Source organism: Hetaerina americana, unplaced genomic scaffold (assembly GCF_022747635.1).
Source record: "Hetaerina americana unplaced genomic scaffold, ioHetAmer1.1.p SCAF_6, whole genome shotgun sequence".
NCBI lineage: Eukaryota > Metazoa > Arthropoda > Insecta > Odonata > Calopterygidae > Hetaerina > Hetaerina americana.
The window spans coordinates 10562739-10706917 of NW_027287205.1; positions in this window are offsets into that span (position 1 = coordinate 10562739).

The following is a 144179-nucleotide window of genomic DNA, read 5'->3' on the forward strand; positions in this document are numbered from 1 at the left end:
AATTCAATACCTCTGTGTTATGCAATTAAATTTTACAATATCATGCATTTCCTGGTGAGATAATAATCCCTGGTAAAATCATTGACGTGGACTATGGACACCCACAAATTTAACGTATGACTTTAGAACTAACCCAACTTTGCTGGAAATGGAATATTCAGTAAAAGGAACTGGCTACTGAGTCACACAAATTTCGAATTGCCACAAGTCATGCAACCAGGCTATATATACCTTCACGTATTAAACAGTTTTTTTTTCAATTCAAAGGCTTGTTGATAATGCGTTAAAGAAAATCTTTTTTGTGGGGTTTGCATATTCGTTAAGAAGACGGACGAGCCACGCTTATGAGAAAAAATATCCTAATTGTTGATCAATCTAATTTTTATCTGCACAAAATGCTTGAATTCTTACAATCAAAACAAACATTTTATGAGATATGTGAAGACTAATTGAGAATTCTGCAGATACGTGTTAGTCTTTTGCGTCAGAGGATAATTCAGCTCAATAAGAGATTCGAACTCTTGCTCCCGTAGCAGTTATGGATTTCAATTTTGAAAAGCGGAGCTCATGTATCACAATGACTGCACGTTACCTCTCGAAGTGTTCCGTTCCGCTTGGAGTGATGCACCTGCAGAAAGCGACGACGTTTATATCATTCCCCAAAGCGAGTTGAATCAATATACGTGTCCCTTTGCACATGCCCAATTCCTTGTAATTAATTAAAACCGACTCAGGCCAGTCTCAACCCAGGAAGACAGAAAAGAATTAAGCACGCTTTAACCGCATTCACAGCCAGTGACATATCCATGTACTTTACTGGTAGTATATGGCCGAGGTCATTCTTTAGCCTTGTATTCATTGCAAGTTTAATTTATGATGATGTACGAGTGTAATTCAAACTTCAACTTTGCCTTAAAATTGCTTATTACTAAAAAATGCAAAAAGTTTCGTTGCGCCAAAAAATAAAATCTCATTGGAGATTTCTACTTTCTGGAGAGATCTGTAGAGTGTCATGGGAGAAGATTGAGTCCTTTGAATGGAATCGAAAAAGTAATCTACTCTTCATATTTCCTTGGAAAAATGAATAAAAATAAGCAGCCTGCATCTTGAGAACAGCGAGATAATCTTGGTAATCGAATTTGGCGTCGCCCCTCGAGTGCTTCGATTCCCGCAAGTCATAGCTCCCGAAACAGAACGGCGGAGGAACAGTGGATGCGAGGAGTATGGACAGAAAGATAGGATTTTAAAGGAATTCAGGCTATTTTCATTGGGAAATGGAGCGTGGAGCGAATAAGGAAAGTTAAGCATACTTCATGGTTGCTGGTGACCAAATGTCCACAACGGAATTTGTGAATTTTAGAATAAAAAAGTCGTTCATTTAGTTGGAATGAATACAGAAGATGTTCAGGAATTTCAAAATCGTGCGTGGTAGTATTTTTATTCGCCCTGTATCTGTTAGAACGCGTACGGATATAATGCCCGAAAATTTAAATTCATATTAACTTATGAATCCCAGTCAAGGCGAATGATTTTTACACTCTGAAATTGTTGCATTGAAATGCACATTAGCGGATGACTCCGTTAAAAGTTACTGTTGCGGCATCTCCCGCAGTTTCTTTGGAATTTGTCAAAGTGAAAACACTATAAGTGTTTAAAGTTGGCTTTAACCTCGTGGACTGTGGCGCCTCGCGCACGAATATTAATGCCTGTGACATTGTATGTACGGTATTTCGTCACAACATCTTGTTCCTTTAAAAGCCCCAAAATTTCAGAGTTTAAGAAGACGCCTCGGTAGCTTAAGTGGATAAAGCACTCGACCGGATATTGAGGGATCTGGGTTCGAATCCCAGTCAAGGCGAATGATTTTTACACTCTGAAATTGTTGCATTGAAATGCACATTAGCGTATGACTCCGTTAAAAGTTACTGTTGCGGCATATCCCGCAGTTTCTTTGTAATTTATTGACGAAGTTTTGGCCCGTCATCTATGAAAAAAATGCACGGACTCAATCTCAATGCAACAATTTCAGAATGTTAATAATCATTCGCCTTTGCCAGGATCCCGGTCAAGGCAAATGATTTTTACGCTCGGAAATTGTTGCCTTGTAAGGAATATTATCGGATGACTCCATCAAAGGTTACTACTGCGGCTTCTCCCGCAGTTTCTTGGAACACTGTCATCTATTCATAAATGCCAAAATGAGATTCATTTCTTAGATATCTTGTCCGGTAATAGGAATAACGAAGAAGTCGGATGGATAATTGGGGGAGAATTATAATGACATGGCTACCCTGAATAATATTCTGGTATATGTAATATCTTAGTTGAGTACCTGAAAAACGCACAATATTCCAAACTTGTAATACTTGCGATTGCGTTGGGCAATTTTGGACTCAAAATTTAATAAGCTTATTACAAGAGTTGCAGAACTGTGAGTCTTTGTCTACTGGCTAAAGTACAACAGGAATGAGTCCCCAAAAATTAAAATAGAGGTGGCCTCTTGAACTTGCATGCTTAAATAGTCTTCCTTTCACAATGCGTCGTATATTTCTACGTGAAACAATCACTGGTCTTAATGATTCGCTGTGAAAATTCGAGTTAATGTACACCGAATGTGCAAGGCACCTTGTTTTGCTCTCCGGACGACGCCTCTGGTTCCGTGCTCCCATTGGAACCCCGAAGCTCCCCATGAGCAAGACCATTCACGGGCAAGATTGAAAGTGTGACTTCGTGAATGCCGTAAAGAACTTGCCTTGTGTCACCCTCGCGGGAAAAGGAAAGCGAGGGCAAGTATGGTATTTGGAGGATACGGAAGGAGGATGGGTGGGAGCCAGAGAAAGGAATGAAGTGGACGAAGATAATGGAAAGGGAAATATGGGCTTGGTATTGAAAGAGGACACTGAGAGCACGAGAGGAAAGGGAAAGGGAGATAGGAGTGAGAGTGAAAGAGGAGCGGGAGAGGATAAATGAGGGAGAAAACGGAGAGGAGAAAAAGAAAAAGTATGGCAATTCGTTTTATTTCTGGGAGAGTGCGGATTTTTTTCTAGAACGGCGATGGAGCGGAGAGGGGTGGACAAAAATTATTATTTCAATTTGTTTCTTTTTTTATGAGTTGTGAGGGTGATGCGGTTTTTTCGTCGAGTAATGTATGAGAGCAGATTTTTTCACATTTTTTCACGGTTGGAGAGCGGCGGAGGATAAAAAATCATGACATTCTTCTCTGCTAAAACTCTCTTAGTCATCCTCGCTATCTCTCTGTCTCTCTCTCTCTCTCTCTCTCTCTCTCTCTGTATGTCTATCTCCTCCCCCCCCCCTAAACCCCCTCATGCCCTCTGTTCAGCTCATCACTCACCCCATCTCTCTACGCTGCGAGAGGAATGGATGTATTTATTTGTTCCCAGGATTCGCCAAAACTCCGCCGCAGATGCCAATTCCGGAACCACTTCATGTCACAAAAAAGTGCCCTCGAAGCTGGGAATCACGTTAATTCATTTACAGCGTATATGCACGGCGCGCACACGTGACATCTATATTTCTCGAAAGTGTGAGAATCCGGGATGATAGTTTGCACAAAAATGATAATTTCGAGAACGAAAGGAATTTTTCTTAGGTCAGTCCCGAATTCATTCGGCTAAATTGAAGAATTTGCCGAAAAATGTTTCGTTTTTTTCATCGAAAGTGATAATTTGTCGCTAGCAATAACTACAGGATACATTTAAACCTCAATTTCCAACTTTTACTTGACAAAAATTGTCAGCATAAAATATGTCTATTTTGAATTAATCGATTGTTCAATATGACTTCAATGTCTCAAGCCAGATATAAATATTTAGCGTAATAATTGAATTGCAGAAGGTAATACGAAATTGGTATAAAATAACATGGACGCTTTGAAATGAAATTCACAAAATAATTTGAATTTAACGGAATAAATGACTCCTACGGTGAGTTATAAAAGGCGCATAAATCATAGCTCGTATTTTTAATTTTTTTGATAGATATTAAAAAAATATTATCAGGCGTTATATTATGAAGTGGGAGTTCATTTGTAGCTACAATTATCCTCCATCAAGTGCCTCACAAAATAACGTTCTGGTAGGTGGAAATGGATTCAAAAAACATAGTATTAACGATGAAGTTGAGTAAGTATAAACCTAGATAAAATTAATGGAAATTCACTAGTGTTGCTTCGTAATGATATGATTTTATTTTCAAAATAAATATTTTTAATCCATAAATATTATGTTGCAAAAAAGAAATAAAATAGAGGTGGTAATTGCGTTGGCAAATTTCTCCCACACGTAATCTCACTCTGCTAATTAGGGGCTGATATCATTTTCGGGCATCAAATATAAGAATTCAAGTGTGCAATAATTGTTTCTACAATTCTGGATGTCAGAAAATCCACATTGTATCAGATAATGTAAACCCTCGGAATCTCGAGTATGGGAAGTGTAACAGCGTTAAACACACGTATGGTAAATCTTTTGTAAAACTGTGTAGCATAAGAATTTATGTTGTAGATATCAAACAATTTCATGCAATTAGAATTATGTTTTCTCCCCAGGCTGTACGGAATGACTTTTGAGAGAATGATTTATTTTCAAAGAACTTATTTTATAATTTAATGAATAAATTTTATGAAATTTCGTTAATTGCTCAGTACAAAGCTAATGAAAAATTTATTTACTCGTCCAATATATGTGTATGTAGCCTTTTGGTGGAAAATCCGATGAAAATCAAGAAAATAAGCGTTTGACTATAGATATTTTCATAACCGTTGTATGCGTTTACAGGAAGTGTTTGCTATTTAGCGCAAAGATTTAGATGCCCCTCGGGAGGGAAAAATAGAATCTGAAGCGGGTTTAGTTCAAATATTGGGTATAAGTCTCCCTTATATCGAGCTTTACATTCCAAATCACGGTCCTTGGCTTGGAATGCGATGAAATGGGATAAAGATTGAGGGGGAAAATTTAAGGGATACAATTTGGAATGAGGTGTAAGCAATTGCTATTACCTATTTTTTGCAAAAGGAAAGGTGTGGCCAAATATATTAATTCTATTTTATTTTTATTCGCGGCCCAATTGATACCAAAGCGTACAGGCCTGTAGGAAAGTCTGTATTCGTATATTATTTACAAATAATCGTACATATTTAGGCGTCGTAAACATATCCTCTTACCAAATGAACTCAAAACCAATTCTATTTGTAATTTGATGTAAATTGATACTCCAAATTGCATGCTCTCAGGTTTTAACTGTTTCTTTGAATATTTTCGATGTAGCCAATGAAAATTGTATTTTAACCTATTTTCCAACAGAGTGTCATTTATATTAATGAGAAAACCTAAAGAGAGGTTGTGAGGAATATATCGCGCAATTTACAGAATCAGTTGTTTGTTATTTTCTTAACTTTAACCAAAAACATCCACTAATTGTGTTGTTTTGAATACCATCCAACTTATCGAGCATTTCTCTAAACAGCAAGTAGTTGCTGGCCAGAGAATTGATTTTAGTGATTTAACCATTGTATTTGACAATTCAATGCCTTACCATCCCTACCAACGGCCCTTCATCAACTTCCTGGGGAAATGTAATATTTAAGTTGTGCTCACATTTAAAATTCCTTTTTTCCATGTAAAACTCTAAAAATATAAAATAAGATGAAATAGATCAATTTAACAGTTTTAGCATAAAATATACATTAAAAAATAAAAAAATATCTTAAAGGAAGCCGATACATTCTGCAAACACCCATGACTTGATATAATAGGGGAAGGCTTAGTACATTGCATATTAACACAGTAATGGGGAGTGATAGTTCCTTTCCCTGTATGCTGCTGGGGGTTTGGCTGGTGATCTGATTCCCAAAAATTCACGCGACCCACGTCAGTTGTCTGTGGGCCGTTACAGTGTGCTAACCACTACAAAATCGGGCCCCTGTTCGAGGTTCGCGTCACGAATTAACGATACAGTGTTCCATGGGGCAACGATAGACGATACAATTTTGTGTTAAGCTCGGATAATTGGGTTCGGGAGATAAATCAATGAGCCAAGTGTTGGTTTTCCGTTGACACAAGATGTTTCGGTAAGATAGAGAGGAGGTTGATGATGAGGAATGCCGAGAGCATCCATCAACTGCTCAGTGTGATTGAAACGTGCAAAAAGTGAGACAATAGCTCAGTTATGATTAACCCCCATGTTTCAGGATGTCTGCAGAATAATGCAATATTCAGAAAACCCCAGTGCATTACATTCTTACAGAATATTTAGCCAGGAGAAACTTGTGCAAAAATGTTCCCCAAGGTGCTGTCCAAAGACTGCTTGTGTGACATTCTTACCTTTGACTTCTTGGACCACGGTGAAAGTGACCCGAATTCTTTTGAATAGGTGATTATTGGTAATGAGACATGGGTCTTTGAGTACGACCCTAGAGTAACCCACTTGAGTAGCATTTAGGAATAGTGGTTTATGTCAAAGAGGCATTACGACATGCCTAAATGTGGGTCCTGTTGATGCCTTACAGGAAGCACAGCAAAACTGGCGGAGGCACTGGCTGTGGTGTGTCGATACATATGGGTGCTCTTGTGAAGAGTTTTAGCAATTTGCCCTTTGATCTGGGCTAAATGTTTTCCCCAAAATTATTCCTTTCATTTTTGGGAAGTACCTTGTATTTACATAACTGTGGAGCTCATTTCAGTCAGATTAGTCAAGTGGGTAACGGTAACTGCTAAACTGGAGGTCATGGGTTCAAACCGTGCCTTAGATGGACGATGGTCTCCTGAAAAATAAAACGGCAAGATGGATAACCTGGGATTATAGTAGGGTACATGCAATCTTCGAGAGAGAGAGAGAGATGACACAAGTGACAGAAAAGGTTTTATGCATACTTTTTTCCAGAAAAGGTTGTGCATGATTGGATACTTTCTTAGTAATTACATCAAACTCTTAACAAAAACCATCCAAATTTCGGTAAAAATGTTCAAACTATGTCTAAATTTTATTTCTTCTTGAAGAAACCTTTCATAGAATATCAATGAATATTCCAATGAATTACAACCTTCTAAGTGCGTGCGCTATGCTATCATAGCAGATTGTTAAATATTGTTTTATGTAATGTTCGATGGCTTCAACACGAATAATATTTGGTCAATACAACAAGTACAGGGTTTTTGCTATTAAAATAAATGCAAAAGTGCAGTTCCTTTCCTTTCTTACGGTCTCTTTTACATTTCATTTGCGAAGTCTTCTGTTTCGATAGCGCGAATAATTAGATCCAGATATTTGGATTTGCCGAAATTTTCTGAATCTCTCTTGAGGTGGTTCCTCAAAAAAGGCAAATGCATATTGTCATTCTCTTCTTATTATTTCAAAACCCTTCCCGCATGACCGCATTAGAATGCCATTAAATAGTCTAGCGCTCTTAACAGTATTGCTTGATCTGCTTTGTCCGTATTTAAGTTTCCCCTTCCATCCCTCGTCTCTCTCTCCCCGTGGGGGATCCTCCTGCTACCTGCAGCGTTGGGTCACATTCCCTACCTTTATCCTTGGGGAGGAGAGCGTTTTATGTTGCATGTTCATGTGGTCGTGGGACTTCGCCTTCTTAGTTTTCATATTCTGGCTTGTGCGTTGTTGGATGGATTTCATGCTGCATCCTTTGGTGCAATTGTTTGTTGGTTTATGGTATATGTGTTTGCATGAGTGTTGGATGAAGGGAATTTTGCATGAGTGTGTACGCCACTATGGGTGTAGTTTTGCATATACTCGTGTGCGATGATTTTGCATGGTTCCTTTTTACGGGTGGTGACCTAACACCCCACCGCCACACGTCCTTGCGGCGGCTAATGTAGATGTAGATTGTATCATTTCTCTCGTAATATTTTCAATCCAATATTTTTGTGTGACAGCCATTGATAAGGATAAAATGGCAGGGAGCGTAGGACATTTGCAGCCATTTCGTTAAGGACGTGAATCAAAGGCAGGGTAGGTCATTCCTTTATTTCCAACTCTTCTACACTTCCTTCATGGAGCACCCAAACAAATGCACAACACAGCCTCGCTCCGGGCACGCCAGCATCGCAAGACATTTGCCACGCCGCCCCACCTCCCTCGCCGCAGCGCGCGAGTGAGGAACACCGGCGCCATCTTACTCCGCTCCGAAAGGGATATTTTGTCCGCGGGCGCTTCCAGGTCGCCCGTAATCGCATCTACTCTTTAAAGGAGACGTAGTGGGTGGGGGTCAGCGGAGGGGGGCAGGGCGGATGGCGGCGCCAATGCATTGGAACGCGGCGGCCAAGCGAGTGACCAAAGCGGCGGGGGGGGGGCACGCTCTTTTTCCATTCGTGCACTCACCTTCCCTACCCCGGGAATAAAATTGGAGGGGAAAAAACAAGTGACGGCTGGAACCCGAGTGTAAAATAGGGGAGCGTCCAACTCACTCCAACGACCGAATCACTGACGAGAATGCGCTTTAGCCCTCGCATCGATTATTAACGTCCGACGCGAGAGATCGATTACTATCGAATTGACCGAGTCATTGAGTTCCGATGGACCAGAGTTGGAGGGGAGAGCTGAAGGGGAGGCAAGGTTGGGACAGGAGATGGGAGGGGGATGGAGGGGATTTTGGGGAACGGGGCGAGCCGGGAAGAACTCCGGAGTCTATGGTTTTCTCGTTTCCCGTGTTGGTCGCATGGTAGCAGCACCTTCTCCTCTCCAGCTTTCCAATTCTCTAGCCACCATCCCTCTACCCTCCTCGCCCCTCGCACCCTGGCTGGCTGCTCTTTTACAGGGAGGTCCTCCACGCACGTGAAATACTCTTGTCTCCCCCTCCACCCGGACACCAATTCACACATACAGCAACACCCGTCACGGCAAAGAAATAGAAGGCGTGATGACTCATATGTTACGCCGGATTTTTGTATTTGCGGCTCTGGCCGTGGAAGCGATAGGGGGCATTCAATCAGCCGCTGGTGCTTTGGATGGTGCCACCTGACGTCTCACCTTTCTGGAGAAAATTATGCTGTTTCGTGTTGTTGTCGTTACTGCCGTTGCAAAAAAATTAGCGAATGAAACGCGCGAAGCGGAACCGCCGTAAATTCTTCACCGCTGCCGGCAGCTGGAGTTTGTAAAAAAAATAAGAGGAATCCTGTGGCGCGTGTGTGCTGAGTGCCTATATTACGCGAGGAAAAATGTCACCAATCTCTTGATAAAAGGAAAGGATGTGCTATAAATATAATTGGCCGTAATTTGCGTTATCAAGGGATTCCGAGAATATTTAAGCGAAATTCAACCGAATCCCGAATAATTTATAATGCGATGTAACTTTTCTTGCATCCTACAGCAAATGTGGTTATGTCACTAGCAAATTTGAGAAGTGAGGACATTAACACTAATTTTTTTTAAAGTTTTATGAGGCGAAAATTCGGTGGCATTTATCAATATGAGCCACGAGTGAGTCTGCAGCCATTGTAGCTTATACGATTTTAAATATTATTATGGACTCTCCTTCGACGATTATTGTTAAAAATTCTAAACATTTTCTTGCTACCGAAAATAGCTGAAATGTAAGTCTATTCATTCTATAATGCTTAGTACTTAATTAACATTTTGGCTCAAAATTAAACTCATTGTACTTTGCAGGACAAATGATGGATCGGTTGTATTATATATTATGATAATACACACGAACATATGATACAGTGCAATCGCTAAAAATGGTTTAATTCTTACAAAATGAAATTTGATTTTGAAAACTGGCGGATAATATCATTTTCTCTAATTATTATTCTCAGAAATTTTCTATGAACAGGAAATGGTGCAAACAGCAGCACACTCAAGACTTTTTATGCCTCTATGGTTGCAAAAAAATCAGTTTGTCATTTCAACACTTGACACAAAAATTAAGTGTATTAGGCGTATCCGAAATATATCCGACCTGCGTTCATATCTCTGCATTGGTGCTAATCTTCGTCATCCGGGTCATGGTATCCTTCCAAGTAGTTTTGCCCATTTGATTCAACCACACGCTCCCAGCGGTGCTTCCACATCTTAAAGCAGTCCTCGAACGCAGATTTTGGAATTTCCTTCAGCTCGCGCGTCGCATTACTCTATGTCGTCGAACCACTTTCCTTTGAGCGCCATTTTTAACTTTGGGAACATCCAAAAGATGCAGGGAGCTATGCCGGGACTGCACGGAGGATGGAAAACCTCTACAATCTTGTTTTGCCAGAAATTGCTGTACAATACCAAATATGCTGGTATTTTCTTCTTATGTCATCACGCAATATTTTCAGAAATTCAACGTTATGGTCTTGGTTGATCGTCTGACCTCTTAGAGCTAATTCGCAGCGCACAACACCCTCAAAATTAAAAAAAAAAGTAATAACGCAGGTCGGATACTTTTCGGACACATTTGGTATGTACAATACTTGATTATGGGACGCTATCAAGGCCAGCCAGCTGTGCATGTATTTCTTAACCTTAAGTATAATTTAAAGATACGTTATCTTTAAAAACTCGGAAAGCAATTTTCTATGTGCCATCAATCATTTGTTACATTTTCTCACACGGTAAACCTAGTGGGTGAAACTTAGATCACGCACAAGCGAAGGAAGAACAGCATTTATTTTTCCTAGAGTTTCTGCTCAAGAGAGAATCAATGATCTCAAGTTACCCAACGAACTCGGATTGCGAGATAGGAATAAATTGGCGTCATTTTTGACCAACTCAACTCTGAAATCAGTCGCGGCGTAGCTTTGGTTTCATTTAATATTATAATTCTGAACTTGAGGACGAATCTTTCTCCCGACCTTGTCTTTTGACATCAAACTCCTGGTGCTACTGTTGACATCCAACCTTTAACTTCGATTTGGATTTGAAAATATTTATCGTTCACGCTCAATAATTCTATCTTCCTTCTTCATCATAGATATAATCATTTAACTGTGTTTACGTGTATGGAAACGATGGTCTTTCCTCGTGTATTCAATTGGTTGGCAATCAGTGATATTCAAAGGCATTGATTTTTCTGTCCACTGGGCAACTTGACCTTTTCCTCGACCGTATCCTAGGCTCAGTTACTGATTTGAACCCTGAATGGCAATGGTCAGATGAAACTACTTATTTTTCTTGAGAATCAGCATCTGGAAATAAAAAAATAACTAAGGGAATAAACGTACGTATGAACTAAATGACTGGTTTTTAGAAGAGAAACCCATTTTGTCGGCTATTTGAATGAAAAATCCTAAGTTAATCTAAATTTTCTATTTATGCGTTTATCGCGTTTTTTGCAATAAAATTGTGCAACCTCCTTCTCAACGTCTTCTGCGTGTATGCGCTCACGATGGATCGGACGGAATGGCGAATGCGTGTGTATAGTAAAGGGTTCCTAAAAAATTGAAATTAAAATTCTGACGCATCCATTCCCTATTGAAACATGCAGTTGGAATAGCAATGATCAAATTATTTACCTCCTCCACACAATGGCATAAGTATATCCGAGGTATTCTCAATCCAAATTAACTAGAGAAAGTAAAGTGATTACGGGGTCTGACGAAGTATGCCAATTAATTAATAGCCAATCATTCACTTAGGGTAAAGGTTTGTCGCGTATTTCATGCGTAGAAACCGTAATGGAGGCTAATTGTAAGATATCAATGTGAATCTTCACACTTTGCATTAATCAGTCACCATAAACTTCTGTTTAATGGCACCTTTATTTCTAAGGGTATTATGCTCACGTACTCGTACTTGAGGGTGAACTCTACGTCTAATATTGGGCATAGATTTTATGGTTTCCTAGCATGCTGTATTACAGAGGAGAAAAAAAATGTCTTACCCTATTACCGTTTATCCTTTATTGTTTATCAACGGCAGATATCTCCAAATAATATGGATTTTAAGCGTGTGGCGAGGAAGGAAAGGGGAAACCGTGAAGCGTATGGATTTGGAGAAGTAGGTTCAGCGGCCTTAGCTCCAAATCAGTTAATGGCGCGGAGAAGACATCAGCGAGGGGTATTGAAAAACTTTCCTAGTTTTTGGAGTTTGTTTTTATGAAGCCGAAGGAGCAATCTAAGTGGATGTCATCTCTATATCCCACCGCGGCTTCTCATTTACTCTTGATCCTTGGCAAATCCAGCTTTCACTCGAATCCCCACGAATCATCAGAACGTTTTTTCAACGAAAAAGGGAAGGGTTCGTTTATTCAAGTACACGCCCCATCAATTAGTACCGTAAGTAGCTAAAGTAGTAGAGATGGTTGGATTTAAAATGCGCCACAGCAAAAGCCTTACGCAAAAATTGAAAAAAAAAGAAGTTGGCCGTTTTATGTAAATTCCAGTCTTGCAAAAATGTGAAAGAATCCTATAATTGGTAGTGGCTGCATTCTTAAATCTTATGAGCCGACGAATATCCCTCCCTATCTCGATACGATGAGTCAATAAGGAGATGTGTGTTCCATTCCACAGAGTTCATTCAGCATTAACAAACATGCAATGAATCTTCAGAGGAGTGGGTAAATATTTGTTATTTGGCTTGCCGTGGTTTGTTCGTGGCGTCAATAGATTCCACCAACAGCGTGATGAGCGCAAGTCAAAGTGGTTAAGACTTCAAACACCCAGGATCAATCTATCTATACCAATTACCCTTTTTGCCTTACGTTGCATTTACGAGAGTGAGTTATCCACGTAGATATAGCGTCACTTTCATTCCCTGTCAGGTTTTCATCACTGTAAAATAGGATAACTGTATTTCCAAATGCATTTGTCGCATTCCAAATTGAGCATAATTTCCTCTGGGAAATATCATGTAAATCCATGAAATCAGATTTTGCATTTGTGAATGTAGATTGTATAAATAAGCATTCTAACTGTGGTGAACTTTTAAAGTAATGCATTTCAATCTAATTGACATCTATTTTAAAGCGTTTCACGAGTGAGTTTGTTGGATACAAACTAATATTGTACACCTAGAACTTGGGAGTTCCTTCACCTGATTAAGATTCTTGTAAATTTTTTTCCTGAGTTATCCTGTTGCCTCTAATTCAGTTCTTTTGTCGCAATCAAACACCGAGCTCTGAATAAAAGCGGGTGTGTACTCGTTTTGCCCTTCAAATAGATTCTGGTACGTCTGCAATTGAATATTTTCATATTTTTTCTGCCCTAAGTAATTTAAAATAGTTAATGTAAACGTCAATCAACTAATCTTAAGTATTTGGACCTTTTAGGTCATGCGCTAATTTTACAAAGTTACCCGTCCACCAATTCGAGTATGGGAATAAAACTAAACTTTTTTGAGCGTATCCGTCGTTTGCAGAACTGAGCCCTTGGGTTTCTCCTCAGAATTTTCGCCGAATGTGCAGATGCTCTGAAGTTACGAAAGGCTCTAGGAAACTTTGGTTCCCTTTGGGAAGCCCTTTTCAAACTTTCAAGGGGAAGTGATTGCCCTATTCCCTCGGTTAATCCTCAGTTGAAGCAGTCCATATAATTAGTGTGCTAGAAGAAAGGATTTACCGTGAAGGTATTTTTTCACGCATCCCTTATTTTCTGTAATACTACGCTCACATTCGTAGAAAAAAATTATGTAGGGAACCAGCAAAAACATCACTTTGTTCTAATTATGATTTATTCTGAATTGCATTTAATATTACCTGAATTCTCTGGGTAAAAATCTGAATTTTATCTTTTCCGTAGCTCTCTCGGCATTTATTAATTGCCATACATTTTTTAATGTTGACAAATGTGACCGAAAATTTAATGAAAGTGGTTTCATGCTACGAAAGTCTACCATAAAAGGGGAAAGTTACTGTTTTCGATGTCTTTTGGCAATTGTGATCATATCGCCTACATTAAATTGCAGACTACTACAACATATGCAATGCAGGCAAAGCTATGAGTATTAGCGTCTGCCATTCTGCCCCATGGTGCCTGTCATATTCTGCGTACATCTGAGCAAACACAGCAAGCCGCCGCAATGGCGCGTGAGTTACAATGGCCTAGTACTATGTTTTCCGGGAAAAATATATAATTAATTAATTACTTTCAGCTAATATGCGTAAATGTTCTTAGACACCGGTCTAAGCGAATGATTTTTACACTCAAAAAGTGTTGCATTTTAGTGTTTTCAGCTTTAAATACAAGTTAAAATTCAGGCTAACAAATGGCGTTCCATACCGGTGGCTGGTGAATTGTCAAAGGAAGCGTATATTGTATTTCAGGTAGCTTAAACCCAAACTTATGGCTTTCAAAAACACTTTGTAAAACTCTTATTTCTGTTTGCCACCATCCTGCGAGGCAGATTCAGTTGCCTTTATCCGTTGGAATAAAGAGCAAAATTTCTTGGATATAGCGGAGTATAAAAAGTGTATGGAAGAGATAGTGAGTGAGAGGGTGATGATTTCAGCCTCGAGAGTAGAGAAAAGTTCAGTAAAATGCGGAAGAACAAGAACTGGGATATGCATAGAGAAGTTTCAGGGTCTGATACAGTGTATAATGTAAAGAAAAATGGGTACTCATTGTACAGGAAATGCCCTAGAGTCTTCGACACACTGTGATAGTTTTCAAACCCAAATCCCGCCTATGTGACCGCTCCTTCGAACGCTTCCAGGAATACACAACCCGTTTACCTCACCCTCATGAGGGAGCCACCCTCGCCAAGTCATGTACGGGTTTAGACCTGAGGATGATGACGAGGACTCCCAGAGAGGACTCGGAAAGGCGGGAGGAAAGGCGGGGTGGAGGCGTCAGAGGCGTGCGTGGGGTTTATTTCAATGCAAACTCTTTCCTCAGCCGTCGCCCCTACACTCTCGCCTCCGCTCTTTTACCTCCTCCGTACATATATCCTCTCTCCTCTTACTTAGTCCAACCCTTCCTTTGGACATCGATTCTAATCGGCCCTCATAGCTCTCGACAGGCGCACTCTCCGCCTCTCGTTCGGGACACCTGCTCCTGCCACTCTGGACCGAAGGGCTCCCTGGCCTCCTCTTCCGCTCCATCTCCTGTACCCTCTGTCCCTCGCGGGGCAAGAGTGGAGGAGAAGTGGCGTGGGAAAATAAAAGAAAGCTGCTTCCTCCCTTTCTGTGACCTCGCATTTCTCTCCCTTCGCGTTCCATTTTTTCAACCCTTTCTCTCTCTCTATCTCTCTCTCAGTTTCTATTTCCTTCTACCTATCTCTCTATATCTTTCCTCCCTTCAACTAAGTTCCGTCGGAGCGTTATAAAAAAACACCCTTCGTAACCCCCTGCCATCCAATTTAGGTCTCCCTCTGCGAAACCTACCCTTTTCTTCCCGTCATTTTGGCGGTATTCTTTCCATTACTCCGCCCCTAATCGGGCGAAGTGGTCTTTATCTTCGTCACCGCATTAGATGTCGGAATGTTTGGTGTCCTTGTTTGTAATGCAATTGCGAACTTAGATTGAATCATATCGTGCGCTGTTAATGGATAAACATGTTGAGAATAAATGATTTAGGCAGGGGGGAATGATTCTACATCTACATATGCATGCATACAATTACCCGCGAGCCGACACAAGTGCGTGTAGCAGGGGCTGTTAGGTCACCACCTGTAAAAGCAAATGAAACCACTTGCAAAACCAACAAATTCATGCAAATATACACCCATAGAAGCGAATACGATATTCATGCAAAAACTGTTTCAACTTACGCGTACGCAAATACATATACTAATAACGGGGATACATCTGCACCTACGAATACACCTCGTCTACGCAACGTTTAATCTTGTTCCGACTCTTGAATGAAATGTCTTTAATAATTTTATAGTGTCTCTGGTTTCTTACTATTATGATTCCTGTTTATCCGGGTAAAGAACGATTACTTGTATCAACCTTTACTGTAATCAACCTCCCTTCTCCTATCTTTGTAGTCTGATCTAGTTAGATTCGATATACCTGTCCTTCAATACTTACTCCAGTGGTGCGTTATTGCTGGCCTAGAGGATAAATTTATGCCAAGCCATGCAGAGATATATGGATAGCTATAGTGACCCAGCAGGGCATATGATATCGAGGGTGAACGCATTTCAAACAAATGATTTGGTTACCTTTACTGGGGAAAGTAAGGAGAAAGTTGTGAAGTGCATTCAAACGGTGAAATCTTCGAACCTCGGTGTCGGCGAGTAACGTTGTCGCCTGCCAACCCCAGGGGTTGTAAGTTTGATTCCCATCTTGATGGACTTACTTTCACCCACGGCTGTTATTTTTTTGTATTTGAGTCATATTCTTGTTAAGAATCCGATTAAAATGTAAGAAATAAGGCTTTAATTGGATAAGTACTGAATAAGGAGCATAAAATTACCTATATGACTCTCCATTGCCGGGATGCCACCACGTAGGTTGTTTTTTGGACAACAGTTTCGCCAGTGTTTCGGTCGAAGTAAACCTGAAGACGCTTGTTGGAACACGGGCGAAACAGTTGTCCAAAAAACAACCTACGCGGTGGCGTTCCGAGAATGGAGAGTCATTCATCTGAACGCCGCCGAAAAATCTACGATCTAAAATTACTCATACAATTGAAAGATTTTATTTTTTGGCGCGTGTAAGATGGTCGGTCGATGATCTTGAATGGTTTTCATTTAATTTGAGAGAATATACCATCGTTAATCTTTCTCAAGCTTCTGAGTGCCGCAGAGTTTAAGATTTACATTTTTAGATAAAGTTATTCAAAGCCCCTGCTCATTGAAAAAGTAACTATTTCAATGAACAAAGTAACTTACAAATGAGAGCCCGTTACATTGATGACTTATTTGGTGATTGGGCTGAGCGCTGAGAAATGGACATTATTACCTTGTCTACACCACCGAATAAAAAGAAAAGGCCGAAAAGTTACTTTTTTCAGCTAAAGAGCCAACGAATGAACATATTTCTAATAGATTTACATGAGAAAACCGAGGTTCTACCACTAATTCTCACAGTAAATTCAGGCGTTGTTTTGTAGTTGAAAGGGTTGAGGGGAGGATGGCTTTAGTTGGTGAAATTGAAAGAAGTAACTAATGAAGCCAAATAAAAGAGTAACTCCTTGCGATTCCGTGGATTTATTACACTGGAGTGCTTTATTGTCGTTCCTCTCGCGTACACATGCACCCTCTACGGATTATTCCACGACCGCATTGCAATCAACTCCCCGGGGATTTGTGCTTTGCTCAAAATTTCTCTTTCCCGACACATTGCATTTTCCGACACCAAGGAAGAAATCCTAATGCCCCCCCCCCACCATCTCTGGCTTCACTGAGGAGAATCAGCCTTCCCCCACAACGTAGTAATCCACGAGAATTCTTCGCGGAGTATTCCCACTCGCTCTGAGCGTCGCTTTTCGAGGCGTTCAAAGCATCCCATTAAACAGTCCCCCACCCCGGCGACGCTCCCAATTTTCGGGCCGCAAAACCTTCCCCGCCGCATACCCGTCCTGCGAGTGCAGCCATCCCCGGCGCCCTTTCTTAAACACTCGCGGCTTCATATTTTCCCCCGCGGTGTCTCCCACGGGAGGAGGGAGCCAAGCATATCCAAGCAATCCCCTTCGCCCCCGATGCTCTCATTTACCCTTCAACTCTGCCTGGAGAAAACCTTTATTTCAACGCCCGAGTGATTCCAGAGTGAGGTTAATACAATTACCTCGGCCTCCGATCTCTGCCCATTTCTCCACGAACGTTCGGCTATCTGGTGATAAATATAATCTAATCAGGGAAGAACTCAAATCTTGAACAGCATGTGCTACATTCTTTGTTGTTCTCATAAAAAAAAACTAAGCGCTGCCTTTGGACACTTCAAAAACAGCGGGCTTGTGTAATCAGTTTATAATTTAACACGGGAACCATTTGAAATATGAGAACAGCTTACTGAGAGAGAAAATATGAGAATTTAGCTTACCGAGGAATTAAGAGAAAAGACAAGGATCAATTTCAAGATAGATAAGCATCAAGTAATTCAGCATTGGATAAAATAGCTTTTACCGGAGCAAACGCTTGCATGTCATTGAAACGCTAATCATTTCAAGCATTTTTACATCCAAATTTGCGAATTTTTCCCAAAATGTAATGTTACAGTTGATTATGAAATTTTCTCTGGTCTTCCACCGGGTCAGGGGCTCAACGTTGGCAGACGTTTGAAGCTCGACTCTAGCATCGTCCTCAGGCCAGATCCGTACCAACTCTGTATAAATATATATATGTATATATATATATATGTATATATATATACATTATACATATATATACACTCATACATATAAATATATATACATACATATATATATATACACACACATACATATAAATATATATATATACATACATATATATACATATATATATACATATATATATACGATTGTCCGGAAAAACTCATACGAGCGGCACAATAATGAGCTGACACAACATAACACAAATAGAAAAGAATAGACACATATAAAAGAACACTTACACGGTAAATTGTTCGAGCTTTCGGCCCTCTCAGGGGCCTTCTTCAAGAGAGACTGAAAATATGCTATGGATCAGGAAAGGGGAAAGAGTTATGGGCGTGGAGGGGAGGTGTGGAGGGGAGGTGTGGAGGGAAGGCTGGGAGGGAAATTAAATATGGCGGTTAAGGGTGGGAATTTTGAAGGAACGGAAGGATAGTATGTAGGCGGATTCACGAGTTCTCACCTCTATGTTGGTAGCTGAATCAGGTAGGGATTCTAGGTTGCTGAGGGAAAAACACTGGTCGAATGAAAGGTTGTGGGAATTAGCGTGTGAAGGGATAGGAAGAGATGAGAGTGAGGCAGAATTACAGGAGTACCGGTGATTATTCATTCGGATGGATAAGGGGGTAATGCATTCGCCTATGTAAAAGGAAGTGCAATGTTCGCATGATAAAAGATAAATAATGTTTTTTGAGAGGCAATTAGCGTGGGAACGAGGTGGGGGGGCTATGAGGGGATGTAGGGAGAGGGGAGTAGGCATAATAAGAGGACAGGTTTTACATCGGGGGCGGTTGCAAGTTGGGGAAATATTGGGAAATTTGTCACGGGGGGCGCCAAAGGGTTGGTGGATCTCAGAAGGTTTTTGAGATTGGCGGGTCGTCTGTATGCGATAGATGGGCATTGGGGTAGTAAGGATGAGGTCGCGTCATTGTCATGTAAAATTGGAAACAGTTCTTTAAGGAGGGTTTTCAGTCTGTGTGATCCGGGGTAATAGGTGGTGCAAAGGTTGAGTCCTGCGTCAGATGTGGGCTTGTTATTGTGTGGTGTGTGTGGTCGGGTGGAACGGTGGATTTTATTTCGTAGTAACTGTTCTGGGTAACCGCGTTTGAGGAGTGCAAGGTGTAGATTGGCAAGGTATTTGTTGAGAGTGGCTGTGGTGTTGCAAATTGGTGTTGCAAATCTCTCTCTATCCGCGGAGTTGGTTTGTTGGCTATGTGTTGGTTTTGAATATTGTTTTGCTCTCTTTACGGGTGCTGAACTAACACTCCCCGCCACAAACCCTTGCGGCGGTTTGCGGGGTATTATATAGATGTAACCAACAGAGAGGCAAGTGACTTCGTTTCGTCAACTTTAATTGAGTGGAGTCCATACCAATTCTTTATTCAACGATGGCTGATTTCTCCATCTTTCGCTGTCTGTCGTTGGCGTTCCTTTACTCTGGTCTCAATGGCCCACCTTCCCATAAATCTCCAGCAACGTCTCTCCGATGTAGACGTCTTCGCATGCACAAGGAACTTGTTAGATGACTGGGGTTATGAGGCCAATTGGGTTCTTGACACTGACGAGGAAATCTCTGATTTTTTCCGATTGTATGTGGCAGGTCTCGATTTTGGGCCTCGCCAATAACCTGGTTATTTTCTTGGATACCGAGGATACATATGGTAATTAGGCCCCGGTGAAAGATCGGCCAAATTGGAGCCCCTGATCTGGTTGAAGACCCGAGAGAACTTCATTAAACTGATACGCCGGGTAAGGACCAGGTCATATGACTTCAGCTGATTTTATTCATAAAAATTTATGTTTTGATTTTATTTATATTTTGATATTCTATTTACTATTATATTATTGCTTTTAAATACTATGCTCGTACCAGTAGTTCCCTTATATATCTTCAAACATATAATCTTCGAAAACAAAAGGAAAGGAAGGTGACATTAATGTATTATAAAGAAGAAAAAACATTCATGGTAGCCTTCATATCTCCCCCGTTAGCAGAATTGAGGGATCTCCTGGTGATCAGCATGTGCCACACTCAAAACTCATCGTATTATTAATGGCGAGGTGGGGAAACTGCAAAAGCAGGTGAATTTTCGGGAGAAAACAACACTTGGCATAATTGTAGTTTTGAAAACATTAATAGAGAGAATTAAGCATATCAGGGTATTGACTTTGCGAACGTCTTAGATTAAATTATAATGGATTATTCAGTTAGAATAATTACGGAATGTTGGAGTTTACGAGAGGGTTAGACGACTCAATTGAGACTTTTAGGTGCAAATAAGTGAAATTATCTAAATTATGGTAGACTGGAATTAGTGGAAGAAAATGTGCTTTTTAATGATGATGGGAAAAATGGTATGTTGACTGGTGCTTTTTAACTTACAGGTGGAGAAAGGGGTGGAATTGGAAGGTCTTGAACTGGAAACTTAGGAAAATAGCAGGGGGATGAAGTCAGTTATTTTTCCAGATGACTTTGCCCATGCCAGTAGTACAGAAAGGTAAAGGTAGATTGGAGTCTTTTGAAATGTGGGTGTTGGAGAAGAATGGAGAAGGTGAAATGGACCGAAAGGAAAACAAATGAGGAAGTACTTGGTGTGATGGGCGAAGAGAGGGGTATATTGGGAGAAATCCTATAAAGGCAGGAAAAATGGTTGAAGCGAAGGTATTTATCGGCAGTGGAATGTTGAAGACGGTAATAGAGGGGAGAATGTTAGGCAAACGAGGAAAGGGAAGGAACAGGATAGGGATGCTGGACGGGTTAAAGGAAGAATGGAAGTACACAGAGATAAAGAAGGAGTCGATGTACAGTAGGATGCTGGATTGTGTTTTGTTAGGAGTCGCAAAATATTAATTTAGCTGTTATGTCCATCCAAAATCGACCTTAACAGATAGATTACATTAACATACTATATGTAAATTCCACAGAAACTTCGGGAGATGCCGCAACAGTAACTTTTAACGGAGTCATCCGCTAATGTGCATTTCAATGCATCAATTGCAAGAGGACGCCTCGGTAGCTGTAAGGTAAGAGGTAGCCTCGGTAAGTGGCTAAAAGCACTCGACCGGATATTGAGGGATCTGGGTTCGAATCCCAGTCAAGGCGAATGATTTTTACGCTCTGAAATTTTAATATAAGTATATATATATTTATTACTTTTTTTAATTTTTGCCCTTAATGCGTTTATAATTAGGTATGTATGAAATAATAAGTATTTAAGTTTATTTTGCATTTCTTGCTTGTGCATTTTATGATTTTCCCTAATTATAATGGCTAGTTTGGCACGGTGCTCCTCCGGCATCATGGCAGTTTCAGAATTTTAGATCCTCCCCCCGAGGCGGGAGGAACTAATGTTTTGGCAAAACATCTCCCCTGCCCCCTCCCCCAACCCCTCTCGCTCATCCATCGGGAAGGACCTTCTGGTTTGCCCCCTCCTCCACTTGGCCCCCTGCTGCTCCCCATTTGGCCCTTGCGGCGTGTGACTTCCTTCGTCGTCCTCCGCACAACACCGCCCCAAAACCCACTTTTCGCATCCCATCACCTTTCCCGTCCCTATCTCACCGACTACGATGATAAAGGCCCTTAATCCCTCCCTTGCCCTCATGCCCCATCCCTCGCTGACCCTTAAACCTTTTACCTTTCCCCACCGTTGCCCTCACACCCCTGCTATCCTCCATTCTATTCCCCTCGCTCCCCACCCTCTCACCTCGCCCTCTGTCATGCAGTTTTATGTGCCTCTATGACCTCAATTTACGCGCTTTACGACGTACCCATCCCCCACCTATTTATGCTTATTAAATAAAAATGTATCCTTCTTTTGCTGCTCTGCATATCTGAGGAGGTAAAATCCTAAAACCGCGTTTCATTGAGCTTACACTGAAACAGGTGACTAATTTCACCAGCAACTGTTGCTAATATAGAGCCCACGTACTGTATATGCCTTTCCTGCATCTACATCTACACAATACTCAGCCAGCCGCCTCAAGGAGTGTGTGGTGTGGAGTGTTTGGTCGCCAGCTATGCATAAGCAATCCCAATCATGTTACCTCCCCAAAAATATCAGTTTGATCATGCGCACGAAAAATGCAGATTGCGCACACGAAGGAAAGCACTTAAATGCAACAGTATTCAATAACAGGAGACATATATTCAAACCATGTGGTAGAACTGGCACAAATATGGGTCTATTGAATACAAATAATAAAATGTAGGATATCGAAAAAATGTAAACCCTACCAAATTCTATTATCTTGTAGTTCATAGCTGTCATCTCTATTTTGATTTCTAATGGTACGAAGAAAAAATGACTATCTATCTATTTTCAATTTACCCGTTCTGTTATCTCCCTGATGTAACGTACGTGATCTGATCTACCAAAGAAAGTCGGTGCCTGTAATATTTCTTCAACATTCTCCGCTATGCAACCTGCCTCAACTTTACGCAGTAAATTTAAACTGTATTTAAGCCTACGGTCAACTAGTTGCTCCCATCCTAACTCTTCCAATAGTTTCGTGACACTGCTTCCTTGTTCAAAACTCACACCTTTTCACAAACCTTGCTGCTCTACGTGGCACTCAATCTAGTTTCAAAATTAAGTCTACCTCATGAGGATGCCATACACCGGCATCATACAATTGACTTATTTACAAGGTAATCCTGATTATAACGATCAAATGAAAGTTCTGGATTATAGTCATTTTAAGTATTACAAAAAGTCTGTAATTTAAACGTCTGGGTTCTTTTTCCTTTCCTAAAAAAGCAACTCAGATATATGAATTCTTTTCAAAGCCTTTGCCTATACTCTTCTTCATTCAAATTTCATCAGAATAGGTAACGTTGTTTGGTCTCATAGTAATACTAGTAATCCAGTGACACAGTTGGAAAACCATTTATTCAAATATAGACTACCGTCCTGAGAAGATCATTGGAAGTAATCAGGGTTTTAAACCCTATACCGAATTTGCCGAACTGCCCTGGATAATCTGAAATACAAATTGTTGTGCAGACGGCTGACATCCCTTGGCTTTCCGAAAAGAGAACATTTGACATAACCCTTGACCAGAATGAGCCAAAATTTTTCAAAACATCATTTAGCTCAGTGTTGATTCCTAAAAACTTTTTAATATATTACCTATTAATTTTAATAATAATTCTTTGAAAAAGTAAGCCCCAATGCCCATTATCTAGTATTAAGTTGAACCTCGACCTGAAAATAGCAAGTAGGCCAAGTAAAGCAGGTCATTCACGAAACCAGAAACCCTCTTGTTTTATTCCTCTTCTAGTTATTAATTGGTTAGTTCTAAAATCGCGCAGTATTATTTTTTTGCTGGACTCCCAGGAGTACCTACTACGTGATCCAAATGACTGTTGGCCAAAAGCATAGTATTTATACTTGTTTATAGAAATTCGCTTTATTTTATGAATTACTGTGCACATTGAGTGGGTATCATCATTTTTTTTAATTTTTATCTACTCTGACTTTTATGTTTATTTGATACTTTTCAAAATTAGTTCATTAGGTTTAAACGAATTATTACCGTTACTGCTCTTAGTCTTTTTTCTCCCATTTTTCATAGGTCAGTGCTCTGTATTTTACTACCATCAATATTTATTATGCAAGCTGCTTCCATTCTGCTTTCCAAACTTGGCTATCCCTTGAATAAGAAAAGAAGAAACTCAAAACTCCCGATTGATAATAAAGATACTATAAAATATATTTAATATCAAATATTTTTCGGAATGTAGCGTGGAATTTATGTCCACATCTCTATTTACCAGTGCTTTCCATTATCATAGGTGATTTTCAGAGCATAGTGTACTCTTCTAATATTAATTTTCAACCCTTTGTTGTGTCTAACATCTACTATTCCACATAGATCCACGAAGTAGTAAATAAGCACAGCCAAGCTAAAGTCTACTATAATTTTTTATGCAAAAGCTTAAGCTAATTATTCTTAAAGGAGACAAGTACATCATCATCTCATCAGTATTCCAATCCTAAGATTGGTTTACCCTCCATTCTTCCCTATTTAGTTTCAATTCCCTCAATCCTTCCGGCCTTGCCGGCCTCGGTGGCGGCGGGGTAACGTCCTCGCCTACCAACCCAGAGGTCGTGGGTTCGATTCCCACCTTGGTGGATTTCCCTCCATCTAGGGCTTGGTTGTATGTGATTGTCGTCAAATGTCTGTAATGTAGGGTTAGGTGGAAGAAGGGACTATTAGTCCCAACCTCGCCCAATTAAGTCGATAAATAAATAAAATAAATAAATAAATCCTTGATACCTACTCTATTTTACGTCCTTCTAAATTTGTCCAATGTGCATGTCTCATGGCCTTCCTCGTGAATCCTTCCCTTATAACTTTCTTTGTTATTTTAAGTAAAATATAAATTTCGTACTGCAGTAGAAAATGTCATTCGTAGTTCCATCAAAAACTCCACTTTAGATTTTGTAAAAAAAATAGTGTACTTCAGGATCTTCTCGTAAATTGTAAGTTTATTTCTTTGCAAATGGAAACCAATCATTCTTTGTCCTTTTGGTCCGAATCACCTATGTTAATGTGTCAGCAATTCTTTATCATTTTATTCCATATGAATTTCCTTGCGATATAAGTACACTGGCAGCGCAAATGACCTCCGCTGTCGGTCGCCTCCCCTCAAAACTACTACAAGTACACTCGCTAGATATTGCATGGCAAAACAATGTGCCTTTACGTCGATTTTAACCTGCTTTTATTGCAGGAATGATTAAAAAACATTTTTCTTATTACTTCTCAGTATTTATTCGCTTCTATTATCCATTCATTTTTATTGCCAGTTGACTTGTCTTTTGATCTAAACATATCATTAATTGCCTTTAATTAAATTATGGTCATTGTTTCCCCAGTCAGTGTACCCTTGTCACGTATATTTTCCAGTTTATTAGAATACCTAATTTTACTTCCCACAAATCTTCGTGTACCCAAATTCTATAAGGCTCTTTCCTATTAACCATATTTTAAGCCTCGATATGAATGTTAACAATGTGAAAATACCATTACTTATTTCATTACTTAGTATATCATTTACTTCTATGTTTTTTATGCATCGTTATAATTTACCGCCGCCGCCTCCCACGGTACGACGGGGCAGGGTTGAATGCCCCCTGACCTGCGTTTGCCAGAACCCCAGCCATCCCCCTCCCCCCATCGACGCCTGACAAACTATCTCGTTCTCTAGCCGCTTCCATCATCTGCCTCGCCTCTCGGCTGGGGCGACCCGAGGGCCCCGTCGGGCCCCTGCGTTCGACTGGGGAAGGAGGGGACTTCGGTGGGTCAGAGCCGGAGACCGAGGGAGACGGAGGATCTAAAGGGGGAAAGGGGTGTCGGGGTGGCGTAAGCGTGGGAGGAAGGAGGTGAAAGGGTTCCTTACACCCCCGTCGAGCGGAAATGATGCGCCAGATTGAAGAAAGGGAACCAGGGCCTCTCCCGTCGGCGGAAGAGGTCCTGGCTGCTTAAGATGTGTCGCCATACCTTCCCCCTTTCTCCTCTCAGCCCACAACAGCACCCAAAACATCCCTCGGCCCCACTACGCCCACCCGCTCCATGGCCTTTACTTTCAGTGGAGCGTGCCCTTGCCCACCTTTGCATAAAGCGCGCAATGATGACTTCATATGTTTCTCTCCGTGTCGGCTGCCTGTCGACGGCATATCTGCGTGTATTCCGGGATCAAATATCTGCCGGCGGCATATTACCGTGGTTCATCATTCTGCTTGAACGGAGGAAAGTCTCTCCGCCTCCCTCTCCTTGCCTCGCAGCGCCTCTGTTTCCATCACCCCAAAGCTCAATCTTCCTCTGGAGTTACCAAATCTCCTCGACGTCCTCCGTATGTTTTCCGTGCTCTCTTCCAGCCATCCGTGTCCGGTCTTTCAATTTCATCAATAACATTTCTCGGAATTATTCGTGAGATATTGCTTCTTTTTTATTCTACCCTTTCATTTTATAATTTTTTAACGGCTTTATAATTGATTCGTATTCAGACCATAGGCATGCAGTCAATGACATTTTTTGCCAAAAATTCTAAAATCTGTGAAATCTCGACATGGATTCAGATCTCATCAATATCATTTTTCAAATCACCTGCACCTACCCAAGTGTTCGGGCACTAAACCTTATATATGAACGCACAGATTTGAGACCAATTAAGTCCCATGTCCTCTTTTAAAAACACTTAAGTTTTTATAAAACTCCTCCTCTTGTGAATATTATTAATTCAATTGTTCGCTTAGTAACCAAAAATCCTACTCTATAAATCACTCTTCATCTATGTGTACTTCCTTCCGCTCTTCTCCCCGTCCAACATCCCTATCCTGTTCCTGCCCTTTCCTCGTTTGCCTAGCATCCTCCCCTCTATTACAGTTATCAGCATCCCAGTGCCAGTCAATACACCCTTCATCCATTTTTCCTGCCTCCATAGGATTTCCCTCAACAAAACCCTCTCCTCGCATACTATACCTAGTACTTCCTCATTTGTTTTATTCTCTGTCCACTTCACCTTCTCCATTCTTCTCCACACTCACATTTCAAAAGTCTCCAATCTACGTCTATCCTCCTGCTTCCGTGACTATGTTTCCGCGCCGTACATAACAACGGTCCATATAAAAGTTTGAGGCGCCTTTTCTTAATATCCTTACTCAATTTCTCTATCATCAACTCCCTCCTACTTGTGAAAGCCTCTTTGCCTAGCGCAATTCTTCTCATTACGTCCCAACTACTTTGACCATGTTGGTCCAAAGCACTTCCGAGATACGTAAACTGTTCTACCTGCTTAAGTTTCTGCCCTCCTATGTTAAAGATAACCTGAGCCTTTTTCTTTCTCGAAACTCGCATAAGTTTTGTTGAATTTATATCGATTCTCATCCCATACCTGTCGAACTGAATTCCCAATTCACTCGGCAATGCTTGCAACCTTTTGGCTGACTGACCCACTAAAGCTTGGTCATCAGCAAACCTAACTGATTTTACGAATTCCACGCCCACTTTCATTCCTACCTCCAATCCCTCCCATGCTTCTTTAATCATTTCCTCCACATATACGTTAGTAGCTCCGGTGACAATGGATAACCCTGTCTTACTACTCTTCGTAGCACTGCCCATCTGGACTCTCCGTCCCCGACTTGAACCTGAGCAGTCTGAGAACTATACAGGAAGCGTATTAGCTTCCTGTTCTTTCTATTTCTATTTTTTCACTATACTCATTAGTTTTTCCCAATTCAATCTATCAAACGTCTTTTCGAAATCTACGAAGTAGTCTAACACGTCCTAATTGTATTCTATATTCCTCTCGATTAGTGATCTCATTACTGGAATGGATCGCGCGTGCCTCTCCTGTTTATAAACCGAAACTAATATTCCCCTAAGTAATCATTTGCCTTGCTCTCCATCCTTTTGTTAATGATCCTAAGAATCTTTTTAGCTGTGTGGTAAATCAAACGTAATGTTCTGTTGTCCTCACATTATATGCATAGCCTTTATCTTTTTTCGGAATAAGAATTAACACTGATCTCACAAGTCTTCCGGCAAGATTGCTTTCTCATAGATGCTACGGTTCAGTCCATACAGTCTCTTCGTCCCATATTTCCCTAAACCTTTTAGTAGTTTTATGAAGCGAATGGTAACTGCGGCCGTGTGAAAATTATGGGAAGAGTCAACCCCAGCCGTTTACTCATTACTTTCTCCCTTTTCAACTTTTACGGCATGTGCTCATCCGTGAAATACCATAACATGCTCGCTTGCTCGGCCCTAAACATTTAGGATCTTAGAAGGTCTTTCTACAGCGGCCATATATATGTTCATTGACATGTATGGCTGAAGAAAGATCTTAATCCAAACAGAGTGTGCCACTATAGAGCGCTATTTTCAGATATACTTGTGCCAATGATAATCAAGTTTATTTTTGAAAATGTTCAAAATGCAAATTATATTTCATGCTACAATCCCTAAATTATGAATAAATCCGGGCCATCGTCTTTGCTACAAATCGGAATGTTTTCCTCAATCCTGCTTTTCTTTTATTTCTATGTAAGGCATTAGTTTCTGCGCATTGTTTAATTTTTTTACCAAGTCTATCTCCATCTTCCCATGTCATCTTCCCAAGTTACGATTTATCCTGAGATTGAATTTTGCCCTAATTAACTTTGTTCCATCAATCTTGCTCATGCTCTTAAATTTTACAAATAGGTTTTCACTTAAATGAAGTATGAAACATTGACTTTTAATTTCAATCAAGAACAAATACAACATTCCAACTCCACTTCATATGATCTCACACCTAACACTGCACGAGTGGTAACTTTTTTCTCTACATGTGTGATCAAAACTAGCCCTTTCATTTCTCACGGGCTAAGGAAAGACGACTCTATGCCAAAATGAGTGTCATTCAAACTAAGCAAAATTCAATTAGAGGACACCTTGGAGAAATTAAAAAATAAACCAATGTGAATGGGATCGCAAAAATAGTGTCAATATTATGAATTTTAGCCCCGCCTCATGGGTGCACGGCTGGGGGTTGGCGCCCACCCCCGTGATAGGGCCGTCCCTGATTGCGGTGTCACTTGCGTATGAGTTTGCTACTCGATAGAGACGTTTTTAGAGTCCTCCCTCTCCCCCACCTTTCCCCTCGAAAACCCTCGCATCCGAGGTTGCGGACTCTCCCAGGTTCGTTGACGCTGATAACCCTCCATTCAGCCGGCTCATTACACCCCCCTCCCATCCATCAATATGGACCCCAAACCCCGAAGCGCCGGCGCTCCGCCCCACTCACGCCGATCGCTCCTCTCCGATCAACGCAACCTCCTGCCCTGGCGGCCTCCGGGCTAATAACCACCCCCTCGCCCTCCCTTAAACCCGCGATGCCCCCCTTTCCCCCTGGCGTCTGTGGTGCGTGGAAGGAGAGAGGTGCTTCGAAATCCATATTCAGCGCCCCCCCCCCACTTGCTTGATGCCTCCCTCAAGGAGCGGGCATCAGCTCCACCCGATGACTTCCCATCCATACCCGCGAAACCCTCTTGCTCCTAAGATTACCTTATTAAGGCCATGATGAGGCGTGAATGGGACCGTTGCATTGTTAACTGTGCCCCAATCATTCCCTCCTTCCGCCTCAACCCGAACTCCAGAGAACGTTAATTTGAAGGCACAGACGAATTAGAGAGCGTGGAAACATACGAGGGTCATCCGGAAAGTAGTACCCGTTCGTGCCGCATGAAGTGCTGACGACGCGAGTAGCCGCTGGACGAGGTCAGATAGCTTCAGTGGCTTGTCTGCCTTCTCTGAGCCAAGTTGCGTGACGCTAGCATTGCCTGTGTTGTTTCTGTGATTGTTTACAATGTTTAAAAAAATTGAGAACGCCGCCAGTTGTGAAGTGAGGGCAGTGATTAAATTCCTCAATGCAAGAAACGTTCGCCCATGTGATATTCATCGCCAATTAAAGGAGGTGTATGGAGACAATGTAATGGACGAGTCGTCTGTTCGGCGGTGGTGTCGCAACTTCAACATGGGGAGGGGGAACACACACGACGATGAGCGTTCGGGGAGACCGTCTGTCATTACAGACCAACTGGTGAGCTCAGTTGACGAATTCGTGAGGAACGATCGGCGCGTCACAATTGATGACATCTGTGAGCATTTCCCCAATGTTTCTCGAACAATTGTTCATGAAATTGTTAAACACCATCTGCATTATGCAAAAATTTGTGCAAGATGGGTCCCTCGCGTATCTCAATGAGCTGGCGGCGAAGGACTATGCAGCAGGAATACAGAAACTTGTCACACGTTATGACAAATGCCTTAATTTGCTTGGAGATTATGTTGAGAAGTAGTTTAAAGTATCCTCTTTCAAATAAAATTTTTTATGTTTGTTAATATTTACTTTTGTGTCTTTATTTCACGAACGGGTACTACTTTCCGGATGACCCTCGTATATGGCACTCATTTGCATCCACGTTATACCCGCGAGCCATCACGAAGATAAGTGGCAGGACTGTTTCGTTGGGGGCGGGGACCATGAGTTGTATGTCCATGTAATGGTGAAATTTACCCTCCTTATTTTTAAGTTTTGCATAACCATCTTGTGATGTTGGAGGCCTCTTGGGTTGTTGACTTTGGTTCGTTTTAATTCCCTTTTCTCGAATTGCAATTATTTCTTAGGTAAATTAACCCTTTTTTGGAATTAAATCTATCATCAGCATGTATACATATTTGCACATTACTTGATAGTTTTTTTTTAACTTATACTTTTCATTTTTACACTTCGTGTCCCATATCCTCCCTTGTCACTCACCCTTCCTCTTTGATGCTTGTACCCCCTGCCACGCCTTTTTGGTGGATCGCGGGGTATTTGTGTTATAAGTTTTGTGGGGAAACATATTAATTTTCTGATTTCAAAGAGTCATTAAATGTACGTATGTTAAAAGAATGGCAGATTGCCTATTTATTGTTAACGATTGGTGTACCATGTGACCAGAAATTGTGCGGCGGAAAAAACTATTTTATTGTCTCTGTTAAGCCTCTGTCATGCCTCTTCCAAAGTGTCAGAAGGAAATTAGACAGGCTTCTTTCTGCCTTTCTCTGAGTTTTAGTGTCGCTTTCATTTGCTTTGGTTACATATACCTGTATACTTGCCTTATTTAAGTATGTCCACCTGAGACATAAGAAACATTTTCATCACACTTACATTTACTTTTATAAAAAACCTTGCATAGTTACATGAGTAGAATTATTGAAGATGTTCTTGATATTTCGCACAAAAATCTATGTGCACTGTTTTAAACCATTCAGTTAAATCGATAGCCATTCCGGTGACAATATAAAGCACTAATGAAGCGATTGAAGCCGTCGTGATGGTTTTACGAAAATGGAAGTTTTAATGTCGAGGAATTGTAATGAAATATAATCATAAAAGAAGAGAAATAAGAATTTCATTACTGAGTAGAGACTGGTATAAACGTCTCATCCCCAAAAATTTGAATGTTATTCAATAGACTGGCCAAAATGAGAGCTGATTTCAATTGAGTGGAATGGGGAAATTTTTTTAGACTGAGTAAAATTTTCGTTAAATCAGTAAATCATTAATATCCAGCCTTTCCTTTCCAACTAAGTCCAAGTTACGGCGTTATGAGAATTGAAAAGTAAAGATGGGTGAATCACCGTGTGCCAGCGGCCGCTGAACTCCTGTTTCCCGCCCCTCCTGCATTGTATTCTCTTTGCCGTTATTTTTCCCTTCAAGTTTGTTTCTGCCAAAGCTTAAATTAAGCTAAATTAGTTTTCATATCGTCCATGGGTTGAGTCTCTCACTCTTTTTTCCTTTCTGACTCGCTTCCTCCTCATCTTTTCAACACGATTAGACGTCGTAGTTAGCATTATTTTGAAATCCTTGAGGCAATATATGTCCTAAGGCTTTTTACCGAAATGTGTGAAAGATATGCCCTTTTAAGGCTAACTTTATGTTATTTTTTCTCTGTGTTAGAGAATTCCGGAAGGGGGAGAAACCAATCTCGCAAGATACCGGATTCATTAGATACCATGTCGTTAGAAATCCGTCGCTCACCATCGGACTACCATCATATTAATTTGCTAGTTGAGGCCACAATAACTGGCAGTAGTAATGAAAACATTATCATTTCTATTTATTCCGTTTAACTATTTCATAAAAATTGACAATAATTCACAATGCTTCCAAAAAACCGGAAATACTTGGTTTTTTATTTGAATAAATTGCAGGTGTACTTACAATTCTTCAATCACACCATAATGGTATTTTATTGACTGATTTTAATTTATCAGCTATTATTTTCAATTTTCATGCTTAAAATCTTTTCCCAAAATGGATTAAACAATTGTTGGAGTGTTTCCAATAAAAAGAAGGAATAATACTAGAAGTAGAAATATCTTACCAAGAAATACTCCTTCAAGTAGGACTCCTGAGACTCATTTATGCGTGACGTCAGTAAACGGCGGAAGACATTCAAGACTCATATATCGAAGAGAGACTATTTATGGTTTTATGTGTTGGCTTTGAATTTAATAGCGATAAGGTTATTGAAGTGTCCCATTAATAGAAAGGGAATGAACTTTTTACGTTCTTCTTCTGTGTAAATCTTTGCTTGGAGAAACTACTGCCTCTGGTAAATTTATCTGCTCTTTATTTCTTGGAGTAATTTTTTAAATATTCTTGGTAGCAGTGAAACATTAATGTCACTGTAGGATCCGCTTCATGGAGCGGTAAGATCAGAGGACCTGGAAGTTGATAACTTTGAAATGAGAAACTTCGACGCACTTTCACTGAAATTGATTTGAACGACTACTGGCCTCCACGGTGCCACCCATAATCGCTCCTTTCTTCGAGTCTTGAGTAACTTCTGCGACTTGATCATTACAAATTTTATATTAATATTGGAGCTGAGCTCAAGTTACCGTTAGTCAACACTTACTAGGCATAAGGAAACAACAAAGACTTAACAAGTCTATTTGAAAGTGTAGGTACGTTATTAGTAGTCATGCAAACGAATTACAGATGGCATCTGAATGCGGAGGTCTAAGTAATAAATCCAGCGGAGGCACTGAGGTTCAGCGACCCGTGGCTTCCGGTACTCCCTTCTTGAACGATCATTAACCTCCGTTGCCTCTCTCGAAGGAGATTATGAATGGACACTAGTTCGGAAAAGGAACCATTTTGATGTTGATTCCGGTGGGTTTTAGAAACAACGTATGACAAAACAAAAGATGTACTTGTTTTCTGGGTAACAATTATTTCTGTGCAAACGGAATATACCGTCAAATCTCAGAAGAAACTGAAAAATATGAGGTACGCTTGAGTTTGACTGAAAATCATAATTTTTTTTATTTCACGCTTAAAAAAATTAATAAATATATTAATTTCGTTCCCTCGTCTTCATTTTGTTTTTTTTCATTTTTGCCAGAATATAGGTATTTTTATTTCCACACATCCTTTAAATGCGTGATGATACAAAAAATACATCGTTCATAAGGCAGAACTCATTTTGACTGTGAGAAGAAAAACACGTCGGTCATTTCCCGGTTTACATTTTATAAAAGTGAGAATGAGGAATAAAAACATTCAGGGAATACTTCATAATGTTTCGGGAACGATAACAGTGAGTAAGGGAGAGTTTTCGGGGAATGATCTTCATCTGCTTGTAGGCTGGCCCTTTCTCTTGGCATAATCAACGGGTTGAATGCTGGGGCAGCGAAAGCGGGTCCTGCCGGGTAGGTGAGGGTGGGGGCCCTGAAGGGTAGGACTGGGTGGAAATTGGTGGCTGAGGAAGGGGGGGGGGAGAGTGCAGATTTTGCTGGAAGTTGTGGATGTACTCGCCTCGGGCTGGGATATGAGAAAATGGTGAAAGGAAGTACGGGGAAGTTCCATTAACTTTTCAATGGAAGGCCATTTGGATAGCGTCAGATATAAGCGCGAGGACGTGAGTTCCCAAGGGAAATGAGGACTTTTAAATTTGTCGTTGTGATCGAATTGAAGAACTTATTTTGGCGCTGTGTGTAAATTATTTTGATCAACGGTTTGTTATTTTACTAACGCACACTATCAATTAAGATGCCTCCAGCACTCATAGCAAAACCAGATTAGCATATATGATAATTTGATTGCACTTTTATTAGCGTATTTATAAAGTTGGCTAAGATTCGAGTAACGCCCGATGAATTTATTTTATTGACCAATCGTTTGTACTTTGCTTTGTTTGTATTCTGCCTGCGGCTTGATTTTCCCGCTATGTTATTGTCATGTAGGAGGCATGGTAAAAACATCTCCCGTTTCATGCTGACTGGCACGCAAATGTTCTTTTATTATAACGTATTCTTGTCTGCTTGGAGGTGCATCTGTATACTAGTCCCTTCGAAACATCACCGTGCATCACTTTCGCAAAAAAACTAAATATTACTTCGTGCTTTTTGCAAATAAATGAATTTTAACGGCTATAAATATTACTTTTCAACTACAATGTACGATATTTTTCTATATTTGAGAATTAATTTGTATTTTTTTACAATTTACCATTGGAATCCAAGATCCCGTTTTTCGGATAAATCTACTACAAATTACAAGAAAGTTTAAACTTTCAAACGGCCTCGTATATATATATATATATATATATATATATATATATATATATATATATATAAACCATAAACACAATAATCAACCCGAAGGTCGGTTTGGTAGGCTATGGCAGAGTTCATTCAGTACTAAGCCTGACGGTGTGTGAAATTCACACATCAGGGTAGGGGGGCCAGTTCCTTTCCCTGTGCCGGTTATGGTTTCCCAGGAAGATCTGGTAGCTTGGGTGGAGCTGCAGGTGCCCAGAGTGCCTTGCCCGGGAATCGAACCCGGGACACTCCGGTCAGCAGAACGCTCTACTACTACCCCTGGACTACCGCGACCCATACACAGATATATATATATATATATATATATATATATATATATATATATATATATATATATATATATATATATATGTATATGTATATATATATATAGGTCATGCCTTTCCTTGTAAGTTCACAAGGAGAAGTATTTGCTGTAGTAGTATTTGGGAGGACGGTTCAATGTAAAATTCGCTATCATTTTTTGGAAGTTACTACGGAGCAGAAGAATTCGCCGATTAATACGCTCGCTCAGCAGATACAAGTGCAATCTGTTTGCATGAATTTTTCTAATTAAACAATTATAAAATAAAGCTTTAGCCTGCCTCAGCATTCAAATATTGACAATTTCAAAGGTAGTAATAAACAGGACATGTCTTCTATGAAACCAAACTGATATCTACTAGGAATTTCTACTCTTTTGGCGAAGGGCAGTTTGTTTTGCTTCTCCGGCTAATAAGCTTCTTGTTTTCGTGATTCCGTCAGAGGAGTGGTCTGCTTGAGATGTATAACATGCTATAATTTCTTCTTGAGCTAAGAATTATGTGCTTGCCAGAGCCATCCCTCTTTTTATCACTCCATTCCTTTAGTTTCCCTGTTTCTTTGAGTTTTCTCATTTCCTCTCTTTGTCCCCACCTACCTTACTCCTCACTCATTTCTTCCCCCCCCCCACATTCATCAAACAGTTATAAATATGATTTATCAGAAGTTGAATCTTGTCTTGTACCTGACGATGGTTCGATGAACTGAAACGCGTTGTACGTTACAAATAAATCTATGGAAAAGTGCAAATTTTGTTTTTCTGACAATGGCGAACTTCCAATAGATCTCGCCTGAATCTATTACATATATTCGCATAGCTATTCAACTTAAACTGCGAAAAGTATAACTTTCGTAAATGGTCTCACATCTGATTAAGTAAATGCTACTTTAATTTTGAGTCTGTAAACTTAAATGCAAAATTTTAACTCCACTGCAAAATAAAAATATTTTTTTAAAACCATTGAGAACAGGATCAGGTAAAGTGAGCTTGTGGCGATGTTACAGTCTTGGATGGTCCCCACATTGCTTCACTTCCTGATTCCTCCATAGGCATTCCTCCTTCATTCGAAATCAGCGATCTCTTTCCATTCAAAATAGTCCTCGCTCACCAATCTCAGCTTCCTGCCCCCTTCTCCCACCCTCTTTATCCTCCCACTTTCCATCTTCTTCCTTTACCTCCTCTCATCATTGCCTCAAACCGCAATTAGAGCCGGAACCAGCAGATGGCTTCACCGCCCGTATCCGATTCATACACCCCCTTGCGCCCTCCTCCATCTCGCGCCGAGACTCCCCCTGCCCATCACCACTTCACCGATATCTTTCCTTAACCCACAACCCCCTCCCTCTCCGGGGAAACCAAATGGCTTGTGCTACTCAAAAGGATTTCTTAGTCCTCCTCCGGTGACAATGGTACCTCCCACCGTTGACGTGGGCGGGGAGAGTCGGAGGAGGAGATTAATAGGACTTTGAATGGCAGGAAATTATTGGCTACCCGAAGGGAGAGAGGGATGTAGGGACGCGTTGGGTGAGGTAGGTTTCGGCAGAGAGAGTGAATGGTGAAGGGGGACTTGGGACGGGAGTCGGGGTTGGGAGAAAAAATTAGGCACGTTGTGCTCTTGAAAGGCAGTTCCAGAAACGCTTTTATCGATTCCCGGCTTACTCGATCTTTATTCCCCAACTCCAAGAATTTTCTTTTATTCCACCTTACTCGTCACCTCTCTCTCTCTCTCTTCCTTTATCCGGAACCTTTCCTTTTCATCAAGTTGTGTTCAGGAAGTGAGTGGGAGGATTAGGCGTGCGCAGGGCGGGGACAAAGGGGGACATTTCGAACATCCAAAGCCATTCCGTGACTAGCACTTCATTCAAATGTCTATTTCAAAGGGGTGCGTATTTCTTCCATGATTTCCTCGCTTAACTTCGTGCCGTGTAGAGATGTTGGAAGACAATAGATCCTTTCATTTAGAGAGAGTACTGTAATTTCGATAATTCTCTCCATTTTTATCCGTGCGTCATGACTGAGGTTCTTTTCGTTACGCCATCAAACATGAATGAAACGCCTGAATATTCATTCTGTTGATTCAAACGTCCCTAACATTGCACTAATGAGAACTATCTGATGTTCCGTTTTCTGTAACTTGTATGATTTGGCGCTTGAAGGGATAAGATTGCGGCCCTGGAGGCTTTCCATTTCTTCACCGTTGATGTCTTTCATTCATACAATATGAGTAAAATATTAATGATTTCGGGTAATTTAGAGCGAAGTTTGGTCTAAGACATGGCTTAGTAAAAATATTAGTAAGTATTTTAATTTTCAGCTCTTCGTATATGAATTCAAACTAGTCGAAATATATTAGGCTGGGAAATATTCAGACAACTTGTTGTTTTTTTTAATTCAACATATTCTTCATAATATTTAAAGTTTTCAAAGAGAGCCCTCATAACCTGAACCTCGCTATTAATGTAAAAACATGTTTTGCAGGATCATAGAACATTCAATAAGAATACAGTAGAAGTTAAGGATTATTAACGAAAATCGTATATTCTTTGAGCTTATTCCAGTTCCGAGCTTAAAAATGGATTGGTTTTCTAGTGCCTTGCAAGCAAATATGTGGGACGTGAAGTCTGCGCTGAGAAACGTGACTCGTGAATTTGTTGTAGCTGACTAAGGCAAACAGAGTCTGAATTGTGTTGACAATGCTCTCGTTCGATTTAATCGAGTGCAAGATACGCTTTTGTGACACGTCTAAGCCGCTGAGTTTGTCGGAGTGATGTCTCAAGATGTCGAAGAAGCCCTGGAATTCTCCTTTCTCTCCCGCATTCCCAAAAACATCGGTTCTAGGTCTATTTTTTATCTTTGTACTCGACTCTCTGAGAAAGGCAGCTTTCAGTGTTATTTTTTCAACAATAGATTTATAAGTATTACCTTTTTTGAATTAATGAGGATTCTTCAGATTAGCCAAGTGAAGGTTTGCATAAAAATAAGAAATTTGGTGACGGTTATTCTACAAATTACAGATCATAAAAGACAACGAATCTGATATTAATATTCATTTCACGCAACTAGTATTTAAGGAGAGAAACCTATTGTCATTTGTTTTATCCGGTTGCGTTTTAGCGTTGAAGGATGTTACCTTTGAACGATCGTTATATCAGACGTGAGCAAAACACGTGTTCTGGCTTGCGCAAATACGAATTAAAATTACTGTATACTTATTTATGAAGATTTTTTATATTTATTCTTGGTTTTTATATTTATTAAAAAATAATTTTCTCTCTTTGTTTTATATGATTAAATTCCATAAATAGAATGCATTTTAACATTATAAGTACATCATCAGTAATTTAATTTTTTAATCACTTAAAGATTATAAATACATTATCATTAATACGCTATTCATCTGCAAAAGACCAAAAAATCAATGTTCCCATTGCCCCCTTAATTATGAAGCAGTTGAATATTTTAGAACTATACTCTCCATTATCTTTTTACATCTATATCAATATAATACCCCAAAACATGCCGCAAGGGTGTGCGGCGGGGGGTGTTAGGTCACTACCCGTAAAACAGAATTAAACCACATGCTAAACTAACAAATCCATACCATTTCCCACCCACAGAGGCGTATATATCCATTCAAAAGCCATTTTAACTTGCACACCTGCAAATACTTATACTAGCATCTGTTAAACACCTCTGCATGCACCTACGCATCGTTTAATCTTGTTCTATTTTGCTAATCGAATGTCTTTACTATTTCTATTATAACTTCGATTTCTTACTACGCCATAGTAATTCTTTTTAAGTCTTTTTTTAAACTCATTTGTTCTGAACCTTGCTTAAAGTAAGCATCGCTTGTTCCCTTCGCATCTCAAGGGGCTACGAGCCTTAACCTCTGATAAACTTATCACACTCATCTTCTTATCGTAACGATTTTTGATGAATATGGCGGATTTTTTCTGAACTTTGTCAAAATCTTTTAGTGACACTCTCTCCCAAGGCTCCGAAATAATCCCAGTGTATTCCACATGTGGCATAACTAGCGCAAAATAACACCTCTCTTTCATTTTCTCATTACATTGCCCCACCACCCGTTTAACGATGCCAATTTTCTTTAAAGCGGATCCGTACATAGTCCTGATATTTGCCCCCCCACAAAAAGCGTAGATTTAGAACTTCCCCCAAATATTAAACTCACCCTGTCGTAGCTAGCACTAAACCCTCTGATTCATAATTATGACCTGCTCGCCACATCCTTTTTTCCAAAATATCAAAGCTGTGTATTTCTTAAAGCCGAGTACAAATCCCCATTTCTTGCACCAATCCGATATTGTGTCTGAATTCCTAGAGAATTGCCAGCAATCTGTTGGGGTCCTTATTTCCCTCTCTACCAACGTGTTTTCTGCATATAATCAAGGTAGCTATTAACGTATGACCTTAAGTCATTCATATACAAGAATTAAGAATAGTAGCGGCCCTATTAGACTTCCCTGAAGGACGCCCGTAATTACATTTAGCTCCGTTGAACACAACCCATCGATGACTACGATTTGTTTGCCGGATACGATACGACTAGAACCCTTTGATCAAATGTACTATTTTCTCATTAATACAATAGCGTATAAGTTTATTGAAAAATTTATTGCGCAGGACTTAATCGAAGGCTTTCTTGAAACTAAAAATACTGCATCAACTTGTGGATTGTTTTATTTCGATCTAAGTACATTGTGAATAAAAAGTTCCAATTAGATTTCACAAGATCTTCTCTTCCTAAATCCATGGCTGTGGGTTAGGATCTTCCTACTATCCAGAAATCGTATAACGTTTCTGAAAATAATATTTTCAATTTTTTTAAATGAGATTGATTTTTAATATATGGGTCGTTAGTTCATTGAATCATATTGCTGGCATTAATATTTGGAGGACTTTGAAGAATTATTGGTTTCTTCTTGGTATCATTTCGGCTCATTGAGTTTGGACGATAATTCGTGGCAATAACGCACGTTCAATGATGTGGTTGCCAAACTCCATGCTCCACCTAACTACTGGTGTATGTGTCCGATATACGCAGTACTGAACACCTTTACCAGCGAAATAAAGGGGAGGCCATTCCCAGCTACCAATTATAATAGTAATTTAAAAAATTAATATTTTGAAATATTTGTACAGATAATCTATGTGCTAATGTTTGTTGTTTCTAAGACTGCTAAATTATTCCTGCAATACAAGTTCTTTGCGCATTATTAATAAATTAAGTTTGCAACTAATTGATAAAGTCGCCTAAGGGGTCATTTTTTAAATTCTGAAAGAGAAATTATGACAAAAGCAATGTTTACTAGAAAACGTTCACTGAACCTAAAAATCGCAAAAAAAATAAAAAACGCTGTACATTTTAGACGGTTTAAAGCGTGGCCACAAGTTTTAGGGATTTTTAGGAATAAAATTTTAAGCATGACTAAATTTTGCTTACCGAGTATATCGAAAGATGATGACATAATGTTTTAGTTACGCGGTAGGCATTCAATTAAGATGTTTTGTGCTCAGCTATTTGGGATTAATTGGAAAAATTACCCGTAAAGATGTGTATTTGATTTTTTTCTCTGCCTGTGACGGATTTGTACTTATACAGTTTATTTTCTTCAGTTAATTTATATTCAAGGTTTACTTAAAAAGCTATGGAATTCACTTGAAAAGCTATGTTCGAGTATGTCAATTTATTTTGCACTCTGCCCTGTATTTTGTATAACTTTGGCAGTTAGTATTAGTCATACATTGATGAGCAATTTTAATGTCATAGCAAAATTTAATGTATCAGGACGAAGTCTCATTATTGATTTAATACATGTCTATCAGGAGTGAAAAGTAAATTATCTTATAGTTTTTCACAATATGTTGCCAAACTAATTAAACTCATGTCTTGTAGGGGTAAAATATCTCCATTTATTCATAAAACGCTAATAAGTTTTCTCATTTGTATTTAATCTAAGGTAAAAGCAAAATTGTCAAAGTATGTAATCAGTATTTTGAATTTTTATTGTATTAACACTTTTGCTAAAAATTCAAAACAGGTTTTCTCCAGTTTTTACTCTGGTAAAAATATAAAGTTCATTGATATAACGCAAACTATTTCTTTCTCTCAAAATACGAGGCATGTTCATAAAGTAAGGGCTGTTAGGTCTCAGGAAAAAAATTTACTCATACGAAACAAATTTTTTGGAACTTTTAGTTAGCTACAAACCTACTTCACTTTCTACATAATCGCCGTTCACTTCTAAGCATTTTTTGTACCGCTGCACTAGCTTCTTTAACCCCTCTGAATAGAAGCTCGCCGCCTGAGAGTTGAACCAATTGACAGCGGTGTTCTTGAGTTCCTCCTCGGTTTCGAAGCGTTGCCCACCGAGCCACTGTTTCAAGTGCAAGAAGCAAACGACTTCTTAAACAAAACAAATGCCACGATAGCTTCTCAATGAATCAGTAGATGGCGCTGCAGGAGTAAAACTGTATTCTGAAGAGCCAATAGTTAAATATAAGCAAACGGCCTTTACTTTATGAATATCCCTCGTATATTACTTCAGTCCCTAATGCAACTCCCATTTGTCATGTAGTTAATATTTAAAAACCTGTTCATTAAAATTTCAAATTGAATTAAAAACAATGGCTGAGCGGCAACACTCTTGCTTATTGCGCACTAGAAATTTCATTTTGGAAACATTGTAGCAATATTTTGTAGTTAAACATAATAAAATTAAGATTTTCAAAGTAATATAGCACGCTGGTAATCTGATATTTGAGGTGTTCTTCCTTCACTGACGAATGTGTTCTTCATTCAAATGAAATTTTATCCATTCCGAGTGATCGTAAGTAAAATTAACTGGTTACTCAGTTCATTCGTAGCGTCCGTGATGCGTCGGTGGGCTTCCTCTTCCCGGGGTCCGCATTTCATGGCACGGAGTGCATCGAGGGCACTTAAGTGGTCACGTCCCCAGCTCTCCTCCTTCATATCCTCCGAGATCGTAAATGTGATATCGCGCCCTGGAATCTCTCTCCCTTCCCCCGTCCCCTCGCATTTCCTTATGCTTCCCCTGCTTGACCCAGCATTTCAAGTTTCACTCGTTTCATCCCCCACGCACAAAATGTTATAAACCCCCTCTCCCATCTCGCTCCTCCCCCACCTCTCCCCGCCTCTCCCCGCTCTTCCTCCCCACCCGCGAAGGGGTTGTTATTTACCGTGTAATGGCGCCGTTGCCGTGTTTCGCGTCGGCTGAAAATTTCTCCGCGTCATTCCGAGGCCTTTTCCGTCCCTGACGGAATATGCACATCGCATCCCCCCCCGCCCCTATTTCCCCTCTTCTTCTCCCCTTTTCTTTATTCCGGTGAAGCCATGTGCTCCCTAGGCGCGCCTCCCTCTCCGCGCTCCCCCCCGCCTCCCGCCCTCCACTTCTGCTGTGTGGCATCCATCCCCGCATCCACATTCGTCCTCACTCCATCTCCAACCCCCAATGGCAATGTTCTCTCATTCGCTATCTTTACGGCTTCCACGCCATCACACCCGGAATCTTTCCTTTCGCTCGCTGCCACTTCTGCACTGCCACGTTCCTGTACTACTTCTCCTCCTCCCCACCCCTTTCCACCATCCATCTTTATCGCCACTCCCCCCTCCTATTCCTCTGTTGTTGTGAGACTTCGCACTCCACCCCACCATTCCCATCCGGCGCCTCTCAATGGAAAGCGCCGCCGCCGTAGTGAATAAAACTTCGACGGCGTAAAAGCTGTTGGTGGTATTCTGGCGAACAAAGTCGCATTTCATAAAAAGTGAGGGCTGGGTTAGATGAAAACATAGTTTGAAACGAAAATATGGCCCCTTAAATGAAACTTGTGAATCAGAAGAATTTCCGGAAGGATTATTGCCCATTTCCAAATAACATGCATACTATAAATGGTTTTTTTATAGGGTATGTTAAAATTACTATGGACTATTATTTTTATTCCGTCTTGATATGATGCAGGGCATGGTTAAAATAATAATTTTTAAATCCTTTCATAATAAATACATATTCATATGTTTCCTTTTTATAATATTTTTTGTTATTCAGTGAGCTCAATGGAACCACGAGAGACATTTTTAATACATGGAACTTTGATCTAAAATCATAATTTTAAATCTTTTCTTGTCTTTTTGGTGAAATTTATCTAGATGGTATTTTTTTTAAGGTAATCTACCGGTTAAGGTAGGTTTTTGGATGGACACAACTACCAAACAAATATTTTACTACTCCTAACAAAACACAAAATCCATCATCCTACTCTATATCAGGTCCCTCTTCATCTCTGAGTACTTTCTTCCTCCCTTCATCCCGTCCAACATCCCTATCCTGTTCCTTCCCTTTCCTCTTTTGCCCAACATTCTACCCTCTATCACAGTCTTCAACATCCCACTGCCGGTCAACACCCCCTTCATCCACTTTTCCTGCCTCCATAGGATTGCTCCCAACAAACCCCTCTTTCGCCCACAATACCAAGTACTTCCTCATTTGTTTTCTTCTCTGTCCATTTCACCTTCTCCATTCTTCTCCACACCCACATTTCAAAAGCCTCCAGTCTACGTCTATCCTCCTGCTTCAATGACCACGTTTCCGCGCCGTACATAGCTACGCTCCATATCAAAGTTTTTACGAGTCTTTTCTTAACATCCTTACTCAAAGTCCCCGTCATCAACTCCCTCCTCCTCGTGAAAGCCTCTTTGCCTAGCGCAATTCTTCTCCTTACTTCCCTACTACTTTGACCGTGTTGGTCCAAAACACTACCGAGATACGTAAACTGTTCTACCTGCTCTAGTTTTTGCCCTCCTATTTTGATGTTAAGCTTGCCCTTTTTCTTTCTAGAAAATCGCATAACCTTTGTTTTATTAATGTTGATTCTCATCCCATACCTGTCGCACTGAATTTCCAATTCACTCAGCAATGCTTGCAGCCCCTTGGCTGACTGACAAACTAAAGCTTGGTCATCAGCAAACCTAACTGATTTTACGAATTCCCCGCCCACTTTCATTCCTACCTCGAGTTCTTCCCATGCCTCTTTGATCATTTCCTCAGCATACAGGTTGAACAGCAACGGTGATAATGGGCAACCCTGCCTTACACCCCTTCCTAACACTGCCCATCCTGACTCCCCGTTTCCCACCCGCACCTGAGCAGTCTGAGACATGTACAGGTTGCGGATTAGCCTCCTTTCCCTCCAATCTATTCCTATTTTCTGCAATATACTCATTAGTTTTTCCCAATTCACTCTATCAAACGCTTTTTCGAAATCTACGAAACAGGCAAATACCTCCTGGTTGTGTTCTATATTCCTCTCGATTAATAATCTCATTACTGCAATGGCATCACGCGTACCTCTCCCCTTCCTAAACCCAAACTGATCATCCCCTAAGTAATCATATGCCCTACTCTCTATCCTTCTAGATGGTATATGAATATTTTTAGTTTTTTTAGGTTACCTTATACAAAGATCAATAAATGTACACATTGTGAGAAAATAGGAACTAAAACCCTAAAAAAATGTCTAGATTTCTTGAATACATCGTCTGTAAGTGCTCCAATGCCAAATGCTGAATTAGCAATTAGGGATTAATTAAAGTATTTTCTCACAAAATTCCAGGAATAAGGATGATTTCTTAGGTTTCATCCTATATAATGACGCATTGATTTCAGCGTTTCCAATCCGAACTATGCTATTCTCTTTGGTACCTTTGCCAATTGCCATTTGAACTTCAATTAAAGATACTCAAAGAGTACAAAATCGTAAATGTACCAGGGCTTTCCTACTGCTCACTTTTCAGAAGCAGTCTTTGCGATTTTAAAGTCTTGTGCCCCATATATGTGCGTAATGACGGAAAAGACGCGGCTGTAATTGGATTTAATGACAGTGGATACTCAATAGGGGTAGTGCAATATACTGTTGACGAATCATGCGGGGTTATTCTTTCAATCTGCTACATTCCGCTTTGTCGCATTCCCTGGAAATGGGGGATATATATGTAGATTTCTAGATAGCTGTAATATACTTTGGGCATGTAAAGTATGATTTAAAAAAACTGAAAGATCAGAATTTTTAGGTGGATTATGGCACAGCAACAAAAATTGAACCATATAATCTATAAAGCTTAGATACAACCATTTATCAAGGTGTTTACCAATGTTCTTACATTTAACTGTACCGTAAATTAGTTTTTTTAAGTGAACATCATGGCAAATATTTCATTTCTCCCAATTTTAATGTTAATTTTAATAAATTGTAAATTTCAAAAAATATTACTATTTAAAAATATAAGATGACAGAATATGAGATTAGAGAGATAGACTGCGAGACTGGCAGGTTTAAATGGTCTTTTTTTCCAAGAACAATAAGAGACCAGAATGTTTGTAATTGAAAGCCCCCACTAGTTGGCTCGACATAATAAGTATTAACCTACAAGATAGCGACTGCGCATGGTTATACTAGTATATCAATATATTTTTTGCAAGTTCCCCCCACCTATCCACATCCATTTGAAAAACCCCAACCCCCTCATCCCTTACCCTTTCCCCCTGGTGCTGCACCCCCTGCCACACACCTTTTTGGTGGCTCGCAGGGTATTGATAAAGAGGTAGATGAAAAATGTGTTCGTCTCCACAATTTTTAACTTAGTAATAAATGAGGGTAGAGCTCAACGCGAATAAAGTTATGTGCATTAAATTCACGCATTCAGAGTAGAGTGAGCAGTTCCTTCCTTCATTTCAGTTCAAGGCCGCCATTCGTTTTACCATGAATTCCTAGTACCTGCACAATTGAACCGTATTGATGTGTATGTGGGTTTGCGAATACATCACTACGTATGTGAACTCGTTCCGGTAAATCATTTCCCAAACGCCGTGCCCTCTATGTTTACTCTCATGGTAGTTATGTTATTGCAAATTAAATTTCGATGAAGTAAGTTAGCGTTAATTTCAAAACCTAAGAGCAGGCTGATGTTCACTCAAGCCTTCTCAAAGAGCAATTAATGATATAAATAGCAATGAAATTCTGCTCTAAAATTTCCAGGCCAATAAAAACTGCTTGGGTGCAATTTTCATCAATACGTACTGCGTTTATATGTGAGGAAATCCCCAAAATATCGCCTAAATCGTTATTTTCCGTGTCTTTGGAGCCCAAAAGCGCACGCTTTGTTTCGGGAATCAAATTTGACATGATGGTTAATCAATTAATTCGATGTATTCCAGGCACACTCAAATGAAATTTTAACTCATTTATTTTTTTTATGTACGCAGCTAGCTCATGATCTCAGACTCTAAATTTCTTTTCAACATCTTAAAAATCGATTTAATTTATCATTTCTCCTGACGGAAAAAATACGGAAATATTTTCAGCTTTGTGAAATTTACTTAGAGCTTGGTATAAAAATTACAATTAACAAGAAGGAATTATTAAAGTGCTTTCTACGAACTAATTCTAGCTTTCATCGGTAAATTATGATTTAAAATTAATAGTGATAGATTAAGATTCCAAAGGAAATAATAGCCTCGTTATGGCCAAACTAAATGTGTGCGGTTTATTCAGTCGATGATGAACTTATCGATATTTGTCTACTGCTATTTAGAGTCCAGTGTATTTTCCTGCTTATATATATATATATATATATATATATATATATATATATATATATATATATATATATATATATATGTATACATGGAAAGAATCTGGCTGCCCTACCCTGGTGTGTAAATTTCACACTCTGCTTGGCTTAGCGCTGGGTTAACTCTGCCATCACCTACCTAACCGAACTTCGGTAGAGATTAGATTGAATGGATAGAAGGCTAATCCGCGACCTGTACATGCGTCAGACTCCTCAAGTGCGAGCGGGGTACAGAGAGTTTGGATGGGCAGTTTAAGGAAGAGGAGTAACACAGGGTTGTCCATTATCACCTGGACAGTTCATCGTATATTTAGAGAAAATTACTAAAGAGAAATGGGAAGAACTGAAGATAAGAGTGAAAGTCGGTGGGGAACCCATAAACTCTGTTAGGTTTGCTGATGTTCGAGCTTTAGTTAATTTGATATTTTTTATTTGTCGATATTTATTTTATGCTTTAAAATTATCTAATTAGTTAAAGTCGGCTACTATGCGTGTGGTAGACGAAACTGCACTGATGAAGGGTCGATAGCAAAGAGTAATTCAAAAATGTTCCACCCCAATCGTCGATTTCTCTTGACCCCTAGCATAGTTCATTTGTGTGAGATAAGAGGTTGGGCGGGCACCTGTGAATCTCTACCAAAGCCCGTCTGCCATTTATCGGACTGCGCCGGAGGTGCACCGATGTGCCCTCGTAATGGGGTCATACGCTAATGGCGAGAGAGAACTGAAAAAAGAGGGGAGAGTGCAAGATAGTGTTTATCTCGTCTAAATATTTCCTGCCAAGTTCCGAGGCCATCGTATTCCGCCTGCAGTTTGACCGTTTGGTAAAATTTCATTTCGTTCAAAATGGGACACTTTTTCGGTGCCCTGTAATACAGTCTTGCATGGAAGTATGGTGTTTAAATTAAGGAAACGATGAAGGTCTTGTGATTCTGGAGGAAGCGATGGAAATAAAGTAAGGAGGACAGTTTTGCTCAGTGGATATAGCTCCACTCCCTTTTTGTCTGCGGAAACTGATTACTCAAGCAAGAAAAATATTTTATGGACGTTTAGGTAACCCTCTTTCTGTCGCCATTTGATCACTGACGCATAAGTCGGCTTCAGGACTTCTAAGCTACACAGTCACTCAGAATCAAAGAAGTCTTCCATGGTCGATCAATGTTACTTTTTTTTAGTTGACGAAAATTAAAGATTAAATAGTTATTTCTGCTGAGAATAAATTGCGAAATCAATTTGTGTACAAAATTAATAATTTTACTCCTTAATAAATTATTCCTTTTCCAAACTTCTGCAGTGTGTTATAATTATGCGTATCAGGTGAAATAATTCGAATAAACGATAACTAGGAAAAATTAAGGTGGTATATTTACATCTGTAAAAGCTTTGGGAATCAATATTTGATCGCATTTGAAACGCCGAATTTATAGAATGGTACATTTATGTCCAATGCGGGCAACAATGATATGGAATTCTAAAACCTCAACTAAATTAGTACGTGGAAAACTCCAGCGGTCATAATATAATAATACGTGTAATTTACGTTCTATTACGGAGTTTTGTTATTGTAATTTTCCCTTTGGATCGCACTATCTCTACGATTTTGTATCACGATGTGTGTTTACTCAGCTTCGAAAATTTGCAATGACAGGAATTTTGTTCTGCCTTTGAGAGAATGAGACCAGTAGTATGGGAATTTCCTCATCATTCTATCAATGTCCATTCCTAATTAAGGCAGTTTCGGAAATACCGTATTATATTTGTGGTGAAGTGTGAATTAAGAAGCACATAGCATTCTTTAATGTGTGGAAATAAGTACAGTCCGCGACCATTATGAAATTTATTTTTTTCCATGGCCATGGTCGTTTAAGAATTCACATTCATTCGTGCTGCAAGGCGATAACTCAATTGCCTCAGAGTAACTGATAAACGAACCGTCTCCAAAACTATTTCGACTTAATTGCTTAATTACAGGGAGGGTTTGTTGGTAGCAATTAGAGAAAGAAAAACATGTATAAGAAATTAAAAATTTTATTTCGACGTGTTTATTTTTTTTAATGATTCCGTGATATTCCTTAAATTCTCTCACTTCTCTTCGTCCAATTTCCATTTTCTTCCGCCATATTTTCATCGCCACCGACGGTGGACGACAACAGGCAAAAAATGGAGTTTGTATATGATGAATGAGGGTTCATTAGACTACGGAAATATTTTGTAATTTTTCTGTCATCATTTTCTAGAATATATAAGCGGTATTTATATAAACGGTAAACAAATAAGTGATATTTTCTCATACATTTCTTTTCCAAATAGGGTCTTCAAATTGAGTTAAACTTTCCTTCATTGCCTTGAAACTATTTGCGGATTGACAGACCTATTCTCAAGAGTAAAACCTAATTTAATAGTGATATTATTATTTTTAATATTGAGGTGCAGCACTATTATGAAATATTCCTTCGTGCAGAACGCAATTTTCAATTAAGTTCATTTCCATTAGCACAAAGTTCATAGTTTAGTCTTTGCTTCAGAGATGTCATGTACGTATATTCATGTTAAGACCCATTCGCTTCTAAGACGATGTTTTGTGTGTGACGATTGACATCTTAAACACATATGTACTAAGCTTTTAATGCCTATTGAATGCGTTCTATTTCAATGCGATACGTGACTATGTTTCAAATAAAAGAGATGAGAGTTCAATCAATGACAACATTTTAAATAATAATTGGTTATAATTTATTTAAAAACAAACATTATTTGGTTAGAATTACATAGTTGTAATCCGAGCGTAAAAAATAAAAATATATAAATAAAACGGTCGCGGCGTTTATTTAGTCCGTTGAACTCTTAAGTGGAGTGATTTGTGAAATGGAAAGTATAAATTACTTAAATTGAAGTTTAGATTGCCTAAAAACACACCTATGTCATTTCGAAGCTGCTTTCTGCCGTAAATAGACCTGTTCCCTCCACCTAATTGTGGTCTTGGGTGCCTATGTTCACGATTAGCGTGATTCACGTCGCTCAGATTGGCCGAAGGAAAGCGCATGGAATTAGGGTGACCATTATGGAAAGAGAAACGAAACCTTTGCAGAAGCCAACAATAATTTCCAGGCTGCCTCGATTCCTACCAAATCAATTTTCATTTCTTTTTTTCTTAAGTGCCTATTCAAGTGCTGCTATTCGTGGAGAATTTGTATGCGCACGAAAGTGCCGTTATGTGGGTCAGCTTTTTCAAAACTTAGTTCTGGTGAACAAAGCATAAAATTTAATTGCAGTGCTTTCTGTTCGAACACAAATATGACAAAACCACATAACCATATAAAACGTTGGTAGACTCATTGTGGGAAAACGGGGGCCCGATAAATATCAGGTAAGGAGTAAAATAATAAGTAATAAAGAAATATTATAACATTTTCAATGTTCACAAAAATGTTACATAGCACTAAACAAATCAACTAAAATGGAATTGACCATACCTGTAAATTTCAAGACATTTTGTATGATAACATGACGCTGACAGTACACTGAGATTATCCTATAAGAGAGATTAATTTCTCCTCGAAAAGATGAATTATTTCGCCAAAGTTTGTTTGGAGTACGAGCCAACAGCTGGAGAATGAAAAGAGCTCCATGATCTTAAAAATGCAAGAAGGATATCAAGAAATAATTATATCCCCAAAGGGTTCCTGGAGGTCGTTAGAGGTTTATCAGAATTCGTATAAACCTACACGCTTGACACCCCAAGGTTTTGCATATCAAACGGGGATCAAAAGTTAATTAAGCCACTCATTAGTCTATATTTTTTGTGCCACGAGTCCCTAGATTAATCCTAATTGTCTCTCTAGAAAACCTTTTTGAATATCTATCTCTGGCATCTCATCCATATGTTCTTCTATTTTCCTGGCTGTTATCAAATATCATAGTCCATCAAAGAAATATGAAAGAGAAAGGTCATATGGTATGCATCGCTACCATTTTCATCTTTTCTTCCAAATTCCCGGGAAAGGTGTTTATTCAAAGTGATTCTCTCTCCTACCTCAACATTATTCCTCGCGTACGTTTACAAATCCCAGGGGTTGAATTGAGGGTATGTGGAAAATGAACTACGTTCCTGCATTGCTTTATTCTCGCCTTCCCCATTCGACCTCCTGCGTGTCATCAGGAATTGAAGAGGTTGAGCGTGGGCCACGCAGCACGGTAAATATTCGGTAGCCCAACGCAGTAGCGGTCTTCCACGGCACCGGATTTCCATAGATGCCGTGCGGGTTGGGTTTTTCCCCACACAGTTTCTTTTTTATTTCTCGCGGTGCATATTTTATTACGGGCCGTGCGAGACCGGGTTTCCTTTCAATCCTTAATGAAATCCTAGCCTCCGCTACCATCGGCTACATCCTAACTGGCTACCCTCAGCGGTAAGCGAAGGGGGAGTATGGAGGGACTTCGGTGGGGTGGGTTAGGGACCGGATGCTCACTATAGTGTGTAAGGAGCAGGGATTGAGGCAAGGCGTAGAGGGGGTCACGGGCGTCCTTGGATAGAAGTCTGGAATTGAGGGGAGGGTGGATTGTGGAAGACCTCAGTGGTGAAATTCCTGGCCAAATCCCCGGTCGAGTTCTTTCGGCGAGGCCAGAGATTACAAGCAAATTCTAAAAATACGAAGAATGGGATTACGGGCGGAATATCCACCGCAACAAAATGAAGTTAAGCGAAAAAAATATGGGATTCCTTGCTCGACGATGCCTTTCGGTTCACAGGCGTTAATTTCTTCTTCGATATCTGTTTTGCTCTTTCACTTGATTATAGTGTAAGAGCAAATGTAATCACAAAAGAATGCACCGATCAAGTGTTTTTTATTCTGAGAACACATAACTGCGTTCCTTTCTTCTCTTTCTTGAGAAACATGGCTTGACGACTGAAAATTCGAAAAAGTACGAGTTTCTTTTCTTTTTTGTGTGTTTCTGAGTTTTTGCTTCTGTAGTTAGCCATAGTGTATATACATATATATATATATACATATATATATATATATATATATATATATATATACATATATATATATATATACATACACATACATATATTTACACACACACACACACACATATATATATATATATATATATATATATATATATATAATGTATAACACTTAGCACTAGTGGACACAGACAAAAACACAGAAACACACAAAAAAAGAGACTCACTATTTTTCGAATTTTCGGTGGTCGTTGCCACCTTTATCAAGGAGGAGAGGGACAGAACTGAAGGGAATACGAGGGCTGGAGCGATGGATGGAAGGGGAAGGTGGGGAGGGAATTCCGAAGGGACGGGTTTGGAGGGGCAGCGTTAGAAGGGTGGGGAAAATGTAGAAGGTGATGGGGGTGGAAGGGGGATGAAAATATAATTAGAACAGGGTAATTAGTGCCTAATATTGATTCCTGGCCAGTTCCAGGACTCCAAAAGCCAGATGAAGGATTGCTCTAGTGTTTTCAGTTTCAGAGGAGGATCAGAGGGTGGGAGGGATGCTATGATTGATACACTATAGCCCCCATCACCTTCTACATTTTCCCCACCCTTCTAACGCTGCCCCTCCAAACCCGTCCCTTCGGAATTCCCTCCCCACCTTCCCCTTCCATCCATCGCTCCAGCCCTCGTATTCCCTTCAGTTCTGTCCCTCTCCTCCTTGATAAAGGTGGCAACGACCACCGAAAATTCGAAAAATAGTGAGTCTCTTTTTTTGTGTGTTTCTGTGTTTTTGTCTGTGTCCACTAGTGCTAAGTGTTATACATTATTATTCACGTCCGTGAGTCTTTCAAAAAGTGTTATATATATATATATATATATATTTATTTATTTATATATATATATATATATACAAATGATTTTTAAATAAAATTAAATAAGTTGAATTATGCTTGGTCTTCATTGAAGTATTAAGTAAATCCAATGTTCGTCAAACTTAGTTGAGAATTGTTAAACTTCTCATTTTTCAAAAACGGATTTTCAAAAACGGATCGGGCAAATCATTCCTTTTAAACCCGCAATAGTACGGTCAATAACTTGTAGAAGTAGATTCTTAAAGCTCTGAGGGTAGCACTTGAATTCCTAAATAAATAATCCTTTATGTTTTTCAATTTCAAGGATTTATAAGAAATGTTTTTTTTCTTTTCTCCGCTGCATTATTCTCCCACAAAAGGTTGTTTATTTCTACTAGTCAATTTACGAAGCTATCGAATATATAGTGTCGTTATCAAATTCCATTCATTTTACAATACTATATACAAAGAGTAATGCATTTTTAATCTTGCTCGAATTATTATGAATTTGAATTAAAAATAAGTAAATCTGTAAAAAAATGTAATTAATGTTATATATAAGATAAAATATTGTTTTAATTATTAGACTAGGGGAAATTTATCGGTGAAATGGAAAGAACACAGAAAACTGTGTTTAGGATAATTTTAGTGATAGTGAATTGCTAAAGGATAATATTCGACATCACCATAAACACCCTGCGATCCACCAAAAAGGTGTGTGGCAGGGGATGCAAGCACCAGGTGAGTTAAATAAATGATAAGAGAGGATATGGGAGAGGAAGGGGCAAAGGAAAAATGTTCGTTATAAATTATTAAAAATTGTGCAAATTTGTACGTACGCATGGCGGAGGAAGATTTAATTCAAAACAAGGGTTACTTCACATAATGAATTAGTCATTTGTTTTGCGAATTAAGGGAAAAAATGGTACCCAACGGTTTAAAAGACAGGCCTTCACCATTAAAAGACAGGTCATGCAGAAGTTAAAAGCGAGAAGAGGAAATTCTGCCTTTGGACATGCAACTCGTAGTCTCCGCCCCTAAAGTCAAATGTATTATGAGATACCGAAGAATATTATGGAAAAGAGTAAATTTTCTTGAATGATAAAGAGTTGAAATTCATGAAAAAATTATTAATTAAATAAAAGAATGTAGTATGAGAAATGTCCTTTCGTTAAGTAAGACGCAATATTGGTTAGAAACAGAGCGAAACCTAAATTCAATTGGCATTCTCTGCGGTGATGATGAGTGGTCCACCAAAACCTGCGCAATTACTTGGAAAGCGCTGTGGAAATCTCACGTGACAGGATCAAGTAATAGGCACTCCGTGCGTGTGCCCTTCGCGAACGTTTCCCAGGTACGTCTGAATCCGAAGGTCGTTTGGGGGCGGGGGGGGGTGGTGGTGGCGACGGAGGCAGGGACGGAAGTATTGGGTTTAGCGGCGAATCGGACGTTGGAGGGGGAGGGGATGCTTCGCTCCCGGTGGGCATCTCAGCCCGAGCGGTGTTTGCTAAGAGGAGAATGAGATAGAGGGTCAAAAGGGACGGAGTAGAACAGAGGAGGTGGGAGGGAAAGGGCTGCCCGCTTCCTGGATGGCCCTCGGACCGCGTGCAGGGATTATAAAGGGATCTGCCGCCATAAGTCAGAGCCGTAACGACAAGAGGCAGCACAATCGGTCCTGTAAATCACGGCGCGTGGGGCGGAGGAATGGTGCTCGGGGCTGCTGCATGGTGTAGGGGGGTGCAGAGGGAGGGCGGGCGGACGATGGCGCCACCGGAAGTGGGACGGCGGCATCGGGAAGGTCGAGGAAGGGGGGGGTGAGGAGAGTAAGGGAGTTTCTCCCCCCCCCTCTTGCCTCCCCCATCCCCTCTCCCAAATACCACACCCCAGTGCAAACAGTTCCTGCTCCTTTAGTCCCCTTAGCCTACGAAAACCCGACGGTCGCACGTTTTTAATCACCCATCTAAACTTGCCCACCTTCAACCACGCGGACACGCTCAGCATTTTCTGATAAACAGAGGGACGGTCTTTTCTTTTTTATTTCCCCCGACCCATCTCCACATTACACCTTCCTCCCTCTCTCTTGACTCCTCTTTCCTTTCACCATGTAACTTTTTTCTCACCAGCCCTTGCTAATGGTCAAGCGGTCAGTTGATGTGCGTGGCGTGACCCGCAGGAATGGGATCAGCCCTCCTCACCCTTTTGCCGAAGGCGGCTGCGAAACTGAAACTTTCGAAAAAAAAAATGAATCTGCACATTTGATGTGCCCATGAATGCGAGGGCGCTCTGAAAAGTGTTTGACCTTTGGCCGGGAAAAACGTATTGCTTATATGGCGGGATTGGGATCCTAATCCCCTTCAAAGGACGCCGGACCTTCGCACCTCCATGCACTTAGCCCACCGATCCTTCCACTGGCGAGAACACTCCTGAAAAAGGCTTCCTTCGGGAGGAATGGTGTTCATCCCCGCCGTTACCTTTTCCATTATCTCTTACCTACTCTCAAAACCGGATCCTTTCAGTAATAACAGCGTGTGTGAGTCTATATATTACTAGCAAATGCATATATCTTGCGTTTATTCTTCTGTCGATTTTGGTCTCCTGTGGACAGCGTTGAATTGAATTTTCTATCTGAACTTCCTATCAGATTGTCGGATATCACTTGTTTGCATGGTTCCTTTCTTCTCCTTTCTTCTCCTTTCTCTCCATCCGGTACTTCTTCATCCGCTCAACAGTCGGTTTGGTGGCGGTGGGGTAACGTCCTCGCCTACCAACCCAGAGGTCGCGGGTTCGATTCCCGCCTAGGTGGGTTGTCATCCACCTAGGGCTTGGCTGTTTATAATGGTCTTCAATGTAACAGGTTATCCTTTTTAGGTGGTAGAGGGACTATAAAGTCTCAATCTTGCCCCAATGAAGTGATTAAATATGTAAAAAGGTAAAAAAGAAAACAAATCATCTTCCCTCTCCATTCTTCTAACATCAACGGAGCCTGTGTTCTTGTGCGGAGCTCTCGAGTGTTGGGCAGTTTCGGATTGCCCACAGTCTTCCTGCAGGTCTACTTATCATGCATCTCTATCCCTGATAAAGGCTCATGTTTTATCTACATAGATCTCTCCTTATCCCTCCAACTCACTTTTCAGTCTGGTGACGCGAGGCGGTGGCCATGCATCCTTCTCAGGTGGTCTCCTCTTACCCAGGGTCTAAGTGATCTTCCCGACATGTTACTGGTGGACTTCCTCATTCACTTTGTCCTCCATTTTTAACCTGTTTTGCCTCTGCCTTCCCTATTCTACCCATGGTTGGTTTTTCGAAGCCATATATGCCTTTGGGTTTTGACATCTCTTTGGCTGATTTGTCATTGATTTAAATAATCATCTTGTCCTTTCTCTCTCCCTGTTTATGTTCCTCCCAGGATTCAAAGTATTATAGTATTTGAAATCCACTTTCCAGGTTTTTCACTTTTTTGACCCATTGAGTGGCACAGTACATAATTTATTTCATATACTGCTTCTTTATGTGTTGCAGTATTTTTGTAGCATGGTAAAGTCGTCTCTCTTTAGTAAACGTCATATTTGCTTGAGTAATTTTCCGATAAATGGCGGAATCCTTACTTTTCATAGCGCAGACGAAATATATAATATATACCAAATGTATACCACCGATTTGTATCCCCTTTTCGCTCCATTAACTGTGTCAGCATTCACCCTCCGCCTGAAAGAAATTTTAATCGATTAATACATTGAAACATAGTGAAGTATTTTAAAGTTAAAGTTATACTAATGTATCTGAATTTTTGATTGTCTACTAGCGATCATTATTACTAAGGTAGACTACCGTTTGAGTTTGTTTATGCATTGCCACGTTCAGACACTACCGCTGCGTTTACAAGTCTCGCCTAACAAGAGTATCCCTGACTTACTTCAGAAGAGCAATTCTCTTCTTCTCCTTCAATTCCGCATTCTTTCAACCTCTCTTCGTTCCGTAATACATTCTGTACTTTCCATTTCTTCTCCTCTCCTAACATGCCGATGACTTATTTGCTTTTCTTTCCGTCCTGCGCACGTTCTCAATTCTTCTTCACATTTTGAAAGCCTCTAATCTACGGTTATCATCTTGCTCCAAGAGCAACGAACTACGAACTAGAACGAAACTATGCTCCATTCCAAAGTTTTCGCTAATCTTTTCTTAACATCCGTACTTAACGTCCCTGTTATCGACTCCTAACTTCTTGTAAGGGCTTCTTTTCTTCACAAAATTCTTCTTAACAAATCTTTGCTAATTTGACCATCTTGATCTAAAACATTTCTATTTTGGTGAAATAGTTAAATAGTTCACCTGCATGGTATTCGATTTTGGTACAGTGATGTCTACGCAATAATTTTTATGATTTCCACTGATATTTTCTATTTCTTGAAACCCAGAAACAACGACATGAATCTTGTTTTTTTGAACGTAGTTAGTTTTCCCAATTTCTTTTAGTTTTCGATGTAATTTTTCTTATTTTCCTTATTCTATTTGCCTAGTCTTACCTTACCACCTCTCCTAATCCCACATTATATGTCATAATTTCCTTTCCCTGAGCAACATCCTTGAATTTCAAGTCCCTATTCTCTCTGGTTTGATTACCAAGGTACCTTGCGATGTGTCACCTGTAGTTTCTCATGAGCATCTGGTACCCGAAAACAACAGCTTGGGTAAAGCTGATGGTGTTCCAGAGGTGTCCCTGGGAGTCAAACTCAGGTCTTCCGGTCAGTAGCCTGGCGCTCTGCAACTAGACTACCACTTCCCAAAAATTAATAAAATTCCACCAAACATATAATTCAATGAAAATTTAAAACAATTAATATTACCACATACGAATAAAGATTCAATAATAAGGTACACATCATATTTTCCCTCCCATGGAAACAAACAATTATTGCAGATGAAATAAATAAATTTTAATCAATTTTAAAACTATATTAACTACAGCAGTCACCATTAGTTAACACGTACTTTACGAAGCCATATTTCTCGCGCAAGGCACCCTTGTAAATATGTATCGAGTCCTCCAGTTCGAGAGAGCGGATATTAGGCGTGTTATGTTTTGTGCCAGCGTTCGCTCGTGGAGAATATTGACTAATAAGCGGCAATGTATGCATTTTATCGCTAGTTCAACAGATTTTGTGATAGCGTTTGCTTCTTATTTTTTTACCAACCATGCTCTTTAGTTCCATCACGCCAGCTAGCATACTTAATTTCCAGGAAATTTCAACTCCTACAAGGGAACTCCGTTTCGTTCGTTTACTCGAGAAAACAGCCTCATGGCTAGCTGAGCAATCTCCTTTCATGCGAGGCTCCATCTTTTTTTCTTCCTCCTCGACCAAGTTACTTTATGGGCAGGGCAACACAAGAAGCGAAAACCCTTCGTCCAATCAACTAGGCGAGGCGCCATTAATGAGCTGCCGCGTCGGGGCGTAGTACCATCCCTCTAAACACACTCCTAACAAGTGAGTTAAGGATGGCTCGAGGTTGAAGGAGAGCCTCGCGGGCGGACGGGATCCACGCCCCCCGCCTACTACCACCCCGACCGGGCGGGCAGCCCGCACACCCTTCCGCTAGCCCGCATTCTAATCGCCTTTAATGAAAACCCGGGCTATTTCACAGTAAGCCATTAGCTCCCTTGTACGGAGCTCATTGCGTGGGGAAGATACCCTTCTTCCCCATCCACTCTGACCTCCAACAAATAAGTCCAGTCGTCAGTCTGCCTTTGCCCTCTTCTCCCGCCTCGAAGGAGATGCTCCCTCGTCTTCCTCCGCCCCTTTTCCTCCCCAACTTCAACTTACCGCTATCCTCCTCATTCACACAGCTCAGTCGAGGAATTGAGTCTACCTCCTCCTCGACTCCCCCCCCCACCCAACCAACCCCGCCCCTCTCCGCCGAACCGCTTCGCCGTCGTCCGATGTGATATACTCTCCCTCTTTCGGGGGAGGCGTGCTCCCTCCCTCCGCCTCCCCTTACAATGCCCGCTCTTCACGAAGCCTTTCCCCGCACGCCCCGCCTGAAATCGCTCCCGGTCCTTTAAGCAAGGGGAGAGTAAGTTGGCTCGCTATTCTGGGGAATAAAGTTGGCTTCCTGCTCGCCACTGTAGGAATGAGGATGAAGGAGCCGATTGAGGTCAATTGTCGCAAGTAAACGAATGGAATTTCAATTACGCATTGTTATTGATTAAGAAAAACCATCGGTTGTTTGCAGGTTATGTTATAGACTTACTGATGTGGTTACTTTTTTTTATAGTGACGATAATGACTATATCCAGTAAATTGAGAACATGCTTGGTCTTAAAATATTACAGAAGTTGAAATATCGCTTTGAAATAAAATATCGCTTTGGTGTAAAATTGTCCCACGCTATTTTTGACAAACATTTTAACAAATTTTATATCTATTGACCGGTTGCCTTCTTGAGTTCCCTGCTATTAATTATATCCGTAAAATTGATATTGGTGAAAGGGATTTAAGATCATTGTTTTCTCTTAAATATTGATCAATTGTCCATTGAACTATCTAAATATTTTTGCAAAATAATAGAAATTATAGAGGATAGCATATCAATGATATATTGTCCCCTCATTTGAATAGTTAAACGTTCTATTGATAGGTACAGTACCTATTATCCTCTTTGAAACTCGCCATTAATTAATGAATAATTATTTAAAATGTCCTCGTATTAATTATATTTTTCCACCTAGAAGATGGTGCGTATTTCGAGCAGGGCGGATTTAATGAAAATTCCTCTGGAATAGTACCTGTAGGTTTTTCAATACAATAGATGGACAAAAACATGGTAATATTTTTCATGCTTATCATTTAATATGTAGAAGTAAAATAGGGTAAATTTTCAAATGCAATAAAGTATTACTGTTTATTTAGGAAAACTTTGGTTAACAATCACTGTATTTTATATAAAAACTTTAAATTTAGTGCAAATAAATCATAATAAACCTATATTTTAAATTCGATAGCACCGTTAAATGATTCTGTGTAATAAAAAATATCTGGTTTAACATTTCCTTGTGGTGATGTACGCGTACGTGTTCAAATTTATGGGGGACCGACCGCTGAGGTTATTTGCAACATTAGGGATGTATGGGAAAGGGTGAAGGATGGAGAGAAACCCGGCGCACACATTATCCTACTCCTAACGAAAGGCACCAAGGGGTGCGCGGCTTAACGTCCCATCCGACGAACGGCGTACTCACTCAAATTGCTCTCCACGAAACACCTCAATTGGGGTTGGGGTACCACAGAAAAATATCTACCACCTCCGAGATTCGAACCCGAACCATTTGGGTGGTGAGCCAGTACGTTTACCACGGCACTATCCCGTTCCCACATAATCCACCTGAAAAACACTGAGCACGGTTGGGCTATAATATACAAGTGCTCAAAATTTCCTCGGGGATCCTCAATGAGTTTTTCCTGGATATCGATGTCGCCCCATAAAATGCCTGAACACTTTATAAATAAAATACTACAATACTATTTTCAGTAGCGAGAAAATAAAATCAAAATTAGGAAAGCGTGTGGAAAAGTGCTGCGTCTATTCGGCTGATAGTAGATAGATTTGGAGTACCCAGGTACGGTATGAAGATTTTCTTTCTGTTTCCATGGTGAATTCCCGGCGGTGTAATTTTTTAAATGCAATGTTAAATGTCTTATGGGAAAAAATTCTTAGAGCACTGAGAAAGTAGCATTTTTAATTTTAATATTTGCGTCAATTGATTGATTAGGTCACTTCTATTGCAATGCAAAGTTCTTGTGAAAGTTTTCGGTGATCGATCTCCAATTAGGCGTCAATGCTGCCTTAATCTTGTCAAAAGGAAAACAAATATTGTTGCCTAATTGTCTGTCGTCCTTGTCGTTAAATACTTCTCGATCATTTTTTAATTAGCACTCTTAAATTCATCAGGGGTCCTCAAGGGTTCTCCTCAACCTCCCTCCCACAGTTACAACTCCCCTCTTTGGGGTGGATAGGCACTGCCGTCTGCATCCCGGTCCATGCTAAAGCCCTCCCCATCGCCAATATTCCCACTAATACCCCCCCGCACTAAACCCTTCACCTTCCACCAAAAACCACCCTGTGCCCAACCCACGCCACCCACCCACGCTGAGAACCAACCCCGCCGCCAACCCCTCCTCCCTGCCCTCTGAGGTTTTCTTTTCCGTTTGGCTTGCTTTCTCCTGCCCTCTCAACATTTCCAAAGGGCCTTCCCATCCTCGCATACCACCTGCCCCCGGGGCTTAGGCCCCTCCCCGTCCCGCCCCCCGCATCCCTTTACCCTCTCCCCAGAAACCCCACCGCCCTCGCCCCCAACTCCTTCGACTGCCGCTCCTCTCCGTCTTAAGTTTGCTCGAGTCTTCCTTCGCTGACTCTGCCCCCCACCATTTCCCATCTCCTCACTTTGTTCTCCACCCCCATTCTCTCCCTCTTTCCCTCTCTTTCCTCCGCTTTCTTCAGCCATTCCGTGTTCTTCACGTCTCTTTTTCTTCCCTTTCAGTTCTTCGGACGTGCACCAAACCACCTCCCTCACTCTCAGCCCGTGTTTGGGGGGTGTGGGAGGAGCCCGACTCTCTCGTCAAGAGCACACTATTCCAGCTCCTTCGAGCAGGATTTGGGAAATTTGCGAAGCCTCTGCGTCACGGGGCGGAGGGGAGGCCACGGTCTTCTGGTTTCCGAAAAGCGTTATTCTAGCCATTGCCATCCGCGATGTTAGGAATTAGTTTTCCGTGAATGTTTACACCAAGGGAACTTTACTTTAGTTTAAGTTTGTTCAAGGGAAAAGGAAGAGATGAATGGGTAATTCCGGTTTTGAAGCAAGGTTGATATACAAGATGTGTGTATAAGATCGAGTGTTCAATTCTTCCTCGCAGCATTTCTCGCTTTAGCTTGGGTGAATGAGAGTCCTGTGCATAAAGTAAGTTATGCTAAATGGATGCTAGTCAACTGTTTTAATAATTTGTTCGCATGTCATGTTGTACCTAATTATTCCAAATTGCGGGCGCCGTGCGTGGGCAGCCTGATAACAGCCGTAATAAGGGTCACTCATGCTCTCTGTAGAGTATATGAATTAATACTGACGGGATGAAGTGGATGTTATGTGCTCTCTAATCGTTTGAGGGGTTCATTATAGCATCATAAAGACATAAATGCAATCGCCTCATGACTTGTGTTGTAGCTAACTCTCGTTTATGAGGTGGCTCACTAAGTCAAAATCATGAACACTTACTCTGAATGAAAAAGGGCTCTCTTGGGGACATTTTGTTGGAAGTGCTCAAACAACCTGATTATTATTTCGTTTGAAGTCCTTTGATCGCGGTATATTAAAAAAAAACACATTTTTGGGGAAGACTTAAGCGTAGCGTGAGAATGACTTTCGTGATGATTGCACCCGCCAGTTTGCATATGTTTTCGTTCTCGTTACTCTTATCTGACGTCTGCTTCATTTTATGGTCATGAGCCTCTACACTTGTTTCATTTTAAGAAAAGTTTAATGCTTTAATTAGCATGGGCTCATTTTATGATCGTGTGAAAATCTTATCTCTCAGGAACACTCGTCGTGAAGGTAGTGAAATATTCTTTAATTTTTTTAAAAGAATAAACTCTACGGTAGTTTGCATCTTCTGCGGTATATTTATTTTAGGTCGGAACAATTGTATTTCGCGTTAAAAAGACATCAAATATAACTTTATAAATAATAACATGAGTATATGAATGGGTATTAAACTATTGTAACCACATATTTTCCACATGTGACTGTTTAAAAAAGCTGAATGAAGAAGTTATAACTTATATGAAATGAACATAAGTTTTCAATAGTAAGGAATAAATAAAATTCTGGTGTCCCATCGCACTGTTATTTTAGCCATTATTATAGTCAAATGATTGAAGTCAATTATTTTTTACGAAGACTTTCGTAGTCTAGCCCCTTTCTAGCTTTTTTCTGGTTTTTTTAGTGTCTCCATATGTCTCATTCCATCGCCTAGGAATCCTGCTGAAACAGTAGAACAAATTTTTTGTGCCTTATTCTCCTTCTCATAGCATAAAGGTAGTAAATTTATAACAAAAGAAGATGTCTAACTCTCTTTGCCCAGGCATAGCATCTCTCAATTTTGTAACTCCAACTGGGTAGCGTACCATTCGCCATGGCATGGAGAAATTAAAAAAACGCGCTTTGGCAATAAATCATCCTGAATGCTTGAAAATAGTCTATCTGTGCATTCCGCGATTAATATAGTTTTTTTACAATAGAATATGATATTGTAAAACTTTATTTAAATACTTCTCAGGAGAAACTATATACTTCTCACTATGGTAAAATTATCTGCAAACAATTATTGATCTGTGTCTGCTATCCGGTTTCTGCTAATATACGCTGCGTTCGAGGCAGCTTCTGTGAGACTAGAACCAGTAGTACATCATTGTGTGATCATACACGGTAGTTTCTTATTACCAGGCACCTTGAAGAACTTATTGATGATTTTTCTTCCAGAAAACCGCATTTCAAGACCAAACGTTTTCATGAAGCAGAACCACAAACTTTTCTAGAGTTGACGCTGTTTGGGCAGGACCTTTAAATCACGCAGATGAATAGCGCACATCGTTAGCACCCGTCATAAAAAAAGTGCCTCATGAACAGTCTTGTACCATAAACAACCGATTACCTGAAAAAGAACAAGTAAATCGTGTAGGAAAGATCCTTCTCCCCTCCATGGTTTCAACGGACCCCAAATTAAATGGACCCCAAAGGACTTCGTATCAACCGGGATATATCATTCTCTCGGGATATTTTTCTGACACAATCTCGTAACATAGTAATTAATTTCCTTCTTGTTCGAAGAGTGTTGGCTGTGTAGTATTTCAGCGATTCCTTTCGCCTCGGTCGTCGCCCCACTCAAACCCCCATCCCTCCCCGCCCCCAAAACCCCGCCTCCCCATGCACATCCAAGCCCCTTTCTACTATTTCCACTCCACCGCGTCCCTCCTCCCGCAACAGTCCTTTGGTCACACCATTGCTTAAACCCACTACTTCCTCCGGCACTCCATTTGCTGTTAATTTCTTTTCGCTTGATTCTCAGCCAATCCGAGGGACGCTTACTCACAACTTTTTCCCTCAGATCTCCTTTATTCTCCGCTTTTCTCGTTCTCTCTTTTATCCACGGTCCCCTTCATTCTGGCCCTGGGAACACCCAACCCTCTGTGCTTCTCATACCACTCTCTTCGCCCTCTCCTTCCGCCCGCCTTCCCGCATCCACTCCCCCTTCCACGCCTTAAAGCTCCACCTTCCTCCATCTCCACTCGTCCTTTTTCTTCCATCAACAGCATCCGTACCTGAGTTGAAGTTTTTGACTGAAATGCTTAGCTTCACAGTAAAGAACATTCGTGAAATTATTTAACTATTATTGAAATATCATGAAATGCTAATTTCGTCAGTATGGCTATAAATAGTCACGCGTAAATTATTAATTATAAAGTTCACTGATGGAAATATGATAGAAAAGATGTTCAAATGCTGTCGGAAATTTCATTGTTATTTTTCTATACTCTCTCTTTTCAGGTAATTTGTAGAAACCCATATATTTTCAAACTATTGCTGTTGTTAACAGTAATCTTCCGGGTAAGAAGAGTAAGTTTTTGATGTAACTTGACGCCATACATAACTACACGCCGAAATAGTGACGCCAAACATCATCATTCGATTTTAATAATCTCAATGTTATTCATGTGTCTTTGAGCTTGCTCATCTCTATCTATTGGGGTTTAAATTTTTTGTTTGCAGTAGACTTTTGAACATTTTTTCAGGCATTGAATGTACACCTTAATTTATTATGCGTATTTATCCATTAAAACAGTTTTTTTAGTCCTATTCACATCCGTAATTTCAGTCGATCAGTGATTAAATCTGCCCAAAGAGTCTCTGATATTAAAAAGACAATAACATTTTAGAAGAGAATGCCAATCCTACGCCATCGTTATATTTTGTCTCCAGAATATTTAATCCATATTTTTTATTCCGTTATACTTCGTAATATTCTGAGGATTCCAACTTCTTCGAAGAAGCATGCGTTAAAAGACGCTGGATCCTCAAGAGTATGTCGTGTTTTTCTTACTCGTTTCTCAAAGAATCGCTGGCCTCAATCCCCACGTTGAATCTAATAGGCGGAATGAGCTAGATACATCGTATATAGAATTCCCTCATCTGAGTAAAAGGATTAAAGTTATCATTGATATTTTTCCGAAGAAGAAAAATGAAGCCTTATGCCAAACTATTTTACAGGGAAAAGGGGTTAGGGGTTGTAACTTTGCCCATATTATAGAGGGCTAATATTGAGAAGCTATTGATTTTTCCTGTACTCGAATGAAATTTAATTTTATTCCTCATTTTTAACTTGGGTTGATTTTCTTTTGTGTTATAAGCATATCCATGCCAGATAGTAGTGCCATTTCCTCTTCGTGGAAGTAGTTTTCTCTTATGGTAATTTTCGGATAGATTATAGTCATGGTCTTTTTTTCAATGTACTTTAATGACACCAGAGCAATTTGCGGAGTGAATGATGTAACTTATAAGGTGATATCCAAAGTTTTAGAACTACTACCGTCTGAAATCTTAAGAGTCATCACATATTGTAATCGCTGACGTGACCTTTTCCGTTCCCTTTTGCCTTTTTGCCGGTTGTAATAAATTTAATCACTTTTCACAGCTGGAAGTATTTTCGAAACTTCTTTTTATTTTATTTTCAACGTCCAGTCGGTTTTGGCTCAAAGTTCTGAATAATGATCCCATTTACTCAATCTTCGTTTTTGGAAATGGAAAAAAATCTCAGTGGCTAATTTAAAATAGTAGGAAAGGTACGAGAGCGGTGCACGACAAGCATGTAAGTACGATTTTTTCTGCCAAAACATGGCAATAACGTTTTCTTAAACGTCCAGCTTTCTCATGTCTATGGCCGTGTTACTTTAAATTATTAATCGGGTAACCTTTATCCTTTGAAATCCTCGAAAACACATTTTTGAAAACTTACCTGTGCATAGTTGATTTATCCAATTGATGACGTAATTGAATAATTTTGAATTTTCATATTTAAAATATTTTTACCAACTATGTCACCTCAGAACTCTGTTTCCATTCACGTCCTTTAACACACACACACACACACACACACACACACACACATATATATATATATATATATATATATATATATATATATATATATATATATATATATATATATATATATATATATATATCCTTTCCTGCAAATATCTTTCGATTCCCCTGAGCACTTAATTTTATGCAATACTATGGCTGGGGTGAAGAAAATTAGACGCCGGAGGTACACCTCTGAAGACTTTTAGGTACGTACATGCACTCTGGGGTCCATCTCTCCTCCGTGCAAGTCTCTTGGTACATGTGACTTAGTCGAATGTGACGAGTTGGTGTGGGTAACTGTAAAAAGTTCGTGTGTGCATTAGCACACCGACATCGTTTACTCGCCACTGTTGACAAATGTTCCTCAAATCCGAATAGAGATGAGTAAATTTGCTTTCAAGTTCTAATATTTGAAAACTTGCTTACGCCGCTTGAGCGAGGAAATACCTTCACTGTGCAAAAATATTTTAGTTCCTGGAACAAAGGATTTTCTGCTTACTCTATGTGCGATGCCCGCTTAATTATTGCAGAAGAATATTCATTTCGCTGTTTGTCACGAATTGAACACTGTTGATATGAGACTGTAGATACTTGACGAAGCCTTGATGAAAAGTAACACGCAGTGCATTTATCATTGCTTACACCAAATTTTAAAGATCAATGGCGTCTTTTTTATGAGAAGTGTACCTCAAATTATCGATGTTCTCGGTAATAATTACCCGACAATATATATATGTCTCGGCAACCCACGCAATTAGCACAGGAAAAATGCCCATGTCCTTAGCATTCTCCGAGGAGATATTTTTGCCGTTCGACAAGCCCTTCGAAGGTGCCCCTGCTTGCGTTGCGCGCCCCGGCCACCTCCTCTTGGGGATCCTGATTAATCCCGGGCGCCGCCGGCGGGGATGGCCTGGCCCTCTTGCTCTTTGCCTCTCTTCCGCCCTCCTTGTCTTCCGAACTCGTTTTCCCATTCTCCCAGGGCCCCCTTGTCCCTTCGCCCGCCTCCCGTCCATTATTCCCTGCGCCTCCAAAGCAGGGGGACCTTGCTCGTCGGTAGTCTTTGTGTTCCGGAGCCACAAAGGTCGACGCCAATGGCGGAAACCAACGTCGAAAGAAATAAAGTTCATTTAATTCATTTTCTTAATGATTGTTGTCCCTTCACCCTCCAAATAACTCTCCGGATGATTTTAAAGGTCAAAATTTCCGAGCACCCCCTATTTTGTGGCACTTTTTGTGTAACTGGCAGGTGGAGATGCTGTCGAATGTTCTCTATAACCATTCTATGTTGGTTGATGAATGCCCTCATTTATTTGTTTTGGATTGTACCCAGCCATTGCTAACGGTTAAAGATGATTTTTATGACAAGGTTCTTGTAGGAAGAAAGTCTCTTAGTGAAAAGAGCAATATCCACCCTTGCATCCTCATTTTATTTTTATATAATTAATGCAGATGTTCTGTTTTCCATTGTGCATTTGTAAGCTCCCGCAAAGAGTTTGGTGAGGACGGGTGATGTGGCGGTATTTAGTTTAATAACATCTTTTCCGATTGATACACTACGTGATAGCAATCGATTTTAGTAAGCCAGAGTATTTGAAAATTCACAATTATTTATTAAAGACAGCCATGTAATCCGTTTAAACATTTTATCTTTTATTTCCTTTTGCAAACATAAACCTTACACGTTATATGTTTACACTTTAGTTAAAACATTAGTACTTATTAATTTAATATTTTTTTCTTCAAAGAAATATTATGTTAAGTACCATTTATTACCGTGTAAATTATAGGTGAATTCGCAGCAAGGGATATTCAAGTTCTAACACGATTGAAAAACAGTATCCATTTATCACTTTGATGGACTACAACCTATTCTACGGAGCGGTATCTCATAAACTACATGAAATATCCTATGCTATAATTAAGCCACCCTAAAATTTTGAAAAACTTTGCCAAAAGGCTTATTTCGACGGGTTTTGAGCCTAATCACACAATCACATATCCAATTGTAAAAGATTTCTTCAATAATATAATCTCTAAAAGATTAATTATGGTCCAATAGACGTAGAGTAATGCAATAAAATAGAGTATCAAATGGGATACTGTTACAAAAAAATAGTCGTTTTTAAACTGCTTGCTGGGAAAATCCTCTCTCTGAGTAGTATTTTGAGCCAATGGGATGAGAGATTAAGGTAGATTCGCAAGTTCCCGGAGTGAGTCCAATAAATTGACTGCGATTCGATTGAACAATCTTCCTGCTCTCGCTTCCGCTCCTTGCCTCTCACTCTCTCTATCTCTTTCTCCACTTCCCCTTATTATGCCTTACGTCCTTTTACCGCGCTCTCCCCACCCCCCCTCTCCCCGCCCTACTACTCCGGACGTGGCCCTCTTTCTCTCTTCCTTTCTCTTACTCGGCCTTCAGCCGCCTTTTGCTCACCAACCAGCTCTCACCCTTCCCACCTCCTCCCCCTCCACCCACCACTCCCACTACACAAAATCTTCCATCAACCGCCCCTCCAATTACCACCCCTCTCGATCCCCCTTCTCTCCCTATTCCTCTTTTCTCTCTCTCTCTTCTCTCTTATTTTCCTCTCTCTATTCCTTCCCTTCTCAGCCCTGATCATTCTGCTTTCCTGGGAAGTCGACCTCTTCTTGCAGTTCACATTCACATCCTCCTGCTCTCTTCCCGCTTTTGTCTCAGTCCAGAATCGCGCAGACCCTGTTCCTTTCCGCCCACCCTCTCCTCTTTGTGGGGGAGAGAGAGAGAGAGAGTTGACGTCGGGTCCGGTGGGATGACTTCTTCCCCGTCCTGTGTTCACCGAGCAAACTTTTTACTTATGGGATTAACTCGGAATTTTTAAGGACCGATTTTCTTGCAAGGAGGTTGTAAAAAATAAAAGGAAATCTTTTCCGTTCCAGCGTTTCTCACCAAATGTCCGTAGCGTGCGTTATTGCTCAGTTCAAAGATATCGAGTCCCAAGTGTGTATGTCGCCGAGTGTGCAATGAAATGATAATTCACCGACGTGGTGTTATGATATTTGCAAACGCTTCTCGTTCCAGTTACTTCCATTATTATTTAATGATTTATCCTACTTAAAATTAATATATGTATGTAGTGCGCCCATCATGATTTTTTTACCTTTAACTAATTATGGTCGCGCAATGAAATACACGTAATAACACGGTTGAAAATTTCTTTGAATGAAGGTGGAAAGTTGCGGTTGGACATTATATGAATTAGGCAAGCGTGGAAGAGTAAGAAAAAAACTGTTCGGTAATCCCCATAGGGAAGATAACCTCTCTAAAAGCATAAGACAAAACAGCCCAGGGGTTAAAACAAGACCACGCATATTGTTATGACCTTTTATAATAACATTATAACGCGCCTTATAAAATACAAATAAAATAAAATCAGTCTATTTTCAGGGAAGTTTTATAATTCTCGCCAAAATATTTCAATGGTGGCATCCAAGATAGAATGCATAGTTATGAATATTCGCATAATTATATATATTATTATAATAATAATCACATAATTATATATATATATATATATATTATGACTCGCATAAGAATCAGTATGTAGTAATATTAAATAAATGTTAACTCTCTCTATTATGTATAAATGTAGCCAGTTTGATTTAAAAATCGTCCATATTTTCTACCTTCGAAAATTTTATTTGCGAATTATATTTCGTAGACGATATTAGTCTCCACATATGTTACCTGTTAAATATTTATCAAAGCTGCATTCCATTAATCAATTTTTCATGTTCAATGCTTGTGACACCTTATGTTATTTACCTTCGTTTGTGGCATGCCAGCAAACTTCTACATTTTTCGTATTAGTATTCAAACCATTCTCCTTCCTACTGGCTTTAATAGAGTTGATGGAATACACATGCATTGAACCTACGTAACTTCCTCACTTATCTGCGACTGGAGAAGTTTTGCAAGGTTTTTCCGCCGGTTAGTGATATGAATTCCAGTTACGATGGCTGTCAAGAAATTAACTTAGACGTTTCGGTCCTGCGTGGCAGTGGGTAGAGCCAGAGCCACCATCTTGGTGACTAAACGTCTCTACACTCGGTATGCATCCTGTTGTGGTAGCGCACGGATTCTGGTGGTTCATCTACTTTTCTCGCTGCAAACTTTTGAAATGTGCGCTGTAATGAAAAATCCCGCGAGTTGTCAGCGAGTATTTAGATACTGTTTTCCACCGATAGACTCATCAAGAAGAAGCAAATGCCGCTTCCAAAGAAGCTTATTTCAAAAATAAAGAAGCAGTTCGTCGTATGCGTGGAGCATGTAACTCTCTAGATTAGAGACAAGGCATATGGTAAAAGTAGGGCGTAGAAGCTTTTGAAATACGGTGCTGACTAAGAAAATGTTGAAGATTAAATGGACGGATAAAGCAAGGGACGAGTAATTATACTATATATATGAGCAGGAGATGAGAGACCACATGGAGAACCTTCTTTCAAAGAAGAACTGAACGATATAAATTACAGATTCAGGTCTAATGTGGTAAATTGTTCCATTTATGCTCCTTACATGTTATTTAGTGGAAAATTGCAAGAATTTTTGTTTCTGTTATTAAGATCTTACGTAGACGGATTGGACACATTTTGAGGCTGACGGGTAAGTTCAACATCGACATGAATACACCTCAATCCACCGAAAAAATGTGGGGCAGGGGATGCAAACACTAGATGGGAAGGGTGAGTGATAAGGGAGGATATGTGAGAGTAATGGAACAGGGAAAAATATTCATAAAAAACTATCAAATAACGTGAAAATGTGTATACATGCCGGTGGAAGGTCCTATTCAAAACAAGGGTTAATTTACCAAAAAAATTAGTTATTTGTTTGGCGAAAAAAGGGGAATAAAAATTAATCAATAATTTATACGACAGGTGTCCACCAAAACAAGACAGTTTATGCGGAATTAAAAAGTAAGAGGGGGAAATTGTACTATCACATGGAGATGCAACTCATAGTCTCCGCCCCTTAAGTGACAAGTGGGTGCATATTGGAATGGGAAATTGAAAGGAATGTCTTGTACGGAAAGGGAAAAGATAAGTGCGTTGGGAAAAAAATTGAGGATATCGTAAAACGAGAGGGACTATCAGGGAGTGGTGGAAATAATGCCAAATAGAATGGAATAAAGGGCTAAATTAATCCTTACTTAGGATTGAAAAACTTATGAAGATGAATGCGATATGTGTTTAACCATATTAGGTCTTCCGTATCGCTTCAACGCCCCTTCCGAAGTAAAATTTCCCCGTCCTACGCATTTCGCCTCCACTTATATCCTTCTGCAAATGAAAGCCCACTCTCGCTCTCCCGCTCGCCCTCCCGCATCCTGTCTCTCTCCCCCCTCCTGTCTCCCGCACTCCCTCCACTCCGGATTACCTTTCCGAACTCGAAGGAAATTGGAGCCCGCCCTCTTATCCATAGCAGCTGTTTTCAACTAGGGCCGACCGCAATCATAATTTGTCGTGCGTCGACAGAGCCCGACAGTCTGCTGCTGGCTAGTTTGCGGCAGATCGGTTGTCGTTTATAACTTTTGTCTGTAATTTCTCTTCTCCCAAATTCACGTTTTAAACTAATGGCGCAAGATTCGTGACGCACTGTTTTCTATTTACCCATTTTTAATTACATTTTCTTGTTCTAAGTGCAGAGAGCATTCCATTAGACTTCTTAGAACTTTCTTTGTCACCTGACGATGCCATTGGGTGATATTTAATGGCGAAGCTTAATTTTGAATAAAATTGCTTATTGCATTTATGTACCATTTCTATAATATGTATACGATACGTATTTCAAATGATGACCTATCTTTTATTTATTGAAAAACCATGAAAACAAAGAAGATATAAAATCGCTGACATTACCCTTCCTAACTTTATATTATTATTCGTCGAAGTAACACGGAAGTGTTGAATAAAAAAACTTGGACAACAAGAAACAATATAAGAACACATAAAAAGAGTACTCACATGTTTTTTCTTGAAAATTTCGGTGGAATTTAGCTCCATCTTCCTCAGAAGAAACAGTGGAACAGATATATATATATATATATATATATATATATATATATATATATATACACACACGTGGTTAGTGGTATCCACGGGGAAGTGCGTCGAACTACTTATCAGAGGGGCCGGGTTCGATTCCCGGGCAAGCCTCTCTGGGCACCTGCAGCTTAACCCAATCTCTGTAATTTTTCGGGTACCAGATCTTCCTGAGAGCCGGCACAGGGAAAGGAATAGCTCCCCTAACCCTGATGTGTGAATTTCCCCCGCCGTCAGGCTTAGTACTGGGTCAGCTCTACTCGTATCATCAACTATCAAATCGACCTTCGAGTTCATTATTGTGTTTAGGCCCAGTATATCCCATTTAAAATGATCGGTGGTGTCTGGTATACTACTTTTATTTTACCTTTTATTTGGAATGAGCACCTGCTTTTTATATCCTTCCATGGGAATATATCTTATTTTAGTAAACATGTCTGAATGAGAAAATGTTATGCAGCAGGGAAAATATTATTTCATTTTCATCAGAAAGATTCAAATATTTATTATTAAACAAAATTTCATTCGTTTCAATTTGTGAGTACACTTGATAGGTCCACACACCTTTTCGTAGATTTAATATTTCATTGTCTTCTAAAAGACGTTTCATATTTTCTCATGTCATTGTTATCATCATGTAGCGATATGGATATAAATGTGATTTAAGGCAGAAGGAACTAAATCCATGATTTTGAATGATAAATCTTTGAACATGTCTGATAAACAATAAATATTGTGGCTTTCCCATGGAAGCTGTATTGATTGTGTTTATTTCAACCCTCACCTTCATATGTTTCAAAGATTATACACAACAACCGTTGTTTTGGTATGCTTACTTTTTATAATCAAAGCCCTCCAAATCGTTTAGGCCATTCCCTGGAGTCCAGGGGTTCTTTTTTCAGTTTTCATGGGCTGCTGACATGTCTCGCTACGATTTTCACATTTCGTAAATGCATTACTCCACCCAAATAGGTTTCCGTAGTGAAATGCATGGTGGAAAGCTACGGTTCCTTTTTCCTTCTGCCCTGCTTTCTGCACTAAATAACGATTTGGAAATGTCCTGAAAAAGGGTTAAAGAAACAAATAAATGCATTTTTATGCCTACAGAATTTTTTTTCTTAATTTCGAGTTTATATATTCTCGAAAAAATTACCCGGAGTAAATGGCGGCAGACTTGTTCTCAAGTGAGGGTACTGAATTAAGAATATAGCCTCTAGAACAGGAGAACAGTGCATGCTACCTTGTGATACTGTACCACTTGTAATTTTATGTTTTGTATTGTGAATGACCTAAACATGTCATTGAATTATTGCTAATTTTGAAGAAACGGGGCTAGGAGCAATTTTACCCCTCGATACTGAAGCAATGTGGTGCACACACTATAATATTGTGTTCTCTTCGTTTGTTTTAGTTTACTTCACTTTTGCCTCAGATATTAAATAAACATTGAAATTATTGTATTATTTTTGTTTATATTTCCAAAGAAAAACAGCAAAATTTATTTGAGATATTTTGATGCAACCAAAATTCTCAATTACATATGTCAAAGATAAGTTTACGAGGACAACATTTTCCTTTGTGTCTTTCCCTGTTTTCTTAATAGATAATTCCACTTAAACACTTCTGGTTTCGTTCTAATCCATTGACAAATCCTAAAATTGGCTTGAAGTCTACATAACGATTTCTTTTGATGAACTCACCTTAGGGATTTTACGAACTGCCAAAAGATAAACAATTTGAGAAAAAATTTATAAGCGTTCGTTACCATGAAGAATTTTCAGGCCTTTTCAGAGATGCATAGCACCAATTAGTAACGCAAAAGTGGAGACTTTTATTTTTGGTGTTAAAGTAAGATAAAAATCGATCTAAAATTCTGTCAGTTTTACAGAAAGTTGACTAAAAAGTTGACTTTGTCGTTATTTGTATTGTTTGATACATTTGCAGCAAAATAATTCCAAAGGTGCGCTCAAAGTCTGATAGTGATATTTTCTTTATCTTAAACGGGGTCACGATTAAAACTGCACTGCTAAAGCCGCTTAAGCTTCTGTTTCCGCACTGAAGAAAAATTGAGGATATCGTTTGAAAATTTAATTAGGGAAGAGGATTTCCATGCATCCCTGCCGCGCAGTGTAAATCCCTTCTTCGGATTGGTCGAATGACCTTTGTTGCACATCACAAATGTAATTAAAATCTCGCAAGTATTCATCCGTGATGCAATGTATTACGTCGGAAAATTTTAGTGCCTTCGTTATCATCACAATTTGTCATCCATACGCCTGAGCTTAAAATAAGAGATCAGCGAGGGAATAAGAGCAATTTCTATTCACTTTTTCCCTTTTTATAATGTTCCCTTTTCCATACAAGCCTCATTTCTACTTAAGCCACAAGACCTGAATGATTAGTCACCAGTTCTATTCGGCCACGAGTTTTATTCAGAAATGGAGAAATTATTCTCAATTCGCAAACCTCTTTCGGCATGCAACACGCCATCCAGAAAATTAGGGAAAAGTTTATGGAAAGAACTGATTTCAGGAAGCATTTTGTCTCACTCATTTTACTATTACAACACCAGACCACTTTAAAAAGTAATTTTGAATTTCTCTAAAACTAACTAACGCATAATCCTATCCCAGTTTTTCTGATGCCAAGTTTTCAGTTGTGGCCGAACAGCTGGCATACCCTGTCCTACACACTGACGCGGATTACGTAGTTAGTCGCAGACGAAGCACACTAAACATAAAAAATGCTCTCTTGAATTAAATAATTATCCTCTATCGTCTATTAAAAGATTTACTGTTAAGTAGTTTTTCATGCTTCCACCGAGAGTTTAAATTCTGCAATGGAAGCTCTCTGCCTATCCGTACAAGCATTGCCGTTTCAATAAGAATTAATGCGATTTATTTTTTTTTCTCTTGCTGCACTGCACTGAAAAGCGTGCATCGTATTGACGGAATCCGTAATGCTTAACTCATATGCTGCCCTTGAAGTTTAATGCAGGACGACCCAATTTCTACTGCGTATGCCTTGTCCCTTGAAAAAAAAATCCTTTCTCGATTCCGTGAATCAAGTCAACCGTTTCAAATGCCCCAGAATTCAATTCCCTGCCACCCTCCGCTCTCTTCCCGTTCTCCCTGAACCCCGCCGTGTGCATCCGGCGAGAACGGAGTACGTGATATTCAGTCACTCCTGTCTATATTATCCTCTCATTCCTTCCTCCATTCGGACGTTAATAGTCCGTTCCTTCCTTTGAAAATCTTCTCTCTGTGTGGAAACGTAATGCGTTTTGAGATCGGTAGGCGCCCGTACACTTAAGAGATGCAGTTATTTTTATATTTTCACTTTTAGGCATTGGAAACAAAACGTGAATTTCCAAATTTATTTTGAATTCGAAATTTTTTTAATCGATTAAACATTCGTCAGTCAAATAAATTTATATTTTTATCGTAATTTAAGAATAGCTATACGAAGCATTTAAAATTTTTCAGTTCGTCATCACAGATAAACGATAATATTCTTACTTTGTGACTTTCCATTCTTAAAATTTGAGTTCAATTAATCTCTCAATGTGCTTTATATTTTTTGCAATCATTCTCCAAAATTGTTGAGTTACTTCGCACCATTAGTCTTTGTTGCCCAATCACTATTTCTCTCCGACTTGATTTCATGGAAGGGGTTTTCATAACAGTTCCCTTATGGTATGGCCTGCTCACTGAAAGGAGACAGACGTTTTTCTTGGCAATGAACGGAGCTGCGTTGGCTGAATTAAATGCCCCTAGTCTTGTTTCGACTCTTCTATCTGACAGTGACATGCTAGACAGGGGCAGTCATCATTGCTCCCGCCAGCACGACTCTAGGAGTCATCGGAACGCGCGCGCTAAGGCTTCCACTGCGCCAGGAGGAGGAGGAGTGGCGAATAATACATGTCTACTTCAAAGGATCCTTATAAACGCTTATTTTTGCGTCTAATAAGCCCTCAAAAAATAGATTCAATATATGTTAAAATTATAATTCACTTGTCTTTCAATAAAACTGGCTAATGTAAAAGTTTCCTTGTGCTTAACAGATTTGACCGCTAAGTTGCCTTTAACCTTACCTTTTCCCCGCTGGCAATAAGTGATGGGGATCCGGTTAATGCCCTTTCCACCCGAGTGACCGCTTGCGAATCCCGTATGGGTGCCAAGTGCCATAGATCACTGCGCAGTCCACCGGATGGGATGTACGAGATCCCTAGGAGTCTCTCGTTAAGATGTCCATGTGGTGGTGGAGTTGACCCTTCTTATTTTTCAGTTCTACGTTACCTGTCTTGTTTTGGTGGAGGCCTGCCGTATAAGTGGTTTTGTTTAATTTTTATTCCTTTTTTTTTTGCATAACAAGTAACAAGGTTGTTAGGTAAATTAACCCTTGTTTTGAATTGGGTAGAAGTATTATTTAGGAGAAGCGACCGACAACTAAGGTCACTTTGTCATTAAGGATGGATGGTAAAGGATGAAGGGTGGAGAGAAACCCGACGTCGGCATTAACCTACTCTTGTCGAAAGGCGCCAAGGGGTCCGCAGTTTAACGTCCCATCCGACGGGCGTCGCACGCACTCAAAGTGCTGTCCACGAACCATCACAAGTAGGGATCGGGATACCACTGAAAAATATTTGTTTTCTCCAGGATTTAAACCTGAGCTCTCCCGGTGGGAAGACTGTACGTTAGCCACGGCTCCATTCCGATCTCTGCCCCCTGCATGAAAATTAGTTTGCGCGTTATTTGATAGTTTTTAATGATTTTTTTTCCATTTCACTTCCTCTCACATATCCTCCCTCATCCGTCCCACCTGGCGCTTGCACCCCCTGCCACATATCCTTTTGGTGATCACAGAATATTTATGTAGATGCCAAAGAGTGCGCTATCGCCGCTCTCCATTCAATGAAAACGCCACCCCTACCAAATTACCAAACTTTCGCCCATGCCGAAAGTAGCCTAATCAATCTTTCACCCCCCTTATTTCCCCACCACTTCTATCTATGACCCGTTGATATAATAGAAGATATGTTGATTTTTAGTTATGTATAATGTATTAATGATGAAGTTGTTCGTCTGAATTAAATTTTAAATTATAAGTTGGGCCTTAAATTATAAGTAAGTGCTGAAGGATTCAAAGAAATTTTATTTTCAAGCAACATTAGTGAAAAATATTTTGTGCAACTGTATATAATTGCTCTTAATTTTAATTTTGCAAAAAATAAAGATAAATTAATGAAAATATATTACCCTCATACATTCATTGAACTTAAATAATGACAAATCTGTGTATGTTGATGATAAAAGGGGACCCATAATGCCCTCTCCTATATTTAACCTTTTGCAACATAAACATTCAAGCTCGAGGCGGAAGTAGAAGCTGATGCTGGGCGGTAAAGCCCCAACGGGATGAGGTCAGCCGCCGCGGTTGCAAATCTCCCTAGCAGTTCTTTAGTAAATTATGCTTTTGATGATTTAACTTCAATTATATTAATGATGCTTTTAAAATAATGACTATGATACTTTTGGTGGTGTTTTTCTTTTACCATAAAAGCTGTATGTTTTCTATCATAAAAGGCATTTTTTTTAATGATGGTTGAAATTTCTGTTTCAGGTATGATTCAGCCTACTGTATTATGAAATGTACTCCAAGTTCAACGAATACGCAGTAAGTAACAGTAATTATTTAAATTGGCATATTTGCAAGTATTTGTAATTATTGGCTAACCCAAAAAGAGTGGATAATCCTATAAAATACCTTATTTTTTAGAAATATGTTCGTGAAAATATCGGTATTAACCTTTTATCGTTCCCCACATTTCTGTGGAAATTACATCAGACATGTTCTATCCAACTTTTTGTCTAAGTATTTTTTGCTATGTTGGTAGGCTTTTATAATGGAATTTTACACGGACCTCATTCCATAGGACTATTTTTATCCGTTCATTAAGGTAAAGATTGTAAGTAATCAGTTAAAAACTGCGTCATTTATACATTTTACCACTCTTTATTCCTATTTAATCCGTGAATTTTGAATGTTTTATAAACTTGATAGAATTTGCTTTTCTCTGTAAATTGCTAAAAACATGTGTGTTTATCAACTTCAAGTATACAAATCGTAACCAGTTTAAATATTTCTACATCTACACAAAGCCCTGCAAAACGCCGCGAGGGAGTGTGGTGGCGGGGGGGGGGGGTGGTGGTAGGGCACCAGCCATGCATGTAGAAATATAAGTTTACCCATGAACGTGTTTGCCTATGCACAGCTGTCGTGAGCATGCATGTCTATACAAATCATGCAATAATCATTGCTCCGGACAAATTTATCAAATTCATTGATGGTAATTCAACTTTTTGCACTCTTGGCTCTTGACTCTTTATGCTATGCTTCCGTATCGTCCGAGGAAGGAACGAGTGCTAGAATCTGTATGTGACGGTTTTTATCCCTCTTATAGTATCCCGGTGGTCAAATCTACCGATATAATGTGACCATTGCAACTTTTGCGGTATAGTAAGAAAATATGGTACGTTGTACCTTTTAAAAATACTATCTTTCCTGCTCTCGTCGGGAACTAAGAAGCTCCTAGACTAAATCCTCCTGCAAGTACGACACACATACTGTCTTCAGTCTATGTATGCTGAACAATGTCTAACTATCCCGAAGGATTTTCTCGAAGCCTTACATAATTTCTTAACTAACGTTCTTTCCTTACCGCACATACTAAGTGTAGCTAAAATAAAGGAAATCAGTAGGTCTCTTTTACTTTTCCGTGACTTTTTTTACAGCCCGTCTTATGAACCATTAAGTGTTGGAAGGCTAACCAGAATTTGATCTTCATTAGGTCATTGACTTCTGAGAGGACGTCATTATATTTTGACGTTGTAGTATGATACCCTGTAAAATAAAGATACTTTTCGGCTTCTATGAATAATCCTTACAATAACACCGTAAAATTTCTATGCCGTTGTCGTCGCATTCATGCATTAATGAGTTGCTATTAATACTCCTCCACTTAGTCTTTAGGGTGGCCTCCTTTTTTATTAAAAAAGTTCCTCTTCTCTGAAAAAATCTCGCCTTAGAACTTTAAACAAAAAATCTTTATCGTTGGGCCTTGAGAGCAATGACACCGAATGACCGAAAACCTTTCTCTTCCTTCATTTCAATTCCATTGTTATACCATTGCCGTCGTTGGCATCATCCACGCTTTGTCAAAGTAAGATTGAAAGATGAGCAAAGAAACAGGGATGTGTATAAAAAGATGAATTTAATGTCTTCATTCCTGCGAAAATATTTTATATTTTCATAAATATAATTATTAGCCACGCAATTTGAATTCGAGTTCCTGTCTCTCTCAAATTGGAGCTTTTAATCGCAATTTTCTTGAATTATTCTCCATACATCCGAAATATAATAATTTATCCAATGATAAAAAGAAAATTATAAATTGTAATTTTCCTGACTTATTCGCATCCGAGGTGTATAATAATTTATCCAATGATCCAAAGAAAACTGAACGTAAAGTATCTAATTTGAAAATAAATTTTGTCATTTACATTATATTTTGATTGGCACATTACCTAATTACTTATATAATAACATAATTAGCAAATATATAGGTAGCTGCAAAATAAATTGCATTTGGTTGATGTTATTATCAAAATAACGGCTTGTAGTATTTTTGAAGAAATATTCCAATTAAAATTGTATAATATTTTTCAAAAGTGGCAAAATCCAGAAATATTATATATAATTTGTGAATGCAAATTCGTATTTATGGTTTTTTTCTTGCATACGTTTTTTAATCCGTCTTGACCGAAGTTTATGCTGAAACTCAGCATTTTAGTTCATGAAAAAACGACAAATGAGTGCAAAGCTTTGTCCAATCAAATTTTCTTGCATAAAAAGTTTTGCTGAGCATTCATAAGTAAATTCTCATCTAAGTATGCAAGAGATTACTTCTAGTGCCCAAAAAATACCCGGTTATTTTCATAATTTTATGAAATTTTCTGGAAAGCTTCCAATAAATGGGCAAGCACATACATTGGTCATCTGTCAGATTAATTGAAAGCTAGTGGCAAAGATAATATTAATTAGCGTTTTCAAAAGAAAACTATCACTCTACCCGAGACATTTTAATTAAAATGCTTAATGATATATTCATTAGACAATTTTTTAATTAAACGAACCCGAAATAACAAAGCAAATACAATTGTAAATGTTTATTTCGTGGTTAGCACACGGTTAATTTATCCTTCAATTGTATATTTATTAATTACGCATTGATTCGTTAAATGGCTGAGGTATCAAAATATTTTATGAATAATAATAGTAAGCGTAGGTGTCAGCGGCAGTACTTCATGATCTACAGTTGTTCCAATATTTGTTCAATGTTTTCATGTGTTGCAATTCATTAACCTAGCAGCAGGAAGAATACAGATACATGTAATACGCATTTCCCACCGGTAATATTTAGAGTAAGGTTGAAAAGTGATCGGTTGATGTTTTTCAGTATGTACTCTAGGAAACGAAGCCTTTCGGTTATGAATTAATATCCCATTTATTTTTCAGTTGCCAAAGGCGGATGAATTCCGTGACTTAGTTTACCTTCTAAATGAATAATGAAATATGTCAGAGAAAAATGGACTTACGAAACCCATAAAATAATTTTGGAAATATTATTAATACAAAAAATTACATTCATATTTTTTTTTTAAATAACCGAGTCATTTCAACTTAATACCATGGAAGTGGAATTAAAATTTTAATTTTATTCATACGAGGGTCATCCGGAAAGTAGTACCCGTTCGTGCCGCATGAAGTGCTGACGACGCGAGTAGCCGCTGGACGAGGTCAGATAGCTTCAGTGGCTTGTCTGCCTTCTCTGAGCCAAGTTGCGTGACGCTAGCATTGCCTGTGCTGTTTCTGTGATTGTTTACAATGTTTAAAAAAATTGAGAACGCCGCCAGTTGTGAAGTGAGGGCAGTGATTAAATTCCTCAATGCAAGAAACGTTCGCCCATGTGATATTCATCGCCAATTAAAGGAGGTGTATGGAGACAATGTAATGGACGAGTCGTCTGTTCGGCGGTGGTGTCGCAACTTCAACATGGGGAGGGGGAACACACACGACGATGAGCGTTCGGAGAGACCGTCTGTCATTACAGACCAACTGGTGAGCTCAGTTGACGAATTCTTGAGGAACGATCGGCGCGTCACAATTGATGACATCTGTGAGCATTTTCCCAATGTTTCTCGAACAATTGTTCATGAAATTGTTAAACACCATCTGCATTATGCAAAAATTTGTGCAAGATGGGTCCCTCGCGTATCTCAATGAGCTGGCGGCGAAGGACTATGCAGCAGGAATACAGAAACTTGTCACACGTTATGACAAATGCCTTAATTTGCTTGGAGATTATGTTGAGAAGTAGTTTAAAGTATCCTCTTTCAAATAAATTTTTTTATGTTTGTTAATATTTACTTTTGTGTCTTTATTTCACGAACGGGTACTACTTTCCGGATGACCCTCGTATTAAATTGCTTCCATTATTTTCCTTGCATCATCGATTTTATTCGCGTACGTCCGCAAGGATGTGGTTCAAACATCTGGACTTGAAGATTTAGGGTGATGTACTAAGCACTCGTTAATTGGATTTCGATTTCCATTCTCAAAACATTAGCAGGGCTAAATCTTACTTTGCGATCAATATTTCTTATTCATCATACATCATTAGTTTTATTTTTGTTTTGATAGTAATACCACGAAATCATTATTTCGTTTATGAAAATTATATACTCTTCTTTATTAAAATCTATTCATTAAATTTTCTATGGGCGCTCTATCCGTAATTTTTGATTATTCAGTAAGTCTTCCCCGGTCCTTATAATCATAATTACTTTTCCTTTTCGGAAATGCAAACTTATCTTAATCGCTCCCATTTTTTAAAACTTGTTTGATGAAAGGGGTTCCATTCCATCTGTTCGTATCCTTCACTTTTTTGCTTGATTTATTCGGAAGGTCAGCGAAATTTTGCATTTAACCTCCCATTGTCTCTCGCTGCTAATCCGAACTGTTATGATTTTAATATGAAGTTACTCCTTCGTTTGAAAGATCGTTTTCGGCAGAGGTTAATTGTGCCGTATTTATGATTTCCAGATGAGCTCTGCTCAATTACAGATACCCGTTAATTATTTTCAAATCAACCATAAACGACATTTTGAATAATATGCAGACGTAGCTTTTAGACTTTGTAGGTATCGGTTTTATAAATGAATATCATCCGAAATTCAATTATTTGGATTCAGCGGTATATCGGCTGAAACTTTAATTTCATGGAAAGAAATTACGGGTGAACAGAACGGATTTACATGAACCTATTACACTTAAACCGGGGATTGAAAATGATCCAGAGTCATGTCATATTAATTACCGCCCGAGCACAAGTTCGAACTGCTTAAAGAATATTTGCTGAATTTACAGAAAGTGTTGACTTTTTTACATTCATATATATTATCCTTGACATGCAATCTAATTAACTTCGAGACCAAAGGAAAATTCTAATGAAAGCTATGGTGTTTGCCCCGTTGGATTATTTGAGATTCCATAGCCATAACAACAATCAACTCGAGGGACGGTTTGTAAGAACCGATAGCATACAAGGTACGTTTTGTATCATATATAGATTCAATTTATACAAGGTTTTTAAAAATAGTATCGATAAAAATTTTCTCCTGACGTTTGGGCGAAGGTCTGAATTCAGACTGTTGTTTAAGAGTGCGCATGATCGCAGAACATATTGGCATTGATAAGATGACAGTGTACACCATAATTAATGAAATTTTGGCGATGCGAAAGATCTGCGCTAAACTCGCTCACAAGGTCTTGACGGGAAACCATGAGCAGAGGGGATTGTCTATTTACGATGACCCCCTGCAACGCCATCGCGACGGTTACCCAACCCTCTTACATTCCCGACTTGTACCAACAGCAGACTATTCCCTATTCCAAAAACTGAAATCCTCCCTCAAAGGGCACCACCTAAGTAGACTCAGAAAAGCTCTAACCTTAAGGACCTTCTGGAATCGCTTACCTGGAAGCCTTCAAACCATGGCAAAGCTGCTGGAAACAGTGTGCCGACGCTAAAGAGATACACTTTGAAGAATTTGAGGCAGTGTAGCGATATCTGAAATAAATCTATTTTCCCGATATTTTCCCCGAAATATTTGTACAAACCATGTACCTTCAAGGTATATCATCCTTTCAATCTGAACGGATGGTATTTCAAACATTTAAGAACTATAATCACATATGTACATAGAAGCTCATCACGGAAGAAACACTGCCTACAGGATATATGAAAGTACAATTCTAGTGAAAAGTACAATTTCGGAATGTAGATGTATTTCGTATATGTATTATTTAAATTTTTATATTGCCGATATTTTTCTAGTTACTCTTTCAGTGTGGATAATTTGGTCAAAAAAATCACTGCGTTAAGGAGAGGCATTTTTTCTTTAGAGATTTATTTAGAAAGCAATCAGTCTCCCAATGATGAATCAATATGTTTTAGAGTTGATTGTAACTGCGAATGATGTCATAAGTGCAATATTCCAATAAAAAAGAAAATAGACCCTTTTATTACCCCTGTCACTTTTGTCATTGAGTTGATGTGATCTCCAGGAAAATAAATGTCGATAGGATTCCCTAACTCTGAAAAACCAAGCGGCGTTGAATTAGGGCGGACGATAAAGTGAAGGATTTAATGGGTTAGCTTTAATTAATGGCTTCCCTGTATCTGACATGATTACCGTTTCGATTGATGTAAAATACATAGTTCTTAATTTACTGAGTGGCATTTAATTAATTGAGAACGTTATCATTAGTCTACCTAAGTAACCCAGAATAAAATCAACGCTGCGGAAGCATTCTATCAAGTTGAGAAATGTATTTGGAATGGTATCACATAAACCTAACCTGCGCCTGAAAAATGTATCACTCATATATTTAACTAGCTCCAATCTCAAGGTGTCTTATTATCTTCAAGGTCTCTTACGATCTCAAGGCCCTTATATTAATTCCTCTACATTATCTTGACATTATTCTGATTTAATGTCTAGCCATATTAAATATAATACATGCTTCGAATTGATAAACACAGTCCTAATTTTCCTGGCGCTATAAACCACTAATTTGAGACATTTTTTATAAACGGCAGTATTTTACATTCCAAGCTAATTATTAGAGGTGACATTGCTCAATAAAATACCGAAATTGACAATTGCAACAGTAAAAGCGTGAGCGTGACAATTATACGAGGAAATGAAGGAAATAGTTGGGGAGGAAAAGGGAGTGCATTCACGAAGACAAGGGGATATATTTTTTGGATGGTTCGTGTACAAATCAACAGTTTTCTTGCGACGCCGAGGGAATCATTGTTTACATGGTGTTAGAGTGGTTCACTATGTTCAATAAAAAAAGACACCGTTACAAAGAGAGTAAATTATTCTTTCATCCCTCGCACTATACATAATAATAATCAAATTGAACAAAAGTGCGCGAATACAATAACATAAAGGCTGAAATTTAATTACAGCACAAAGCACAATTATTGCATCTTGTATGTATGCGAATGTATATGTATACAAGTGATTGTGGTCATTAAAGAATATGCATAGAAATGCATGTGTGAATATATTGCTTGCGTATGCAGTTCTGAATGGTGCCTCGTCACAAGGCCTTGCGGCACCTTTGGGTGTACTGTGTGTGTGCGTATGTTTGCATGGCTTGTATAAAAAGTATCGAAAAAAGTTTTGGAAAATGTACTTACTGATATTGCTACAGTGTCTCAATATTCTTCAAAGTACATCCCTTGGGTGTTGACGCACTTTCTCCAGCGGATTTTTCACGACTTTAAGGCGGTTTCCGCAAGGTCCTAAATGGTATGCCCGCTAGCTTTTTTGGCGGCACATAAGGTTCCATGGTGGTGTCCTTTGAGGGAGGATACGAATGCATCTGTAGTATGGTGGTGCCCATTCGAGACTGTAAGGGGACTGGGTAATCGTCGCGGTGACATTGCAGGTTTTCGCAAGCCGCCACACTCCTCTCTGCTCTTGTCTCCCGTGAAGACCTGGTGAGGGAGTTTGGCGCAGTTCTTTCGTATCGCCAAATTAGGCTAAAAGACATTGTAGAAGATATAATTCAACGCTCCAATTCCAACGATCCAATTCCACGCCTATAGTCCAACGCTCTATCCCCTGGACTACCGCGACCCACCATATATATATATATATATATATATATATATATATATATATATATATATATATATATATATATATATATATATATATATATATATATATACACTAGCTGGCCCGGCAAACTTCGTACCGCCAGACAATGAATGAACAGTTTAGTTATAACATTTATGAATCAAGAACGGCGGTACCGATTTTAATCATATTCGACTTGTTATATGGATATAAGAAAAAAAATTCAATAAAACTACAAAAATAAGTATTACAATGGCTTGTCAGAAAGACATTTTCTTTATTCAATATATACATATATTCGGGTTTATTCTCTTGAGTCAAGCACCTTCAGATATCAAACAATTTTTTTTTATCAGGTGCAAAACAAATAAAGCGGATGGTTTACCAACACGTGAACATGCCACATATAATTGACCATGAGAGAAATATGGGTTTTGTAGATTCAGACCACAAACACTCAACGAATGGCCTTGTTTTTTGTTAATCGTCATCGCGAATGCAACACGAAATTGAATTCTTTTAAACTCAAAGGCAATATCGTTTGGGATCATGGGAATCCTCGGAATGAGAACTTTTTCATCTTTGAATTTGCCTTCGAGTAAAGTAGCGTGAATTACATTGATCATCAGTTTTTTTACCACCAAACGCGTTCCATTGCATAGTTTTGGTTGGCTTAGGTTTCGAATCATCATGGCCACTATGCTAATCTTCAGCAGTAAATTGAGCATTGGTAAGCCAGGCACATTCAAGGAGTTATAAAATTCAGATGGATACAAGGTGACTTCATATTCGTTTGTTACAAAGTCAATAGCTTAAATGAATGCAGTGTACCAGCGATTTGATTCCGAATTATGAATATCAATGCAAAAATTTTAGAGTTTAAAAATCATTCGCCTTGATCAAGGCGAATGATCTTTACACTCTGAAATTGATGCGTTGAAATTCATATTTGTAGATGAATCCGTTAAAAGTTACTGTTGCGGCATCTCCCGCAGTTTCTTTCAAATCTGAATTATGAAGTTTAAGTCATCTACATCTTTGTTCTTAGCCGCCAAAATTGCTCGCTTACTCAATCATTTGTGACTTTTGTAATTATCAATGATGTTTGGGAACGCTTTGTTGATGAACTCATCTTTTGATGAAACGAAATTGCAAAAGTTCCGAGGAAATGAAATCAATCCGCTCGATTTTTCGGCAGGAACGCGGCAATTACCGATAGTCAACAATTGCTTGGAGAAATCACCAGCAGACCGATCATTCAGCAATGCAACTCTCATGTTTGTTGTCAGCTGAAGTTTCTTCACATAGCGCCACAGATTTGGTGATTTGAGGCAAGCATTTATTTCATCGGCAGCAGTCGATCTTGGAATGAATGGCAGTGTTTGGCCGAAATCGCCAGACCGTAAAATCATTGCGCCACCAAAGCATCTCGGGTCATTGCACAGATCTTTCAATGTCCGGTCCGTTGCTTCCAATGCGCGTTTGTGCGCCATCGTGCATTCGTCCCATGTAATTTTAGATGTTACTAAAATTTTGGTCATTGCGGACTCTTTCGAAATGTTGCATGTCACTTGTTCATAATTTTGTTGGTTTAACGCCAACTATAACGCAGAATGAGCCTAACGACATCCTTCCAACAATGTGGCCGCTTTGCCAGAAGAAGCAACTACTACCATAATGACCGATCTCGCAATAACAGTGTTCAAAAGCAATGATATGAGGAATGTCTTCCAAGTTCCATCAGGGGCATCCGGGAAAAATAAGCCACCATTTCCATCATCAATTGCCTTCATTAATGTATCATATACTTCCTTCTGTTGGGGGTTTAGCAGGGGTACATTCATTTGAGCTGCTTATGTTCCGAAGCCTAATTACATTTCAGGTTTGTTGGGAAAGGTTAGATCTTCTGCATCGCGGCATAATATTATGAAGCAAACTAATTGACCGGTAACCTAAATGTTTGCTTGTTGTCTGTGATTTGTTGACAGGCACTAAAGTGACGTGTCAACTCGGGCTGGGCTTAGCTCGAATTTACTCGAGTTGAATTCTCAACAATTCTTTCAATGTTTTTAATACTGTTGCGAATCTCAGTCATTAAATTGCTTAAAACAATACAAATCATTGATACGATATTACGATACGATACCTTTACGATAATTTAATAGTTATTCTGCTATTCTGGGCTGAGACGAATCCAAAAAACCAAATATCATGGACATCGGTACAGCCATTCTAACTTCACTAATGAACTGCCGCTCATGAGGTGTCTTCAATCCACAGCAAAGCCTGGTTATGCATCTTCTCATTTTCCTCCATACTAAGATTACTTGAACTTACACGAAGTCGATGTAAAATGTCTTCTGACAGGTCACGTGGGTTGGATGGGAAGCATGTCGAATGGATGATAGCAAATAATGTGCGTATCTGACTTGGAGATGCAAAAATAGTTGCTTCAGCCATTGCCGTGTCCCAAATCTCAGGAAGAGCGTCACCTTTCTTCCGAAGTTAAAATTTCTTCCATGAAGCGATGCGATGCGATATTTTACGATATGATATTAAGATACGATACTTTTGCAATATTTTGATGGAGAATCGCGTCGCCGTTTCCGATTATGAAATTTCTTCAATGAAACGTTACGATACGATATTTTACGATACCATACTTTTAATGTGCTCATAAAGCCAGGTATCCTTAACGGAGTCCCTGTGACCTTGTGAAGGATTCCACTTTGGGTTTGGGTGTTTGTGTCTGTAGTTGGTCACTGGCGAGGAAGTAATACTCCCGCAAACTACTACAGAATGGTATTCTGGGTGAGAGGTTGTGGTCAGCCACTGTCGTGGAATTTCTTTTCCCACAAACCATCGGAGCAAATTTAGTTTTAATTCAGAGACGAATGATACAAAAGAAGAGCATCAGTAGAAGGCACCTCCGGTTCACCAGGAACCGCGTCACCTTGCGTCCGACGCTGAATTGTCTTCAATGAAGTGATACGATTAGATATTTTACGATACGATACTTTAACGATATTTAAACGGTCATTTTGCTATTCTGGGTGGATACGTATCCAAAAACCCAAAAAACATTGAAATCGACGATACGACATTTTACGATACTATATTACGATACGATACTTATACGATATTTTAATGGTTATTCTGCTATTCTGGAATGAGTTGTATCGAAAAAATCAAGCATCATGAAAATTGGTTCAGCTGTTCTCGCGTTATAAATGGTGTATTGTTATATGTTATAAATGGTGTAACTAACACGATTTACGACTTTCTTTGTGTATATATGTATATATGCTTTCGTAGACGTAACACGGAAGTGCCGAATAGTACAATACACAGTAACACACAATATAGAAACACAAAAAAAGAACACTCACACGTATTTTCTTGATATTTTGACGGAAACAATCCGTCTATATATATATATATATATATATATATATATATATATATATATATATATATATATATATATATATATATATATATATATATATAATTCAAGATACACCTCTACAAAATACCCCGCAAATTACAGTTAGGGTGTGTGGCGAGGTGTGTTAAGTTACAAAAATGCGAGTGCATACGAATATATATATATATATATATTCGTATGCACTCGCATTTTTTTAACTCAACACTCCTCGCCACACACCCTAACTGTAATTTGCGGGGTATTTTGTAGAGGTGTATCTTGAATTATTTGCTAGCTAGTAATTATTCAGTTTCGTAGTACAATCAAGATGAGAGAGGTGATTACTTCACGCTCTAATGATGCAATGTAGAAAGAAGATTAATACCAACAATCAGATTCAGGTGTGGTGTTGTGGAACTGTCCTATATTAACAGAGACGAAAACTCTTGCCATTTTCCACTTAACACCTATCAAGTGTAAAATTGCAAGAGTTGGTACGTGTTGTGCATCAGTCAGGACCCCTGCGCCTTGAGCGTGAAGTTGTCTCAGATATTAGTGCACTGAATTTGCGTGTCGCGTGTATGACGAAGCATCCCATCTTAAATCATTGCCTGCCATCTCCTACCGTTAGTAATGCAATTTGCATCATCGCTTCAATTGCTAACTACACCCACCCCTTCTCCCAGTGACGGCTTATTTGCCAACCCACTGACTACCTCCATTCCCTCTCGCCATATATTCCACTCACTGAGCCCCCGTCGCAAAACTCCCTGCCTCCGTCAAATTCCATTAATCCCCTTCATTAGCGGTTTTATGGGGGCCCGTCACCCTACCCTGCCGACCCGACCGACGCTCCAAGAGCCCTGGAACCAATCCTTTCCTATCTCCGCTTCGGCTCGGAGCAGATCGCAGGAGCAAACTGTTTTCACTTTATCGGAGCATCAATCTGCGAATGCCTACTTCATACTCCGTTAGTTTGTCTGCCTCCTGTTCTATGAATCAATTTATTCACCGCCCACCCTTTGGAACCCAGTCGAATGTCTCTTACCTAGGTTTCTAGATACTCATCTATCCCTTCCCTACGTTAAACCTACCTCCTGGCAGCAAATACTGGGGAAGTTATGGATGTATCTTAGTCGCTGGATAGTTGCCAAATTCATCCGAGCTAGTAAATCATAGTTTGGGAAGAATAAAATTACTTCCTTAAGGAAATTCCCCTTGCTATTAGCACCGCCAGTCTACAGTTCTAATCAGTATTAAGACGCTGAGTACTGAGTACTCAGCGTCTGAGTACAATTTATTGCACTCGATATTTTACTAATAGGGAAACACCAAAATTTGAGATGCTAACACTATTCATTTAATCGTCGATTCTGGCATATATGTACTGAAAATTAATTTCCTTACCAAAACCGTTTGTCTCATTTTCTTGCTAGTAATTATTTTTGGATTTTAATATCCCTCAGTCGCTCTCATAAATGGTGAATTTTTTACTACTTATTCATTTTTCTACCTGCCTCTTTTATATTTGTGCATTTTGCTTTGCAGCTATTTGTCCCAAACCCTAACGGTAAACGCTTCTATCCCAAAAGTATTCGGGAGTAGATGTTCTGTCATCTATCTTTCTATCTTGTACTTGTATTCGCTAAAATAATGCCCGAGTCTAAGGGAAAGGAAATCGCCCTCCTTCCCTTCAGTCGTTATTACATCGTATGTATCAATGATTTTATTAAGGTACCTTATCTAAAAATATGATCTTGTTTCAATTTTAAAGCGTCTAGTGTTAATATCTTGCTTAAATTTCTCTTTCTGAGTGATTTGTTGATTGACTGTTTGGAGATTACCTTCCTCTCAAAAATCTCCTAGATCCACTCTTTATCAAATTTGACAATTGCTTTTAAGAAGTGTTGTTCTTGTAATAGACCTCCGTTAATCGTATTGGTCTTAATGTACTTAAAATGTAATTCATTAGGTTCTCAACTAATGACGAACGCTTACATTCATATATAATCACGTTTCTTCAAATATTTGCTCAGATTATCAGAGACCTTTTGATGGTTCGAACTCTGTTAAAATCGTATTACCTCATTTTTTTCTAAATGAAACGTTCTTGTCAAGTAAATTATCACTACTTGAGCTTCTATATTAATATCGAACGCAGATTTTACACACATTTTTCATAGAAGAATGACGATAGCCCGAAGGTTCAATGCTCTATAAAATGTGTACCTTTAATAATAAACCCCGAATTCGGTGATTCCCTTCTCATCTCTCCTTGCTCGATAACACTTGTTCGTGATTTTTCGTGTTATTACTGTTTTATGAAGGGTGTTAGAAAAGATTATTGTTGCCTCCCTACGCCTTTTCCCTCTGGCCAAATGAATACACTAAACTATTCTTCTCGTTTGCGCCTTCTTGTCCAATCTCCTCATTCCTTCTTCCTCTTCCCCGCTCCCTCTCCGCACCTCGCACCACCCTCTCCCACGGCCGCACCCTGCCCCCGCCACCCTCTGTCCCCCCTCCAACTGCCGCTACCCTCATCCTCTAATTGCTTTTCCCTTGTTTGTATTGCTTCCCCGCGGCTCCAAACCTTCCTCTCCCTCCTTCCTTACTCTTGCCACCCCTGCCCGTGGCCTACCCTCACTTCTCTGCCCGCTCCCTACCTCCTCACTTTCCCTGATTTAGGGGGTCGCCCTCAGATTATAAAGTCCCTGGTTCGATGCGATCCCCTCATGAAGCGAAGAAATCCTCATGGGTAGCGGGGACCTCCCCGCAAACATTTTTGCCACTCGAATCTCGGACTTTTTTTTTTTCTTTTATATACTGGTGTGATTACTCCAAAGGGATTTCCCTCGCAGGAAATGATAATTTCACGCTCGCTAGCGTCGCTCGTCGTGTAAAATTACAGCGTGGCGGCTCTGTTTAAATTGAATTTCCCTGAGCGCCTTTGTATCAACGTTGGATCGTTAGCTAATATCTTCCCATCTCCCCTTCCCAACCCTTTTAAACCTGTACTTTTGCCTTCGCTTAATTAAAGCGTCTAATTCAAATTTCAAAATTTGGTGACTTAGATTTCTCTAAATGCACGGTGTCGTCTAAGCCACTATTCACACGCCTCCTCATGTTTCCTGCCTTTCGCTGCATGTTTCTCTTTTCTTTGCCTTATAGCTATCCGTCCCGTTATGATTCCGGTGAAACATTGACGCTAAACCTAACTTGAGGAAAGTGTAGAGCCTGTCACGTATTCCATGACAACACCCAATGCAAATTATTTGACCACATGTAACCCTTTTGAAAAGGGCAACTGATTTCTACATTCCGAAGCTATTTTTAGACAGGTTATGCATCGTTTATGATGAAAAAAGTACTCGTAAATAGCTTATCATTACATATACTGTCTACTACTTCCATTCAATTGTGACTCTAGTGGCAATGACTAAAATTATAAATTTTGCATACTATGTTTACGTTTAAATATGTAAGGCAGTTATATTGCCTCCAACCTTTTTATTTAATAGCCCTAGATGATATTTTGACGGAATATGATATGATTATACTCTGCAAAGTGATTAAAGATAATTATTTCCGTTCCCTTGTTTAATTGTTGATTATGCTTTTTACTTTTGCAGAATTTATATTTTAGCTGCTGCAAAAATGTGTGCAAAATACATTAATGGCTCTTCAATAGAGAGGATAGAGAGCTTAAGATATATATTTTAGCTTAAATATACACTATTTATACATATACTATGTATATAAATACTATATATATATATATAAACTATATATATTTTAAATATGTAAATATATATATATGTATGTATATATATATATATATGGTATATCCATATATATATATATATATATATATAACTTTAGATATATAGTGCTTGATGTTCAAAAAACCCACTTTATTCTTTTCCTTCGTAACTATTAAAGATTGATCTTTACTTTTAACTATCGAAAAGCCCTTACTTCTACTCACTTGTGGGTCCTCAAAAAATAGTCTATTTCTCGTTCTCCATTTATCTTGTAGAATACTTTTTGCAGGCTAGGTTCCGTGGCAGATAAAAATCTGATCAAATTACTGAACGAAATGTAGATGAGTGATTTCCGGTTCATTCGGAGCGGTTATGATAGTACAATAAGCGTCGCACAGTCGGGAGTCGTCCGAATATTTTAAGTGTCATGGGGAGTTGAGAGGGATGCAACGGGGTTAGCGGATTGAGCCTTGAGCGACTCTGCTTTCGAGAGCCGAGTAGCGTGGTTTTCGACGGAGCGAGTTAGTCCCCTGTACTCAAGGAGGAGTGGGTTGTTTTCGGGGGGAAGGAGGAGGGCGCCCTGGACCAGCAAGGGTGAATGTTTTAGGAGGGGAAGGCCGAGGCGCCGGCGGGAGATCCACCCACTTGGAGAGATTCCTTGCGGGGTCACGTCGGCCCCATCTCCCAAAAGTGGAATTGGAATTTGATGATGGATGGGATATGGGGAATAGGAGGGGGGGGACTATTTGTCAGGGAGAGGGAGTTTTGGAGGCGCGGGAGGGGGGAAGGGATCGGAAGTGACGTCTGTGATATCGAAATGGGCGAACGAAGGAAGGGAAAAGGAGGGACTGTTGGAACCGAATGGAATTACCTAATTGCTTTCGGGTGGACATAAATTCGTCAGATTGCGTGTATGCCGGTCAAATGTTTTAAGACGCGCCGGTACATTCGGTCGAATCCTGAATTTACACTTTTCGAATGGGCATGAGGCCGTTTACACGTTATTTGAACGCCCTTATTTAGCTCTTGACAGTAATTTTGGAAAAGTTGGTCACCGAAATTATAGATCAAAATCACAAACAAAAGCTGGCGGTGATTTGAAAGTAAAATGCATGCTTCTAGTCTCTTTGATTTTCCCCATTTTTAATTATGAGAATATTAATAACTTTATAAATATTTGATTTATATAATGTTTTTACGATCCGCTGTTCGATGAATTCAGTTTTCTTCGAACCATATTTAGTCAAATTCAGATTTGTTCCGTTTCAACCATGAGCAATATTTTTATTTGTTCTGTTCTGCTGCTTGTTTTTTCTTGAATTTAATGTATGCTAAAAGGATTAAAAACATGTTTTATTTATATTGCAAAGAAAAACGTACATGGACGATATCCTTTACAAGGATTAATCTGCGGACGTAATTTATATGTAAATATTAAGTAATTGATGTACTGAATCGGGAAAAACGAGATTCGTGATTTATGGAGTGATGTAGCATGGCGTATCCTGCTGTGCTGTGAGGAAAAATTGGATTTGACAATTTGTTTGGCAATTTCTGCATCAGATTTTTCAGGTTCTGTTCGGGGCATAACGGTTTTGCGATGTGAAAAGATGCCAGCTATGAAAACAGTAGAAAATAAATAAAGCTGTATATTGAAAAATATTCCTTAAATTATGGTTCTCTTTCTACCTTGCTAATTTTACCAACTTCTAAGGAATTCCAATCCTCAGGTTCTCGTAAATGTCAGAGAATGTTCATTGTATTTAGTACGATTGTTATTTTTACCTCGTGTTTATGTTTCACATAGTCTATAGTACAAGTAAATCTTCAATCATGCACTTGATTTCTTCTAAAAATGCAAATATCTTATGTGCATATATTTCTTCACATACATTTGTTTTTAATGAATACATTCAAGCATTAATGGATGGGTTAAGGCCGGATTACTGCCTTCTAGGAGACAGCAGGTATTGCACTAACAAATCTGAAACTAGGAGCATTTTTTACTTTATGAACCATTTTTAGCATTGCTTAATAAATCAAAATGTAAATTTTTGCGTGTTTTTTTCTAGGAATAGAACTAATGCCAAAAAAAGGGTCAATTGCCAATAAGTTAGAATGCTTACATAGATGCCAGTAGCTTTAATTAATACATTGAATAGTATACTTTTTATGCTAATGTGCTAATTTATATTTTTATTTCAAACCTTTTTAGGGTAATTACAGATATATTCTAATACAAGCTTTTTACGACGCCTTTACTGCCAATAAAGAGTGTACCAAATTTTCATTAGTGTTAAAGTGCTATATATGTTGCTATATGTTTCTTTATGGAAATCTAGCGAATTATAATGCAGTTTACATGCCATATATCCTCTTTAATTTAAACCTAATAATGAATCCATCAATTTCAAAGCAAAGCGTTATTTGTCTACAAATTTTGTTAAAAAAGCATTTATCGTTAAGGTTATGCAAACAAAAAAACCCTCTAAATTTAAGAGAAAGCTTATCACTCATTCAACCGTGCATTAATCATCCGGTTTAGAATTACGCCGTAAATATGACTTGGTTTTTTCCTTTACGGTTCCTCATGGCCTCAATTTTGATTTTACGGGGAGTTCTACTAGAAAATAGGCGAGACATCAACCTTTATTTTGCAACAAGAATCCAATCAGGCCAAATAGCTTTAATAAAATGGTACAAAATATATTTCACATCTATTACCTTTGACAGGTGTTCTATACCATTTATAATTACGTTGAACATAAAACATTACTAATTTGACGAGCAAATATGGCATTTCAGGAACATAAAACGAATACTTCAAATTTATCCAAAATAATATGAGAGTAAAAACAGAATTGTTTATCAAATATGAGATATAATAAATTGATTTATTTATTTACTTACGAAACATGTGAACTTAACAAATTTGATTAAACAATAATTGGGAGTTTTAGATAGGTAGGCTGTACCTGAGGGACGCCTATCTTTGTATAAAAAATGCTTCCGTTGCCTAACTTCATAAATCAGAAAAATATAATCATTTGTTGCAAAATATTTCCAAAAATAGCAATGTCTCCAAAGTGGGTTTCAAAGTTTCTTAATGAAATAGATTAGGAAATATTTCGAGCGAAATTTAATCTTTCTGTCGCATTTTAAGCAATGATTTTAACATAACGAAGTAACATTTCATTCTCATGTTGTATATAAATGTAAAATGTATAAAAATGTAAAATAAAAATTCGTCTTTTTTTAATATTCAGTCTAAAAAATGTTTTAGAATCAATAAAAATGGTACGACTATATATAGTCAAATTTACCTTGAGTATATAATTTTTACTCTTTTCTCACCTTATACAATTATGTGTATCTTTGAAAGTTAAGGATTGTAAAATTTCCATGTGGGTCTGTGAGATTTTCGGGTCTTATATGTCACCAAGTGCCCCAATTCTTTGGTCGAGAGATGGCGTCAGGGGGCTGTTTCACCCACCAAAGGAGAAATAGACTGCACATAGGAGCGGGACAGTGGGTACGCAGTCATACAACATCATAGAGGATAGGTGTTCCTTTTTTCTTTCCACCTGTCGATGCCGAAATCAAACGTATCTCATTGTGCATCTAAATCTTCCCTGATGTTTTTAAAGGTAATAATGGCGTAATTTCTTTAAAAGTGTTTTTTGCTTTTCAATCAGAAATTTTGATTTTTCTGCCCTGTTAAAAACATGACACTCAACGAATTTAGCTCGTTTTACCCTCGGAGGCCAGGACTCTTAGAATAGGAACACATAGATCAGAATTTATTAGACTTAAAAAATGTAATCTAAATAGATCTTCATCAAATTACATTACCTTGATTATCATGATTTTTAAAGTCTTGTCTCCTATAATTCTGGATAATATTGTCGCTTATGGATTAAGTGCGTTAGCCAATTTGTGTTACCAATCCGACGAGTTGACTGCGAGTGTGTGTTAGCAAGAATTAGAACGAGTAAGGGTATTTTCTGGTAATAAAAATGCATTCATCTCTCAGTGCTTTTAATTCAAGGACGACGAGTCAACTGCAAAATTTGTTACAATTTAATTTTAAAAGAAAATTTTATTGTTTTATTCTGTTTCAAGAAAAAATTACATTTCCCTTACCTGATTAGCTATGACGATTGGAGTCTCCAGAACGTCCTGAATTGCAATTTTTATTCTTTCAAAATATAATGACCATGGCAATATCATTTTGACTAACACCACTTCGTTGAATGTATATGCCGTCTTCAAAAGGCCTTAGTGGAATTAAGTGTGTCTCTTTTTGAGCTTTAATCAGAATTATTTTGTTTCCGGAAGTTCATGGTTCATTTTCGGGAAGGGGGGGGGGGGTGGAAATTGCTGCCTCCACTCATTCCCAATCGCCATTCAGCAGAAGTAAGAGACGCACACCAGGGTTTTTGAGTTAGTGGAGAACTGACTGGGTTAGGCCGGTGTAAAAATAACATATAAAGTGGCCCGAGGATGACTGGAAGACGTGAGAGTAGGACGGTCAATGAAAGTCGTTGGGGAACCTCCTTCTGTGCTGGTGCGGAAAAGGGGGTTTCAAGAGTGCACCCCTTGATTTTGTGGCGAGTTGGGATGGATGTGGCTTAGAGACGATGGGTGGATTAGTAAGGATTAACGGAGGCGTGGAAGAGGCCGGGGAGTGGTGGCTGATGACAGAGTTTCTTAGGGGTGCGGAAGAGGAAATGGGATTTCAAAAGTCAAAAACGTGTCACACGATTAACTGTGTAGGACGTCCTAAACATGTCGCCTGTCACCGGCCTCACTCCCTTCCCTCCCCCGCCATCCCGAACCCCCCCCCCCCGTGGACCCAGTGCAGAACTTGAGCGGTGAGGGGGGGGGGAGTTCTTGGAGGAAGCTCTTCGAGGATGAAGGCATCTGAATGGTGTCATCCCAGGCCGGGCAAATTTGTGAGAGGGGCCATCAGGACACGGGGAGGAGACCAAGGGTTATTCCGGGAAAGCGTTTAGAATTGAGGCAGCATTAATACGAAGTCTGTCCTATAAATGCGCGAACTGAGGTCATAAAAACTTAATTTTACAAAATTTATTCCACTTTGATTTTTTCCCCTCCAAAGTACTCTCCATTTGTTGATATGCACTTATTCCATTTCTTTTCCACTATTTAAAGTACCCTTGGAAGTCCTCGGCAGTTAGGTTTTTTTTGTTTTCTCGTCGTTTCTTGCTTTATTGTGTCCACATCTTCCCAGTGATGTCCCCTTATCAAATCTTTGCGTTTTGGGAAAAGAAAAAAGTCGCAGGAGGCGAGATTTGGCGAATCAGGAGGATGATCAAGAATGGTGATTGAATTTTTTACCAGAAACTGGCGAACAATCAATGCTGAATGTGCAGGTGCATTGTCATGGAGAAGTATCATCTACATCTACATCTACTCAATACCCCGCAAGCCGCCGCAAGGGCGTGTGGCGGGGGGTGCTAGGACACCACCCATAATTTAGAAAAGAAAAATAATTAAAAAAAAAAAAATCGCATGCAATAACGACAAAATCATATATAAAAAAAAACATGGCATACATTCATGCATGAACACTTACACCCCACACACATGCAAACACTCAAACTACCAACTAACATACACATGCACCTGAAAGTATACCTAACATCTCTATAGTGTTTAATTTTGTTCCGACTTGTAAATTCAAAGTTTTTAATATTTCTAAAGTGACTTCGGTTTCTTGCTATTATGATTACTGATTGTTCGGGGAAAGAATGAGTATTTGTACCTATCTGTCTTGGAATCTATCTCCCTTAGTTTATCTTTGTGGTCTGATCTACCTAAGTAGTGTGGGGCCATTATAATTCCTTCAGTGTCATATTTAAACTCGTTTGTTCTGAACCTTTCTAAAAGTCTAAGCCTCGCTTGTTCTCTCCGCACTTCAAGTGGTTCCCAGCCTAAATCCCCTAGGAGACCTGTCACACTTGTGTTTTTATCATAACAATTTTTAACGAATCTAGCGGATTTTCTCTGGACTTTATCTAATTCTTTTTGCCAAATTTTCTCCCACGGATCCCAAATACTTGCGGCATATTCCAAATGAGGTCTAACTAGAGCAAAATAACACCTCTCTTTAACTTTTTCATTACATTTCCCCACCACCCGTTTTATGAAGCCAAGTTTCTTTAAAGCTGATCCGCATATTGTCCTGATATGTGCTCCCCATGAAAGGCGTGGTGTTAGAACAACCCCCAAATATTTAACTTGATTTGCCGTAGTCAATACTGAACCCTCTATTTTGTAGTTTATATCCTGTTCCTCGCTTCCTTTATTCCAAAATTTCAAAACTGCACATTTATCTATATTAAGTGTTAATCCCCATTTATTGCACCATCCCGAGATATTGTCTAAGTCTCTAGAGAGTAGCTCGCGATCTAGTTGGCTCCTTATTTCCCTGTATATCACCGTGTCGTCAGCAAATAACCTTAGATTGCTACTAACGTGTGTGCTTAAGTCATTTATGTATATTAAGAACAGAAGAGGCCCTATTACACTTCCCTGGGGGACGCCCGAAGTAACATCTCTCTCCGTTGAGCACAACCCATCTATGACTACTATTTGTTTGCGGTTTGACAAGAAGTCCCTAATCCAATTAATTATTTTCTCATTGATCCCATAGTATTTAAGTTTGTGTAACAATTTATTGTGTGGGACTTTGTCGAAGGCTTTTTTGAAATCCAGGAATACTGCATCGACTTGGGTGTTGTTTTCTCCCGATCTAAGTATATCGTGAATGAAGAGACCAAGTTGTGTTTCGCAAGATCTGCTTTTCCTAAATCCGTGCTGGTTGTGGATTAGTATTTTCCTACTATCAAGAAATTTCATAATGTTAGTGACAATAACGTGTTCCAATATTTTACAAGAGATCGATGTTAAAGAAATGGGTCGGTAATTGGTTGGTTTATCCCTATCGCCGCCTTTATAGATGGGAGTTATATGGGCTAGCTTCCAGTCGCGAGGCACTGAGCCTTCTTCTATCGATTTTAGAAAAACAATATGTAAAAATGGGGCAATGTCGTCAGCTAATTCCTTTAATATTCTAGCAGGTATTTCTTCCGGACCAGGTGCCTTGTGTGCTTTGATACTACGGAGCAGATGTACTATTCCCTGCTTGGTCAGTGTAAGATCGCTCATGTGTTCCCCGGGTGGGTGTGGAGGATCGTTTGGTGCGTTTGTGTTTTTGTTGTAGACGCTCTGGAAAAAATGGTTTAAAATATTTGCCTTTTTCACGCTATCTGTAATGATTTCTCCATTTTCCGTCTTCAAAGAGTGAACAGTGGGACGTTTACCCTGTATTTCCCTAACATAGGACCAGAATGACTTTGGATTTTCCTCAAGATATTCGCTTAGCATTTTAGATTTAAAAGAGTGTAGTGCTGTGCGCATAATACTTTTCGTCTTACTACGACATTCTTTTAGTAGCTGTTTGGTTGTATTCACAAAACTTATATCGTCACTTTTTAAACTCTTTTTGAAATTTGACTGTAGCTTTCTTTGCCTTCTTAATGCCGATCTGACTTCCCCGTTGTACCATCTAGGTTCCTTACTGTCGCATTTGAGTTTGGACGGGATGTACGTCTTTATTCCTTCGCGTAAAATATTTAAGAAATAATTCCAAGTGTTCTCTGTATTTGTTGTCAGTGTTTTTGTCTTGTATTCCGGTAATTTTATCTTTAAATATTCTCTTAGTCCGTTAAAGTTTGCCTTGTTGTATAGGTATATTTTACGCTTTTCTTTGTTTATTTTGACGAACTTAGTTTTTAACTCCACAAGAATAGCCTTATGGTCACTGATTCCGTCTATTATTTCAATGTTAGTAATGATTTCGGGCATAGAAGTCGCAAAGATGTCTAGTATGCTTTGGCCCCGTGTTGGTGATTTAACTATTTGTTCTAAGGAGTGTTTTGTGAATATATGAAGGAGTTCTTGGCATGAATCTCTGTTTTTGGCAGATTTTCCCACGCAGTAGTTTTCCCAGTCAATTGACGGTAGATTTGTGTCACCAGCGATTATAGTAATACTGTTGCTTTGTCTGCTGCTGATAGTGGATATTTGTTCGTCGAGCTTGTGTAGGACATCTGTGTTAGAATCTGGGGATCTATAAAATGAACACACGTATAGGCTTCTGCCGTTGTAGTCCTTAATGTTGCACCAAACGCTTTCTATGTCATCTACGTCGCATTCATATCGTTGGCTACTAAGATGTGACTTTACTGCAATGAATACTCCCCCACCCAACCTATTTGGTCTGTCCCTTCTGTAAATTGTGAAGCCGTTTGGAAAAACCTCATTGTTTGCTATATCTCCCGTGAGCCAACTTTCTGTTCCAACTACTATGTCTGCGTTTGTACTGACAAAAATATGTTCAATATCCGATATTTTGTTTCTAATGCTACGGCAATTTAATGTTATAATTTTAATATGGCTAATAACTTCTTGTTTTTCGGTTTTATGTACGCTAACAAAACTGTTTTGAGACGATTCGTGGTGAACAGAGACAAAAGAATTACATTCACTTGCATTGCTATCTGTTATGTATGTAGAGGCACCAATTTTATTAAATTTACGTGGGTTATATGTTGTTTTAACGCAAGTGCTTGTTTGTTCAATATTTTTGGGGATTTGAGAGGCATTACCTGAACTGAATTGACAAAAAGCGCTGGATTCTACTTTATTTTTCCCAATATATGACCTACGCTCTTGCCTACCAGCTATGCTAAACCCTCGACACGTGTTCGTGTAACCTACGCGCTACCAACTGCGATGCCTCGGCAGTATAATGGACCCCGGAGCGATTAAGGGGTGCCCGACACGATGAGAGGACGGGCCTCAGATCAACGAAGTCCGCTCCGATTCCCCGGCAAAATCCCAGCAATCTCTCATTTAAACCCTCAATGCGGCTCCAAACGAGCCTTCCGCGGTCTGAACGCGGCACAATACTACATATACTTAATTTAATTGGGACCTTCAACTCTGCCTCGACTCGTTTCACCTCCGAGTGCATCTCCTTAAAGGAGCGCAGGATCTCTTCAGATCCACGTTCCGAGGCGTCGTTTGTCCCGACAAACGACGCCTCGGTATCCATCCATCATGTTCGGTTTAAATAGTGTGCACCGTTGATTTTCCTAAATTCAGTTCATCAACTATCACTCGGACAGTTTTCCGACGATCTGTAAGGACAAGGGACCGCACACGATCAATGCTGTCGTCAACACAGGTGGTTAAAGGTCGTCCCGGCCTTGCATCAGCCGTGACATCTTGTCGGCCATCTTTAAAACGCTTAATCCACTTGAAAACGGATGTTTTCTTCAGAGCATTATCACCGTAAACAGCTGTCAACATTTGAGTTACTTCTTAATAACTATTACGGCACTTCACCAAAAACCTTGATGTTGTTACTCCGTGACTTCGTCAATTTCTATTTTCGACAAACAGTAAAAGAAAGGGCAACATAACTGGCAGCATACGCACAGCTCGACGATCCGCCAAGCACGGACAGCTCGTTTAGTTTCAGGCAACTAGCGCCGCTATTGGTTGGGGCTATAGTCCGCGTCATTGCCGCCAGATTGCACCAGTTCGCACAGTTAATGCGCAGACCACGTATATCCACCACTTGAAGGGTAATAATCCAGGGAGACGAATTCTTCAGAGTCTAATTGCCATAAAAATAATTCAGCTGGTTCTGCTAACAATTGCATTCAAAATATTATCTTCCTTTATGTTTATTAAAGTTAATTATTTGAGAGGGAAAAATGCCAACCTTTTCTGTTGACAGCGGCTGATCCAGAAGACATCCCTTAGTTCCCCCGGGATGCCTTCCATGATATGATGTTTATTTAATTCGGCTTCAAATTACCAAAAAGACCAAACACGAATGTATTTGATTTTAACCTAACATTTAAATTATTTATAAGTCTATTCACCTCCCCCGTACCGTACTTCCACACGCTCAACATAGTGGTCACAATGTTTCCGCGGGTAGTCGACCTTGGAGCCGTCTCTGCTGTTAGCGGGGAAGATAAAATGCTTGTGAAAAACAAGCCCATCTCTGAATGTATAGATATAAAATTGGCATTTTGAGTATTGAAGGAATATATCCATTTTTAAGTAATTTACGGTGGTCATCCGGAAAGTAGTACCCGTTCGTGAAATAAAGACACAAAAGTAAATATTAACAAACATAAAAAATTTTATTTGAAAGAGGATACTTTAAACTACTTCTCAACATAATCTCCAAGCAAATTAAGGCATTTGTCATAACGTGTGACAAGTTTCTGTATTCCTGCTGCATAGTCCTTCGCCGCCAGCTCATTGAGATACGCGAGGGACCCATCTTGCACAAATTTTTGCATAATGCAGATGGTGTTTAACAATTTCATGAACAATTGTTCGAGAAACATTGGGAAAATGCTCACAGATGTCATCAATTGTGACGCGCCGATCGTTCCTCACGAATTCGTCAACTGAGCTCACCAGTTGGTCTGTAATGACAGACGGTATCTCCGAACGCTCATCGTCGTGTGTGTTCCCCCTCCCCATGTTGAAGTTGCGACACCACCGCCGAACAGACGACTCGTCCATTACATTGTCTCCATACACCTCCTTTAATTGGCGATGAATATCACATGGGCGAACGTTTCTTGCATTGAGGAATTTAATCACTGCCCTCACTTCACAACTGGCGGCGTTCTCAATTTTTTAAAACATTGTAAACAATCACAGAAACAACACAGGCAATGCTAGCGTCACGCAACTTGGCTCAGAGAAGGCAGACAAGCCACTGAAGCTATCTGACCTCATCCAGCGGCTACTCGCGTCGTCAGCACTTCATGCGGCACGAACGAGTACTACTTTCCGGATGACCCTCGTACTTATTTACTGAGCAAGAGGGAGTCAGTATGCATTTGCGTCCTTATGTCGAGGCATCCAATTATTAGATAAATTACCTGAATCGTTTTTTCGTAGAATATTACATTTATATAAAAACTGAATCATTTGCTTTTTGTGACATGGGGTTCATCGATTTTTATTCATGAATACAAACTGTGTAGAAAATTTCAAATTGATCACTTCATTTCTAAAAACGATTTAAAATTATTTTATTCGAGGAAAGCTGTTTATTGTTCTGAAGAGCAATCTCCTAGAGCTCACCAATAACCACGCTTTCTGCAACAAACTTTGAAGTTATGAAAAAGATGAAGAGGTTTCTTAATTTATCTGTCAGAGCAGCGAATTTGCGGTTTCAAAGGATCACCCTGAAAGCAAAAGGTTAGAAAATAGTGATTTCAAAGTATTTGTGAGAAATTGATTTCGTCTAGAAAGAGACTCTTTCGGATTCAATTTTGTCCCAGATTGGATGTCGCGATTCATATTTTGGGTATTAAAATTATAAACTACATCCTCTTTACTTATCATTATCTAAAATTTTTAAGTTGATATCAAAATGGCTATCCTATGCGATTATCCAATTTTTAGGTATTTTTACCGAAAATATTGGTTGAATGGAAATGTGGTTAATTGTTTCGTCCCTATAAGGTTATTTTAAGTGATAAATAAATATTGAAATGATAAATTCAAAACAGATGTCTGTTTTATCTATAAGCTGTGATGAAATTCATTTACCCTATACAACCAGGTGCCCAAAGAAAACTTGTTTAAGTTAAGTTATAAAAGTTTAATTGAAAACAAAACAATGTCATGTTGAATGGTAATTAAAATTCCTTGGTCTTGGAATGAATGAACCAAATTGCGTATTTTGCGTATTGCGAATTCGTGCCACGACGCCCCTCAAACGTTTTATTAAAGGCTGCTGAATACGTTCTTACATAATTTATAACCAACGTTTTCGAATAAAAGGGAATCAATTAGAATCACAATGAACATTTAGAGGGAAAATTTCTTAGAACTGTACGCTTCTGTATTGCTGTTTTCAACCGTTGGAGGCCGGGTGGCATTTGACTCCCCGTCTCCTACCCTCATCCCATTTCCAATCGGTAAAATTAGTAGGCGGGGGAATTTGACAGCGCTTTTTCACCCTTTCTTTCGGTGCAAAGGACGGTGAAAACATCGGGAGAAATGGGAGCCTGAAGAATGAGAAAGTGGACGAACAGGGAGAGGGGAGAAGAGACGACAGAGAAGGGAGGAAAGTGGGAGGGAAACATTTGGAAAACTCATCGGGGAAACTCTTAGAGGTGGGCCCAGCTAGGGCACAATGGTCGAACCCCGTATACAATGAGTGGATGTGTGGGTAAGGGTAGTGATAGCGGCAGGGGGTGTGCTAGGGAGAGGTTGGGAGTTGAAGACGGAAGTGGTGTACTTCTGAAAAGCGCACAGGGGCGGCGGATGGCTTGGGGGTGCGGGCGAAGACGAAATAAAGGAGTAATTTGAGGGAGTGGCACGAAGGGAGGCTTTCTGATCCCGGACCTTCAAGAAGAGTTATGAAGGGCGTTTTGCAAGGGCCGGAAAAGGCCAGGGGATGGGGGTGAGGGGGTTGAGGTCGGTGGGGAGAATCTATTCTACAAGCGGAAGCCTGTGCCTTGGGGTTGTGAGAGGGAATTTGGGTGGGAGGGGTAGGTGTGAGGAGGAGGGTAGCTGAGGTCTTTAATTCCCTCTGCCTGCCCCCCGCCTGCGCCCCCGCAGTTCCCCGAACTAACGTCCGACACTCAAGGGAGTCCCTCCCCTCCCCACTCTCCGCATCCTTCCGTAAACCTTCCCGCTCTCCCTCATAAGCCCACCGCCTCCGTCCCGTTGGGGCGGAGTGGGAAGGCGGCTCTCGGGGAAGTTCCTCTCCGTGTCCTCCGCGGGTCGGAGGCCCGGCGAAGGGGCGGCACGGTGACCGCAAAGGGATGCTGTGGAAGGGCGCGTGGAAAGACGCATGTGGGAGGGATGGAGTGCGGCTAATGAGGAGGAGAGCAGGGCGGTTGAGGAGTGTACAAATACGCGGATGTCCTCTGGAGTGGGAACATAGCCGGGCGGCGTGGGCGGGAGAGTGAAGAAAGAGGGAATGGGGAGAAGGCGCTTCCTCCTTGGCACTCACTGCCATACTCCTAGCCCTCTTTCCGTCCATAACGAGTCCCCCGCGAATGCGTTATCTCGAGATCTCGGCGACAGTGAATCGCCATTTACATGAAATTGTGCCCGTTGATAATGATTTGAAACTGTGGACACTGCTAGGAGAGTCATCTGAGGGACCTGCTGCCATCTGCCAACTTCCGCTTCTCGGAATGTAATTACTTTTCACCGAAAAAAAGTTTCTCAATCAATGAATGTATCGATTTATCTGAACGTCGCGAATAAAGAGTTGAAAGGTAAAGGAATTAAATTAAATCTTTTACTCGCGATTTTATGTTTTTTCACTTGAATGTTATATCATTCTTGCAAGCCGCCTTTAAATGTAAAAATGAATTTTATTCATTTGTGGTGTTTGCATGATTCGAGAGCAAATTTCGGAGCTACGTAATTGAAATTACATGTCACATTCGTTTGAGAGTTTTTAGTTCGGTTTTGAGTATACCTGTAATAACTCCATTGGAAGCCGGCCTTTGAAAGGGAAATATTTACGTAAAGCTGAATATATATATAAATAAATATATATATATATATATATATATATATATATATATATATATATATATATATATATATAACGGTCAAATCTTCGAATTTCATTCCCTTAAAATTTATTCGCCAATTGTTTTTCTACTCTTTCGGGTTATTTCTGAAAATAGTCCCGATAACTGATAGTCAACATTATGTATGTTTCCTGATTTGATATGATCATTGATCTTGGGATGGACTTTTTTATCATAATGTATAACAAAAACTGCAATTGAAATTTTAATCGCAATCGCTGTCCTTCAATATAGTCATTACTCTGTAATACTCAATATTTTTCGTAGTATAATGATTTTGACGTTGTGATTTGATTAGAAAAAGGTAATAATTCCGGCTTTTGTTTACCCATTAATTCTACTAATTAGTTATTTTCCCAACAGGAATCCGCAGACGTGTAATGTATTTTCTGTGTACCATTAAAATACCCAAGAGAACCCTATATACGTAGAGCAACCACTAGTGAATTTAAGTCACAAATTTTATGTGACTGACTCTTGAGCATTTTCTCTAAGATAAAGCTGAGAGTAGTTTTTGGTGGGCGGTGGCTGTTCATCTTAATCCTCTGAGAAGACGAACTAACGAACTTAAGTTTTGAGGTTTTTCGCTCGGCGCAACCCATCCGTGGCCCATTATGGACCGCGGTGGTCGCGTAATCGTGGCGAAAGTTGTGGAATCTCTTCTCTCGTGCAACCTGAAAAGATGCCAAGGCGTAATAAAGCGGGGAAGGAAGAAATGAAGACTTTGGAGAGGTGATTAATAAGATAATAAGGCGACGGAGGAAAGTGTGGAAATTATGAGGAAGTGAGTCGTGAGGAAATATTTGGGTGACTCGCCAAGGCTTACGGTGACAAAGGGGGTTATGAGAGAGGTGGCGCGGGAGCCGGGGGAAGTTTTGGGAGCGAAGTTAAAAGGCGACGGGTTTCATTGGGCCGTGGAAATTATTTCGAAGTAAGGAGGGACTGAATGAGGGTTTACCCGTGAGCGGAGGGAGGCGAGGGGAATGCGGGGAGGGAGGGAATGAAGGGCGAGGGTGCCTAACCCAGTTCGTTTAAATAACTTACCTGAGCAAGGAATCTTCGTAATTCGGCTTGCCCTCGAGATTTGCCGCTTCGCTCACGACAAACCCCTTAAAGCCTCCCTAACCTGCTCCTCCCACACCCCTCCGTCAGCCCACGGCCCCGTAACCCTTGTGACCTTATTAAAGCATTCTCTTTCTTACTTCCACATCCCTCGACCCCCAAATCCGCTCTTCCATGCCCTATTCACATCCCCCCTCCCGCGGGCGGTGTGCTCCACGCTTCTTCGCTTTTAACGTGCCATCCAAGGAAAAACCTCTTTACTCCTCGTGGGATTTTAACGTGGGAGAAGGGAGGTGAGTCTGAAAGGGAATTCGATATTCATATTGAATATTGCCCCGCACTCCCCCCTCACCCGCACTCAAAGAACGCTGGGACCTTTGTCGGAAAGTGATCCAGCGTCTTGCGTTATTCTCTGACGGTGTCTTGCTGCCTCTATTGGCTCTCTCCGCCCTAGGCTTGGAGCGGCCGCAAGGTACGAGGCACCAGAGGATTTGTATTTTTTTAAAGAAACAAATTTCTTGCCTTAGTAAGAGTTAAATGTATATTTTTCTTTCATAGAAATTGTATATTTCGGAAGGAAGGCCATCATATAGTAGGAGTAAGCGTATACATTTTTCAAACAAAAAAATCCAGAAAAGGATATTTACACCCTATTTGAAGAAATAAATCACATGTAGAAGTCATTGCAAATATTTAGGCATTTACTTAACTAGGGATCTTGGGTGGGGAGTCCAAGTAGACAATATGACACGGTAGGAATTTAAATTTTATCATTGGGTAATGAGAAATTTAAAAGGACGCGGCGTAGCGACAAAATAAAAAGCATATACGGTACCGGTTAGCCCTATCCTATAATACTCGTCCATAGTATGTGATAGAAAAAGTTCAAGGAAAGGCAGAAAGATATGTACACGGAAGGGATAAAAGAAAAGAGAGTGTCACGAAAATGTTGGCTATATTGAAATGGGAGAGTTTGAAAAAAAGAAGGAAAAGGAGTAGGTTATGCGCGATGTATAGAATTGTTAAAAAGGATGAAGCGTGGGAAGATTTATGGAAAGGGATAGAAAAACCAAATTTTAAGGGATAAAACGACCACAGTTTTAAAATAAAAATAATGACGCAAAAAACAAATAAGAAAAATACTGTTTTTTTAAACAGAACTATTGTTGACTGGAGCCAGTTGCCTGGGGGTTTGTTTGAGCCCTTTCCATACAATTTTAGGATTTTAAGAATAAGTTTATAGCAGCCACTGGGTGATAAACTTCATTGATCAGTGATTATTATACTATTATACTTATTAAAATATTGTTTACGTGTGATGTGGACGGCATTAGAAGTTGTATTGCGAAGGTGAATGATGTGTTAACGCTGCGTGATTTTGAACGGAATATGAAATTGAAGAGGGCGTGATTATGGACGGGCTGTAGCGATGGACGGTGCGTAGTATGTACTCGTATGGTGTGAACCTAGGCCTTGTGTGATAATAAAGGTGGGGTTGGTAATCGTGAAGTGTCATTGTATATAAGAGCAGTTTGCCTCCCACCTGTTCTTCTTGTGTATGCATGCATGAGCATTGCAAGAGTGACAGTTGACCAGACTTGACCGTTGCCACCAGGGCAATTGCCTAATTGCAACGATAAATTCTTTTAAAAAATTCTAATGCCGCACGTGAAATACTTGTAAATCCAATTATAAGAATTGTCACAACACCAAAAAGGTTTTTTCAGGTGATGAAACTTAGTCGGGTGCTTGCTTGAATTTTCTATTCATCACGAATTTTATCAAATTCTATGCTGTCGGCTTATGTAAAACGCAATTCTTCAAATGTCGCTTAATACAGTAAGGAATTAGGCAATGCAAGCTTCTCAGCCTCTTTGAAGTCACTAGTTTAGATAGACGGATAGAGGTATTTACTTGGACGAAATTGAAACCAAATGGTCCCTTCTCCCATTTAAACCATCATCATATACATATTATTATAGCCATAAAATTTATAAGTACATGCATACTAAATATCTATACATGTGCATGCACTTGAATGCATATAGTCAGACGTATATTACGCACAGATATGGTAATTAAAAATATATGCATACATACATACATACATACATATACTTATGTAAGCCAATATGCACCGAAAGATAAAAATAAAATAGGAGAAGTATAAGCATAGGATTAGGTTGTGGAAAAAGCTAGGGAGAACATGATGTTGCTCACCTAGTAAAAACCCACGCAGGAAAATACCCACGAAAAGAATGGGGTTGTGAAAAACCTGTGACAACCCTATGAATTATAGATAAAATATAAAAAGTTTAGGGAATCAAAATACACAGTGAGTCAGTGCACGTAATCGAATCAGTTTTTGATCATAATAAACTTTTAAAGTAAACAATAACTTATTATTCCTCATTTTCTATTTTGCTATTCCTGAAAAAAATGAAAGGTGTCGGGAGAAAAAAGTTAGTTTAAAAAAATCCGAAGAAAATAAGGAATGAGAATGGAATAAATTTTGAGAGGTAGCGAGATCTTGAAGCCTTTTTAAGGCAGAATATCTAATATTCACGAGAAAGGATTGCAGCATATAACGTCAGTATCATGATGCAGAACAAAAACTATGTGGACCAGAAATTAGTCTTGTTTAGCGTACATATTTCTAAATATTTCAAATGTTTCCTTGAGTCTCTTTGAGTTCGTTCATGAGCAATGTCCATTAATAATCAAAATCGTGCTAAATATACATTTACACGGTAGGTTATCGTATAGCAGTGACCTATAACTAGGTAGCAAATCATCATAATGGAACATCACACAGCTGCCTGCACAGTTGTTTAGACAGCGTTTTGTATTGTCTTATATTTGTAATAGGAACTATTTGTATCTAAAAATGTAGATGAGTCGTCATAATATGCGCAATGCAATGCTTCCCCACGGCCACCTGTCTAATGGTAAATGCTATTAATGGTGTCCTCTTGCTGGGTTTCTAACGGGATGCTTATATTCCAATTTACCAATTTCATTTTAAAATATATATGCTCTGTAAAACGCTCTTATCATGTGAAGTCCATTTATATTCATTAATTATTTCCTGGAACTGACTTGCGATTTAATTTCTTTATACTATTCCAATTAATCATGTATCTTAACTCATTAATCGATTAAATAATTATGTAATAATAGTGTAGTCAAAGCCAAATGACTTAATTTAGAATGAATGACAACAAGAAATTATTTCTGTTACTCCTGAAAACTAATTTCATTTATCATAGTGTATTTTATCATAATATTTTCAAGTAAAAATTAGAAATATCATCAGAATTTTCTCTATCATTATACAGATAAATCCCTCAAAATCCCTGCCTAAAATCTCCCTTTAAACCCCTCTACTTGCATTCATGGAGAATTTGAAACAACTCGCTAAAAGCAACACATTGCCAACAATATAAGGCTTCACGCGCAATTTTCTCGTTTTCCAGATAAATTTATAAACTCATTCTCTCAATAGCTAAAAGGAATTAAGAAATATTTTATCCAGTTTTACTTAATTTAATACATAACTCAATTAATGGAATTGTTAGAAGTGTTTTAGGAAATAAAACATCTTGGAAATTTCCAAATTAGTGAGAAGTTTTCTGGTAACAAATTGTAGGGGATTTTTTTTATTAAGACCTGTGTGTCCAAATATTTCTCAGTTTAAGAGAAGAGAAATAATTTGTTAATGATAGTATTATGAAAAGTATTTATGAGTAAACTGTTTCAAATTTGAAGTTTAAAAAATTAAATATATGATAAATGTTACAAGTAGCCTTAGCTGAGTATCTCTTCCTGTCAATCATGATCACTAACAAGTCTGCTCTTCAGGATCTTTCAGAATCCCGGTCACAGGGAATGATTTTTATACTTTGAAATTGTTGCATTGTAATGCACATTATCTGATGACTCAGTTAAAAGTTGCCGTTACGGCATCTCCCTCAGTTTCTTTGTAAAAGTAAAATCTCACTCTGCTAATGAACATGTCGAATACCATCATTTTTGTTTTCTCAGATTAACTGTAATTTAGTGCATGCTTCTGGTATGAGAGCTTCTAGTACACCCACTGGCAGAAATCATTCGGAAAATTGTTCGTGCGTTACGAAACAATACTAAAATAACTAGTTTTCCGAAACTATGAATATTAAATACTTCTTTATACTAATAATGGATAAAATTAACTAATCTCCTACTTATCTCTCTTCTGTATCCACTGGTACCTTAAGAAGCGTTACCGAGATTTTAATTGGTAAAACTTCTATTAATAGCTATAAATATTTTAACTTGATAATATAAATCTAGGTTATCCAAATATTTTGTCGCTAATGATTTTTCTCCTCAGAAAGTGGATATAACTATGGTCCTTTTAAATTGGCCTTATTATGTCTAGCTATAAACATAATATAGCTTGCTAAACGAAGAACATTGGTGTGTATTCAGTACTTTTTATTATACTGTCAGTAGATTAAACAATACGTTCTTTAGTTTCTGCGCCAGTTTTTCTTCGCCCACTCCAATGGATCAAAAAATAGCCTTATGGTGTGTCAAATTCGTTTATTCTTTCGCATAATTAGTTCCCTTACACCGTACCTCTCCATTAATTTCACCATTGGTATATTATTATTCATCCACAACTATGTATGCATAAATACGTAAATACAATGTATTTTGGTATCCATACTTTTTGTTATCTGAATTCTATCAGCTTGCATTGAACTCATTAGCTACATGCCACTGCATCAGATTTGCCTTGAGCAATGGCATTCCTTAACGTTGAACATCCATATTATTTTTAAAAGCTAGTTATAACCAACTTTTCCATCTATCTACGAGCGGATTTTGTCAGAATGAATTGATTTTCCTTATGCAATATAAGCGTAAAAATTAATTAAGCTAGATTTGAAAAATAATACTGCAAACTAGTGCATTCGTTTAAACTTTTCCCTAAGTATTAATTTATAATCGGTCATTCAAACTCGGCAGTCTTTCATGAATGTCTCTTGACTGTAGTGTCAACTGTACAGCTTTTCAAAATGTCAGAATTTCTAAACTGATCACTTTCATCGAAGCAATGGTATGATATGAAAAAAAGACAGCGATAGTGAAGGAAGTGAAGGTTCGCCAGATGTGTGCGCCGTTTGGGTCGGGTCGTGCGATATAATTGAAACGATAAAGGAGATAAATGTGTGTTGAGGTTTGGAAGAATGCGTTTGGTATGCTTTTCAATAAAGTTCACTCTTCTACTTCTTCTCTTCAAGCAGTTCCTATCTTGAAATCGCTTATTCTCCCCTCGCCCTTCATCACACCTTATTAAAATTCCCAAAAATTCGGGACATCCCTTTCAAAATATAATTTCGCTATGCACAAAGAGTATCAAATTACGCGAGATCGTTAGTTGAGAAGTAAAGTGGATGACATATTGCGTTCCTGTTATAAAATAAAATAAAACTCTTTGACGAAAGGACGGGGGTGAGCATCCTCTTAATTCTCATTCTTCGGGAGAAATTTTGGATTCTAAGAATTTTCCACGAAATTTAGAACCCCACTCCCTTTCTTCCTCCTCTTTAGCTCGTGACCCCTACCTTTCTCCCTCCACCCCCTTTCATGGCGCTTAAAAAGCTCCTCCCCGTCGCTGCCCGGCCTCCGTCCAATTTAATCTCCCTCCTCCTCCGCTCGCTATCCAGCGTTCCCCCCCACCCTTCCCTGCCTCCATCCCCCGTCTCGCCGCCCCCCCCCGCTCCTTCCCCCATTCTCGTGGACCAGGACTTCCTTCCCCCCTTTCCTCCTCCTTATTCTTCCTTCCTTCCTTCCTTTCTCCCTCCCTTCCCTTGCTTTCGAGAGCATGGAATACCCGAGGGGACTTGCTCCTAGCCAACGCGATCACAATAATGAATGTCCTTTTCCCTGCCTTACCCACCAACTCTTCGTCCTCAAAACCTACCCACTCCCTTGTAATCCTATTAATTTGCGACTACCACCCCCGCCCATTTCCCCTACCTCCATTCCCCCTCCCCCACCGGTTTCCTTTTGATTCTCACACTACACCTCCTCCCTCCCGCCGTTCCCAACACCGCCCCCGACCACCCTCCCACTCTCACACGCCCTCCGCCTATTAAGCGTCATTCTCTCTCCCATGTTGCATCCCTCCCGTATTCTCTCCACTCCTCCTCCACTTATTCTTACCTCTCGCGTGGTTCGCAAGCGGATTCGCTCCTCCCCGCCTTCACCCCTTTGTGTCCCTCTCCAACTCCCTCCCTCCCCCGCCTTCCCTTCTTACAACTTACTAATCCTCCTAGTGTTTTAGTTAGCTCGCCTCAGTCATCGCAGACTTCTCCTTGTCGTTGCTGGCTGCCGCAGTTCTGTGGGAGTTCTCTCCGTCCGTCTTCATTATACTAGCTCCTCTTTTATTTTCCCCCGTGTTCTCTTCCTCCCGCTCAACTCTCTTCGCTTGAGTCCTGAGTTTCGAGTCGTTTTGCGTCCTCGACCTCAGTCCCGTTTCTCCTGACTGTATCCAGCATTTCGCGTTAATATCATAAACAAAGCTCTTCACATGTTCACGTAAACAGGTTGCTCACTCCACTCGACGACTTTACCCGTCCAGCTTCCCTCGTCCTCTTGAAACACATACCTTGACTAGTACTCGTGAAATTGGACAGCGTTTTCACTCTTGTCCCCTCCTCATGCTTGTTTTGAAAATTTTAAGTTTTTGCCGGGTGAGATTAGTGCTAAAAAAGGTTTGATTCAGCGAAAAACTGTTTGATATGGCTTTAAAAAAAAGCTGTACGTGTAAGGTTTTGGATCTTAGCTTCAGATACAGCATTCGTTTTAAGAACGACAAGACCTGTAGAAGTAAGTCTTCTATATCGAAAAGAAAATTGCCAAAGCTTAAAAATCCAGAAAAAGTACGGAAAAATAAGTTATAGTTATCATTTGAAGCCGAGTTTGAATATATTTCTTAGCAGCAGCGTTGAAATAATTTGGCCAGTCATGTGGAAGAGTTTCGATGCTTGAATGCAGTTTAGGGATGATCCCTACCTATTTAATTAGTACTAGTACTTTCTTGAAGAAGACTATTTGTCTCAATTTCTGGTTGTCTCAAAATATTTCAAATTGTAGACCAATTTTTGGGGAAGCTTAAGGTATGATTTCCCCAGAAAATGCCGTGGTTCACCAGTACAGACGAAACAAGGGGTTTAAAAAGAATATATTAGTGCGACTTATGTGGATTCAGAGTACCTAAGAAGACTTCAGATTAATTAAAAATATTTTTAAAAATGAATAGGTTTTTCTATACTCTAAACAGGTGCGCCATGGTGGCCAATTGAATATTGTCGTCCACAGTAAATATTTCACTTATTTTTATTGTTGACATAGCGTGCAATAAGTTTATAGCTGTATTGGATCCATGAGAGGCAGTGCTATGAGCAAAGGGGATTCCTTCACCCGCAAAGGATTGCTTCATATTGTGCCAAGCTTTCCTTTCAAATAATATGATGCATACATAATACACGAGCTATTTCAGAATGAGTGTTCGGATAATACTTGATTAATAAAACTATTTACTTCAAAGAACGTTGAAATAAGTTCAGTAAATGTTCATATTATTATATTTTTTCCCACCAGGCAACGTTTTCGGATCAACTGCTGCTTAGTGATCTATATAAATATGCTATTTTAAAGGTAATAAAATACAACTGAGTGGGATCCGGCTCTGTTATTATTCTTGATATCATGAAACATTGCGATTATTGGTAGTAACTGCATAGTAAATAGTGTTCTCCATAATCTTTGCTAAAAGTTAAAATATGTTTTGGTGTGGCGACGGCAAACAACGTCGCTCCCACGGTTCTCCATTTTACCATCCGAACTTTACTTCGTCTCTCTCTCTCTCTCTCGGCCCTCCCACCAACCCACCCCCAACGCCTTTTCACCTCCCTCTCCCCGCCGATAATTCCGTCCACTCGCGTCTCTTAATCTTTTAATCACTCAAACTCCTCTCCCCCTCTGCCGACGCAGGGGCTCACACTCCCGGTACCACCAACCTCGCAACCCCCCTCCCCTTGACTCCCACCCTAACAGTTGAGACTCCTTGCCCCCACCCCCGCCAGCATCTAAGTCCACTGGCCTGAGTCAACTGGTGTGGTCATCGACTGCTCTGCATCGTTCTTATTTAATGATTTGACTTATTCCTTCCAGCCGAAATAATTGTTTTGCAAACACACCAGTTATCAGTGTCCTATCTTTCCTAATTTCGTTTTTTCCGGATTACTAAGTGTATCAGTGTAACTTGGTAGTTGGTTAGTCGTATCCGAACTGCAGCTTGCCTAAGCTATTTTAATCAAAGCTCTCATTTTGTTTCCTTACTCTCAACTTTCCTTGAAGTTAATCATTCTGCTAATAAGTTAGTAAAAATTTTTTCGCGATACTTTTTTACTTTTATTTTATCCTCTTTATATTGAATCATAAGAATTATGATTTATTCTTCAAGGAGGTTCTCGGGATTTTCTATTCCCAATCTCTTTGTTATATTTGCTAGATTTTGATACACAAAGCCATCATCAGGTGATGTACAGAGGACATACAGCTTTATATAGTAGAGAGATAAGAGAAGGGGGGAGGTTTTGGTAAAGTAGGAGGAGGGGAAAGAGAAGGAAAACTAGTGTGTGTATGGGGGGAGGAGGAGAGGGCGGTTGGGTATGGCGTCAGACTTCTGACTTACTTCCTTAATTTAAAGAACTTAATTCCAAATGTTACTTCTTCTTCAATATTCGTCTATTATCGACCCCTCAAATTTTGTAAATGATTTTGTACATTTAAAAACATTTTGGTGCAAAACTCAATGAATTGCCTATCACGACTTTTTAAGTGTGTGATTATTTCTTTATCATGTCATTTTAGGTTGAGCTGGCCAAAAATAAATAATATTCCAGAAATTATAGATTTGAATGAGTAAATATTGGCGTAATTACGCTCATGCGTGTTTGAGTGTGTGGTCTGATTGAGATTCGGCGTTTTTGATCCTTTGGGAGTAGATTAATTATCAATTTATAAATCCTTCGCAAATATCAATCCGACCTTATTTCCTGGTATTTTGTGTCCTCACTCGTTTACTCGGGGTTCTTCAAGCCCTCTCATTCCTGCTTCCCCCTCCTCTTTCCTTCCTCCTCTCATAAGCCTCTCATATCTTCCTCTTGTCGACGCTTCGGCCGCCACGAAGCACAAAACAAGCGATCCTCAATGCGCCAAATCTCTCGCCCACGCAAGTCGGCTCTGGGCCTCCGTCTTCCCAGGATGCCTCATTACTCCCTCCTCCTTCAAGGAGCCCGATTTACTTTTCCTTCCTGTTTCCCATTCCTCATTCTTACTGCTCGCCGTTCTCTTCTGCCGGGCCGCTTGATTCATCCCTCGCCCCTCCGATGTAATTTACTACGAATTGTTTCGGTAATTTGGTGTTCTTTTTCGTCCCTGCCAACCCCGATTCGCCCCCTGCCCCTTTACTATTTTATTTCCTAAGGTTGGAGGTTCCTCCTCTCCCCCCCCTTCTCTGTCTGCTTTAAACCATTTCCATCTCGAGACCACTCCGTGATGCCTGTGCCTCCTTTTCCCTCTTTAAACCTTGACTTATATACCCATAAGGGGTCCCGCGATACCCCCGCAACAATGGTCGGCTAGAAGAGTCGTTGATTTAGCGCAGCAAGCCCAACAATTGGGTTGGTCCCTATCTTTTCTATGATCACTCTCTGGGTCGTAAATTTGAAAGACTCCCCCGGTTTCAGGAAAGTTAAAGTTCGTTCTATTGAGTACTTTTTTGGTTTTTTGCTACCTTCTCTTGAGACTAGATGGCTTTGAGATGCAAATACATTGGCCTTTTCTTCTGGCTGTATTTTGGGTCTATTTTCCATACACGTGACTTCATACTTTTTCTTTACAAAATAGGATATCGCGTCGTCATTTTGAGTCTTCCGCCTAAAACAGGTAGGATACCACATCTAGGAAAGGTCATCATTGTACTTCACTGGCAGATGTAATAGCTATAAAAATGTGGCAGCTATTATGCGCTCTTCGTATTTTATACATTTTCTGTGCAAATAATTCACAGAAATAAATTTCTCATTGGTAGTAGCGAAGTAATTTATCCAGTGAGTAAACTACCATTCTTCTAACTACCAAAATGATATGATTAAACTTTTTAAATGTTGTAATTTATATTTTGAAATATTAATTTATAATAAAAAATTAGCTTTATTTTAAAATAATAGTTCTACTAATGTAAGCTCGGTAGGCGGTACTATAAAAATAATTAGAATGAGTCCCACTGTGAGGTATGTGATAAGGCCCACTGAGGGGAGCGTTGTTCCTACGTAGTAGCGAAAGAGGCAAGGCTTTCACATTCTTCGTCAAAAAAATCGATGCAAATTAAAATCAGCCCAAAAAGTACCTACGACACAGGAGAGAGTCGAAGCAGTAAGAATTGGTCCTCGGAAGGTTGGGACGATGATAAAGATAGAAGAATTAGAAAATATCGGACTTAAGATGGAGGGAAGAAATAAAGACATTTTAGAGTGATCATATACATCTGTGCGGGGTGAGATTGAAGGATCGCGGGTTTTACTGGAGCGATAGATATGTATAACAGAGAGGAAGAGATCCAGCCAGCGGTGGTTGTAGTTATGAACTAAAGGTACAGTAAACATAGGCCGGATGAGTGATGGAATATTATTATCAGAGGTGGAAAAAAGCAACCAACGTGGCCCTTATTCAAGTCAACATGCTAATGAGCCTTCATAGGAAAGAAGAAATAGGATAAAAGATCAACTATAATATAATGGAGTTAGTCTCCGGAAGGAATTATTTGATAGTGATGGAGGGCTAGAACTCAATGTTGGGCGAATGGAGGGACGGAAGTGAGGTAGAGGACTATCGTTTTTGGAATAAGAAATCACCGCGATGAGAAAGCAGTACAGTTCTGCTGGAGAAATGGTTTATTTATAACGAAATCTTGGATTATTTATTTATTTATCGACTTAATTGGGTGAGGTTGAGACCTATGGTCCCTTCTTCCACCTAACCCTTACATTACAGACATTACATTGAAGACAATCGCATACAACCTAGCCCTAGATGGAGGAAAATCAACCTAGGCGGCAATCGAACCCGCGACCTCTGGGTTGGTAGGCAAGGAGGTTACCCCGCCGCCACCGGGGCCGGCAAACACGAGAATAAACGTAGGTATGCGTTGCCTCAAAGCTCAAGAGTGAAATTAGTTGGGACTATAATATGGCGAGGCAAAGATTAAGGATTAGCGTGACAAAGTCGCATTGTTACCCGAGAAACTAATTCGGAATTCAGATCCTGATTTAGCACTCCGCCTGATTCAAAAGGATAAAATAGGGAAGGCGGTCAAGGTAATGGAATGCAGAAGCATGAACCGGGATAAAGGAGTAACAAGAAGCATTCATGAAACGGGACAAGTGGATTGGTAAAATAAATAGCAGAACGATAGGAATGTCTTAAAAAGGATTCCTGAGACCGCAAACGAAACTATCGTATGCGTTGTTTTAGTGTTTTTATGGAAGGTGACCGACAGCTGGGGTCATTTGCGCCATTAGGGATGGATGGGAAACGATTAAGGGTGGAGAGAAACGCGGCGTCACCATGAGCCTACTCTTGGCGACAGGTGCCAAGGGGTCAAGCAGTTTAACGTCCCATCCGACGGACGGCATACTCAATCAAAGTGCTCCCCACAAAATACCTCAAGCAGGGATCGGGATGCCACTGAAAAATATCTGCCATCGAACGAATTTCGCTCCCTTGCCCTCTGGGTGGGAAGCCAGTACGTTATACAGCACATAATCCCGATCCCCTATCGAATGGGTAGAGTGGAAAAAGACAGAGAGACTAGGCGTTACAGATGAGATGATTAGAGGGATGAACAGGAAATGGAAATGTAAGCAGAGAATGTTGAACGAGTAAGCACAAAGAGATAAATTATAAGCTAATAAGATATAAGAGGCGTAGTAGTAGCACGAAGACATGGAGAGTTCAAAGAGGAAGGATGAAATGAATGTGCTGTAGAAAAAAGTGAAAGCACAGGAAAATTTTATAAAAAATCAGTGCAATCAGTGCAGTTATCAAAGATACGGCATGGAAATTATTAATAAGGTAAGATTAAGGGTAAGATTCCGGAGATGTGAAGAATGCATAGAGAATCCATATTGAAGGAGCATATTGTGGATCTATTTGGTCAGGCCAGCAATGCAGATATTGAAAGAGAATATCAAGTAGATAGCTAAAGCTTAGATGCGGGCATGCTTGATTCGAAGCTAGAAAAGGCGTTAAGGGAAATAAATATTACCAAATATGGCAGTGGGGATATTCCCTTTTTATTCCTCAAATATCCCTGCAGAAGGGTTTATGTGAACGAGTACAGGCAGGTTGCCTTTTGTTTGCTTCGTAGATTCGGAGCAAATATTTGGTAAACTAAGCTTGGTTGAATTAATTGTCGTATTGCAGTGGAGACGAGTTGAATAGAAGGGCAGGCTATGCATGTATCCGACAGAAAGGTAAGAGAGGTTAATGGAGAGTCTGAATGTGTAGTGTTAGAAATAGTAGTGAGGCAGATATTCCCATTATGATATGAGGCACTAGTTAAAAAAGCAAAGAATGAGCTGGAAATAGGAATGAAACTCAGTGCAAATCAATAAAATTAGTTACTTTCCCGTTTAACTAAGAATTAGTTAGCCAGTAGGCCAAGTGATTACAATCGTTGAAGAGCATGTTTTAAAAACCAGAATAATAGTTATGGAATGAGAATTTATACAGGAATAATAAACTTTATGGAGTGTTAAAGAAGGTGAGGTAACATATTAAAACCACTGTGATTAACTAGTACAGGAAGAAGAAATAATATGCACTGTGGATGTTAGAGGGTTGTTGGAAGAATTGCAATGAAGGTGGGAAAGTTGGATGCAGAGCATTTTGATTGGCAGTGGGATATTGTTGGATGTGTCAGAGGGGAGGAAGTAAGGCAGGCGAGAGAGCAGAAGAAAATGTATAGACAAATTGGATAGAATGGAGATAAAAATTATGCGGCATTGAAGGGTGGTTCATCATAGAGTAGGCTATTAGGTTTTGTCTAGTTAGCCAAGGCTGAGAAGAGTTGAACATACAGCACTTAAAGGAATCCTAGGGGAAAAAAGAAGTCGCCCCAGCAGACTTCTGTTTGTTCCCTCGGATTAAGGCATCCCTGAAATGAACCCGTTTTTCGTCCATAGAAGAGATCCAATCAGTCGTGACGAAGACCCTGCGAGAGGTCCCCGGAGACGCATTCTAGGGCGCGTACCGGTCAAGGCAGAGTCACTGCAAAAATGTGTAGAGGCCCAAGGGAAGTGCTTTGAAGAAAATAAACTGTTTGCGCAAATCTTTTCAATAAATTACTTTTCAAAAAAATAATTGCATTACTTTCGGAACGCACCCGGCATAGAGTCAACGACCCAGTATCCGTGTCGTACTAACCCACGCTCCATATCGAAATGTTCACTAATGTTTTCCTTAGATACTTCCTGAATAATACTGTCATCAGTTTCCTACTCCTGAAAGCTTCTTTTTTCAGGGGAATTCTTCTTGCTTATACCCCTACCACTTTTGCAATTATCATCCTAAACACTTCCAATGAAGTTAAATTATTCCACGTGATTCAACTGTCTTTTTTGGTAGCTATTTCATAAATGAAATATAAGTTAATATTTTATAATGAACATATTAAAAAAACCTCGATCTATCCGTAACAGTTTCAGGTTTAACTCTGTGGGATTCCTTCATTATGAGGGCAAAAAGAAACTTTACATTTCCACCAAAAAGATTTAATATTTCACGACCATGGTTTCGATGCTGCGTATAATCATCAGGTGGCGATTTATTTTTACCCTTACTCTATACGATCATTCAGTAACTGTTTCAATAAGATTAAAAATCATTTTCCGAATTAAAAATATGATTTTCAAGCTTAAGGCTGGATACGGGTGAAAATGTATCATATTTAAATTTGAATTATTCTCCACAATTTCATGTTTAGCCTTTCTTCGCAGTATTTTTTCCCCTCGAAACGATTTTCTTGTTATTTAAAAACAGAAATAACTATGTGGAATTAACTAGTTATCGTACATAAATACGAGCTCGTAGCTACAATGTATGTATATCAACGCCCGTCACTCTCTTTGTTAAAAATTGTATTTAGCTCACTTTCCCATTATATTGTGTGCTTTTATATTATACGTCTCCATATTCCCGACCGTAGAGTTTACTATGGTGGACGATTTATTGCTCAATTTATTTGAGCCATTGGATATAAGAACCATTCAATTTGGACGAGAATGTGTGAACTAAAACCTGAAGTCAGTAGAAAGGTTTTATTTTCCTGAAGGAGCCAATGGTTAAGGAGTTTAAAGAGTTAAATATATGTTATGGACACAGTGCTGCGCTTTGGATTTTCTCCTTCTGAAACTCATGCATGAAAAGAGTAATTCTGTCTTAACATGTTAAATATTCTCGCAGTATACTTTGAAAATAGTCCTGATGTAAAATGCATGATTTAGACTAAACTATGTAGAACTAACTATTTATTGCCGAATGAGACATCTCCTGAAAGTTTTCCTCCAATTATTCAATAATTACACCTCTTAAGAATCCTCATAAAAGCATTGAATTTGGCTGGCGGCTGCTTCACAATCGATTACTCTAGGTTTTTAAACGTGGAGCATTGGGAGAACTCTATGCCAGAATGTCCTCAGTGTTTTTTTTAATCTACCGCAGCGGTCCGAGTTCCCACTTGCGAATTTTTGAACGGGGGTAATCGATTAGGATTAGTGGATGTGTCCCCCACTCCCTCTCGATCTGAAAGAGAGTAATCCCACGCTTCGATTGGAGTAAATTCACCAAAAGCGACTCCGTGTCATTTTGCACGCTCCCGGGAGCTTGCCCCCAGGGCCGAGAAGTAGCCGATTGTGGGAGGGACGATTGGTAATCTAAATGATCAGGCAACGAGTCATTAAGTATTCCAGCGAACGCTCGCGTATTCGCCGCTTCGGCTCTGATCGTACCCTCGGCTCAGTGACTGCTCGTCGCCCGACACTCCCTCTTCGGAGCGGCAGAGAGATCGACTCTCGTCGGAAAGAGGGCAGGGGGCAGCCTCGGCCGGCGAGTGATGCGCGCGTGGGCCACGGGTCCACAAGGAGTTAAGGCTATGATTGGAATAATTACGTAAAAGTATTACGTCATCAGCCAAACGATCAATGATGTACATGGGGATGTGGTATTGGGGGGTTGCATGTGCATGTTGTAGTGGAATTTTGCTTCTCATATGTCAAATTCTAGCTTGCACCCTATCGCATAAATTTCTTACGGCATCCTAAGGTGAAATTGTTTGTCAGTTGATAGCATATGTATTTGCATGCGTGTTAATTGATAAGATTTTTGCATGAATGCATGCGCCACTGTGGGTATAAGTTTGTTTGGATGTGCTGATTTTTGCATGTGGTTTTGTTCCCTTTTAGAGGTGGTGACATAACACCCCCGCCACACGCCCTTGCGGCGGATTGCGGGGTATTATGTAGATATACCTTTTATCAATGATCGTGGGCATCCACCGAGCTACACGCCCTTTGTTGACTTGGGTGTTATTGTATAGATGTGGATGCTACAGATTTGCTACCTATAACGTAGGGCAGCTTGCACGATAATTTCAATGTTTAACCATTGCGGGATTGCACAGCTCTGAGGATGGTTATGATTGTATTTTGCTAGCAAATGAGTCTATAAGCCACTGCAATTCTGGGTATTTGTCTCATTACTGTTTTTTGTTAAAATAAGGACTCCGAGTAATTGCATATTTCTTTGCTTTTAGATTTTTAAATTGTAATGTTATATTGATGGTATTATACGCAGATTTGAAGTTGAATAGTATTGCTAGATAAGTATATTTTTCATAGTAGGGACATTTCAAACAATAGAATTTGCAAACCACATCCACAGTGATATTTCCCCCTGGCAGTTTAGTATCATTCGGTTTAATCAGAGTTTACGCTTAGTAGTCATGCGAATGGCCAAGAGCGTTATCAAACGTTATTGCAGGTTAATTTGAATTTCAATTGCGACTTAATAAACCGCAAAGACTTTAACCTGAATATAGGAGCAGGTTGTCGTCAAATTGTGTAAAAGTTATGAGTGCGTTTTACTGAATTATCCAGGCTCCAAATTTTAAATCGGTGATGCTTGCATTATTTCAACTCAAACTCTATTCGTTAGCCCCACTTTGCTATATGGTTTCCAATCTCGAGGTACACCCCAGACTAGCGAATATCAGTATCCTGAAGCTCAAAAATATTAAACGGTGAAATATTCATCAATTGAACGGGCTAATGCATTTGCAGCACAGGAAATACGAGTCAATACTTGGTCGGAAATCCGGAATAAACGGTGTCAAATCAGATCAAGCACTGTGACCGGTAGACATGATAATCCCATTACACTGTTATGGGCGCCATAGGCATAGAATTACGGACATGACAGCTAGGGTGTGGGGAGTATTGACTTCTTCACATTTCAGAGTTGTGTAAAACATGGTTTCGGTATACTCAACGATTTTATGTGTATGTAGATAGGGTAAAGCGCTTGATTTATCTATGTCTCCCACCCTTAACTTGACCTTTCCAACGACAACACCGGAAGACCTAGTATGTTACGCTATTTGCTTACTTTTTCTGAGTTATCATAGGAAAAACAATCGCCAGGGGGGCAGTGGAAGATCGTTTATTGATCGAATTGTTGCGGATGTTGACTCTCCTTTAACCTTTCAGATAAAATATTCCCGTGAAATGCTTTCATTATTTACCAAAGCTTCTCTTGAATAAATCTAGATTTAAATAGTCCTTTGCCCAATGTTTGTTAATTTTATGTTTTCTGTTCCCTATGCTGTTCCATGCTCACGAAGAATGTGGGTGGTTGATAGCATTCTGATACGAATGTACAAGAAGTCGATGTAACAGGATAGAAAACTTTATCGTTAAATAGGCTATCTTCTACTTTTAATTGTACGTTATACCCCGCGCGTTATCGCTAGGGTATACGGCGGGCGTTGATTCAACGCAGGGCACGCATCACCAATAATTAAGTTTTAAATGAACGCTAACTGCAATAATCATAGTAAATATGCTGATAGTAACAAGAAGAGTAGTAAACCAAGACGTGATGAAGTAATGACAAGAATACACAAAATGGCATTTTTTTGCATAGCAGTACTAAGTAGTTATTTCTTATCTTTCTGGCTTTTTCTCATATTACTAAGTATTCTATTCATATTTCTCGATTACATATTAACCGCGGTTGACAGTGTTAACAGTGTTGTACTATTAATTAAGTAATTAGAAAAAGCCGCAGCTAGGACGACCAGGAACAATTCAAACATAAAAATGTTGTCTAGCTTAAAAAAGAGTTACTAATATGTAACATGACATCTAATAACTGCTTTATTGCCAGATTTTGATGGTAAAAATAATGCTGATATTCTGCAAGAAAATTAACAGGAATACCGGTAATGTTAAAATGAATTGTAATATATGTATTTGCGGAAACAACTTAAAATATTTATGAATAAATTTCTATGGCCTAAGAAAATGTATAACGCAGGAAAATCAATTTCAACTATTTTTATAAATTTTGTAAAGCTGTGGGGAATCATGATTCTCCTTAATACTTGCGATGTAGTTTAAAGAGATCAAGACGTCGTCATAATTTTTCGGAGTCCAATAATTTAATTAAACCTTCAAAAGACGCAGTTCAGTGCTATTCAGTCGCATAAAACGTTTCCATGGCCACATTTAAGTGTTTTATTCATCGGTCTGTGAACGCAGAAGTCTAGCAGGATTTCCCGCATTTAAATTCGTGCAAAATGGGAATTCGGATTGAAATTTTCCCTCGTCAGTTTCTTATAATTCGACCACACTCCCATCATAAAGCTCCGTAAAGGTTCCAATTATAATTCCAGATGGCTTTCGACGAGTTCTGCTTCACTCTTTGGCGCCTTTTTTCCCCCTTTCCCGACGAAGCACTCTTAAGCGTTGCGAAAACGTGATTCGAAGATGTGTACTCGAAGGCAGTCAACCCACTCCATCCCTCTGGGTACTCCTCCTCCGTTCTTTCCGCTCTCATTACCTCAATCCCCCAACTCACCCGTCATTCAACTCCCACCCTCCCACAGACCCTCGCTTTCCCTCCATGCTGAACTCTTCCCCGTTACCCGCGCGACATCGGTTCTTCTCCCACCAAAACTTTACCAACAATGGGCGTCTCTCCTGCCCGTCTGACGATTTTACCCGCAGGCGTTATGGTCGGTGGGTTAACCCCAGAGCAATCCAGTTCTTGCCCGCGGTAATAGGTAGTCAAACTACATCCCTACCCTCCAACATCCCCCCACCCATTCAGGGTATATCCCCGTTCGCCCCGTTCTGACGGCTTTCTTGTGCTCTCCCACTCCATTTCTCATCCAGCCTCCTCCTTCTCTTCGTGCCCCCCTCCCTAATACCCAAATTCTGCCCCGCCCCCCACCCCACCGAAACCCACTCCAGTACTTCTTCGACCCACATCTCGACAGTTCGAGGTCGGAGCGATGCCGACGGTAACTAACGTAACCTTGGGAGGGTTAAATTTTCCCTTTTCCGCAAAAAAAAAGCACTCGCACACATTTTTCTCATTCATTCCTCTTCTGTCATTCCCATTCCCGTCTTTCTCCTTCCCCTTCATGTCTCTCCCTCCTCGGTCACTAATCTTGTGCGTCTTGACTTCTTGCCGCCATAATTGAGCACCGCGGAAAATTACCGTCCACCTATTCAAGTTCCTCTCCACTCCTTTGGTAATTTAATGCACCATCCAGATGAATGCCTTTTCCCCAGGGCTCACCGAACTCTTGATATTTTCCATTTTTTTTTCTTCCTTTAATTTTCGGCGATGGTCCATGAATTCCATTGAAAATTCATTTTCCATTCGAATTTATTGATTTCATGTTCGCCAAGTATGATGATGATAAATTGGATTGAGAAACCCTGTGACGTTCCGTTCTGATTCGTACGTCTGTCTCACATTTACCATCGCTCAGTAGTTACGTACGAATGCTAGAAATACCTATGATATCCCGGCGAAAGAAAAGCAACGGTATTCTATTCCTCATGGGTGTACTTTTATTAACTATTTTACTTAATTCATTAAGTTAATCAATTTTAACTGACTCAAGAATGAAAAATATTCGCCTTAATTACATACTTTATTTTCAATTCTTTCTCCAAATAATCAGGAATCATAATAATAAGAAACCGAAGTTTTTTAGAAATATTTAAAAAAATAATTTACGAGTCGGAACAAAATTAAACATTGCCAAGGCATGAGGTAACTTGGTAGTTAGTATAATCGCATGTGTGTGGGTTGTAAAGGTTTTTGCATAAATTTATACCATGTTTCGTTTGTGGATTGTATTTCGTTGCTTTTGCATGCGGTTTTTTTCTCAATGGGTGGTACCCCAACAACTTCCGCCACACGCCCTTGCGGTGGCTTGCGGGATATTAATTAGATGCATTTAATTTATTCTCTCAAAGAATCATTTGAATTTGCTGCAACTTGAAGGTTTACCACTATTTTTAGTGAACCTAGCAATTTTGTTAAAGGAAATCCTAGATATTATTTAACCTTGCAGTTTTGCATCACATATTAACCTCTTACAAATGTCTTCATTCATAATGTTATCGGTTGCTGACAGTTGCTTTCGGCTGCTTTTACGGCTTTTTGAGCGAATTCTGTCCCCGAGATTTTATGCTTCGTGCTTTCATGTTTCTCGCTCTCCCGTCTGATTTTGTTTTCCTTACGTGTCTCATTCCGGCCAGTTGTAATTATTTACTCATCCTTTTTATTCCAAAATGTCCCCTATAGCCTGCCGGTTATCCCCCCTTAGTATCTTCCCTTCTTATTAGTGCTTACCTTAGATCTTTTACTCTCCATTCCATTCGTAAAATATATTCGTTAGTTGTTCCATCTTTTGATCTTCGATGTTCGTTTCTGGCAAAACACTTCTATCATTTCGGAAGTTCCTTTTTTTCTCTGCTGACAACCATCAGTATCTTAAAGAGTGGCCTCGTATGATGTCCTTAAAGAAGAATTTTGATTCATAGACTCAAGTTATTTGCTGTTTATATATTATTTTCGTTTAAAAAAATATCTCGGTTTGCAATATTACGCCGTGCATTTGCCCGTTGATCCGGATCACGACAGTGAAACAACTTTTCCTCTTCTTTCGCATTTGATTGCCTTCTTTAATGTTTCTGTAGCAGTCTCTCGTCTCTTCCGTCGGTGATCATTATTGTGGGTTTGTTTTTCTTTTCCGGTTGTAATCTTTATTACGCTGTCCAAGTTAAAAGGCATCCCTTTCATATCTCCTTTGCTCTGTTTCATTGTAATCAGCATAAGTCTTTATACTGGTTCATTTTGCCAAACCTCCCTCCTCCATTCTTTGCTTTCATTGTATACTATATACTCTATTTTCTCAAATAGGCAAGGCTGGCGCGGCGAAGGTGAACAGGTATTATTTACAGAACGAAAGCGGGTTTAATAAATTAATGTTAACTATTTTTTCTATTGTAGTCATCGAATTTCAATGTAGTTACTAGTTAAGTTTCGTGTAGCCTTGAAGACTTACAATGACTTCAAAGTGTAGTAGCGAGCTTGTATTATTTTAGGACTTGTACCCTCATAAAAAGATGTAGCTTGGAATTTTGCAATTTCCATTTAAAAGGGATGCATAAAGATCAGTAAGAGATAATTAATATTTGCACTTGTAAAAAATAAATGGAGATACGTTGCTGCTGCGCCACTGTATTCAGAACTAAACCAAAAGTCCACTTTGAAGGTGAAATAAGTAAAAGTAACGTAAATATTTTTCGGTGTATTCATAGTTTGAATTTAGTTAGCACGTATAAATCATCATGGAAAAAATGTGTAGCAAAATAACGTATTTTCCAGCAATGAGAAGAAATGACAACAATGATGTGTGTGTGTGTGTGTGTGTGTGTATATATATATATATATATATATATATATATATATATAATATATATATATATATATATAAGGAAAAGGGATAGGAACACACATAAAGGACGAACACAATAGAGGTGGGGAAGGCGAAATCGAACGGATCACAAGTGTAAAAATATTTCCTTGACCGGGACTCGAACCTCGGATCTCTCGCGGTTAAGAGCATCCGCCCGGCAAGTGGAAAGATCCGAGGTTCGAGTCCCGGTCAAGGAAATTTTTTACTCTTGTGATCCGTTCGATTCCGCCTTCCCCACCTCTATTGTGTTCGTCCTTTATGTGTGTTCCTATCCCTTTTCCTTATATCTGTTTCTGTATATATGAGTATTTATTCGCCGTTTGGCGGGATTCCGTGTTTGAATGTGTATTTGGCCAATGTGGCTCATCTCTTTCTTCTGGCTATGCGTGCCACGAAACGCACTGTTCCTTTCCTGTATGATGTTGTATGAATTCTAACCCACTGTCCTTTCCTCTTGTGTATTGTCTATTTCTCCTTTGGTGGGTGATACAGCCCCCTGACGCCATCTCTTGGCTAAAGAATCGGGGCGCTTGGCGACATATTAGACCCACGGATCTCAGGGTAAATTACGTTTCCTCGATAGCTCAAGTGGTTAAGAGCATCCGCCCGGCAAGTGGAAAGATCCGAGGTGTTAGTCCCGGTCAAGGAAATGTTTTTACTCTTGTGATCCGTTCGATTCCGCCTTCCCCACCTCTATTGTGTTCGTCCTTTATGTGTGTTCCTATCCCTTTTCCTTATATCTGTTTCAGTATATATGAGTATATATTCGCCGTTTGGCTATATATATATATATATATATATATATATATATATATATATATATATATATATATATATGTATATATATATGTATATATATATACTCACTGAGGAACAGACGCTGCGTGGACTACCTTTCGTCTGGCTCCTAACCTTCTACCTATCTGGCATGGGTGACCCTACCAGGAACAATTTTTATTACTTCCGCCAGCATAGCTCTATGGGTCATCGGAACACTAGAGCCCTTCCACCACGTCAAGGTTGTCCAGGGTAGGGCTATATATATATATAGAGCCCTACCCTGGACAACCTTGACGTGGTGGAAGGGCTCTAGTGTTCCGATGACCCATAGAGCTATGCTGGCGGAAGTAATAAAAATTGTTCCTGGTAGGGTCACCCATGCCAGATAGGTAGAAGGATAGGAGCCAGACGAAAGGTAGTCCACGCAGCGTCTGTTCCTCAGTGAGGCGGCTGCAATGGCGTCTGACCCCAGTGGGGCGGCCAGTAAGTGATGGTGTCACGTTGAAGACACAATTGAGGAAGGCAACGGGAAACCACCTCAATTATCATTCCCAAGATAAATATGATGGAAAATACAGAGATTTAGAGTTCTGGCAGCTACGGGGCTCGGCCCAATCGGCCGTGTGTCGTGCCCGGTAGCGGGGGAGGCAAGGCTTCCGCGGTCGTCATCCAACGAAACCCTTGCAAGGGAAAACCAGCGGCAGCAGGACAAAAGATGCAGAAGAAGAATGACACATTAGTTAGAATAGGAACGTAGAATGTTAGGACAATGATAAGGACAGGGAAATTGGTGAATGTTAAGCGAGAGATGGAAAGGGGAAATAAAGATATTTTAGGTCTATGCGAGGTGAGATGGTAGGATAGCGGGGATTACTGGAATGATAAGTATAGAGTAATAAACAGCGGCGGGGACGAGAGCCAACGAGGGGTTGCCATAGTATTTAATGAAGAGGTAGCAAGAAGTCTAGTCAACATAGAGCAGGTAACGGATAGATTATTACTAGTAGAGATAAAAGCAGAACCGACGAACTTAGTTATTATTCAGGTATACATGCCACCGAGCAACCATAAGGAAGAAGAGGTCGATAGGATATACGATCAGTTAGAGGACATTATCGCGTGTGTTCCCGCTGGGAAACATTTGATAGTGATGGGGGATTGGAATGCGACGGTAGGCGAAGGAAGAGATGGTGATGAGGTGGGGTGGGGGACTACGGTTTAGGCACGAGGAATGACCGCGGGGAGAAAGCAGTTGAGTTCTGCAGGAGAAAGGGGCTAGTCATCACCAACACTTAGTTTAGACACCAAAAAAGACGCAGGTATACATGGAAAATGCGTAGACTGGAGGCTTTTGAAATGTGGGTGTGGAGAAGAATGGAGAAGGTGAAATGGATAGAGAAGAAAACAAATGAGGAAGTACTTGGTATGGTGGGTGAAGAGAGGGGTTTGTTGGGAGAAATCCTATGGAGGCAGGAAAAGTGGATGAAGGGGGTATTGACCGGCAGTGGGATGTTGAAGACTGTGATAGAGGGGAGAATGACGGGCAAACGAGGAAAGGGAAGGAACAGGATAGGGATGTTGGACGGGATGAAGGGAGGAAGAAAGTACTCAGAGATGGAGAGGGACCTGATATTGAGTAGGATGCTGGATTTTGTGTTTTATTAGGAGTCACAAAATATTTATTTGGTACCTGTGTCCATCCAGAAACCTACCTTAACCGGTAGATTACCTTATAATATATTCCATGACCTCATTACAGGAGGTGAGTAAATTAAGAAGACGTTTGTCAACGAGAAGAGTTGGCGGTCAAATCTTTGGGAAGAATTTCTCTAGGGACCATTTTAAATTATGATCTGTCTTTATTACGATAGAGTAATTAATTATTGCAGACTAATATTTTGTAATTATATTTACCAGTGTGGATAACATAAACATATTTGTGGAATAAAGTTGAGGCCAATATTGTTTTTCGATTTAATGTCAAATATGTACTTTCATTAAAGTTTTTGAATACGCATTGCTGAAATATGAAAGTGGAAGAGGAATTGATGGACATTGTTAATAAGTAAAATATAAATGTAAAAAAATGTGACATTGGAGAGACATATTTTAATGATATTTATCATCATGCAATAAATATCACTTTTTGTTCATGAACTAATTAATCAACATCCAGGTCTACACCAATTCAAGTAATACCTCACGCCTGTATCTGTTCAGTTTTTGGAAGAATTTATTTTTCAGCTCTTCATCCCATTTCTAATTTTTGGGGTTGGGTTATACTAATTACTCCTTAAAATTTCTCATTTTCGAATTTAATTATTGTCTTAGAGTTTAAGAGAACGCAATAATTAACTGCCTAAAGTATTCGGCCGTACATCGAGGGATTCGGGTTCGAATCCTAGTCAAGGTTAATGATTTTTACACTCTGAAATGTATGCAATGTAATGCACACTTAGCGGATGACTCAATTGAAAAAGGTTTTTTTGCGGTATCTCCCACAGCTACTTGGAACTAGTCAATTATTTTCGTTTAATCTGGCGTCTCAAAGTACTCCTTAAGCTTGACAAACTAGTTTTAATTCAAAATTAATTTCAATAATTATTTGACTTCATTGAAATTGAATAAAATATATATCAAATGATTTATACATTGATACAGTGATATATCAGCCATATTTTGATAAAGAGACTTCTTATTCAAGATTTTCATCGACAAATCTAAAATATTTTCTTTTTTGGATATTGCCCAAACATTCGTCTGAAATTCATTCTCCTTAAGTTTATTTATTCATGTCCATAGTTAAAGAATAAATAATGTACTGTTCAACGGGATTAACACTCTGAATGTTCATTCCATAGAGCATTCCATTCCACTGTTTCTTCTTTTATTACAGATGTAAACTACTTCCACGAAGTGAATCCTGAAGCCATAGTTTATTGATAAAACATTGTTATCATTCGAAGCATTTGCTTTTTAGATGTGCATCAATAAATTAAGATACGCCTAACTGCGTAGATCATAAAAATTCTGTTACAATGACATGGAGTCTCTCTATGTCATGGACACAAATGAATCTTTGCCGGTAGGTTTATCATTATATTTGATGGGTTCAGAGTTATTTCTCAGCAATATTAGAAATTAATTGTAGTAGAGACGACAGTGTTCATACGTAACTCATTGAAATAATTAATTTTTACGGAAGCTATCTCAATCCCCTCTGCAGGAATATGCCAAAGAGGACAGCAAAGAAATTTCTGATGCGTGAAAAGTCATCTAAATTCAGCATAATTGTCTCTTTGCTCTGTTAAATAAATTAAGTATGGTCTGGCTTCACTATCATGTTATTTTTATAGGATTCTGTTACTTAGTTAACTAATTGCATTATAATACTACGATAAAACCGGCTCTGGAGGGATATGAAGTGAGTAGGGAAAATGAATTAGTAATTTACCTTGAACGTTTTGGATACATGATACCCTTTGGTTAATAATAGTAAAATTACGTCAACCAGATTAACTAATTGCTCTTAATAGTAGAAGCGTGTCCGACTGTCCTTTCCGAAGAGCTTATTCTATTGAATTGTAATGAATACGTTTTAGATTTGGGGACTCATTACATTTGCACGTAAAATGTTCCTCATTTCTTCTGACATTCAAGTTTCATGCAGGTCTTTAGAGGCGACGTGTTTCTCGTGGGAAGTGGTGATGGGGTGGGAGAAGGAGGTCCTCGTCGGTCGAGAAGAGGGCTCTGTTGGAGGAGGAAACACAATTGCACCGCGGGCATCACTGGGGGGATACAATGGACGAAATCCTCCCCGCTCCCCCCTTCCCGAACTCCTCCTTCCTAAACTCCTCCCTCCCGCCGCCCACGGAGGTCCCCTTTCTCATAGGCTTAGCTCTGCTCCCGGAACCGTGGCACTAAGGCCCTTTCCTTTCCGTTTCCTCGCGTTTGTTCCTTCCTCCCCACTCACGCTTGAGGGGACCCTCCCCCCGCCCCCATCCCCCTCCATTCACCACCCCCCCCCCCTTCGGAGCATACGCGGCCTCCGCTTTAAGTGACGTGCGCGTTTCCTTCCCGCATCGAGAGAAAAGGAAAGGAAAGTACTTTCTCCTTTCCATCACAGCTCCGGAAAAACTCACCCAGGACATTCTCTTCCGTTACTTTTCCAAGAGACGACACCCCTCCTCCCTCCGTGGCCGTGTCTGTTCTCAGGGCGGGGTTTCGTGGACCGCCGTAAAACTGGACTCCTCAAAACTCCTGTGCACGCAGGCCCCACCTCCGGCCTCCTTAGAACTGTAGGGTCCCTTTCTCCCAAGCGGTTTATCTTTCCCCAACCGAAAAGTGGTTGGTAGTATTTTTCCAATGAAAAAAATCAAAGTCGATTCTTCATCGGCCGTACGTGTTTCGTGATCCCTTGTGCTCGACTCGACCACGTCCCTGACATTTTTGCCCTCGACTGGGTGGGCGCAAGCGCGTGAGTACATTTTGCTGTGAACTGGACACGGACAGAGAAACGGATTTATTTGAAGTGAGATACTATACTTGTTCATTTTCATTTAATCGTAAAATATGAGATTTAATGATAACAAAATGTCGATATTTTAACTTTTTCAAATTCCAAGTTTTAGATTAATTTGAAATATGTTCATTTTAAGTTTTTGAATTGTGCATTTCTCGATGAAACATACTTGAATTTGTATATATATGGAAAATATTTTTACTTGTTGTAATCATTCGGCAAATATCTTCTTTCATCTAAATTTGAGCGATAATTATTGATAGAATGCTGGAAGAAAATAAAATTATTTATGATCCTGGGCTAATTTGAATATATTCTGTGATTTCAAATTAGTTGAGTTCGTTGGAGCTACATAATTTCTAATGGATATTTATATGCCCCAATAAGTAACACGTGCAAAGAATTACTCTCAAATAGTTGACAAATAACGAATGTTACTTGATTATCACTGGTATTTTCCAATGGGAAATTATATATGGTTTCAGTTTAAAGAAAATATTCTATTATAATGAAAATAAATGTAAGTATTCCTGCCAACATTCTTATGCTTTCCTCTGATATTAAAGAAAAAGAAAAAAAGCAAAGAGTATAAAAAGCAATAAGAAACCACTAACATGCTACAAGGTATGCTATTATTTCATATTAGTTATATATATATATATATATATATATATATATATATATATATATATATATATATATATATATATATATATATATATATCATTTCGGGAACACAGGAAACATTTGTTGATTCATAGATTTCCTCATTAACTGACTAATATTTTTATTTACGGTAGCTGACTAACTAATAACTGTTATTATATATTTAATTTTAGGAATCAGATGCGCAGTGCATTGGGAAAATAATTCCTCGCTCACTCTTCATTTGATTATATTAGCTCATCAAGACACCCTTTTTATCCTCAACTCTTGTGTTTTACACTAAAAATAAAGTTTCATTCTTTCGTATTAGTATTGTCTATCAGCCTTGTACAGATTAATATCTTGAGTCAAACTGGGTCAGTATTTTATTTAATTTTAAATTGCATTTTGCAATGGAGATACTATTATATTCCATTGGTAATTGAACCACCTGGTGCAGTTTTTATCCATTATAGAGTTATTTTTCCTCGCTCTCGAGAAATTGTAATAAATTATGTTAAATTGAATTAACGAGAGGTTCGTAAACTTAATTTTTAAAATTTTTACTATTGAATAAATCGTAAAAACAAGTATCCAATCAAAATGAGACATTTAAAGCATGATTACTGTTAAAATAATGTGGCAACAACCTATGGTTTTTAGCACTTTGCAGTCATATTGATAGAATTGAGCTTTTGCGGTTAGTAGTATTCAATAAATGAAAAACTCCTATAGCCGTAAACAGTTTACCTTTCTAAACAAAGTACAAATGAGATTAGTTGGTCAATGCCACAAGTCAGGAAGGGGTAAAAGTTAGGAAGGGATAAGAAAGGGTACGAATACGCGTATTTCGGCCACAAAGTAGCCCTCTTTAGCGTACTGAAGGGTACCCCTTCCTGACTGATGGCGTTAGCCAACTAATCTGATTTTACTTTGTCTAGAAAGGTAAACTGAATAGGGCTATTGGAGTTTTTCATTCATTTAAAACTTTGCAGTCAAACTATTTTTTGTGACTTATGAAACGGATTGTAAATGTTTTTATAGCTGCCATAAATATGATGAACATTTCTGATCACTCTAATTTGCTAGCTATATGCTATGTAATACTTGGAAATAAATTAGTTTCGGGTACAATAAATAGTGGAAGGAAAGTTCGATAAGCAAATACAGAGATATTTAAAAGCACCGCGTTCTTTTAATTTCGGCCTTGGTTTGTCGATTGCCTCAAAAATATCAATTGCCCTTGTAATATAAGCTATTAAAAAATGAAAAGAGTGATACTTTTTATATGTCTAAGTGCATTGGGGTTGATGGCGTTAGACTCTTAAGTACGTGCACTATTTATTTGCGTGGAGCAGCCTTCAGTTTTCTCTTACGTACGCATTTTTCACTCTATTCAGCATTGTATAGTTCTTAGGTTTAATCCAACGCTTCATGTGCCATGTTCATAATAATGTAAACAGCTCTTAATTAAATTAGACTGTTGAGAAAGAACAACACACTTAGTCAGAACAATTTACTGCTCTTAAAAAGCCACTGTAATTACGAATTGTCCCTGTGATGTTTTTGGATAAAATATGTACCTAATACGCATTTGCTAATAATGTTTCAAATGATTGTATGAGGCAATTATTTTCTTACATATTTGTATCTTATGCGGCCGAGATTAGGTTAATTTTCCATTGCATATAAATGTGGTCTTATGAGTGTGGAAGAAACGACTCATGTCGTCTATTCATGTGGAAGTAATTTGACCGAAAGTTAAAAAGATTTCATGAATTGAAATGTATAAATTAATGCTTATATATTGCTGATTATTCTACGGATTGCCATTGATAAAAATAGGACGCTCAAAAATTCCAAATGACCAACCGATTTTATGGAAAACCGGTTGTCCTACCGGGAGTTTACGTACGTAATGGAAGGCCTTTCTTTACAAGATTCAGCATTTTCCTTTAGGGCTAGGGAAAACTTTAAGGCGAGTGTTAATACCTGCGTATTGGTCACCTAAATAATGTTGTTACGAAAACGATAAAAGGGTTAAGGGAACCACGAGTTAGGAGGGAAATATTCAAACAAGGGTAAAGTATGTTCTCAATAATTTTGTCAATTATGGTTTAATGTTGCCGATTCATAACGAGTCTGAAAGGAGGAAACCGTTGGGTGCTGGAAAAAGTGTGCTTCCAGTGGGGTGTGAAATTCTGTGCACTTTATCATGACCAAGTCGTTTGGCTACCCTGGAACAATCTTCTTTCTTTATTTTCACCGCAATTTTTCCTCTCCCTCCTTCTTCATCTCACTTACTGCTCTGGAACCACCCTCCGTCCGCCCCCCTAATAACCCCTGCCAGGCTTGAACTCGACAACACCCGCCGAGGGATAGTAAGGATTGCAAGCACACATTGAAGAAGTGACGGTCTCCGTGGATATGGCTGGCGGAGAAAGGAGGGGATGTGACGGGTTGATAAGGAGATGAAAGTTCTTCCTCTCCCTCTCCTTTCATTTACCTCGTATTCTTCTATTTTCCTTCCTCATGTTTTCCCTCTTTTTACCTCTACGTCTCTTCAAGGGGCTTCGCACCTCCAGGTCTCCTAAGTTCCTCAGCATGTAAAAATAGGGATGATGGAATCTCCGGAGCGAAACTGGAGAGGACTAAGGGGAACACTTTTCTTTTTTATTTCTCGAGGGAATGTCTTGATACCTTTTTTTATTCGGTCCCCTTCCGTCCCTTGTTCGTTTTTGGGAATAGCGACATGACAATAGAAAACAGGTAATTTATTTTGACTTTGGGAAGCGCGCGGCATTTTCGGTGAGCTACTTCCGAATAAGAAAGTGAGAATTATTAGCTCCTCTTTTTCTCTCGAATTTATTAAATTGTTCGATAATCCGAAATAATGATCGCCTGTGTCCCCATTCTTAGTTTTTTTCGCGGAAAGAATGTAAGGGAGTGGATATCAGTCTTTTTGCACTACGTAATTGAAGGGTAAAGATATCTTGCCTGAAAAGAGAGTTTTGAATTTAATTATTATTATTATTATTATTAAAAATACACATGTGCTGATAGACATTGTCAGGTGGCACACAAGTCCCAAATAATTGCAAAAGATAATACATAAAACCAGATTTCAAAACACAAATCTCTTATAATTATGGCCTAGTCCCAAACATATTTTATAAAATCTGATATTCAGAGAGTCACAGGAAATTATAAAAGCAACTACTTTTCATGTCGAAAATAAAAGTGAAATTTTAATGTGAAATTCTTATGTGCTGCCCTAAACGCACTTGTTTTTCCAGTTTCTCATTCTCTTTTAGTTTCTTTTCAGGCTATAACATGCAAATGTTGTTAAAATTATTTTAGTTTAAAAAATATGGTTCCTATATAAAATTTCTAAACTGTATTCCTGTTTTGAAGTTTCTTGTGGATTATCAAAATGATATTATAAAAATTATGTATCACATCTAAGATCTGTGGAAATTTCAACAGTTTTAAATAATGTATTGTTACTAATCCGATTTCAGTCGAATTTTATCTCAACTTCGGATGGTAAAATTATCGATAGATATACAAAACATCACCAAATTATATTTACTCCAAGTTTTTCTATGTAAAGCGAAAACAGATCCTCTTTTTAAGCCGTGAAGCCGCTCATACTAGAAAAACAAATAATTTTAATATAGAAATGCGTAGTCAGTGGAATATTATCGGCTGTTTAATTTCATTTTTTACCAAACTTGTCACAAATATTGTATCTTCAACTGCATGTAATAAATACTTATATAATAGTGAACTATTACGTTTGCTGAAACAATTATAGTTGTAAATTTTTATGAGACGCCTTTTTCGATGATCCTCGGCAGCTTTCTTCTATTGGTGTAGGGTTTACGGCATGGCATCGTTTTATTTTTTTATACTATAATATAATTATTTTATTTCACTTAAAGCATTGCTAGGTTGAAAAGAACAAACGAATTTTCACCGACTTCTCAAGCTTGATTGGACGACACTTAATTTTTGTCGACCATTAAGGTTGCTATATATGTTGGCTGATAGAAACCCCATAACCACCCATTCGCAGAAATTCCCGTTTGATATCCAGCCGGTTAAGTCCACAAGGAATTTGCAGCTCGCCAACTGATTTATCGAATGCTTTGAATCGCACACGCAGTTGCGAACGCGGCAAGGGACTGAAGGAAACCCTTAACGCTAGCCAAACATTTATTTCGCGGTATTATATCCCTAGAAAATCGCTTATGGTTTGCGTACTCGTAACTTTACTTGAATGGTCCTTAACTTTCATACAGTAACTCTAAGGAAACAAATAAACTTCCTAGGCTGAGTGCCATTGTACATACTGCCGCATATTCTCCCTAACTGTGACTCTCTGAAGTGGACCTAAGCGTTACTTAAATTTTAATAGAGATATCCTGGCGAGATTAGTTTGCGGAAGGATATTTTTATGCATTGCATTGGCAAAGAAAGTAGTTTCTCATTCCGTGTTCATCGTATCAAAGAGAGAATTAATCTCTATATAATCACTCTTGAATCAGTTCGAAATACGCAGGTATAATTTGATTATTTTCTATTAATTCATATAGGCTCGTTGTATGTTCATATTTATCAGAAACTGGTTTAAAAAGTTCAACTAACAACTTGTGTCGGGAAATTACCATTATATCGGAAAAAAGGATGCCGGTATAGAGGCAACATGGTTATCAAAAGTTTAATCATTTTTTTCTTTTTAATAACGTCTTGTATTAACCTTATTTCACCATTGACATGATTATATATATATATATATATATATATATATATATATATATATATATATATATATATATATATACACACATGTGTGTGTATGTATTCATTTATTTAAACGCAGAAGAGGGATAGCGCTACCGAGCAAAATTGCAGAGAAATACATGGAAATTAAACTCATACGTATTCCGCTAACGCTATCTCCATTCCCTGTTTAAATTATTATTTACATCCGTGATACTATCCTTCAAAGTGTATATGTACATATATGTGTGTGTGTATATATATATATATATATATATATATATATATATATATGATGCAGTCAAATAAGGCCGTAGGGTTGGACAACATACCTGTGGTACTGATGAAAGGTTTAGGAAAATGTGGAAAGAAAAGTCTATATGCAGTAATTCGCATCCATGAGGTGAATTGGTTGACACTTATGAGTACATTGCAGAAAATAGGAGGACATTGAAGGCTAAGCTAAGCATTAAAATAGGAGGGCAAAAACTGGAGCAGGTAGAATAGTTAACGTATCTCGGAAGTGTTTTGGACCAATTTTGGCAAAGTAATCGGAACGTAAAGAGAAGAATTATGCTGGGAAAAGAGGCTTTCACAAAGAGGAGGTAGTCGATGACAGGGGCGTTGTGTAAAGATGTCAAGAAAGGACTTGTCAAAACTTTGGTATGGAGCGTAGTTGTGTACGGTGCGGAAACGTGGTCACTGAAGCAGTATGATAGAAGTTGAATGGATGCTTTTAAAATGTGGGTTTGGAGAATGATGGAGAGGTTGAAATGCACCCAAAGGAAACCGAATGAGGAAGAGCTAGTGAGTGAGGAGGTGGGTGAGGAGAGGGTATTCTTGGGAAACATCATTAGGAGTCAGTAAAAATGGATGAATAGCAAATCGAGTATTATTGGTATGTTGAAGACTGTAATAGAGGGGAGAATGTTAGGCAAACGAGGAAGGAGCAGGAACAGGAAAGGGGTGCTGGGTGGGATGAAGTGAGGAGGAAAGCACTCAAATATGAAGAAGGACTTGATATAGACTTGATTGCTGGATTGTGTGGAGATATTTATTTGGTAGATGTGTCCATCCAAAACCTACCTTCCTTAACCGGTAGGTTACCTAATAATAATTATATATATATATATATATATATATATATATATATATATATATATATATATATGTAATGTTTACCTCAGGTGGACGTTTTGCAAATTTTTTTTATTCCTTTCGTGTCTTTTTTCTGTCTTTATTGTTTTTTCAGGTAATTATTCTTGCTTACAAAATTTAATTAATTTTATTGATTGGAGAGTTTGTTCATTGAATTTTATCCGTATTATTATCACTTTTTTAAGTTATATATCTTTACTTTTTATGGGTTTGGTTTTTTGTAGTTTCATCTTTATCGATCAGTTCTTTAAATGAGGTACAGGTTTGCAGTTATATTTCTTATTAACATTATATTAGGTACGCATACCTCTGGGAACCATTTGAGGAAGGTACATTGCGAGAGAAGTAATATTACAAACGCCCTCATATACATTTCATCGTCACTACTATAATTTTTAATGACTTATTAGTCGGGCATTTCAATTTTTTAGCGAGTATTCCTCAATGCGCGTCGATGTTTACATCTGATTACTACAATTCACAAATTCCAATAACCGATTAGGGTGTGCACAGTGTTGCTCCCATATCCTCGCAAGATAATGCTTGGTCTCGCATCCCAAGCATGACAGTTTACTAGGGCGTAATCTAGGCATGAACAGTTCTGTTGAATGAGTATCATAGCCACATAGGATTGCATTTTCTCTGGCCCCTGAAGTAGTGGACGCTTCACGCTGATTACGACGTGGAAAGATAGGGATATTTGGACGCAGCCATGTGACCTTAAGAGTCCATGCATTTCATCGAAAGGCTTTATCAAGGCGCAAACAATTGCAAGAAATACTATGAATATATTAAAACATGCGTCGACCATTGGAAAATTTGCTAATGTATGTTCCATTTCTCGGCATTGCTTAATACGTGTTGTCTTTTAGTTATCCAAGTTTGACCAAACTGAATTCAAATTTCTCGATGCACTTCATCGGTACGTATGCTAACGAAAGTTTTATTTGTGTTGGCCACGAAATAAAAAATCGTCGTATTTCGACTCCGATGTTATTAGACTTGGTAGAAGGCAGGCATGAGAGAGGTTTTGCCTTCCGTCGCCGTCGTGGAATTGGAAAAAGCCCTGATTCTGTCGGTGGCTAGAGCTCGTTTGCCAAGTCCCCTTGACCCTTACCGTGGTCGCCGCCGGGTTCCACTTGCCCGCCCAGCTCCCCATAATGTGGCCCCGCCACATCTCTCTCCCTCCCGCCAATTGACCCGCCCTCGGCCGGGAGTTCTCCTTCCCGGCTACCACTCAAATTCCTGGCCGGGGTGAGAAGAGGGAGACTTATCAGTCCACGTACCTCGTAATAGCCGTGGATTCGGCAATAACCGCGCAAGTGGCTCGGTCGACGCGACGAAAGCCCATCCGTCCGCCGCAAATCGCCACTTTTGGGCATCGCTGAATGAAGTATGTATGGGCGGTGGGGATGGCGTTCGCGAATTTCGAAGGCGGGAAGGGTGGAGAGAAGCGACTGAAACGTTCACTGACAAGCCGTGGTCAAATTTTGAGGCGACCGATTCCGGGCTATTTTTATCACAAAATTCTTCTTAGATCTTCCCAAATTTGAGAGTTAAATACTTATGACTTAAATTATATTTTTTCCTGTTTTTCAGAATCGTTAGAGCATAGAGTCTTATTTCATCTCCTAACTAGCATGTGGATGCCATCGAGGAGATAGCATTATCTTTAATAACTGCCGAAGAATATTTTATTGTCTAGTAACCTGCTTATGAGTTATACTCTTCAAACCACGTAAGGTTCGTGGAAGGAGAAATTGCATTACACAAAAACGTATCTGTATTACTTACTACTATTTTGAAAAAATAGGCAACTGGCTCAACTGATAGTACTGAGGGCCTTGCTTCATTGCAGTATTTAATGATAATATGATATTATTAATCCACTCTGAGGCGTAGTAAAAGTTGGTATGAAAATAGGCTTAGCTATTTATTATACTTAATAGAAAGGAGGGTGAAAGATTATGGGAAACTTACCAATATGATCCAAAATGAACAAATAAATAACCTGGGCTAAAGAGGCTTGCTCCATGATATAGTGAATAGTTTAGATTCAATATAGCACACTCATTTCATGAGAAATGCCGAAAGCTAATCGGGCGTAATACTCAGATGATACTTTCAAATGACTGCAGACGAGGCTATCTCTTTTTGTTATTAATAATCTTATCTGATGCAGTGCCTGCCCAAAAATTAAATAGAATGATTTTTCTCCACCAACGCTTATGGCTGGAGTGAGGCGATTTGCTATGGGAAATGTAATGGGAGATCTTGGGAAAGCAACACCACCCACGTCAGTAGCTAACTGTGGGCATTTACAATGTGCGGATTGCTGCTAGTCTTGACCCCTATTCGACGGTCACATCTCGAAATCACGATGCCACTTACCATGAAGCAATGATATGTGATAAAACTGTGAATTAACCTTGGAAAATTGGGTTCGCAGACTATGTCTATGGTTAAGGTTGCTTATGTAGATGTATGAATGTCCCAAGTGATGGTTTTCTGCTTGCACAGGATATTCTGGGAGGATAGAGAAGAGGTTGACTATGAGAAATGCCCGGGACATTCATAAAGAACACAGTGTGATGAAAATGTGCAAAACGTGAGAAAAATGATCTATTCTGAGTAACTCCAAAGTGTGAAGATATTAGCCGAAGAATGCAATATTCAGGAAAACCTATTGCATGACATTCTTACAGAAGATTTATCCATACGAAAGATGTGCCAAGATAGTCCCCAAGATGCTATCAGAAGACTGATTGCGTGACAATCATACCTTGGACCTCTTTGACGACGGTGAAAGTGACCGGAAGTTTTTAGAATAGGTTGTTATTGGTGACAAGACATGGGTCTTTGAGTACGGCCCAAGTATAAGTACCATATTGAAATGTAATGAAATAATTGAATTTGTAATTCCACACATTTTATTGTAAAAAACACACGACCCAGGTTTCGACGTTGAACGTCATCTGATGACGTTCAACGTCGAAACCTGGGTCGTGTGTTTTTTAAAATAAAGTGTGTGGAATTACAAACTCAATTATTTCATTACATTTCAATATTTTATGCAAATTCCATAAAGTTACGCCTGAGACAACAAATTTTATAAGTAACATTTTTAGAAACCATTTGAGCACCATTTTGGACCACTGCATTATGTCAAAGAGGCGAAGACGATTGGGCCTGAACGAGGGTCCTGTTGATGCCTTGCAGGAAGCATACCACAGCTGGCGGAGGCACTGGCATTGGTGTCTCAATGCATAAGGGCGCTCCCATGGAGAATTTTATAATTTGTATTTTAATCTGCAATAACTTTTTCCACATATTAATTCCACTTATTTTTGGGATAGACTTTGTAAATCGATTAATGGTTGGCCATGCTACAGGATTATTCACGATTCACGAAAAAAATGACATTTTAGTCGAGACCCACCTACGATCTGTCTGCATGGTTTAAAACATGATACATACTGCTGTAGGAAGCTGTAACTTCCTCTTCAGAAAAAAGATACTTTATATGGCGTTAAGTTTTAACTTTGCATGTTTCTTTAAGACTAGTTTTTGTGGAATCCTTTTAAAAAGATGTGCTAGGAAAGCTTCTATCAATATTATTAATAATTTTTTCCGTATTTTTGTTTTCTATGTGCCAAGCATAGTTAAGTAAGTCAATTAAGATAAAATTTGATCGAATGTGTGAGTCAGAATCCCTTCTCTCGGCTATTCATATCAGGTAAATTTTCCTTTCATTAATAAAATAAAATTTCCTATTGAGGCATTTATTATTTTATTTTAATTATTTATTAATCCTGCAAGCCAGTACTAGGGTGTGTGGCAGGGGGTGAATACACACCATAGTAATGTTACCCGAACATGAACCTACCGTGGTGGATTAATATAATTATTTACCCCTATCGTTCGTGAAAAAAACGATATCTTAAATTTATCTAATCTACAATTAATATGTTTACTTCATTAGCATCATCTCTGCTACCGTAGTACGATGGGGGTAATAATACATTTTCAACATCACCGCCAAAGAGACGACCTTCCAATTTATGCAAGAGCTTGAATCTGTAAATTAACCTTCGATCCGTGAATGATTCCCAGCCTAACTGCTCTAATATTTGCGATAGGATACTAATTTTATCATAACAACGTTTTACAAATTAAGCTGCTCTAAGATGCACGTGATTTATTAGAGTACCGGTTTATACCGTATTTTGGTATCGTAAATAAGGCTTACAGGTATTTGAAATGTATTCCCTTTTTTATATTCTTATCCATTTACACATAAAACCATGCAGCATAAATGCAAAGAGAGAAATGTATTTTTTGCTTTGATCTATGCTAAAAGATACGTAGCAATTTCAAACTTGGTTGGATTTGAGAGACAAGCCTTGTTGATTGCGAGAATAACAACTATTGTATAGTTCCAGAGAACAGCTGATGAAGTGCGTCAGAGAAGGTAGTTTATGCACGTAC